This window comes from Meriones unguiculatus, chromosome 9 (genome assembly GCF_030254825.1).
Source record: "Meriones unguiculatus strain TT.TT164.6M chromosome 9, Bangor_MerUng_6.1, whole genome shotgun sequence".
Lineage (NCBI taxonomy): Eukaryota > Metazoa > Chordata > Mammalia > Rodentia > Muridae > Meriones > Meriones unguiculatus.
In genome coordinates, this window is record NC_083357.1 from 64,043,500 (window position 1) to 64,166,515 (window position 123,016).

The following is a 123,016-nucleotide window of genomic DNA, read 5'->3' on the forward strand; positions in this document are numbered from 1 at the left end:
TAATCGGATTGATAGTCCCCCAATCCTATTACAAAAACAACCAAATGATCACATGCTATCATTTCACTCACTACCACCACTTGAAAGCAAAACCCCCAACAGCAAGGCTTAGGAAGCAGCACTTGGCATAGTTCAGTACTCTGGTCCTGGTGAGCTCTCCATGGGAAGGGTTGCATACAAACACAAGAAGGCTTTTCAGGCAACAAGGGTGATGTCAAAATGATATACCAACAAGCAAGTTTTGTGAGAGCTTTAATGGCACAAAATGTTTATAGCTACAAGTTACATGTGTTCTGTAAACTGTAAGGAATGACACAAGTGCTGACGAGATGGATGAAGGATACATATCACTCTGGCTCCATTAATGCCAGGAGTTCCAACAACTGGTTCACGTGAGATTCGTATCATGGGCCGAGTCTCCATTTTACTCTTTACTGCAATCGAGTAACTCAGTTGTGCTGCTCTCTGTGCCGCTTTCCTCTTGACTTACAAACATCTGAGCCAGTTTTCAACCAACTTAAAACGAAGCCTGCTTTTCATCCCAAATTGTAAACAGGAATAAAGCTTTTTAAACAGTATATCAAATTTGAGCTCTTGGTTGGATTCTGCTTTGTGATAGGACAGTCTATTTTCATTCAACAAGAATCTGCATAGGAGCATAAATATCCCGTACATCGGGCTGCAAATCAACACCACACAAGTTCACGGATGGACAGTTGTACTGTTCCGTGTTCCCTGATCTTACTGATATTTCCAAAAGTGGCAAAACTGAATTTAGTTTTAATGTTTAAACAAAATCATAATTATCCCTACAGTTCAATGGCACTGCTGATAAAACTGCTACTGATTTAGAAGGTGGTCTGCCTGCAAGATTGCTTAGAGTAGAGTAACTCTGCTCTGCTAGCACACGATCAGCATTGCAAAGTGTGCCGCAGTTTAGCCTCCGCAGCCTGGCCAATTTGATTCAGGCTTCCCAAAGTAACAACAAAACAATAGGCCATCAGATTTACTTTCCTTCTAAAGAAATCCAAATAAAAACACTTGCAATAAATAGGCGAGAAGGCAAATTAAGTGTCACCAGGTTTAAGAGCCAGAAAAGAAAAGGGCAGAAGATGCCCACAAATCATTTAGACATTAAATGCCAGAAAGAAAATAAGTCACAAAAAATTACTTTGGATATATTATCTTTCTTAAAGATAACAGCTATGTTTTTGAAAAATCACAGAAATGTCTTCCTATCTATTTACTTTCCACTTTCATATAACACACAATCTTATAACTCTTTATGTGAGAGAGAAGTTAGTTTCTGCACACTGGCAAACCCGGTTGCCGTATTTATTCAAGTCAACCTGGTGCACTGTGTAGGTTGCTAGCTTTAAAATTCACAATGGTTCTGTAACTATAGCAAATCTACATCATAAACAGTAATTATTTATATATAAAACAGAATCCTTCAGAGTCGTGCTATGTTCTGAAATCCAACAAAATCTACTTGAGATAATCTGCAATCCTGATGCTAACAATTTGGTCCTAATGCTTCACATTTTAGAAACAGACAAAAGAAAGTCTGCCATTCAAAGAATTTTCTGAAAAAAAAAAAGAAAGAAAAAAAAAAGAATTTTCTGAGTATTACAGAACATCAGGCATTTGACAGAACTGAGAAGACAACTACGTAAAAACATCATAGAGGCCCGGGAGAGCCAAGGGACATCTTGGGAAGACTGAAGCTGAAAACAGGAAGGGACCAAAGAGAATGAATGGCATCTTCCAGAACTTTTCAACTGTTCTCACAACCCAGGTCTGCTTTTCAAAATTACACAAGTGCTTGGGATAACTCTGAAGTTATTCTCCAGAATGTAAAGGCTTCAGAGTGCACTCAAGGCTTCCTAAAACAAGAAGCCTCTATTAACACCATGAATCAGACTCATTTCAAGTCTCTTCTAAGAAAAAAAAAAAAAAACAGAAAGAAAGAAACCAGAAAAACAAGTTAAAGAAAGTCACGAGAAATTCACATGCAGGTAACACAAGACAATACCAAATGCACAAAAATCTCAAAAGCAGTTTCATGTATGTCTAGGCCTGAGGCCTGAGTTCCTTAGAAATAAGATTCTCTATCATAGAAAAGACAGCATTGCAACATACTAATGTTAAAATCTGCCAGTATATCCTATTCTTCTACTCCCTATCTGTCACTCATACAGGCTGCCTCCTACAAATGAAGGCGGTACAGGAGGCTTAGGAAAGAGCGGCTCCAAAGCTGGTTTAAAGTAATTTTTATTGCCCAGGATATTTTTTCCCTTGTGTCTTGACTTTTTTTTTTTTTTGGTTTTGTTTTCTTTTTAATTACTATAAATTCAAGCTTAGGGAAGCTTGTTTTTGTCCTGGAAAACAAAACAAAGACTAAACAAAGCTTTTATAGTACTGTTTGCAAACCTGATCTCACTTAGAAAGAGAGGTCGCTGCATGGCTAGAATACAGCTTCTAGCATGAGTGACGCAGGTGTGACTGTGGTGGTACTAAGAAGAGATGCACTGTTGACAGGATTATAATCTGCTGGTGGCATTGCTGAGAAAAAGCCCTTGCAAATTTCTAAACGACAGTAAACTCTGTTAGGAATCTCTAAAGTATCTTACAGGCCAAAAAAGGGAACAAGGTTAGTAAATGCCTCAACAGAGTTTGAGCAAAATACTGGATTTGAGAGTTACTGGAATTGGGTATGTAAAAATAGGGTTGTAGGTGATCATGCTTACAATAGGTCTCAAATTCAAACTACAATACACCATTTCACAGGCCACGCGAGTTTCCAGGGCTTTTCGTTTCTCTCAGTAGGTGCTGGCAGAGGGTGTGCTCAGTCGTTTTCCAATATAGATGCTGAAAGGAAGCAGAGTGTATCATGTTCCATCTATTTCCACAATTATACCAGCCTGGCCCACAGGGTGATCTACTGACAGCTGGGAAACAGCTCTGAAAGCCTCAGTGCATGTTTTCCAGACTCCCTGAGCCACCGCTCATCTTCCTACTTGTTAGACAAGCATCCTCCAACTGAGCTACAGTCCACCGACTAGCTTAGCCCGAATGGTCTTATGGGATTCTGTTTGCTCTTTAAGTCAGGACTGGAAAGCACAAGGGCAGTGATGTTGAGACCAGATCAAGCTAGGAAAAAGAGCCCCCTTCAAATCCCAAAGCAGCACACCTTCCTCAGCTCCCAACTGTTTCTTTTTAGATAAATGTTCCATTGCTATTTCAGATCTAGAGAGAAGTCACAGAGCCAGTGTTTGTAAGATGACCTAACATAACTTTCCATACCAGGCAAGAACATGACCCTTCAAAAGCAAAAGCAAAGGCGGCCAAGGAAAACGAGCAGCAGAATCTTCAATGTAACAATAGCAGTTTTTAACCCCCCTTTAAAACATTCACCTGTAGCAAGAGTTAAACTTAAGTAAGGCAACAAAAACAGCTTAAGATTCATGAAAGCAAGAAATACTGCAAGACCCCCAAACCAGCTTTTGAAAGTAAATTAACTGAGTAGCTGGCAGGTGTTAAGTAAGAGTCCTCCCAAACTCCACACTGCTCCCACCCTACTTCCTCCACAGGCGCCTCCCACTCTGCTGCGTGTAACTACTGGCCCAGTCTCGCAGGGCAAATCCTCTACCCAGGAGAGACGGTGAGAGATGCACACCGGCCCATGATCTGGAGCAGACGCTTCCCTCTGCTAGGCGGAGCCACTCACAGCAAGACCAAAAAAGGTCCACTTTCCATGCATCAGACACAGAAAATGACCCACTGGGCATGCTCAGAGTACAGCAGGTGGGTCTTGAAAAATTAAGCCAATGCTTACAAACTTAAATCTTTCAGAAATGTGTTTTCTTAAATAATAAAATCAAGAGGGGAAAGATATTAATTGAAAAGACACACTGCAGATTAGTGAATTAAGGTAAATTCAAGGCTGAGTTTTGAATCAATGCCACAAAGTTAAAAGACAAGGACAGTACCCAAAGCAGCCTACCAGTGTGTCCGAGACTCATCCTCCACAGTGGTGTTTTACCATCTGGGGGGAAATCATTTTGCATTTACTCCTACATTTATATTTAATAATTTATAGATCATTCACAATTAGGCAAATTTTAAATGACTCAAAAAAAAAAAAAGAAAAATAATAATGGATGAGTCCAATTGGGAAGTATTATCCAGAGAAGGAGGCAGCACAGCTTTTTTCTTTTGGTTACCTTGGTGCCATTACCATTAAGTCACACAGGCTTCATCAAGGTACTTACCCGAGACCCAAAGCCAACACGTGGGAAAGGAAGAGAGATGGAATGAAGACCTTTAGGAACTCTGCAGAGAAAATGCCCCCTTTCTTCATGGCACCACTCTTCCTCATGCTCAGTGACACAGACCGTTTAGGGTGTCTGAAATGGAACTCTCTGGAGAAGAAGTTCAGAGGCTGGCGTCAGACCATAAGCACTGCAGATACCTGGGCCTGCACACCCCTGCATGCGAGCACACACAGCACACTTTGCCAGGACACATGCAGTAACTTACTTGGGTGGGATGTTTTCAGGTCTACTGGACCAGTCTGATACCCAGTCTGCACTTTTCTTCAAAGCCTCAACTTCTTTCTCTCCTTCTACAACTTCTTCTTCTGACTAAAAAGAATTCAAACAGTGAGAGGAGGAGCAAGAGAAAACAAGAAAAACAGAAAAGAAAGACCAATTCTTTTTACTACTAACTAAACAGTTGTACACTGGTAATTTATTTGTTTGTTTTGTTTTACAAGACAGGATTTCTGTGTGTAGCCTTGGCTGTCCTGGACTCAATTTGTAGACCAGGCTGGCCTCACAGCACTCTGCCTGCCTCTGCGTCCCTGAGTACTAGGATCAAACCACACCCAGGTTGGTAATTTTTATGTAAGAAAACCACCCGTTTTCTGACAGGGCTCAAAGCTGATCTAAGAGCATCTCAGAAGAGGGAGTGAGCTAGACAGAGGCTACACTGCAGGGCAGACTGTAGCCTTGGAAAAGCTCTCTGCAGCGCTGTGGAGCTGGTGCTGCCGAACCTGAGGAGGCACTCAGCTTCGTATTTCCTATACTGTACAGATTTGTAATTGCATTTAAATGTTTCAGAACTAGAAAAAAATAAAGAGAACACAGCAAAAGAAAGGTGGAAATAAAATAAATTGATGGGAAATCTGGCAGAGAAATGTGGTAAGTCATGATGCTGCTGACCACTGAGACAAGAGTCTACTAAAGCCGCTCACACTCAGCCATCTTTACTTGTCAGTTCCAAACACAAACGGCAGCACCCGGTTCTGCAGATGAGGACAGCACTTGCGTGACTTGCTGAGGGCCTTGCAGCGGTAGAGGCCACTGCTCTCTAACCCAGGCAAGTTGCCCCTAAGGGCCTCACTCAGAAGAGTAGGGTTTCTTACTCTCCAAAAGATTATTTTTTTAAAGAGGAATCACTATTTGACCATTTCTCAAGACTCTAAAACTATATTAGTCAAGTTTTGGGGGGAAAAATCTATTTTAAAGTCAGTCAGAAGTTAACATCTATTTTAATAAATAAATGAAAAATATTATTTTTATTGCTAGATAACCTAAGCTTTCAGACCAAAAAAAAAACCTTAACTTCCACAAGCTTTTTCTTGTTTTTGTTTCTTTTAGAAAGTGTTTTATTCTGTAGCCTAGACTGACCTGGAATTCACTTTGACCTCCCAAGTGCTGGGATTACAGACTTAAGATACCATGCCTCACAAACTCTCTTTTAACTCTTTTAACAGAAACCAAGGAGATGATAAATTCTTAAAAATGACACATTAGTTGTATTTACTCAGTTTTAAGGAATGTGAAGCTGTGAACCAGAGTCTCAAAACTACTGAAAACTCTGATTTTGACTGACAGGTCAAAAAAACCATGGATGAAGCCCCTGGGGAAGTATTACCCAGGGAGGAAGGCAGTGCACGTGACACCTCCCCACAGCTCCAGCCCCTGGTGACTCAGCTGTCTAGAAAGGAGCTTGAGCCCGGCTCCACACATAACACCCTTTACTACCAAATCCAGGCCAAAGCTCAGGGACTGTTTGCGTCCCTTTGTCAGCACGGTCCTTATCTAATTGTGCTGTAGTTAGCAAATTCCACTGAATAACACAATGCAGCATTTAGGACAGAGCTTTTCCTAGCAGGCACCGAGCTTACTCAGAATCATGAGCTAGCTCTGTGGAGTAACCCTGAAGTCATCCTCAGGCAGAAGCCAATCAGTAGTCACGCTGCAAGCGCTGAGCAGCATATGTACACCCCACTTCTGAGTCTGCCGCCTATTGTCAGTCATTCCTTTGTTTTTACGTTTCATTTATGTTTATTTGTGGGGGTGGTCCATGTGTCAGAGCACACGTGTAGAAGCCAGAGGCCAACCTGCAGAAGCTGATTTTCTCCTTCCACTATGAGGGTGCTGGGGCTCCAATAGGAGGTGAATTCAGGCGGTTAGGCCATCTCACTGGCCCTCTCCTTCTTTTGGTTTGGTTTCAGCAATGCTGGAGACTTAAGTCCAGAGCTTCCCACATGCTAGGCAAAGGCTTTTACTATACTCAGCCATATAGCAGTGCACTCTGCTCAGGTCCTGGTTTGGCCTCCCAGAATTCCTAACTGCTCACTAGCTTAGTTTGGGTTTGTTTGTTAGTACTATTTTATTTTTTCCAGAGTAAACAGTGACATTTGTATTCTGAGTTTTTTTAAGATGATGAGATTTCCTCCAGGGAAATGAAGCAAAGTTATCTTTGGATTCATATACTTGTTTTTATCTACAGGCATATTTCTAACCCTAAACTTTAATGTTCATGATGTCTCTGCATTTGCTTTATTATCTTAGATTTGCCAATCCGAGAGTTTTGAAGAGGGATGGTGAGACAGCCTTACCAGGCTGGCCTCAAACTCACTTTAGAGTCGAGGCTGCCCTTCAGATCTCATTATTCTCAGCCTCCCAAATCCAGAAACTACAACAGACCTTAACATCACGCTTAGTTCATTTTGAGGTTTTGAATTATCTTCCTGGGATTAAAGAATCTGGCAAAAGGGCACCTCATCTAACTACACAGGATCCATGCTTTGCTCTTCCCTCAACATGTGCTTCCACTCAAAGATCCTGACCACCTCAGACAGTTCTGGGAGGTGGGGGTTGGTCCTTACACCCATTTAATTTTTTATTCTCTGGCCCACCTCCTCTTGTTCTCCTAGGGTCTCTAAAAAGGAATATTAAACTGCATGCCTGTATCCATATACAGATGACACGAGATAAACCATTGCCTCACAAGACAGAAAAAGAGGCTATTTCCAAAGCCCATGCTGGACCCACCCTAAAAAAAAAACAGTGTCTCGTGAGACTGTATGCTTCTTGCTACAAAAGGGAGCCTCCTGAGTGCCATCACCCTATCAGTAAAAAGAACACTCTGCCCTTGGCTGTGCCTACTCAGGAATCCCCACACTGGGGTTCTGCAGACCTGTCAGTTTACTTGCATGTCCAGCTAGCTCTCCTGGGACTTACTCCCTTCAGAGGTTAGTTTCAGTGAAGGGACTGAATCATAGGCTAAGACTTGCTTTCAGTCCTGACTCCAACACTGACTTGCGTTGCCATCTTAGGTGATAACTGTATGAGGACAAAAGTGTCTTTCTCCCCATCTACCCAGTAGAATAACATTATCCTCCCACTGGACTGAGAGCACTGCAGTGCTGAAGTGTGACGTTTGTGGGGTTTTGTTTTGTTTACATAACTTAGCAGCTAGCACATACTGGTAAGCACTGTTGTCTTCCTCACTTCCCTGGACAAAGGTGGAACATGACACCTCACCTACTCCTCATAGGCACATAAAGAAAAGGGACAGCCTTAGTCAACTGCTCTTAACTAACATCAAACTTTCTTATTTGTGAAATAGCATTTTCCTAATCCCCAGTTTAATTTTTCAATTGCTTCTTCAATTTTAAAAAGGGACTATAAAGCATCTACTAATATACTTCCCTTATTTGAAAATTCTTATGTAACAGACCCCAACATTGTCTTTATAGGCTTTATACTACCTTTGCCAAAACCGATGCTGTTCCTGTTGGCCTGTCCATTAGCATGGCTTTTCCCTTGCTAAAGGCTAATCTCACTGACAACCTGTCAGAATCTCACAAATTTGCTCTCTTGAATTTCACAGATTTCTTTTCATTTTTATGATGGCTGCATTCAGCCCTAAAACTGCAATTAAATTCTCAGTGACCACATGTGCCTGGCCACACAGCCATCTTCCCACGAGGTAGGACTGGCTAGGATGTGCCCGTGGAAGGAGAAGGACTGGGATCTAAAGACAAAATACACTGGGGAAGACTTGGCTTGAGCTGGTGTCCTTTCTTTGGGCTCTGCACAACCTGACATGACTCCTCATCAGCCGAGACTGCAGGACTGCTACTGATTTGAATCCAGAATAAGTTTATGGAACTTCCCAACTGAGCAGTACTCTGGAAGGCACTCTTAGGAAAAATGACTGAACAAAAGAGCAAACAGACTGAAGAACACCTACAGCAGAACATCAGCTCTCTCCTCTCTTCTGTCCTGGGGATGCCTTTTGCCATGACCTTCTTGTGCTTTTTCCACACCAGTTACAGCATCCTGCACATGGCCAAACTCACACACACCAGCCAGAGATGTAAACATTTCAGTCAATTAGCACCAAGTTTTTTTTATACAATAACGTACATCACAGAGTAAATCGGTGTTCCAAGTTTCAGCATGTGAGCAGCTGAAGTGAGCTCAAGTAAGCCAGTGTTAAGCGCATGGATTTTTCCAACATCAGAAAATAGCAAAATGTGGAGCAGTGAGGTGTGGAGAAGCTGTGTAGTCTTCTTACAGAAGACTAAAGTGATAGTACCAGTACCAGACACACAGCCCAGCCAAGGGCCCACACAGTGGAAGAACACCACAGGCAAGGTGTCTGCAGGCCTCACTCAGATAGCCACCAGTAACTTTCAAACACCTGTCTTCCATTCCCTGTCCCTATGCTTGCTGGTAACAAAGCAACACAACAAAGGCCAGCCTTCTGCAACTGTGAGCAGGCCCAACTGACAGTGACAGGTCCATGAGCTCACAGAGTTTTCCTCTGTGCTCTGTGCTGTGGATACCAATCTTGCGAGAGAAACACTCCAGTGGAAAACTGCTCACTCCTGAGGCTTCAGAATGCAATCAGGCTTGGGGCCCAGCTCCGTATTTCAGCCAACGAACATGACACACTCTTATGCATTTTCTAAATCAAAGTAAAACACACATGTACCTGAGAGCTGTGGTCCCTGCTGGTATGCATCTCAACATCAAACATGATCTGCCCATCTTCTTGTGGTGAAGGGCTAGGAGAGAGAAAATTCAGTCATTAGTTTTTGTTTGTTTTTTATACTTTTAGTTATTTTTCTGAACATGCATGTCTCTGTGTGAGGCTTCACTTATTTTCTGTTGTACATGTGAAGGTCACAGACAACAGTCACTAGACTTGGCGGCAACTGCCTTTACCAGCTGAGCCATCTAGCTCTAGTCTTACTCAGTAGTTTTAATTCTTGTCACAGCTTAAGACTTTGTTAGAAAACTGAAAACTGGAAGTTACTGATAGATTTGAAACAGGAACAAATCTGAAAGGCTATCTAAAACCAAGTAAGAAAAGTGTACATGAGAGGGCGTAGCGAATGCAATGGAGTAATCTTGCAGAATGCTGACTTTGCAGTAATAATGAATGCCTTCACAGTAACAAAGCCACAGAGAAAAATATGGCCTGATGATGTGGGAGCATCACACTTTCTTCACTGCTGTCCAATGAAGGTGAAGTGATCTTCAAAACCCAAACAGCATGAGTTCTTCTGTAACAAGCCCCCAGACCTTAGCACAACTGATGCCATGCTGGAGGCATTATTCGGACCTCAAAACCTGGCACATAGGCCCCAACTCCTGTCAAAACAGGAACACAAACTTAATCCATCAAAAACCTAATCCATAATTCCAGGATCCAAGAAAAGTCCCTAGATGTACTAACTTTACTTTTTTTGGCTTCCACAGTTTCACTGCTTGCTAACTGAAGTGTAACAACCACGGTGTGGGTTCTGTGCATAAAAGACAAAGACTGGTGATACTTGGGCTGCATGATTGAGACTAGCTTTCTGTGCAGCTGCCGGCCAGCAAGACAAACTTTCCACTTGGCGTTAAGAGTGTCCATGTGTGTTGTCTGATGGAGTTACCTCACAACACTTTCTCTCAACACTGTTGTGCACACAGAACTCCTCAGCATTTGTCAGTTTCTTTATAGGCTTCTGTGAGGCAGCAACTGCTTTCATTGTCCTGTCAGGACTTGTCCTTTTCACCGCCACCCTCTTGTGAGACTATATACTACAGCCTTCAAAGGCTGCACAATTCAGGTGTTGGCCAGTTTTATGTCAATCTGACACAGCTAGAGTTATTTTGGGAGAGGGAAATCTCAATTGAGAAAATGCCCCAAGACTGGCTTGTGGACAAGCCTATGGTGAATTTTCTTGATTGATGATTGACATGGGAGAGCTCACTGTGAGCAACTTCCCTGGGCTGCTGGTCCTGGGTACACCAGAACACCTTGAGTTCCTGCCATCACTTTCCTGGATTGTGAACTATAAGCTGAAAGATGAAACAAACCCTTTCCTCAAGCTGTTCTTAGTCATGGTGCTCACCATACAGTGCAGAAACCTTAAGACAGAGTGATGCCACCACAGACTGAATGCACAAGTAGATGAGAATATGATGTCCCCTATTGAAGAGGTCTGCAAAATTGCAAACAACTGCTATTCATAGTATTTTTGAAAATGAGCTGGGCACGGTGATACAGACCTTTAATCCCAGCACTGGAGAGGCAGAGGCAGGTGGATCTCCGTGGATTTGAGGCCAGCCTGGTATACTTAGAAGTTCCAGGACAGCCAACTGTACATTGAGACACCCCATCTCAAACAAACAAACCCAAATCAAAATTTGGTTAGAGGAAACAACTGGGTTTTTTTGGTTTTTTTGTTTGTTTGTTTGTCTGTTTGTTTTTGAGGGGCGTTAGAGAAATGTTGCTGTTTAATACTAAAGCTTAAGACTCCAGCACCGGACTAGCATGGAGTCAAAGCAGCAGGGACAGCTGGGTGACCCCATGGAGCCTCACATGGTGAAGAGGATAAGGAAGGCAACCATCAAACAGAACCCCACAGCCTCAGGGCAAAGCCCAAAATGGCATAGGAGAAGAACTGCTGCTTGAGAAACGGGTTCCTGGCATAGCCAATAATCAAGCTGCCAGCCCCTGATCCAGCCACATCAACTGTGGCAGCCCCAGCACCAATAAATTTGGCTGCAATGTCAATGTCCCGGGAAATGACACTGCTCTGGAACTCCTGGGGAAGGGTGCTGCCGCAGGAAGGCCGTTTAGATGGGGCCTCTGGTCTACTCAGGAGGGAGGCAGACACAGGTCTGAATAGACCCCTGGTACAGGAGTGGATTGGAACTGGAGAAATGCGCAGTGCCTTGATGTTCTGCATTTTTCAATCTCCCAGCTTTAGGCCTTGGTTTCGAAACAGTTCTCTTTTAATGAGAAGGAATTATATACGGATCAGTGAGATGGCTCAGTGGGTAAAGTTGTTTGTCTGGCAATCTGCGCTTGATTCCTAGAACCTACAGAAAGGCAAAAAGTTGCCTCTAACCTATACACAACACACTGTGATGCGCATGTGCACAAATGTGACACAAACATACAATAAATTAAAACACTTTTTTCAAAAGTATTCTTAAATGGAAACAACAAGGTGAACATCAAACATGCAGCACTTAAACTTATAAAACCTTTTTCTTGAACAATCTTGTCATGCTTCCGAAGTTGTAGCATAGAATACACACAGGACAAGGAATTCCTGTCTTCAGTTTATCATCTTTGTGTTGGTAACACTATGGTATCAAGGGCTAGCCTCATACAGCAATGACCAGATTCAACAATCAAAGTGACAGGTCCCTATAAGCCCAAAGAAGTGCTGTTTTCCCTTTGTACTCTGTACTGTTGACACCAATCTTGCTAAAGAAATACTCCCTTCACACCTGAGGATTCAGAATGCCATCAGGTTTGGAGCCCAGCTCCTCTCAAACCACAGTGATGTGCTTGTCCTGCAGGGACAGCCAAAGGAGGAGCTCTGAGGATGGGTCCACGCTAGGCTTTTAGAAACTGCCTGGGACGGCAAGACAGAAGACAAAGCAAGGCATGCTGGGACATCTTCTAACTACCACTGCAGTGGCTGTCCTAGGACTCAAGAGATCCACCTGCCTCTGTCTCTGGAGTTATGGGATTAAAATGTGCACCACCACACTTGGCATGGAATAACTTTTAAACAAAACATCTGTAAAACTGGGTAGGCCCAATGGTGGAGGCCTAGAATCCCAGCTATTTTCGACTCTAGGGTAGGGAATTTTCAAATTCAATGCCTGCCCAGGCTACAGAGCAAGTTTAAAGCCAGCCTATGCAACTCGGCAGGGGAGCTCCCAAACCAAAGAGTCACAAAAGACCTAGGGATGCAGAGCAGCAGAGCAGCCCATGTCCAGCATGCTAGAGCCACTGGGTTCCGTTCTTAGTACCAAGAAGAGAAAAAAGGGGGGGGGGGGAGGGAAAATGTATGTCAGTTGAGGCTAATGTCCAATAATCCTAAGAACTCTTCCACCTACATTGTAGGTCCTGTAAGAAACACTTCTAATAACTTCAATTACACAAAAGTCAAATGGCACAAATCTTGAAGGCACCTTTTCTGTTACAGTGTGTGCTACATGTGTCAGGCATACATATGTATGTGCAGCTGTGTATAGGTGCATGTATTTGTGGAAGCTGAAAGTGACTCTCACTATTTTCCTCTATTGTTCTCCATCTTATTTTGTAAGGTAGCATCTCTAACTGGACCTGGAACCCACTGTCTTAGCAGGACTACCTGGCCAGGGAGCCTCTTTGCCATTCCCCTTCACACTCAGGAACCTGAACTAAGCTGCCGCTGGGAAGATAATTCACAGTCCATCACACACATCACTGCCATCATACGCTAAACAGGATGCCTAACAGCAAGTGGCTTCTCTGCAGCCTGTGAATAGGTTCACGGACACATGGTATCAATAATCAGACTCATGCATACACATGTACAAAAACCGGCTACAGAGGGCGGGAAGCTCCAGAAACCAAAACAGAAAGCTCTAGAAATCCTTCAGCAAGTCCCTGGATATAAAACTTTATTCTGGCTGGGCGTAACAGCACGTACATTTAATCCCAGTGCTGGGGAGGCAGAGATAGGCAGATCTCTGTGAGTTCAAGGCCAGCCGGGTCTACACAGTGAGTTCTAGGAGAGCCAGGGCTATGTAGAAAACCTGTCTCAAAACAAACAAACAAAACCTCTAAAGAGCAAATCAGTGCTGCAGCTTCCAAAACTGATGGCAACTGCTCAAAATGAAACATGTGCTCACTTCTGCTTGTGACAGGAGATATGGCAACAAAGCAGAGATGACACAGAGGTAGGGTGCTCACTGTGCCAAACAGCCAACCAACCTGTCCTCCAGAACTAGGTCATAAGGCACATAGGGAGGTCAGGTGTGATTTAACTCCTTTTTCTTCTTCTCAAATATTAACCACATACCACAGACGAAATACAAAACTGCTATGATAAATATCCATACCTCCTCCTCCAGACATAACCTACCCTGCTGCTTCCATTTTTAAACATGCTCAGTCTCCTTCCTGCACTTAGTTTGAGTGTGCAGATACATGTGTGGGTGTGCATGTGGGTGTGCTACAGGCCAATTTAAGGAAGTCAGTTCTCTCCCTCCACCATGTGGGATCCAGGATGAAACACAGGTGACCAAGCTTGACAGCAAGTGCCTTTATCAACGTAACCATCTTGCTAGCCTGCTATTCAATTTGAAACTGATAAACATCAAAAATAATTCAATCTGAGAAAATAAATGACAATGGAGGTGGGCAACAGGGAACATTCGGGTAGCTACCCATTAGCTATTCGGTTTTTAATTTAATTTAATTTTCTTGAGACAAGGTCTCACCATACAGCCCTGACTAGCCTGGAACTCAAGATACAGATCAGGCTACCTCTAACTCACAGACTGCCTCTGCCTCACAAGTGTGGAGATTAAAGATGTCACCACCATGCCTGGCCTGGCTGTCCAGTATAAACATGTATGCTACAATAAATCCAGAGGCCTATTCTGTTAATCTTTAAGCAGATGAGCTTTTCCCTCATGAGATTAGTTTCACATCACTCAACTCCTAACTTAACTCACAGGGCCTTCACTTACCTGTCACAGTGAGAACTGCCTCTTGAGCTGCTCTGTCCTGACTCATGCTGTGCATCCAGAAGGATCTTCTCCATGTCTCCATTGTGGATGGAAGATGAGGACGGGACGTGCTCCAAGCCCCCATTCTTGCCATTACCATTATCATTGCCATTGCTGCTGTTCATGGGTAGCTCCACCCAGGAACCTGTTGGACAGGCCAGATAATAGGTCATAACCACAGCAGGGCTGAAATCCCTCCTGCGCACACAGATGTCCATATGCTAAGTTCAGATAAGAATTCTGACTTGCCTCAAACTGAACCCAAAATATTCTGAAGAAATAAACATGGAGAAGGTTAGAATCCATGTTGTTCTAACTCCCAAAGGAAGTCACACAGCATAGCCACTCGGAAGACAGAAATCCGAAACTACAGAAGATGTACTTTCCAGCCACTTTTCTTTCTTGTTAAGGTTTAATTATGTCCAATCAAAGCTTTGGTGAAAATTCAGGCTGTTCTTCAAAGCTTGTACACCTCTTCCTTTAGTAGACAGGTGTTACCCTCAACATTCCAGTTACACTTACATACACACACACACACACACACACACACACACACACACTTGCCGTGTATGCCACCAGATTCCTTGGCTCTTTACTTTGGTGCATGTGCCAACAAACTACTCAGCAACATCATACACTTCATCTTAACAGCCTGACAACCATGTACTACCTAACACAGACTGACAAGCTCCTAGAGTAGAAACCCGAATGTACTCACCAAGCTCTCAGCTGTTCCCAAACCCAGAGCATGCAGTAATGCAGCTGGTCCTTAATAAAGCCACAGGAAATAAAACACTGAGGGGTGGGGGAGCGCTGGCTCCCTTCCATGGATGTTTGCCTCCCTCTGCTGTGTGCCATGCTCTGTCAAGTCTTCTCTCCCACACTGAACTTACCTTGTCAAGTCGTTCCTTCCCTTTTCTCTCCCAGGAGCTCTACTTTCTAGTGCTTTCATTAAGTCCTGAGGGTGTGGAGGAGGGAGAATCCACTATAGATAGGCTTCAAGCAGAAAAGTTTGGGGCAAATAGTTGAAGAGGGTGGGACCACAAGAAAAGGGGATGGGCCTTTTAATCTGCACGGTCTTGAAAATTTTTATTGGTCCAATAAGGTGAATGATTAAGGTTCTTAAAATGTAACAGGAATTGGTGACAGGAGCCAATTAATCAACTTCACACGCAAGACATACCCTATATACAATACTCTGCTTTAGGAAATGTGACCAACAGCCAGGTACAATACTCACACCTGCGCTCAGGAGTCTAAGGAGTAAGTTCAAAGCTAGCCTGGGCTACAGATTAAAGTCCTACCCCAAAGAAAATGGAAAAACAAACAAAATCTCCCCAAACCAAAACCCCACAACCTCCAAAATGTAGCCCAAAATGTCAGCAGGGCTGAATCTCTAAATCCTTAGCAGATCAGTCAGAATCAAAGGCCTCCTCAAACCCTAAAATTCACCCAAAAGAGACAATGACACCAGATCCAGTAGGAGGGTGAGCTCACCTGAGGGACAAACTCATTTGGTGGAAGGGGACTCCAACACTTAACCCCTCCTGTTCCCAGTCTCACAGTTGAACAGAGCTGGTGACACACGGTTCCTACTTTCCAGAGCTGCCAGAACCAACCACAGTGACATAAACTGCCAGCAAACAGCAGATGCTCACTTACACGCTAAGGAGTTTTTATCTGTTGCTAAACAGTTAGGCTGTCCTCTCCATCAAAGGCAGCTCCCCTCTCTAACCCCCGCCAACCGCTGCCAGCAGTCTTGAAATCACCAATTAATTCCAAACAACAGAGACACACAATAGCACATGGCCTCATTCTACACCTACGTGAAGATGGGCATGGATGAGCACATAAAACCAGTATCGATAAGAGAGATCTAGCACAGGAGAGTTTAATTAAATATTCAGAGTGCCCGTGGAGTAGATACAAATGTGCCAGAGCACATCTAAATTTAGAACTCTGTAAAATTTCTAGGAGGGACAGAGAGAATAAACAATCTTTTCCCCTACTCCCACTGCTTTTAGGATTTTTAAATGTCTGTTAAAAACAATGGGATTGGTTCTTGCAGACAGCCCCATGTGCAAAATAAACAAACCCAGCAACGCCCAGGCTGCTCTGGAAGGAGCAGTGAGGTCCCAGGGCCCTAGACAGATCCCCAGACAATCAACACGTGCTTGGAGAACCTGATCAAAGTTGCCCAGAGTGCCTGGGTTTCCACTCCTCACTTGTCTAAAGGACTGCCAAGCCATCATGCAAACTATTTTCTGCATTAAACATATACAGCCACTACCCTAACATTAGGAACTTGAGAAGACAGCTTAAAGGTGAGCCCTGTCTTGGCCAACAGCCTGGAGCACACTGCCCCATTCCCACTATAAGGCAGAAAGTCTTGTTGGCATACAGCAGCACCACAATTAGCAGTGCAAACTGAAGCCACACCCTGTGCTAATGCTGACAGCTTCGACCTGGACAGGTTCCTTAGCCTCTGTGCCTCAGTTTTCTTATCTGTAAATAGGGACAACAGCTATATCCATTTCAGTTACTAGGATGGCATGAATAAAGCACATAGAAAATCAGCGAAGAGAAGTGCCACATACAGGCCAGTCACGATGGTAAGTATTTCTGTATGTCTTCAAAATCACTAGATTACAGAAGTATGCTCCTTGAACTCAGAAATGTCAGTACTTAAAAAAAATCAGGGCTGGAAAGATGGCTCAGCAGTTAACAGCACTGGCTGCTCTTGCGTAAGACCTGGGTTCACTTCCCAGCACCTACAAGGAGGCTCACAGCCATCTGTAACTCTAGTTCCAGAGGATCCCATGTTCCCTTTCTGGACTCCTTGAGTACCAGCACACACACTGTGCACATACATGCAATGCAATCAAGCCACTTACACATAATTTTTTTTTTCAATCTTAAAGACAAAACCCAACCTAGTTAATTCTTCTCTCCTCCTATTTCTAGTGCCTAGTTTTGTTGCTGGTTTTTGTAGTTCTTGGGGGGGGACTGAACAAAGGTACAACCAGCCTATTAAACAAGTGCTCTACCTCTGTCTATAACCCAAGCTTTGATTTTGATTTTCTGGAAATTGTCCCATGTACCCATGCATATCTCAAAGTCCAACATCTTGAGTGCTGGGATTAAAGAAACATACACCACACCTGGCTCCCATTCCTACTTCCAGAGGAAATTACTTAAATGGTTTCACATGGAAATTTCCCCAAGTGTTTTTTTTTCCTTATGAAATGTTTTCTTGGGGCTGGAGAGACAGCTCAACAGTTAAGAGCACTGCTACTCTTCCAAAAGACCTGGGTTCAATTCCCAGCACCCACATGCCAGCTCAGCGCTACTAATTGTAGTTCCAGGAAACCTCACACAGACATACATGCAAACACAACTCCAATGTACATAAAAATTAAAAAGAAAAAAAGTATTTATTTATTTTTGGTTTTTCAAGACGGGGTTTCTCTGTGTACCTCTGGCCATCCTGGAACCCACTTTGTAGATCAGGCTGGCTTCAAACGAAAAAATATTTTTTAAATAAACAAATGGCATTGTACTAGCCTCTAAACCAGTGGTTCTCAACCTGTGGGTCAAGACCCCTTTAGACGCCACACATTAGATGTATAGCAGTAGTAAAATTAGAGTTATGAAGTAGCAACAAAATAATTTTATAGTTGGGGGTCACCAAAATGAGGAACTGCATTAAAGGGTTCAAGTGCTAGGAAGGCGGAGAAGCACCGCACTAAGACTCTGAAAGGCCTTTCGGTGTTTGTATGTGCATTCTTTTCAACACCCTGAATCTCATTTTTAAAAGTTCTTTTCCAAGCTCATGTGCCTGAGTGTCTGGCCTACATGATGTCTGCGCACCACATGCATGCCTGGTGCCTGTGAAGGCCAGAAGAGGGTGTCAGATCCCCTTTAACTGGAGTTAACAGTTACTGCCACTATGTGTGTGCTAGGAATCAAACCTGAGTCCTCTGTAAGAGCAGTCAGTGCTCTTAACCGTTGAGTTCTTTCTCTCCAGCTACCTGAAATCTCACTCTTTACACAGACACACCATACTCTAACCATTACAATGGTAGCAATTACCCAGAAGACTATATTCCCAATATCTTATTACACAGAGGGCTGCAGTGAACACTATGAAAGTCATTTGACAATATGTAACAAAGGCTTTAAAAGGCTAGATTATCTTTAGCTCAGCAACTGTCTTTTGGAGACAGTCTACGAATGCGTTCATGTGCATCCGTGTAACTACATGTGTACATGGAGACCAGAGATCACCCTCAGGGGTTCAAGAGCCATCCTCCTTCTTTTCTGAGACAAGATCTCTCACTGACCTGGAAGTTGATAATTAGGTGAGGGTGGCTGGCCAGGGAGCCCCAGGGATCTATCCATCTGCCTCTCCGATGCCAGGAGGACCATTGTGCCTGGCTTCACGTAGGTTCTAGGGAACTCAAATCCTCATACTTGCAATCACTTCAATGATGGAGCCATCTCCCCGACCCCAGCAATATTCTCTATGGAAGCATTCAGTGCCACAGGGAAACCTATTAGACAGGTATGGTAGCTCACACCTGTAATCTTGGTCCATGGGAGTCTGAGGCAAGAGGGTTACAACAAGCTCAAGGTCATCCTGCGCTGCTCAATGAGATCCTGTCTTGAAACAAAACTAAGTAACCTGGTATTGGTAGCAGAAATAGAAAGTCTAAAACATTAGCTTTATCTTCTGAAAAACAGGTGTGTGGGGTGGAGCTCACTGCTTTTGTCACTGTCTTTCAGCACAAGCCTCACAAGGCTGCACAGGACCTCACTCATTCGGCCTGGGTTACCTTAGACCACCATCTAGCCTCAGCCTCCCCAGTGCTAAGGATTGTGTCTTAAACAGACACATGACGCACGGCTTCTCTCCACACCTAACTCCCTCATTTATCATCTCGGGTTTCCTTAGTGTGCTGCTACCTCTGCCAACCCTCACAAAGTCCCCTCTTACTTGGAAAGGAAACAAGGCAAAAATTTCATGTCATCCAAGAAATACTTGGAGGAAGCCACCTCCCAGTCAGCTCTCTTCCTAACAAGAAAGCTTTAAAGAAAGAGCTGAAACTGTTATTGTTAGAGGGCTGTTTACATGTTGAAGGCTGATCCTTTGTGCTAGTTTGTACAAAGACACGGTGACTTATGTTCTAGTTGATGTCTTCTGGGATGGCTAGGGAAAAGCATAGCAGGTTTTGGCCAGTAACTGATCACCACACTCAATTCTTGCAGTTTGCAGCCCCTAAGCTTCTCACCAACAATTAAATCCTTTTACACATCAAAGGAAACTTTATTTCTCATTTTCCCAACTTTTCGGGGCCTCACACGTCACTGGCACAGTTAGGGGTCCTAAGAGCCTTTCTGTCTGCTTGTTTCAGGTGCTGGATTCTGGGATCCCAGATAATCAATCCTGCCAACAGTCCTGGCACTCTTCTACACAGTGGGCACTACACACTAAAGACTGACAAGGCAGTAGCATCCCCTGTGTCACATGTGCCTGAACCACTTAGCAGTGCAGACCGCAAGAGCACCATCCGTAAAGTTTTCAAAAGAAAAAACTATTAACTGCAGTTACACCAGGGTTATGCTACTACTCTGATCTTCCTTATGCCACTCCTGCATCTTCTAAATCTCACTCATCTCTTCAGGAACTGAACAGTTTCTTAATTTTAAGAATGGTAACCAGAAACATCCTTTTAATGTTGGGAGAAGGCTGGGTATTTGCCCTCCCATCTGTAATGAAACTGAACAGTCCCTCTACAACAGAATTGGAGAAAGGTTTCACTGTTTCAAATACATCCATAATTTGGGTTGGAGAGATGGGTCAGCTGTTAAGAGCACACACTGCCCTTAAAGGAGACCAGAATTCAATTCCCAGCACCCATATCTGCTTGTACTTCAGGTCCCAAGGATCTTTGGGTACCTATATGGGTACCTGCCCTTAAGTGGACATACCCTGACACAGGTACAAATAGATACAGTTAAAAATAATTTCAATAATCTATTATGGGGCTGGAGAAATGGCTCAACAATTAAGATCAGGTCTTCCAGAGGCCCTGGGTTTGATTCCCATTATGTCATAGAGGCTTACAACTATCTGTAACTTTGGTTCCAGGGGATCTGATGCCTTCCTCTTTTGGCCCCATGGGCACCAGGCATGCAAGCATACGAATACACATAAAATGAAAAAGAAATTAAAGTAACAACAACAAAGCCCTCTGCCGTGAGCCTTGAACTAAAGATAAAAATGCCAAACTAGAGATAATCTGAATGTGTTTCAGCTCCTGCTTTCCACAGCTGTGGAACAGCAGAGAGCTTGGACTTATCAGCAATTCAGATAGTATTAGATGCCTGAGTAAGTTGTTTTGTTCATTGGAAAAAAAAAAAAGTCACTTGGAGGAATCAATAAGGCTTGTTTTGTTCAAACCAGGGTTGTGAAATGAGCTCTAAAAAACAAACAAAGTAAGAGACAAGGACAGTAATTAAACCTGGCATCACCTAAGAGCTTTTCAGTAACTTTTAAAAGTGCAGCTTAGCCCAAGCACAATACTTTCTACTAGCAGATTGCCCAAAGTAGTATTTGGTATCACACACGGGCTGAGGGCTCACCGACTTCCCTTAAGGAGCCACCAAAACACGAAGTGAAAGCTGACTGGCCCCCGACAAACACCTGCCAGGATATGTCGGGCTTTGGGATCACCCTCAACCCTGTTCGGTTCTGTGGTTCACGAGACTCCAGGGAAAATGGAAATCCCTTTGTAGTTCACAAACCCACACTGGCCAGATATCTTAGCAGCAGGTAGGCACTGAGCACAGCTAACTTAGCGGGGACCATGCAGAAGACACACACATAAATAAGCATGCCCACGCCAAGAGAAGGCTCCTGAGAGCGTGAGGACTCAAGACAGAACCACGGCTTCCGGGAGTAACACGGAGCAGGCGTCTCTGTAGTCTTCTCATTTCTAAAAATGTATGCTAAAGATGGGTAAAAAAAATTTAAATTCCGTATTATGTGATATGAGCCCATTTTAGGACATCCCGACTAAATCTTTAAAAGCAGGCATATAGAGAAGTTATCAATTATACTGCTTAATAAAATATGGGGCAGGGCGTCTTAAAATACCCGAATTCTTAGTTATTTATTAGCTTTTGTTGTTTTCTGATACAAAGTCTTACTCTCGGGGCCCAGGCTGGCCTTCCCTTTGTCAGTGCTGGAATGACAGGTATGTGCTAAAGTACCCAAATGCTCTTGCCACCCCATAGGTTTGGCAACCGCTCTTCATCAAACTGTTCTGGCCACACTGGAAGGAAGCCGTATTGTGAAAGACACTGTCTGACCTTTAAACATCCAAATGGTTTTTAAAGAACTTCAACTCGCCATATGCTGACTAACCCCACTAAGACACAAACACACACAAAAGTTGGGCAAGAAGGTCGGGCGATCTCACAACAGGCGACACTCTGGGGACAAGATGTCTCCGTGGCTGCAACTCGATGTGGACCATCGACTTTCAACTCCCAACACCTCCTGCCCTGTGTCTGTTCATTGTATTTCCTGATGTCCCCCCCGCAGACTCAGCGAGGGGTGTGACCCGAGGGGAAGCGCCGGGCACTCAATCCACTAAACCTGTGTGAAAACCACCTTTACGGTGGCTGACGCCTGTCATCCCAGAACTTGGGAGGCGTAAGGCAGGAGGGATCAGGTCCTCCTCAGCTGCACAGTGAGTTCGAGGCCAGCCTGGGCTACAGGAGACTGTCTCAAAAAAAAAAAAAAAAAAAAAGGTAAACGTGAGGGGCGGAGCGAGCACCCCTGCACGAAACTCGGCGGAGCCCCGGCCCGGCGTGCGGTAGCAGGCGAGCCAAGCACGCACACCTGCGCGGCCGCACGTCCACGCGCCACGCCCGGCGGGCCGCGTCCATCCCGGGGCGTCCACGCCGCACGTCCCCGGCCCCGCTCCGCCCGCCAGCCCCAAGCTGCGCGCGCCGCCCCTTCTCGGAGGAGCCCGCCGCGACCCTAAAACCTCGGCGCCCCGAGCGCAGGCCGCGAGCCGGGGCCGAGCGCCTGCTCCTGACGGGAGCGCGCCGCCGTCAGTCACGCGCGCATCCTCGGCCCCGGCCAATGGGCTGCCGTCTGCTCCCGCCCCCCGCGCACGGCCGCGGCCGCCGCCGAGCGGCTCCTCCTCCCCCATCCCTCCGCCGAGCCCCGCGGCCCCGCGCTCACTGTTGAGGCCGGCAGGCGGCGGCAGGGTTTGCTCCCCTTCCTCGCAGTTGTTGTTGTTGTTATGCAGGAGCGGCGGCGGCTCGACTAGGTGAGACATGGTCAGGAGACTCGGTGAGCGGCGCGGCCGCAGCTCGACGGTATCCGGCTCTCGGGCAGCAACACAACAAGTCGAGGTCCCCCCCGCCCCCTTTTCTGAGCCTGCGCAGTCCCTCCCAGCGTGACGTCAGGGCCCTCCAGGGCCACGTGATGACAACACAGGCGGCGGTGTGGCGGGGCCTGAGCCGGGCGGGGGCGTGGCCGGACCGGGCGGGGGCGGGGCCTGAGCTGGGAGGGGCGTGGCTGGGGCGGGGCCTTCGCCTGCTAGCACGGACGTGCGGGTGCGGGAGTTGCGCTGACAAGGGCGCCAGAAACGAATTCCTGCGAGTCAGTCACACTAGCCGGAAGGGCTGAGCTAGGGAAGTTGGCATCGGGTCCGGAACAGGGAGGAGAGTGCAGCCCGGAAGCTCGGGGCGTGAACCGAGCCTCTCCCACGCCTGCAGTGTCCACGTAAGGACTCGACCCGTGGCTTTAAAGAAGCAGAAAACCCCAGTTCCTCCCCTCGGTGAAGCATGCATTCGTGCCTCCTACTGGACACAGTGTGAGGTACTTTGGAGCTAATCACCTTGTCGGAATTTCTAAAATTTCAATTGCAAAGGTAGCATGCAGTCCCCGGTGAAAAATCAGTAGTGGCTGGGTGTGGTGCACACCTGTCATCCCAGCCCTCTTGTAGACTGAGGCAGGAGGATCGCGAGTTCCCTACAGCCTAGGCTATAGAGCGAGCCCTTGTCTTCAAAGACAAAATAAAAAGGAAAAAAAAAATATACAGATTTCTCCAAACCCTGGCACCTACCTATCTCTGAAAATGGCCTACCTCCTGTATGCTGCTGACTGTTACTTAATGTTCCTAAATACTCCTACATAGTATCTTTGTCAAGTTTCCTTGACCTGATTTTTGTCTAGGGAGTGTTTTTCTCAATATGATACTTGCCTTTTAACTTGTTTAAATCTGCAGACGTTGAAATTTTTCATGTGATTCTCTCTTTTTTTTATGTGGTCTGAGAATTTTCTCAACACCAAGATATTAAACCCAGTGATATTAACACCAAGATATTAAATTACAGCCAGTGAGAAGGCTCTGCCAGTTAAGAAAGGCGTTTGTGGGCTGGAAAGATGGCTCAGAGAATTAAGAGCACTGGCTGCTCTTTCAAAGGTCCTCAGTCCAATTCCCAGCAACCACATGGTGGCTCACAACCATCCATAATGACATCTCGTGCCTTCTTCTGGCATGCAGCTCTCAGAACACTGTATATATAATAAACAAAAGATAAATCTTTAAAAGAAAAGGGAGAAAAAGGAAGAAAGGCACTTGCTGCGCAAACCTGAGTCGTTCCTCAAAACTCGTGGAAGACGGGAAGCTAACTCCGCAAAGTTGTCTTCTGACCTCCACAAATGCACTTGGCATGCGTCCCCCCTCTATAGATCATACATACCCATGCAATAACTTGAGATTTATTTTTAAGTTTTAGTTACATGTGTGTGTGCTGGATCCAAAGTGCCTTCAGAGGCCAGAGTATCAGATCGCCCTGGCGCTGGACTTTGGTAGTTGTGAGCCATCCGACTTGGGAGCTGAAAATCTAACTCAGGTCCTCTGCAAGAGCAGCACATGCACCTATCTGCTCAGCCACTTCTCCTGCCCCAGAAATAATATTTTTTTAAGATTATGAATTTACTGTAGGGGCTAGAGAAGATGGCTCAGAGGGTAAGAGCACTGGTGGTTCTTCCAGAGGTGCTGAGTTCAGTTCCCAGCAACCACAGGGTGGCTCACAACCATCTCTAATGAGATCTGGTGCCGCCTTCTGGCGTGCAGACAGACATTGTAGTCATAATAAATAAATAAATATTTTTTTAAAATGAGTGTATTGTATAACTAATTCTCTCTTAGAATTAGTTTTACATGTAGATTCTTCCTTAATCCTCCTGGAATAAACTTCATATTGTAAATTCTTTGTCTTTGAGTCTTCCCAACTTTGTAGCCAATTGACCCAATGATAAATACCTACCAACGTTTTTATTTACTGGCCTTTTTTGACACTTTGTAACCCACTCTGGTCTGCAATTCACTATGAAGTTCAGTCTGGTTCCAGCACTTGACAGATCCTCAGCCTCCTGAGCGCCAGAATTACAAGGGTGAGCCACCTTGCTTCGCTGAGATGTAGCCTCTTTTGTTTGTCTGCTTGCTTGCTTATTTAGGGTTTGTTTGTTTGTTTGTTGTGGTTTTTTGTTTGTTTGTTTGGCTTTTTGAAGACAGGGTTTCTCTAGGTAGCCATGGCTTTCTTGGAACTTGCTCTGAAGAACAGGCTTGGCCTCCAATTCAAAGATCTGCCTCGCCTGCTCCTTCCTCCCAAGTTCTGGGATCAAAGCTGTGCACCACCACCACCACCACCACCACCAGCCGGCTGATTGCACACAACTTCCCCCCATATTTCATAGTCTGTGTTGATTTTTTTTTTTTAGTTATATTCCCGGCCCCATTTTTCTTTTAGATGCTTCTTTTTATTTTAATTTTCTTTCTAGCCAGGATGATGTCACATGCCTACAATCCCAGCGGAAACTAGCCTAGTCTGCAGAGCCAGTTCCAAGATAACCAGGGCTATGGAAAAACAGACACATACACACACACACACACACAACCTACTCAAAACAACAACAAAAATACTTATTTTGCTTTTAGTTATGTTTATGTGTGTGGGTATGTTCAGTACTGAAGGTGCTACAGAAGTCAGAGACATCAGATCTCCCTTGAGCTAGTTACAAGTGGCTCGAGGCACACCCCATCTGTGTGCTGGGAACTCAATGCAGGTCCTTCCTCTGCAAGAGAAGTATGCACTCTTAGCCACCTAGCCATCTCGCCAGCTCACTTTTAGATGCTTCTTCAAAAAGCTTTATGTATTTTTAAATGTTTTCTTTGTCACTATCCACTAGGCCATCTCCCCAACCTTGATTTTTAGGTGTAAATAAAAATTAATTATATTTTGATCAGAGGAAATATATACTCTGAATAACTTCGATCACTTCTATGGAAGCATGTTTTATTTCAAGAAGTGTTCTGTATGAGGAGTTGGCCACTTGTAGGAAAAAGTAAGGCTAAGACGGGGAAAAAGAGAGAGCGTTCTCTCTTTGTCGATTTACAAGACTGAATATAACACTCCAGCTGAACCCTAAGTAATCAGTTCTTCGATATTTGAGATAACTGCATTACCTGGTAAACAAGTGTACAACAATTCAGTCTAGAGAAGAAAGCAAAATATCACCAGGTGTGGTGGCACACCGTCAGCCCCAGACCTCAGGAGTCAGAGGCAGGTCAATCTCTGAGTTTGAGGCCATCCTGGTCTACGTAGCTGGTTCAGGACAGCCAGAGCTATTTAGTGAGAGCCTGTCTCAAAAACCAAACCAAACCGAACGAAACCAAATATGTGTGCACGAAGACATGCAACCCTGAGTTTGTTCCTCAGCATTGTGGGGGAAAATTCAAAATAATGCTAATGCACATTTTCAAAAACCATATATAAAGGTACATAAAGATGATTTTCAAAAACCATATATAAAGGTACATAAACACAGTTGGATATATACTTTTCTAAGTGAGTGCCTTTCTCTTTGTTGCTAGTGCCTAAATCTACCGAAAAATCTTTTTAAAAATATGAATATATGTGCATGTCTGAGTACGGGGTTGTGCATGCGAGGGCAGCACCCACGGAGGCTTAGAGGAATCAGATACCCTGGACTGTAATTATAGGCAGCTGCGAACCACTTTGTGGGTGCTGAAGACTGAACTCAGGTCCTCTGGAAGAGCAGCCAATGTGCTTAACCCCCGAACTGTCTCTCTAGTTTCCATGAAAAATCTCTGAACAACCTCCAGTTTTGCAAAGAGAAAAAAAGGGGGATGGGGCTAAAATAGCAAAATAATTTTTTAAAATTATTCAAATATACTACTTTAATTTCAAGATTTATGTACTCCATCAGTCTACTACATCAATCAAGACAATGTATTGAGAAAAGCATAGACCTGTATATTAATGGAGTAGTTCAGACATAGATTCACAAGTATATAGTCAGTTGATTTTCATGAATATTGTTGAGGGCTGGAGAGATGGTGCAGAGGTTAAGAACACTGGCTGTTCTTCAAAGGTTCTGAGTTCAATTCCCAGCAACCACATGGCGGCTCACAACCATCTATAATGAGACCTGGTGCCCACTTCTGTTATGAAGGCAGAATACTGTATAAATAATAAATCTTTTTTTTTTTTAAAGAATATTGAGACCAATGATCCTCGACCACTTTTCTCAAACCTGTATGTTTTATACATCGTAAGTGGGTCATAGACCTAAATGTAAAAGCTGAAAGGCACTAAAAATAAGTCTTTGTCACTTTGAATTCAGCAAAAATTTTAGAAGACACCCAAAAAACATAATCCATAATAGAATAGAAAAAAAAAAAAAAACATGAGAATTAAGAACTGCTTTGAGGGCCTGGAGAAATGGCTCAGAAGTTAAGCACACTATTTGCCCTTACACAAGTCTCAGATTGTGTTCAAAATACCTACGTGATAACTAGTTCACAAGGGGTTCAGCGCTGTCTTCTTGCCTCTGAGAGCATGAGACACACACACACACACACACACACACACGGTGCCTAGAGATACATGCAGGCAAACATTCATATGCATTTAGCAACGAAAACAAACCCTGCTTTTCTGCTGAGATGACTCGGGGGATAACGGTACTTGCAGTCAACACATACATATGCTAAATTTGATCCCTGGGATTCACATAGCAGGAAAGAACCCATTCCCATAGCTTGTCCTTAGACCTCCATCTGTCCACCGTGACACAGAGAGAGGGAAAGGGGGAGAGAGAGAAATAAAATTAATAAAATCACCTTTTAGGTATTTTTAACCTAGATAGATACATCCATCTTTATAAAGGCCTAATGCAAATATAAAAACATTCCTCTGTGGATTTTCTCATTTTATGTCTAAATATTTTTTTACGCACCTGAGACTGACATAGTATATGTTGCAAAGTAGATACCCTCATCCTATTCTGACCTTTCCAGGCATGTCTCCTCTTCTCTCAAATAAAAAATGTAATAAAATTATGAGCATGAAGACACTTTTCAGAAGACCCCATTAGGAATGAAAAGGAACGAGCCTCATATTGAGGTAAGGTACTTTATGAAGCACACCCTGTAAAGGTCTTATATTTAGACTAGGAACTCAGAGCACACAAACATAAACTGGGTGGCATTGTTTTCTGTTTCTCAGGTTTTGTGTAAATGACTGTTCTGCTTGCATGTATGTATGTGTTTGTATGTATGTGCACCATGTGGATGATACACCCTCTAAGGCAAGAAGAGGGCATTGGATTTCTTTGCTATTGGGATCACGGATAGCTATGATCCACCATGTAGGTGCCAGGAGTTGAACCCATGTCCTCTGGAAGAGCAACAAAGACTCTTAATGGCTGAGCCAACACTCTAGTTCCTCCTGTCCCCCCCACCCCCTTTTGATAGTGTCTCCTATAATCCAGGCTGGCCTGGAACCCAATATAGCTGAGATGCCTTTGAACTCCTGATCCTCCTTTCAAGGCTGCTCTTATTACAGGTGTGCCCCACCACACCCCACTTATCTCAAATTGATAAAAATGAAAACCCAGTTTTTGTTCAGCTAATGGATGTAAAAACATGGGTGAAATATTTACGACCCAAGCTCCTGGTATTTTGGAAAGTATTTTTTGCAAATATGTCCCAGATCTTAAATATCCCTATCCTGTAAGGTCTCTAGGACTGTACACTAATAGTTTTTATACTGAGACGGGGAAGCTTATTATCCCAACATTTACTTGCAAAATAAACAAAGAAATCAACAACAGGAACTGGCCAAGGAGCATACACACAAGTGAGGCTATGCAGACAAGAAGCTTCTGTTTGCAGAAAATACTTGCAAGTCAGCCACCAGCATACACCTGTAATCCCAGCACTTGGAAGACAGAGAAGCAAGCAGATCATGAGTTCAAAACTACCCTTTGTCTCAAAGCAAAAAAAAAAATTTCTTGGTTTTGTTTTTCGAGTGAGGGTTTCTCTGTGTAGCCTTGGCTGTCAAAACTACTTTGTAGACCAGACTGGCCTGGAACCCACAGTGATTGCCTGTATCTGCCTCCCAAGTGCTGGGATTAAAGGTGTGCACTGCATGTCTTACTAGCAAAGCAAAATCTCAACATGGGTATCTGCTCAAAATGTCAGGGAGAGAAATAGTAAGGCATTAAGCTCATATTGGATGGCTCCAGTTCTTACAGAAAAGCCAACATAAGAGGGTGAGTGAACGCCCTCTCTGCTTAAGTACCTGTTAACCATCCAAAGAATGGAGTTTACACACATCTGTCATTAACTCAGCGCACATGTGCATAAAGATTCTGGCCTTGTAACAGGGCGCGTAGGATCTGCCTTTGCAAGAGATGAATGGTGAGTTCTTTTCCAGAGGCTGGAGCATTCCAAACACCAGCTGTCTATCTCTGCTCTCCATTCAGTGCAGTGTCGCATCGAATAGGGTATCACCCTGGATGTAAGCACACTTTGGAATTAGCCTTCACTTGACCTGGTATGGGTTTTTATGGGTCTCTCCTAGATCAGAAACCTGGCTCTCCTATTTAGTAACCAAAACATAGAACAGCTGATCAAGATTTAACTACTGCCCCCTAGTGGGAAATTACCCAAATAATCTGTTGCTGATCCTATTTCTTAGTCTTTCTATACCAGTTTAATTAACTTTCTGATTGAAGAATTCTTTGTAGAATTCAAAGTTTTGTGTTGTCCATGTAACAAACAAAGTGTTATGGGGGGGGGGGATTTTTATGTTAACTTTAAATCCATAAAGTCTCTAATTCAAACAGAGACCTACTGGGTCATACAGCCTAATACCATTCAGAAATACTGAAACCCAGCATTTGAGAACACCTCCAGGCTCACTGGCCATCTCACCTAATAGTTCAATGCAATGTTTTTATTCACAGGTACATATAAAATGAAGTAGGGTCAACTGCAAAGACTTAAGAATGTTGTGTAAAAAACTATCACACAGCTTCAATTCTCCATTTGACAGATCGACACCTGAAATGGGTTCTCAAATAGTCAAGAAAATTGGTAAGAGTCATTATTTAGACACACTTAATTTCAGGGTGGGGTAAGGACAGGGACTCCACCAGTAGCTATAGAACCTGCTCTGTGGTCTAGGCTGGTCTTGAACTCAAGAGATTAGCCTGCCTATCTCTCCTGTGGTGGCACTAAAGGTGTGTGCCACCACACCAGACCTTCTTTTTTACATTTAGTGTGTGTGAAAAGAGTGGATATGCAGGTCTGGAGGTCACTTCTCTCACCTAGGTCCCTGGGATTGAACTCAGATCACTAGGTTTGGTTCCAATTGCCTTGATCCACTGAGCCATCTTGCTACTGGCCCAGTGAGCAATCAATTCTTTGATGGGGTCAGGAAGAGACAGTGCCCATTTATTTCTATCTGAAATCATGGGGGGTAGAAAAGAAGATAGATATTCCTAAATAATTAAATGGTCTAAGTTTCACTAGACATGCTTTTGCCAGCGCTGCTTAGCCTCATATAGAATTTCCTAAAAACAATCACACCAACAAAATAAATGTGACTGTGTTTGCCCTTCTCTAGGGCTGATGGGATGGTCAGGGGTGGCAGTACTTGCTGAGCAAGCCCAGTGAACTGCGGCTTGATTGCTAGAGTCCATGGTGGAAGGAGAACCAATTTCTGCAGGCTGTCCTGTACCTCCACACGCATGCACCTAAAAATAAAACACGACAAAGCACCACCATGTGTTAAGATTTAGGGGTTAAAAAAAAACCCTTAATTTTAACAAAAACGTTCATAATTTGTTTTTTTAATTCTGAGGGATAGACAACTTAATGGCAAGGAGTTAGTTGTTATGTAAGTGTATAATAGGTCTATAAATTAGCTATTCTTAACTGCCCAGCCACCAAGTGAAAACTGACTTAACAGGACTAGAGCTCTCCCATACTAGCACTTCAAAAACATGGCAAGAGGCTAAATTATGTGTACTGGTAGCAAGAGATTAGGAAAATACAACCAAGTTGACAAGACTAAGTTTATTCTACAATTTTTATTAATAAAAGGTTGACCATATAAAATGAGTGGCTGGGCTTATAGTTTGCTACACCAATTAAAAAAAAAAAAAAAAAAACACTTAAGATAATATTACAATAGCTTATGATAGCATTCCTGACAGGCATTTTAAGTTTGGCAGTTGTTTCTTTTGACTATATAAAACTAACCCTTAGAGTGATGGATGAGAGTCATAAAAACTACCATTTGATTAAAAACCAAAACAAAAACAAAAAAAAAACCAAACTGCTTGGTGGTTCAAAGCCAAACAAACCATAGGGAAGCCACCATCCCAAAAGATTTTCAAAGATAACCAATCAAAGCTCAGTACCTCTGACCCTTCTGGATGGACAACTCCCACTTGCAAGCCAATGGAATAAATATACGCAGACTAAGAATGCACCCAAAGTTTCCAAATAAATTAGTAAAAGTGCCATTAAGAATCATCAGACATATCATCATCGTTTAAATACAAATTCAAATTTAACTTCAAAAGATACAGTAACTTTATTACATAAAATTTCTTCTGTGTGCTAAAAATGTTAATGTACAAGACATAATATTTGTGTAAGTGTAGAGGGAAGTGTGGTGGAGCTGTTTAATCATTTTTCATTACTTGAGAACAATAGGCAGTGGAAAATATATAAGCACACAGTCCTCTAAATTCAACATTGTTTTATCACTGTTCAACCAAAATATACTACCATTCTCATACAAATGCCTCCTCATTCATCTTTTAAAAATAAAGTCCATTCTCTCTCCATAAAGCTTCCTGCAGGACTGACCAAGGTCCACCCCATGCTAACTGGGGCACTCTCCATCTTTGGCTAGGGCCTCAGCAGTGGGACAATGTGGGGTAACGCACATCTGGTGCTTATGCAGCTGTTGCAGTCCATACAGGCACTGTACCTTTAAAAGCTTGTCCCGAATATACCTTTGGAAAACCAAAACAAAAAGACATATCTATGGCAAAGTACAATTCATTCTGATTCCACAGCAATCAGTACAAAACAGCTCTTTAGTGCAGCATCGGGTTTCATCTACCAAGTTACTTCCAGATGGAATTCCACTCTACTGCGCCTGAACAGCGAGGAGAGTCAACTTGTCTGCTTGGTATTTCCTAAGGCAATGAAATTAAGCACTGGAAGACTTCAGAGTGAAGCTCTACAGCCATGGTTCTCATTTACAGCAGCTTGGTTAACAGATGAGTTTAAGCACAAAAACAGAACTCTCCAGCATGTCTAGACTGAACCCTTAACAATAATATATGTTCAGCACATGGGTGCACAGAACCATGGCCCTCTCTGAGGCTCCATGGAAAAGAACACTTGATAAAAAATAGCTCACAAAAAAACCCAAGACAATAGAAACCCATTTCATTTCATTGCACCCAGGGATGACACAAAATAGTTTTAAAGAGGTAGATGAAAAAAAGAAAACCAGATTCTCCATTCTTTGTCACTTTTATTCAGTAGTAGTTTTTTTTTCCTTATTTTCAGTGCCAGACATGGCAAGGAGTGATTACAGCAAACTGTTATTAAAACATTTGTTCGCAACACATACCCCCGTTACCACTGACCCCAAACTGACTCATTTTGTGTGCTTTCGTTCTTCCTTTTTTTTAATATGCCACCACCAAGACCAGGTGGAAAGGGCAAGGGTAAGAGATGGAGGGGAAGAGTCCAGGAGGCCAGAGAGGAGGAATGCTACAAGCCACAGTAAGAATGAGCTGTATTTAATTTAAAAAAGAGGGGAGGGGTGTACCCCACAAATGATACAGTAATGAGGATACACAAATCCCATAGCATGACTGAAGGCGTTCACTGTGTTTGACGTCATCACAATGGAAGGCATAAAAAGTGGAGTACATCAATGCTGACACAGTCCAGTCCAGTCCACCAGGCAAGATGGTGCAAGAAGTCATTAAATTAAAAGTGCCCTTCCCTTCCCTAAATGGCTAGCAGACATGGAAAACAGCCCGGGATGCTTCCACACAGCTTTCTCCATGTGGCTATCAAATGTGTTGTTGAATGGCACACTGTCAAACACTGGAAAGGGGTGCCACAATGGACCGCTCTCTTATAGGTATGAATGCTAGATTCAACTATCTCACTAAGCAGGAAGTGGCTCCTCTGCAAGGACTGCCAGCCTAATTGACTTTGTCTTGAAATATGTACAGATTGTTTGTAGTCGCTACAGCAATGATGTTCTCCTTGGGGTGCCAGGCTGTATGAAGGATTTTCTTGTTGAAGTCTAGGCTGTCAACACTTATTTCATCTTTCTTTCGTTTGCCGCTTGCACAGACTTTGCGTGGCTTCAAAACTGTGCGAGGCTTATTGTTTTCTCGAGATGCTTCTAGGGTTATATCCCGCTTTGTGTTCCTGTCGAACATTCTGAAGAAATTATTGTAGGATCCAGTCATGACAACACTGTAAAGGTAGAACAAGCAGTCAAACACGTGTGACTTTACTGTAACAAATCAGTAACCATGCTGGCCCAGTACTCTAAAGGAAGCAACTTCTCTATGCTTACTTGAGTTAAAGACAGAGAGGCTACCGAAAACAAACCAAAAGCATTCAAACCCTCCTCCCAAAAACAAATTTAAAAAACTGAACAAAGCTGATAGCATCCAAGTACATTTCTATTTCTCTTCCTGGTAGGAGTTAACTCTATTGAGTTAATTTTAACTGTAGGCCAACAAAACTAGGGAGTGTCCAGAAGCAGCAACCTACAGAACTCATTCTAACTCTACAAATAACAGTCTAACCTCCTCCATTTAAAAAAAGAAGTGTTTCTAAGGAAGCAATGTTTCATGATACAAATTATGACCTGTTTTACTTGCCAGATGATCTTTTGTTTTCTTTTTTTGAGGTGAGCTCGCATTATGCAGCCCAGACTGGCCTCAAAATCATAACCCGCCTGGCTCAACATTCCTACTTAAAGGAATTATATGCATGTATCTGTATGTCAAGTGCAGATAATGTTTCATGAATGGTTATAAAAGACCTGATCAAGAAAATAACATCTTCATTAAGAGAAAATTATCGAAACTGTGATATAAAACAAATTTTTCGTATTTCATGAAACCTACAATGGCTTCACAAGTCACTATGTAGTGGAGGATGGCTTTGGGCTCCTGGCCCACTTGTCCTCCTCCTTCTAAATGCAGTTGTTACGGGTTCTATGCCAACAGACCTATTTTCTGAAAACATCTTAAACACTTGCTCAACTTTCACTAAACCTCTTCAAAAGCAAATCTTGATATCCGAAACCTTTCCTGTTTTACCCACCTTTCTCCGCCAGCCAAATGGTTTCTATAGTGACGGGGTATAAGGCACACTAAGAACTGGTCAGCTAATGTATGTCACAAAGGATTATTCTCTATTCAGAATATCAATCCCTCAAAGAACTGATAATCTCAATTAAATTCAAATTGGTACATGTCCCTGACAAAAATGAAACTTTAAAAATCCTTCTTTAAATATAATCCACATTCCAGGGCTACACAAAGAAACCCTGTCTGGGGGGGGAGGGAAAAAAAAAAAACAAAAAAAAAAAACAAATTAAGCTGGCACCCCCCCCAGCTTAATTGTAAGATTTGTACATAACCTATATTTAATGAGGAAATGCAATGCTCACACTGAGAAATTCTGTAAAATAACTATGCTATTGTATAACACAAAATGCACAGGTTATGAAAGACAAAAGACTGAAGGACTCTTCTAGAATAAAGAGAACAAAATATGAGACATGACACCAACAATAGGTCTTTCTTTGCCACCAAGGGATTGAGACCACCTGGTGGATCACCGACCAAAGCTGGCTCAAGAGGCCATAGCTGTCCTGGATGTGCTTTGTAGACCAGGGAGGCCTCAAACTCACAGAGATCTGCCTGTGTCTGCCTCCCAAGTGCTGGGATTACAGGTGTGTGCCACCATGCCAGGTGATCATAAAGGGTTCTCGGTGTTGAAAATAACTTCCTTCATAATGGAAGGAACTGAGAACTGCCACACAGCTGACAATGGAGAAACTGGCTGGGCAATTTGCCACACTTACACTCCAATATGTTCTCTTCACATCTGTCCTTCCTGGCTTCAAGATTAGCAGTGACATCACAGGTGCTTACCCACAGCAGGCCGGTGAAGAGTATGGCCAGCCTATTTTTGGGCCTCATATAAAACTCAGGTAATTATAACTTGCCAAGTAGATTAAAGGCAAGCATCCCAAGTTCCAGTGCTCTCTGCAACATCTAATGCCAAGGAATCTGAATCTATCAAGCTTTTTAAAACACAACTACTGCCAAATACAGCACCTCTAATTGCTTTAGATACGGACTAAAGTAACTCGAAAATTATGCTGTTTTAACTGAAACACAGTAAGCAGGAAGTGCTTGCAATAACATACAAAGTATTACTTCTGTGAAGTGAACGGAGCACTAACAAGCAGGGAGGCACAACACTGCATCAAGTATCTGCTACTGCCCAAACAGTTCTCCACAGTGGAGTAGCAACCAAACAAAAAATCTATCCTTTTAACTAACGCTGGCATTGCAGAGTTGCTACTTTGTTTTAAATGTTTCTGGAAAGTAGTTAGTGTCACTCAGGCTGGCCTCTGACTTCTAAGCTCAAACAATCCTCTGGTCTCAAGCTGCCCAAGTAGGTGGGAATACAGGCACACACTGCGCCTGACTAGCATAAAGGAGAAGGGGAAACAAGACTTTAAAACAATAATTTAAGACCTATCACTTCTTGCTCTAGATTTCTTTTGCTTTGGATTTACTCTGAAAATCAATGCTTAGTTTTTTCATTATGGCTCTACACATTACTAGATTTATTTCACAAGTACCTGGAAGAAAAACAAATGATTCATAATATCTGTCAAAAAATTAAAGTCATATTTTTACGTACTGTAACAAACAAGAGGGATGAAATAGCTAGTTTCTTTCCTTACCTGTCAGACCCATTCCAACAACATTCAAATTTGTCAAATATGCAGTCGTTTTCATACAGTGAGCAAAGTTTACTTCTGAGGTATTCATGTACCTGTAGAGAAAATACATTATCAGTTTACTTCATTTTCCTCTCAGATTAAAAATTAATATACTTAAAGAATGTGTATATTGAATCATACACAAGTCTAATTGTACTTCTCTTAATCCTTACAAACTCTTACACAGGCATATTTTCCTGTGACACAACTGAGGAAAACTACCTTTCTGCAATGTTCCCTGATAAGTGTAAATAAAACATCTATGATTACTCAAATCAGAAGGCACAGCCCTCCCCATAGGTTCACATATGTGGATGTTTGGTCCAAGGTTGGTGTAGAACGGATATGGTGGTGTGGCCTTTTGGAAGAGGTAATGCCACCGAGGGTGGGCTTTCAGGTTTCAAAAGCCCATGCCAGGACCTGTCTCTCTGTGCCTTTTGCTTGTGAATCATATAAAACTCTTCTTTAGCACCATGCCTGCCTGTCCACCAAGACCAGGCTGGCCTAGAACTCAGATCTGTCTGCCTCTGCCTGAGTGCTGGGATCACAGGCTCCACCCTGCTTAAATGCTTTCCTTTGTAAGCTGCTTTGGTATGTTGTCTCTTCACACCAATAATACAGTAACTGAGAAAACATCTATTTGAAAACGGCAGTTAAGAGACTAACAAAAGAACGTTTTAGCAGAATTTCATTTTCACTTCTCAGCATTCAGTCCACTACTACTGGTAAGAAAGCTGCTTCCTTCCCCTTTAAGTACCAATTTCCTAGCACAAATTTAACTTTGGCCTATTATTTTCGGTTAAATATACAGTAAAGAAAGGCTTTGGCTTAGTGATAAAATGGTTTTTCTCTGCTGCCCATCCCAGTCTCCTCTTTTTCATTTACCCACATTATTCAATAAAAATTGAATAGATGGCTAGTGGGTAATGCTTGGCCATGAAGCCCGATGAACCAAGTTTGATTCCCAAGATAAACATAGTAGAGAGAACAGAATCCCACATGTGTGCTATGCATGTACATGGCGCGCACACACAGATAAATTAACTAAAATATGAGTGTTGCTTTATATTATTCAATATAGAAAGCCAACAAACAGGTCGCTCTTTAGTAAGTAAATATGCTATTTAAAAGGCAGTCAAGAAGCATAGCACACTTCCACGGTGATGGCACTAACTACAAAGACATTCCTCAGTATTTGCGGAGACTGGAGGAAAAAGAAGTGTTAATTATTAGCCATTCCCTTTTTGCTGGAAAGAAGAAATGACACCCACCAGTGAGTACCTTCTGTTTTATTTTATTTATGTTGCCCAGGTCTGCCTCAAACTTAGGGGCTCTAACTAACAACCTGTCTGCTTCATGTTTCAGAGTTCTGGGATTACATGTGTGAATCTGCACACTGAGACCTAAACTCACTGTAAATGTCCACTTCACTTGATATAAATTGATAGAAGTGACTGATTCCAGCCATGTCTATATGACATCAAGTAAAAACTTCTAACACCCAGGAATTTCAACTATCGTAGGGTTGGGACAGAATTGGTGGGAAGAAAAAGAAACATCAAAAATAGCTCCAGTCCACAGAAGCCAGCAAGATAAGCATACAAATGCAACAGCTCTGCCATGATGTGACTCTATTCTCAATTGTTAATCTGATTCTACAGGCAGAAGACCAACCAGACAAGCAGCATTTAAGTCAGGCCCTAACGTTCAGCACTGCACAATGGTGCAGCTTTCCTGGAACAAGAGAAGACCATGAAGCTAGTCTCGCTGCCATGCATGGGGAAGACAATAAATGTAGCTCTAATTATTGTAGACAACAGTTGCTAACACTGTGAAAACAAAGCACTATTTCGCTCTCATTTTGTTTTCCAGTGAGAGACCAAAAGATAAAGTAGCAGCTATTATTAAGACCTAAAGTAGGTACAGTAAAGAAGTCTTGTAATGCCCTGAGGGGAAGAGCCACCTAACTGCATTCTTTCCCCACCCACTAGAGATACAGTTGCTAGGAAACTGGACCATCCTCCTAGGGAGAGATACCTGGTCACTGATGATCTGGGAACCTTCCTATAGCCAATCGATTCAAAATGTAGCATCTTAACCAATAGATGCTTGCCAGACAGGAACTGCCCCTGCCTTGGGCATGCTGGGAGGGACCAGAATCTATAAATGACCCAACTAGCCTGGGGACGGCGCACTCAGCTCCCACCGCTTCGGCGGTGGGTGTTGTGGGCCCAAGCTGCAGTTTGTAATTTAACAATAAAAGACCCTCGTGTGTTTTGCAACGGAGTCAATTCCTGTAGATCTTTTGGGGGCTCGCGAACTGGGTATAACACCAGACAGGGTATCTCTGTGTAGCCCTGGCTATCTATCCTCCAAACTCAGAGATCTGCCGGCCTCTGCCTCCTCAAGTGCTGGGATTAAAGACATTCACTACCGAGCCCAGCTTGATTTGTTTTCAATGCAACATATTAGAGGTTTGGAAAGTCAAGAGTCCTAAGAAGGTTATGTGTGTGTGTGTCTAATTTTTCTGAATGCACAGCAAATTTCCTGAGTCTGCTCCAGAATAATCTGACTGCTTTCTAAACCCTGATCCACAGGCCTGGCTGCCTTGTCCTGTGCTGCACTTTGCCCCTCAGTCTGATCTGCCTCTGATGTCAGTTATGGGTTAAGGATAGAAGCTAGCTGATAGAGAGAATCCTGAACTTACATTCTGTACTGGAGAGGCAACTCCTAAAGCCATCTGCTAAGATTTCAGGCCCTTTTAAACTTGAGACACTCATCAGCAAAAGGGAGTTAAGTCATGACTTGGTAGGTCAAATTTAATTAAGCTCTGCTTCACTATTACTCCACACTGTCTGGTGTCCTCTAAGTGTTCTCCCCAGCTCTGGTCCTGCCCACACTTCTCACTTCCACGTACAAAGTAACACACCATTATTGAACTACATGAATAACAAAATAAAGTTTACAACCCTGAACAGACAATATACACTCTACACAGGCAACAGTAACCCATTCACGGCTGAGAGAACAGCTAATGGTGACCTGTGTGCCACTCCAACAACCCTGTAAGTAGCAGCCGAATATACTTTCCACAGGTACACACTCTTCAAAAGAAACAAACTGCAAATACCTGGTATGTCTCCACGGGCCTGTTTTCCATATTCAAGTCCCAAATTTTGACTGACAAATAGTCTCTAGTCATCATATAGCGACCACTATGGCTGAATTTTACATCAGAAATAGAGGAGATGATTTCAGAAAAAAATGACCTGTTGCTGGGATCTTCAGGTTCTTCAAACACTGAAAACACAGGGAAAAGGTTTCATATGTGGGCTTGGATAAATCATTTTCTAAAATAACCATTCAAGAAAGGTAAAATCACAGGCTAATCTAGAAAAATTAGAAACATTTTGCCAGCTTTGGGGACCTGTTTCCTCACAAAGTCTTGAGAAAACGATTGATGACTACGAAGTGCAGAGCTCTGCTAACAAGGTAGGGGTCTGACTTTTCACAGGACTCTCACGGACTTTTGCTGCAGTATACAACCTACCTCACTGTCTCTAGACTGTCACTCTGGAAGCCACCACTTGCCCACCCATCCACATTTCTAGGATTTTGGTAACTGGCACATACATGAGTTCTGTAATGTAACCAAAGCCAAGAAAATAATTCTTATAACCCACCACCCCTTTTTTTTGTAAATTTATTTACTTTTATCTTATGTGTATGGTTATGTATACATGTGCACGTATGTAAGTACACCATGTGTGAGCAGTGTCTAAGGGTGGCAGAAAAAGGTGTTCGATCCCCTGGAACTGAAGCCACCTACAGCTGTGAGCTGCCATGCTCTTCTTAGCTGCTTAGCCATCTCGCCAGCCTCACCATTTTAAAGCTAGTGTTTTCCCAAAATTTTATAAGGACAAAAATCCTTTCCTGGGGGAGAGGGGGGACCTTCCTGGTAAGTTCAAAAGGTTAAAGAGTGAGGACTAAGAAGGGAAGAAAGGAGGGGAGCTTTGTATCCAATGCTGGAGAGCTCAACTGCACCCTATCCCCAACAGACACCGCCCCCTGTGCTTCCAGTGGAGTACCAGACTCACAGGCTCAAGACGGGACTGAGCAGACCGCCACTGAAAGGGCAGAAACGCACTTACACTTAGAATGCCTGTCACAGAGCGCAGATGCCCTCATGTCACATAACCGAATAGTCCCTTTACTGCTGCTGTACACGAACGTGTTACAGCTGTTGGGATGAAATTCTGCAGCCGTTATCACCTCTGTGAGCTCTTCCATATTGGCAGGCTTGATATCCACAATATCTAGACAGCATTTCATTAAGGAATCTCCACTTGGAAAAGGGCAAATAACTAAGATTAAGTATTTCTTCTCAGTAACCTCACATAATGTGAGCTACCCCAGAAATGTTCAAATGCATTTTGTATCTTTTCTTTTTTAGTAAAACTTCCGACCATATACTCGTCTAGAACTCCTGCTCCTCCAGCGTCAGCTCGCTGAATTATGGGCACTGTGAAACAGCACTGTTACACATGAGCAGTAATAAATCTTTCCATCAGTTTCATGTTCCAACTTCAAAGAGAATATTTTTGTAATTAAAATCTTAAATACTGTACAAATATAGCAAAACACTCAATTTCAATTTTCATAGGCACAAAAGAAATTTTCTAGAACTCCATAAATTCTATTTTACGATTAGCTTATATGATACTTGTTTTCTTATTAAGTTTACTTTTTCCCAGTTTTAATAGATGGAAATACACTATAAAGGACTGTACGTGTTAGAGAGAAGATTAATCTAATGTGGATGAGCATAATATGAACTAAACAAATCAAGTGGATACTAAAACTCCTGTCTGTAATTTCCAGATGCCAGAGATTAATCCGCAAATCATCCGCTGATAAGTAGGTTTCATAATCACTATTGATAGAAATTGAGTTGATGTGATAGGTGTGGGCATTGGCAAATATTCTCCGTGGACTGGCCTCCACCATTAGATCCATGGGCCTGAACACTGGCACCTGTCAACAAAATACAAAAATCCAGAAAGTAAAATCCTTCTAAAAAGTACTCAAGTTTCAGAAGACCATTATTCCACTTCTGAGAAAACAGGACATAGAATATAGTTAAGAATGAGGGTTGTTTTTTTTTGTTGTTGTTTTTAAAGCCACTGATGTTGGATTTTGGCTCTATTTAAGCACTGAACTGGAAAGAAAGAAAGAAAGAAAGAAAAAACAAAAACAAACATCTGAATAGCCTACCTTTTTCTCCAGAAAGAAACAGTACTAGTTTACAGATCATAGCTCTGGTATAAACTAGCAAATATTTATGGTTTTGAATTAACAAGGCTAAAAAGGAAACTAAGTTTCTTATTCTTAGCATCTTCAGCACAAACTGTTACAGTTCTGCTATTTGCACTTTTCTGAACTCCAAAGCTCACTTAGCAACAACTAAGGCTCCAACCCCAAAAGCCAAAACCAGTAAACAGCATAGTGTAAAATACAGTCTATGTGCATCCCAGCTCTGCCTTTGGCAGCAGTGAGACCTCTATGGAGTTGTTTGTTTCAATGGGAGAGATGCAACATCTCATAAAAAACTGGTCACCAGCGGGACTGGGAACAGAGGCCATATGGCATCTGCTTGGGGCCAGGCTGTACAAATATTGACAAAAATCCAATCAGAGGCTTTTTTTTCCTTCTTTGAAATTAGGGTCTCTATACAGCCCTGGATGTCCTGGAAAACACCCTGAAGACCAGGCTGGCCTCAAACTTAGTAACCTTCCTCTACGCCACTGTTCTGGGATTGGGAGTCGTTTTCATTATGTACTTACCCGTAGTGTAGTAACTGTAGTAGGATCTCTATACCTTCCATCTTCCTCTTTCAAGTTATAGCCTTCTGGTCTTTTGTCTCTTTCACTGATTTTCCATAATTTTATTGTTTTATCTGGGGAAAGAAAAAAAAAAGTCTTCAAAATGGCAAGAAAATAATTACGACAGAAAAGCCATTTGAAAAATGCCATTTAATACTTTATTAAAGGAATTTTTAATTTTCCTTTTTTTTTTGAGGCAGGGTTTCTCTCTATGTAACCCTGGCTGTCCTGGAACTACCCACAAAGACCTCGAACCTACAGAGAAACAGGTGCCACTGCCTCCCAAGTGCCGGGATTAAATGTGTAAACCCAGCTTTTTAGACAAGGTCTCTACTACACAGACAAGGCTGTCTTCAAAGTCAAAGAAAGATCTTCCTATTCCTGATGCCCAAGTGCTGGGATTAAAGGCATGGTCCACCGTGATTAGCTGCTGCTTTTTTTTTTTAAGACCAGGTTTTACTGTAAACCAGAACCCCTTCCTAGAACTCTTACATAGCTCAGGTTTTGGAATTAAGAGTCAGCCCTACCTCCAGCACAAGCTACTCTTAACAACAACAAAAGGAATCCACATCCACGTGCCTTTTAATCAAGTCAGACCTCTAACTCTCTCAGAAACCCTGAGAACCGTTTGCTGTGTATAAACACACAGCAACCTGCATAAGCATGCGCATGCACACTTGCCCGACATTCAGTATTAAAGGCTGAAAATATACAACTGATTCAGCACTGCCTATTACTGAGCTGGAGTGGCAAGGCCAGTTCCTGGGATCCTGCCCAGAATATCTTATGGAACACTATCCTCCTTGATGGCATAGCATGAGTCTTTTGAATTGGCCTTTTCTCCTTTTGCATCAGGGATTCCCTAAATACACAGTGGGGGCCTGAAAAACAGTGATTAGAAGCAAATCCTCAACTCCTTCTTAACAAAAATCCACATAATTCAAGGATGTACACAACAGCCTATTTTTAAAAAATATTTTTAAGCTTGGAATTAAGTTTTGACTTATAGAAAGTTTCAAAGATAGGTGTATTCACACTTTACCCAGTCTCTCTAACGTCAACATCTTATGCAACAATGGCACACTTGTCAAACCATGTGCAACACCACCAAAAGGAAAGTGCCCCTGAGATTTGAATGTTTCCCCTAACATCCTTTTTCTGTTCCAGGATCAAAACACCATGGCATTTTCCCATCAAGCTCCCCCAACCAGCACCAAGTATCACTTAGCTGTGTCTTAGTTAGAGGTCAGTAATAACAAAAGAAAAACTTACAGTCTGTTCAATCTGGTGATTCAAATAATCATGGCCCCTAGAGGCTCATACCTTTGAACACTTAAGTCACCAGCGAGTGTCACTACTTGAAAAGACTAAGAGGTGTGGCCTTGTTAGAGAAAGTGTCACTGAGGGTGGGCTTTGAGGTTTCCAAAGCCCATGCCAGATGCTGTCCCTGTCCATCTGCCCCATGGCTCTTCCCCTCCCCAACTTGTGGATCCGGATGTAGCTGCCAACTGCTTCTCCAACACCATACCTACCATGCTCCCTTCCATGATGACAATGAACTAAACCTCTGAAACTGTAAAGTAAACCCCCAATTAAATGCTTTCTTTTTTAAGAGTTGCCTTGGGGGGTGGGGGTGGGGGTTTGCCTTGGTCTCAGTGTCTCTTCACAGCAATACAACAGTGACTAATACAACGGCCTTAAATAATTTAAGGCTGATCAGATTTGGGCATGGTGACTCACAAAACCAAAACCAAATCAAAGAAATGCTTATTTGGTGGCACCTTTGCAACTATGGAAGCTGTACTGAACATACACAAGTGAATGGTAACTACATGTCTGCAAAGAGAGGAAGGGAAATGGGACCTGAGCCCTCACTGGGCCTCACTTAACTACTGTCTGTACTTGAACCCTTGAAAGCCTGTGCTTGAACTTGGCCTTAGAAAAAGTAAAACTATGAAATGAACTGCCATGAAGTAGAGCTTGCAGCCCAAGCTTGCAATCTCAACCTGGGAAAAGCAGGAGCATCCCAAGTTCAAGGCTGACTTGAGTCAGAAACAAGTTCACAACCAATATATGAAACTTATCCAGAATCCATGGAGAGAGAGAGAGAGAGAGGGGTAACTCGGTGTTACGAAGCATGCCTTTAATCCTAATACCCAGGAAACAGAGGAGAGACAGAACTCTACAAGTCCAGGTAAGCCTGGGCTACATGGTGAGACCCTGTCTCAAAAACGGGGGTGTGAGGAGGACCCACCCTTGAATACACAAGTTAGTGGTGGAGTACTTTCCTAGCTTGCAATGTGTAAGGCCCCAGGTTCAATCCTTTGTACTGTAAAACCAAACACTCCAAGACATGTACTGTACAATATATAACACACTTACTAGGGACATTTGCTTCTAAAAGTTTATATATATATATATATAAAATAGTATAACCATGTATTGTTTGATATTTAAAAAAAAAAAGTGTCTGAGTACTACTTGAAGTATCTCAGTTTACCACAAAAATTTAATTGAGAAAAATGGGTCCTGAAGAGTCATGGAATAAAGAGTAGCAATGTTTATGGACTGCATTCCCAGAAATTCAACAGTACAGGATGTATGAGTGGGCTCTAAATATCTTCCACTGTGTTACCCTAAGTAGTCAGGAGCCTACACTCTGTAAATAGAAAGGTGTAAGTGCTAAGGTTTGCTTCTTTTAATAGTTAGGTGAGGAAACGTGAGATTTCTGCTAATGTGTCTGCCTCAAAAAAGTTTTAATCTAAATTTTAGTGGACCATGCCACCCAGAGCTCCAAATACCACCCCCATCTCTTTAATCTCCAGGTCCTAATTATGAGCCAAGTCATATAGGGAAAAAAAAAATCATTCAACTCCTTTTATTTCTTTTTTTAAAATAATTCATGCGCATTGGTGTTGTCTCGTGTGAGCGTATCAGATCCCTTTGGAACTGGAGATACAGACAGTTGTGAGCTGCTTTTTGGGTACTAGAAACTGAACCTGGGTCCTCTGAAATGGTAGTCAGTGTTCTTAACCACTGAGCCATTTCTCCAGCCCCAATCATTCAACTCTTAATTTGTCATACAGGTCTTCAAATTGTGGCTAACATCTTATACACTAACCCTCATTAGTAACTTTCCTTACACAGTACAGTTAATATGGGAAGAATCTTCTTCCAGCTATGTGGCTTATAGGGAAGAAAGTGATAGACTAACAGAAGTCAGGGAATAAGGATTCTCTCCTAGAGATGATCTTGGCACAGAAATCATGCTCTGCAGAGTTGGAAAGGAAAGAAAAGGAGCACCTTCTGAGCACTGCTTCTGCGTGCCGCATTACTAGGTTATTATACATTCACAACAGCACTGTAGGGCAGACAGTGCTGCTCTATGTCTGCTGGTAAGAATATTCAACTCCCTATTCAGGATCAGCCAAAGGAGGCAGGAATAAAAATCGGCCTAAATAAAAATTGGTATCCACAAATCTGAAAGTTGCAAGTAACCAATAAAAGAAACAAAAGTAGTAGACTTTACATTCGTACAGGGAGGGGCTGTATACTCTATAGGCCATGTGCTCATGTGGGCACTTGAAAGCAAAAGATGCACACTTACCGTTGGTAGACAATAAAAACTGGGCAGCGTTTTTCTGGGGTAACCACCTAATTTTGTTGATCTTCTCTTCTATTTCTAAGCTTTTCAAGTAGTCAAATTCTGGCTCATGGCTCTGGAAGGTGCTGTAAACATTGTATTCTCCTCTGCTATGAGACTGGATTTTGTTCTACAACAGAAAAAAAATATTTGGACTATGTTGAGAAATATATCAAACCATAATCAACTCAAAAGACTTTGAAAATTGTGGATAAGCCTACTAGGCAGTTCTATCTTACATACTATTACCCTGCTTACTGTATTTAAAGTTCTTCAAGGAGTAAGAAAGCTTTAGAAAGAGTAAGAAGGAAACATTTCCTAAGTAAGCGTCATTCAATAGGGAAACAGTGGACCAAATACAGACTGATTTGATTAACTTGCATGGTAAGTAGCATGGTCATACGGTTAAAGAAGAAATCTGAACACCACAATCATGGATATCAAAAATATAAAAATCAGGAGACAGTGTTTACAAACAGCTGGCTAGAGAACATTTTGTCAGCTCTGTTATCTAATGTGATGGCTCATCTTTCTTGCCATTCCAGAAGCCTCCCTTCTGTATTTCACTACTGAAAAGCCCTTAAGAAGGGAGCCCTCATAAATCTAAGAACCCCATATGACCCCTAATACCGATATTTTTGCTAGCTATTAAGTATGTATCAGCGGGCTGGAGAGATGGCTCAGAGGTTAAGAGCACTGGCTGTTCTCCCAGAGGTCCTGAATTCCCAGCAACCACATGGTGGCTCACAACCATCAGTAATGACATCTGGTGCCCTCTTCTGGCCTGCAGACGTACATGTAGGCAGAATACTGTATACATAATATATAAATACACAATAAATAAATATATTTTTTAAAAAGTATGTATCAGCACCCTAGCAATGCCCATGATAAACCTCTGCTATACAACTTCCTCTTCTGAGTTCTTATCACAGGGACCTTACACACGGACGCTTGCTTCGTGTACTTAGTGTCAGTCTGCTGATACATACTTTTCAAGTAAAGGGATTAGATATGAACATTACTTGTGAAATACTTCAGTTAACACTGTAGCCTAGCAAAAGTGAGAATTATAATCACACTTGCAATTTCATCTTGTGACCTATCACACCATTAGAAACACTTTCATGGGAATTAAAAATACTGAAAATCTTATTCAAAAAGAACCTTTGGAAAAGTAGTTTAAATAAAAATACAATTTTAAAGCTGGTGGTAATGGTACACGCCTTTAATCCCAGCACTCTGGGAGGCAGAGGCAGGCTGATCTCTGTGAGCTTAGGGCAGCCTGGTCTACAAAGTGAGTCCAGGACAGCCAGGGCTTTGTTCCACAAAGAAACCCTGTCTGCAAAAACAAAACAAAAATAAACAAACAAAACAATTTTATGGATAGACAATCATTTTTAATTAAAACCAAGTTATCAAGTGGAATATTTACAGTTAGCAAAATAGCCTGTTCCTCATCCATATCAGCAGAAAACTGTTAAATTATATTGGAAACACATGCTTTAGTTCGTTTTTTTTTTTTCTAACAGCACAATCAAGACTGTTCAGTCAGTTATTCTTGCACACAAGTATTAGTGAGTGGGTTGGCTGAAACTGTTAAGACTGCAGGGCGTACCAAGAACATACCCATCCTTGGGGGAAGGGATGCTGGTGTCAAAGTCAATCTCAGTATTTGTCCCCATGGCTATGTACGCCAAATTATGTAAGGTATTACTCAAATATCACATGCTGGCAATCTTCCACCTAAATTTGCCCCGCCTCATATGAAATAATAAACAAAACTACAGTGGAGTTATTACTGCAAATACTATTTTACCTTAAAAATTCCCCAAACAAAACCAAGAAGTCTGGAAGCTTCAGCCTATAAGAAACATCTTCTCCCCAAAAGGGAAAATTTTACCAGAGAATATTTTATCTTAAGGATAAAAGGAATCACATGTCACTACGCAAAGAAGAACCTCACTCCCAAGACAAAGCAACAGACAAGATGGCCTAGCACTAACAAAAAGACAGCTCACACTGAAGCGAGCCTGCAGCCAGCCCTGAGATTTTCCTCCACAGGAGAACCTGAGCTTAGAACCTGCACTGTTCTGTAATAATGGACCCAGGACAGTGAACAAGCACAAAGAAATCATTGTCTTCAACATAGACCAAAGTCAGAAGGCAGCTTTTCTGGGTTTTGCTTAAAACAAAACCAACCCCCAGCTTTCCTAAAGCTCGAAGAATTATGATGCATTTTAAAATGCTCTGAGCTTTAGTTTTCTTGCATGGCCTTTTCAAGTCTATTCTTCTTAGTTTGCCACTTTTGATCACTACAAGTATCTATTTTCTTCGCCATATGCTCTTTTGCAGGCAATTTTCCCTAACTAATTTACAGGTAGTTTATTCAACACCTGTTTGTATTAGTATCTGACATATAGCAGGCCTTCAGTCAAGATTCCCACCTGAGCTGTAGCAGCAAGAAGAATGAATAAAAGGTGGCGCTGGGAAACCACACATGGAGCAGAAAAGACTTAGCAATGCTCCTTTGTTCACACATTTCTCAGATTCTAGATTGGGTTTATTGGTTATTTTCATGAACTACAGAACTGAAAAATTCAACCCCATCCATTTTTACATCTTATACACTTTAGCATTTCTAAGATTGTATCCCATTGGTGCAGGAGGGTATGGTGAGGAGAATCTTAGGCGGAGGCCTGGGGAATAGTTAACAGCCTCATTACCACAAGCGTTGACTACCTTATGAATTTTCTTTATTTCACCACTATGACTTTAGTGGGCTTACCTATTCTTTAATAAATAAATTTAACTAGTTAAGAAAGAGACAGGTGACAGTCCAGATACAGGAGGCATTCAGGACACAGACAGACAAGCAGAAAGATACCTCCCTCATCAAAAAAAAAAAAAAAAAAAAAGGAAAATAAACTCAAAGCAACAAGAATGAAATAGCAAATCCCATCAGTAACAAAAGAACAGCAACTGAAAGACAACAAATCTAATCCATACTACTACATACAAAGGACTCTGTAATAACAGAAGGACAAAAATTTTCCATGATTAAATTGGACTAAATAAGCATGGTGGTGGTACACACACACCTTTAACCTCAGCACTCCAGAAGTAGAGGCAGATTGATCAAGGCCAACCTGGTCTACAGAGTGAGTTCCAGGCCAGCCAGGACTACACAGAGAAACCCTGACTCCAAAAAACAAAAACAAAAAAAGACTACAGCAATGTATGACCACAAAGTCAGCTTTACAGAAGATATCTAAGGAAGAGAAAAGCAAATCCATCTACAAGGCCACAGAAAGAATAGACCACAGGCTGGAGAGATGGATCAGAGGTTAGGAGCACTGGCCTCTTTATAGCAATAGAAACTCAAAACACATAACTATAATTTCAGCCACGATGGTGGCACATACCTTTCAGAGATAGCCAGGCTACATAGTGATACCCTTTTTTATTAAGGTGATTAAAAAAAAAAAAAAGAAAAAAAAAAGATTTCCCAACCTAGACCTTCAAAGAACATTGAGTGTTTCTCCAATTATTCCAGTAGTTCATAAAATAGAAAAGGACACATTAGCAAAGTCTTTATTAGTATCACTTTAACACCAAAACCGAAGATGCAACAATATATCCCAGACCAACTACCCTGATGGAAGGGAAAAAAACAAAACAAAATACCAAATACCCCAAACCTAAAAATCTTGCCACCCGAACTCAAGAATACATCAAACAGATCATCAAGTTGATTTCATTCCAGAGATGCAGAAGTGGATGGTTCAACATCTGTAAATCAATAAATGTTATGAAATGGACTGAACGACAGAAATCATATGGCCATCACAGTAGATACAGAAAGGGCTTTTAACAAATTCCAACATTCCTTCATGTTAAAAGTCCTGAGGATAACTGGAATATAAAGACTATATCTCAACATAATAAAGGCCATAAGACAAATCTATAAGCAACATTAAATGAGGAAACCTCAAACCTCAAAGTATTTACAGTAAGACCAGGAATAAAACAAGGATGTTTAGTCTCTTCACTTCTATTCAATACAGTGGTAGAATTCTTAGCAAGGGCAGTAGAACAGGGACTCAGTGGTTAAGAGCTCTGGCTGCGATTCTAAAGGGCCTAGGCCCAATCCCCAGCTCTGTAACTCCAGTTCCAGATCTAATTAATGCCCTCTTCTGGGCTTCACAGGCACCAGGTACACAGACATACATTCAGGCAAACCACCTGAATAAACATGAAATTTAAAAAAGACAAGAAAACCAAATAAAAGGAACACAAACAGGACAAGAAGTCAAAATATCTCTATTTGCAGATGATATGATTCTAAAAGTCCTAAAAGAGTCCTTTGAATGAAGCAGCAGGATACCAAATTAACATACAAAAATCAACAGCCCCTATATATCAATGACAAACACTGGGAGAAAAGACTCAGGAAAACAACCCCACCCAACTGCTTAACACCAAGGAAGAAAAAGACTTCTAGAACCAACTACTTTGTAAAAATATAATTTTTTTGTATAAAATATAAGTTTTGGCATGAAAATATAATTTTAAAGCAATGAGTTTGAATGAAACGTCCCTGCGTGGTTGGACAATGTTGTGCCTAGAAAATATAGGTTATGAAATGAAAATATCAGTCCAAGGACTGGGTTACCTCCCTACAGGTCATTAGTCAGAGGGCCTCCAGAATACCCAAAACAAGACAGGCTATTGTCATTCATTGCTCTTGGCTATCCACCATAGCTAGAAAGATCCTATTGCCAAAACACCACAGACTGACTGCAGGACAAAGAAGTAAATGTGGAACTGATGAAGAAACTTCCAGGCTGACTAGCTTCCATAGAGGAAAGATGCTATAACACAGGCTGCTGGGGAAGAAGAGACATCAGTGTTCTTACCCAACACAGGACCTTGCATGCTACACCACCAACCCTAACAAGCAAAATATGCCCACTTACCACATGCAATGGCTGTTAGAGAGGTAAACAACTACTCTGTAATTGACTTTAAGGTCTGTGCCACAGGAAGTAATTCGTGTCTGGTGCTATAAACTTGGCCAGAGGTCCATGGCTGAAAAGGTCATAGGCTGAAGATGGGAAGGGGTGGCCCTATATGTTTTTTTGCTAAATGTTCACGCTGTCAAACTGCCTTCTAAATGTTTATGTCCATAGATTTGTTCTCTCAACTTCAGCCAGAGAAGCTTCCTTTTGCAGTGGACAGCAGTTAATTACACAGAAACCAGCAACTGATCAAAGCACTAAGAATTAAGTGACTGTGAGTGTTCAGTGTAAATATCGTAACTTCCCACCCCTACCCTCAATAAACACCCCAGGGGAAAAAAAAAAAGGAAAGAATATAAGAGCCAGAGGTTGGGAAAGAATGCTGTGAGATATTTTCTGGACAAGATTAGGTGGTTGCACTAGTCAATTCACAGCAGAAGTGGTTACCTGCACAAGACTTAAACAAGGATCCAGCCAGTCAGCCTTCCAGCATGGATGGGAGAAGGGACTTGTGAGGTTCCAGCCCTAGCTGAAGATCTACTGGCAGTTGATGGAGGCTGGGGAGGAAGGAGTTATTTTCTTTCAGGATGTGACCAATGGTAGGTTGCCCAGAGTTCAGTAGATGGCCCCACCCCACATAGGCCATCATATGGGCCATATAGGGCATCATATGGGTTTATAAAAGGAAGGGAGGGGAGGGGAGAGGAAGAGACAAAAACAAAAAGGGTTAGAGTGCAAGGTAGAAATAAATGTTCAAAGTATGTGTAAGAATGAAAATCTCATGGAATAAACAAAAGACTGGTTAAAAACAAAGAAACCAGCAAGTATAGTGGCATACACCTTCAACCCCATCACTCACGATACAGAGGCAGGAAGATCTCTGAGTTCAAGCCCAGCCTGGTTTATAGCTACATTCAGCTAGTGACAGCAAGACTCTCTCTTTCTCTCAAAAGAAAAGAAGCAAACCAGCAACTCCAACTGTTCATCTCAGCTGAGCATCCACAAAAGAAACAAAAACCCTTTACAAACCAAAAGACAGCCCTGGGACCTTCTAAAACCTGTAGTTGTCACCAAAAAGAACTTGCTGTCAAAAGCTGGTTTAAACTGTAAAGTAAATTAGGAAGATGGCTAATCTAGTTCAGGGTACATGGAGAAGATTCATACACCACACCATAGCTGTGATGGCCACAGGGGAAGAAAAACAAACAACAACTCTATTTCTGTGCCTCAATTTCCCTATTAAAATAAACAATACACTTTTGTTACAGAAGTTTTTGGGACATTTAACCTAAAAATTAGGAAAAGATATTAGTTCCTTTCCTTTTTCCAGCAACACACTTTCACCAATACAGATGTGAATCCCTCAGATCTTGCCCACACACTCATGATCACTGACACAGACCCAAAGTTATCCCCATAAGAGAAAGCTTAAAGTATGTTAATTAATTAGTAGAAACATATCAATTAATACCAACAAGAGAAAGCTTTAGGGGAAAAATCATCATGGTTGCTTAACCTGTATCTTAAAAACACATTTATACTAAGTAAGTCTCAAAATAATGAATATAAACAAATGAAAAGAATCCTTTTTATATCATGGAGACATTACCCAAAAAGTTAGCTATTCTAATTTCTTCCTAGAACAGTATTTATTTAAAATAGCAATTTAGAATATCTGGAGAGAGTTCAGAAATTAAGAAACTGGTTTTTGTTATTATTGTTTTTAAGAACATCATTCATTTTTTTCTACTGGAGGTGTGCCACAATCTCCTAAGAAGCTGGAGGAACCTATGGGTGTCTGTCATCACCTTCCTCTGCATGAGTCCTGAGGATGAAGCCATGAAGTCATCGGCTTGGCTGAAGGACCCACCGAGCAGTCGCACTAGCCTGAACTACTCTCTAGTGGCTGGACTTAGTTTCCGACATTCTTATACAATTAAGAAATTTAAGCAATTTCCTTCAAGTATGTCAGGTTCTGTTTTCAATCACTATTACTAGTCCTTTTAGAAAGCTTCTAGAATACTCTGACAACTACTAAACTCATATAAAAGCAATCATTTGCTCCATTTTGTACTAAATTCCTGCCCTTTTTGCATCTGATTTTACTTTAATAACAAATTAACACCTTAGAAGGTGGAAATTACTTCATTCTTATGCAAAAGAATTCCAAGTTAACTTTTAGCTGACAACTTTCACTTTAAAATAGCAGTGACCTCAGTGAGGAACTGGTCTTCCCAACCCCCAAGAATGGAAAGCCTATATTACTCTTTGCCTTTGAGATTATTAAGCACAGTAATTATTAATTGTTGAAGCTTCTCTCTAAACCAGTTATAGTTTCCAGGACTTGGAAAGCAGAACCAGAAGACCCAGGGTCAAATTTTCTGCCAAATCCATTGCTGGCCTAGGCTATATGATACACTGTCTCCAAATAAATACATATAAGACAAATAGATAAATGGTCTTTCAAGGACAGAGAATGCTTACTCTAAAGTAACATTTACATTTTGAAGGGCTCTAAAACAAAAGGCAGAGGAAGGAAGGAAGGAAGGAAGGAAGGAAGGAAGGCAGTCCAAAAGTTCTGGAGATTGGCTATTCTATTTCAAATTGACACTTTTATTCATAAAGAAAGGAACCAAGTCCCATTTAATGATACACTGTCTCCAAATAAATAAATACATATATAAATACATATAGATAGATATACATACAACGTAACACATACATACATACATACATACATACATACACATACATACATAAACAAATGGTCTTTCAAGGGCAGAGAATGCCTACTCTAAAGTAACATTCACATTTTGAAGTGATCTAACACAAAAGGCAGAAAAAAAAAAACAACAAAAAAGAAAAGAATGAACAAAAGAATGAACATGCCAAAAGTTCTGGAGATTGGCTGTTCTATTTCTAGCTTGACATTTTTATTTGTAAAGGAAGGAAGGAAGTCCCATTTCATCTCGTTTTAAAGATAATTTCATTCAAGTTTCTACCTGTTTGAAGCTAAAACAAATGGTCGGGGATGTGGCTCACTGCTTGCCTAGCATGTACAAAGTCCATACCCAACAAAAATAAAACTTGGTATGGTGGTATAGGCCCATAATGCCAACACTCCAGAAGTGGAAGTAAGGTCATCAGAAGTTCAAAGCCATCCACCCTTGGCTACAAACAAATCCAGAAACAGAAAACTGATTCAGCCTCCCTTCCCACCAGATCACTCTTTGTCAAGCAAAAGCTTGAGTCTTATTTTTCTTCTTTCTTCCAGCCAAACGGTTAAAGTAAAAGGAGACATATTTAGTGCTTGTGCATCTTCTATTCAGACACTATTAATCATTTCTTTTAAAATTAAATTACCTACCTCACTGGGGTGTTGTGAGGATTAATTCATTAGTGTTTCTAAAGCACTTTGAGATCCTCAGGTCAAAGGCGCTATAGAAGTGCAAAGTAGTCGTATTATTACTTGATTCTTTGTTTATTTAAGGAATTTTACAATCCTTTAAAACCTTACCCTGTGTTTTGATTTAGACATTTGTAAAATCCTGCAATTTATCAACATTAAATTCTTTGAGTCTGTTACAAACAGGGACAGATGTTTCAAAGCCAATTGTCTTAAAGATTACACCTTGATGTAAAATGACTGGACTAAGCTTGGAAATATCAAGTATGACAAACTGTCCATTCAAAATTCTTAAGAGAAACCCTGTCAATCTGACTTACAAGTGTGCATAAGTTGTAAAAGGGGGAAAAAAACTGGAATGTACTTAACCATAGATTCTGGATTAAAACTTCATTTAAAAGAGGAAAGGGAACAGCATAAAAATTTAAAAGCTAGTACTGTGTTGATGCATTAATTATATCCATTCAAATACGTGCAAGTGCAATGTAAACATTTAAGATCTAGTAAAAGTTTTTGTGTGTATGAAGTGATCATAAAATAATTTGGTTGATTTTCTTCCAGTCAACCTCACCCTCAATTACAAAGAGCAGCTAAGCCTTCAGAGGAGGTCAACTTACCACTGAGGGTAAAGGCTTCAAAATCCAGTTAAATCTTGGATTAATCAACTACTTCCTACCCTCTTCTCTAACTGAAGGTTTTTACAATTAAAATGGGTTTGCTAATAAAAGCAACAAAGGCATACATACACACACACAAAGCTAAGAGAAGCCACGAGCTATCTGCAGACAGAATAATTACTCAGGTTTTAGAGCTTCAGCTTTAAAACTGGATTTCTCCAGCACAAACTCCAGTCTCAAGATCAAACTGAAAAGGAGACACTGAACTTTCACTACTTACCTCCTGCTCTTGTTGAAAGATGACAACTCTCCCACCTTTATCTCCTGTTGCTAGTAATTCTCCAGAATGATTAAACTCTACTGTAGAAATTATATCTGCTGTATAATTGAAACAAAAACAAAAAGACATCAGTTTTTGTCCTCCAACTCACTTAGGATGTTTCTAACAACATTCTAGATCTATGCATCAACTTGGCATCAGAAACAAAGAGACCTAAAAGTCTCCCCCGCCTTTTAATACCTTAATTTTGGAGAGGAAAATCCCCCAAATAAACCAACACGAAACTATCTTACCAATGAGGAGTATAATAATAAATATCAGAGGTTTGTAAATATTTCACTTTATTTGTGAATGCAGAAGTCAACCACTTATTTGTGAGAATTTTTTTTTTTTTTTTTTTTTTGCTGGTGTTGTTTAGGTACTTTTTTTTTTTTTAAGATTTATTTATTATGTTTACAGTGTTCTGCCTGCATATACACCTGCACCCCAGAAGAGGGCAGGAGATCAGGAGATGTCATTACAAATGGTTGTGAGTCACCATGTGGTGCTGGGAATTGAACTCAAGACCTCTGGAAGAACAGCCTGTGCTCTTATTCTCTAAGCCATCTCTCTAGCCCATTGTTTGGTTTAATTATCACCATGTGTATGTGTGACTTATAGAGGGGTGAATATGCCAAAGTGTGCATGTAAAGGTCAGAGGACAAGTAGGTAGAATGGGTTCTCCCCTTCCATCTTCACAGTTTCCAGGGGCTGAATTAAGGACTCCAGGCTTGTACTACAAACATTTCACCCACTGAACCATCTTGAAGAGCCAGTTGGAGGGACTGGTCTTGAATTCCTGAAAACCTACTTTCTTTCCTGCACTTCCTGAAGTATTCTATGATAACATCATTGAACATGATTTTCTAATTTAAATACTATTTGTTGGTTTGGTTTTCTAAGACAAGGACTAGCTGAGTAGCTCGAGCTGACCTCAAACTTGCCATCTTATCCCCTCAGCCTCTTAATTGCTGGAGTTAGATATATGCCACCACACACCTGGCTTTATTTATGTACTTTCAATGAACATGACATTTTTGGTTTTGTTATGTTGAAGGGTTATTATGAGTCAAACTCTGAAAAAAGACTCAAGTATGTTAAGCAAGTAAGTGTCTCTGCTGCTAGGCTTGTTTATACAAACTCAGAAGCCTTCAAAACTAGGATAGAAAGAAGCCAATGGAGTGGTACATGCCAGTAACTTGGGAGGCAGAGGCAACAAGATCTGGATTTCAAGACCAGCCTTGGCTACACGAGACCCTGCCTCAAAAACAAACAAAAACCAGTAATAAGCATCTAACACAGGTATTAGAGAAGAGGAAGCATTTTTAATGTAAAAATAATTTCAGATAGCATTCTATAGTCATAAATCCAAATCGTACTCTCCTAAGTCATTAATACACTCTTTGATGCAAAAAAATTGCGTTAATTAGAACACACACCATTATGACAAACAGACTGAAAACATAATTGTGTCATGAAAGCTACCAACCTTGGGAACTATTTTTAAGTAATTATTCCATGTTTTATAAAAGTAAAAACACTGACAACCACTGTCAGAATCATTACAATAAATCCAATATATGGCCCACTACAGAGCACTGAGTTATGTTCTCATAAGAAATGGCAAAGACCAAAACACTCTTTTAAAAGAAATCTTTCTAAAAACAAAAATGTTACTTTACAGTCAAGACTCTTACTTAGACAGTCTAATCTTAGAACATTCTAATATGATTAGTGGAAAGAGTGGCCCCCTAACACTCATCAGCTTTACACAGCAAATTTTAGACACACAGATTTATAAATTATGCAACAAAAGGAAGTCTTTAAAAGGCATCATCAGTTTGTACATCAATTCATCTCCATCACCCAGGTTTGCCCTTTGCAGATGAAATAATCACTTCTTTTGGGGGTGGAATGAAGTTGGTGGGACTGACAGCAGCAGCATTAGTGGTCTATTTTTACCTCACCTCTTCTTGTCTACTCTGAAGGGCCTTTATATAGCATAATAAATACATAAGATGATCAGACACCAAAAAATTCCAAATTCTAACACTTGCTTTAAAGCTCAAAGGAAAAAAATATCTACTTGTAGCATGCAGAAACTGTAATAATCAACAAATGCTCTACACTGATGGACCAAATTCTCAGCCTTATCATTTTCTAATTTCAGCTCTGGGCTGAGGCCACACAGTCACTCGCTGGTTTTGTAACTGTATATAAGGATGACTTTCCAAAGAAACAATTTGAAAGAAACCAACCAGTACAGATATAAGATTTCTGAAACAGAAGAAAGCTGAACATGTTTTAAATACCGGGTAAATAAGAGATATGAAAGGTACTTGTAGTCACAGGTTGGACTCTCTTCCTAAGAACATTCCTGGAGCCCAATAGTAAACACTGAAACTAAAGGTATTTACTATCTAGCCATCTTCAGAGAATGCCTAACAACTCTAGTTCTCCTATGTAAAGAATTGGATATTTACATTAATAAACAGCTTTTGTATATACAATTACACCAAACATGTTAATAGACACAGGTATTTGGAAACAATGTGCCATGTAAGCACTTAATAAATTAATTTCCTATTCATAGCACTACTGTATTTTCATTTTCCATGTACAAAAGAACAAAGAAAAGCTCTAGAGATCACGTATGTTAGAGCTAAAGCTACATACAAGTGTCAAGAGTCAAGGCCAGGATTCAAATTTAGCAGCCATATGGTTACAGGAGCAGCACAGGATTCTGTAAATCATGAATGAAGGCAAAGGCATACTGTCTAATGTCATTCATCCAGAGTGGGGGGGGCAAGGGGGGCTAGTGGATTCCGGCTAGGGTCCTGGAACTCAGCTTCAGGACAGAGAACGAGGTTTCTCTGAGGGGCAGCTAGAGCACTTTTGGGTGAGGCCCAAGTGTGTTAAGCCGGGGTGTGTGTGGGTGTTCCAGAGTGTTACAGTTTAGCTCTTTTAGCACAAGATCCTCTGTGACAGTGGAAGAAGCTAGGTGGTATCTGCTACGGCAGATACCAAAGTGTACCAGAGCTCTTATTCAAGCTGCTGTGCTGAGCACAGGTGTGCGGGCTAAGGCGCAGTGGCACAGAGGGCAGGATAAATGACTAATTTCAGATGGTCTTGAAGTGAGAAAATGCAAACCTGTGTACCTTTATCCATGTGAAACCAAGGGCAATATAAGCCCTTAGCAGAGGGAGGGATTCTGAAGTTGAATGTGTTTGATTCACTGGGGCCGGGGAGTCAGGGATATTTAAATGGTCCTATCACAAAAAGGAAAATATAGCACTTAATTATCCTATGGGGGAGGGAGGCAGAATCTCCAAATACAATTGAAGGTCACCACTGGACTAAGATCCTTAGTTGGTGGGGCCTTTCAAAGAACTCCTAGATGCTTGCATGAACAGTTTCCTTATCAGGGGAAGGGTCTGGCGTGTAATCTGCCCTGAGGGCATGTGAGCTCCTTATAAGACCTGGAATTATCCAGATCAGGGGAGTTCAGAACCCCATAAATAAATGGCTACCCAGAAACAATTGACTTCAACCTTATCCAGCAGAGCCCCATAGTCTAAGTACTGTTTGTTACTCCTCCCTACCCCCCACACAAAGTATCTGTACTCAGCAAAGCACCTAGAGCCAAACAGATCAACTTTAAAACTTAGTAATGACTAAGCACTTAATGCACAGCCAGCTACATTAAAGGTACCAACAGTACTGAGTAATTACAGTCTAAATGCCACCTCTAATTTCCACCCGAGAAAGCTGAACACAAATAATGTATTTATAAAGACTTAATAAATGTTTTTAAAAAGAAAACACAAACACACATAAAAACCAAGGACTTAGACAGCTCAGTGGGTCAAGTGGCTGTCTAGGTAAACTCTACGTTCAGCAAGAAATCCCATCATTCGTAGAGTGACAAGACTACCAACATTGACCTCTGGCTAACCCCTGCACCAGCTACATACAAGCACACACCACGTGCATGTGTACACAGACATGAATATACTGTACACACAAATATATCACACACACAAATATGAGAGCTATACAGGGTAGAACAAGTTTATAATCCTAGCCCGCAGAAGGTAAAGGCAGGACTGTTTGAGGTCAGCTTGGTCTACAAAGAGAACTCTAGGCTAGAGAGATATACAATCACCCTGTTAAAAATAATAAATAATGTTGGACAGTAGTGCCACACACCTTTAATCCCAGCACTCAGGACATAGAGGCAAGTGGATCTCTGTGAGTTTGAGGCCAGCCTGGTCTACAGCTTGAGTTCCAAGACATCCAGGGCTACACAGAGACAGAGACACCCACCCTGTCTTGAAAAACATAGTAGCAATAACAACAATAATAATAATGATGCCAAATAAGAGATATAAAAGACAAAAATTAATCCTAGCACATAAACCAAATAAATATGCAGAAATGCCTCCTCATTTTAAACTTAGAAATAAACATAGCTCAGAGGTAGAGCATATTCTTAAGAGCACACAGGAGCCTGTTTTGCCCCAAGAACCGACAGGTAAGTAAATACAAATAAGGGGAAGAAGTCTCAAACTTGGATAAATTGCTGAACTATGTCTAACCACCTGGGTTGTAGGGTCCTGCAAGCTGCACCTCAAAAAACAAGCAAACAAACAAATAAAATAAAGGCCAAACTCATGTTGAGCCATGTTCCCAGCTGCTATGGGTCTATAACTGTACTTTTAACTATCATAAGCTTCAAAGGAAAATAATTTATAATCCTACTTCTGAAAACTGTTATTCTAGTATCTCAGCAAAGGGGATTACATGATTGTACATGCTCTGTGCCAAAAAGGCAAGTCTGTATGAGAAAACTGCCTGTAATACCAGTTTTCTAAAAAGTCACAAAGCAGGTTTGATACTGTCTGGACAAAAATAAAGACAATCAGGAAACTGGAAACAAATTAGAGCTTAGACAGGAAAACAGGTAAGATATGAAAGCTATTACCATATCACTTCCATGGAAACACCAGAATCCTCTATATACTACTCAAATGACTGAGAAAGCAATCAAAAGGCAATAATCTGCTGACAGAGCAACCAGCACGTATGTAACTGCACAGACACGCAAGGTTACACACCCACAGGAGGTACAGTACCTCAGCTCTGTGGTGGTGAATCTTCACTGTCAACCTGACAAATCTGTTAGCACCTAAGAAACATATCCCAGGCATCCTCTAATCGTAGTCTGGTGTTTCATTGACTTGTTACCATGCTTTCTGGATTTAAAGCCTTCAAGGGTACACTAAAGGAAGATAATATTCTTCAAGTACTGCCTGGCATTCAAGCTTTTAAGAAATGGATACAAATGCTCACTATCATCTGCATTCCTGACAGGCTGTAACAGAACTAGCTAGCTGTTCCATCCTCAGGCTGCCAGGCTCTCTCTCACTGTCCTGAAAAGCTTCCTCCTTCCCTTCACCAATCTCAATGATCCCCTGCAAGTCAGTAACTACTCAGTAAGACACGGTCACAGCTCTGCTCTGTCAACAGGCAATGGTTTTAGTGCTCAGGGTTGGATGTCCGCATGTATTCTGACATCAACAGATAATCCAACCATCTAGGAAGAACAAGAGTATAATGGATGAAGAAAAATACTACTGTTTTACTAAGAAACTTCTAATGCAGAAAATTAAAGGCTTGAAAGGACCACACTATCCAGTTTTTCCTAGGACCATCGCTCTCTGCTTGAGAACCTGGAGTCCATCAACTATACTGAGCCAGGGGGTTCTGAGAACACAACCACAATGTTCCATACCCAAGGGCCCACTTCTCACACAGTCACACTTGGGGACCATGTAGCCAGAACCCTTGGGAGACAAACTACATTCAAACTATCATACTTTCCCCCACTTTTCTACAGAATACCCTGCTTAACTGTAAATAGTAATAAACAGACTTCGAAGAGAGGTGATTCACTTTTCAAGCATTTAACAAAAACTGCATAAGGTTGATAGAGAGATCAAGCCTTTTCCAGAAACAGCTTTAGATTTATAGAAGGCTATAACGATGGTGTGGGAGTTCCTGTAGACACCTCATTAGTTTCCACCAGTGTTTATACCTTGCACTACTATGGTATATTTGTCACAGATAAGGGAGCATCCTGGAGTATCTTAAATGAACTTGATAGTGTTGAATTTCTCCCTTGTGCCTTTTCAGTTCCAAGACCTCATCCAGGTTAGCCTACCACAGTCTCCTCAGTGTCCCCTTGAGTTTCTCAAGACTGCCATTGTCTTTAATGAACTCAACAATTCTAGGAATCCTGGGCAGTATTCAGCAGGAAATCCCGAGATCTGAGTCTGTGAAATGCACTGTATTTTTTATGGTGATGCTGCAATTATGGGTTCCTGGCGGGGGGGGGGGGGGGGAGGGCGGGGATCACAAATGTTAGCATGGCATTCATGTCAACAGTATTACTATGGTACATCCTCCTTGTGGTCAGAGTGGAAAATGTCCTAACAAGCTCAAGCAGCACTGTCTGAGAAGGTGGTACTTTGCTGGAGAAAGTATGTCACTGTAGCTAGGATTTCAAAGTTCATAGTCTCACAACATTTCCAGTTCACTCTCTCTTCTTGTGGTTGTGTTTGAAATTGATATGATCTCTCAGCTTCCTGCTCCAGCCATTTGACATCATGCCCCCCACACCATTACAACTCTCCATTTGGAAATGTGAACCAAAATAAACTCTTCCTCCTATACATTGGATTAGGTATGGTGTTTTGTTTCTTTTTCACAACAACAGCATAAAAGTAATTAAATCAATCCTATTAGCATGATTTACTGATGACACAGTCCATACTCTGTTTATCTATGGTTTCTCCCATGGGAAGTTACTCCCTGGACCCCACTGTGCTTAGGAAGTTACTAGGTGCAGCCCAATTTCAAGGGAGGAGGGATTAAAGCTCCACTTCCTTAAAAAGAAGTGGCTACACAGGAAACAATTTTTTTCTCCTCTTGTTCACTTATCAGTGTGACCTCACAGGTACATTAAAATTTTAATATAATTTGGCTACATTCCAATTATTCTACATTTGGCCATTAAGAGACTTCATAGTTGGCTTTTAGATCCCTTTTACATGTTTTCACCATTCCCCTCTCCCCGTACTTTAAAATATGATCCAGGAAGGAAGGAAGGGAGGAAGAAAGGGAGGGAGGGAGGGAGGGAGGGAGTGAGGACAGATGACTAGAACTTTAAAAAATGAAGTGGGGTGTGGTGGCGCCTGTAATCCCAGTACTCTGTGAGGCACAGGCAGGCAGATTGCTGAGTTTGAGGCCATCCTCGTCTACAAAGTGAGTCCAGGACAGCCAAGGCTACAGAGAAAAGTGAGAACTGTAATTTAGTTGGTGGACTGTTTGCCTAGCATGTATGAAGTCCTCCTGGATTTGATATCCAGCACTACATAAAGTGACATGAAGTAGACACCTGACCTCAACCATTGGCTTCCCTAAGTATACAAATGTGCACATATATATACAAACATGTATACACAGCACACACAAACACACACACACAGAAAAACTTTTGTTCAAACCATTAAACAATTAACAATTGTTAACAATTAACAATTCATTTTATAGCTGCATTTTAAAACAACTGAATCCACTCAAGTTTTGCAAAGAGGATTAAATAGACAAAGAATAAAAGGATGAACTACAACAGACCATAAGGCAACGTACCTCTGAACATCTGACCATTGCTAACATTTTTGTCCCAGAACAAACAACTCAGTAGTCAGCCAGACTCTGAAGCTTAGGCAAGTTAATGTCAGCTTGTTCACGTGTTTAATTAGGCATAAGCCTGTATCTTGGCTCATCATTTGGTACTCTTTCAGTACTTGCTCCTTCCAGATGTTGGAGAAGTGGGTTGAGAACAGAGCAGGTAAACAGATGATCTGTTTCTCTGTTCATTTTACAAGATCCTTTCAAAACTCAAAGCTTGCTACATGCTCATAAACCAATTAAAAGGAATGATCCATTTTCACCATTTTTTCACTGGCCCCACAAAGCTGTTTAGATATGACTAACCCAAATTGTTTCAGAAAGACTCATTTCTCCATACTACAAGCAAACACTCATAGTTGAGTGAAACTTTGCATTTGTGAGGAAATAGGTCCTGTGTAATTTGTAACCAGAAGAAGATAATGAATGCATTCATAAAGCAGTAACTTCTTACTAAAAGAGGAGGCTAACTTCCATTCTTTCCCTAAAGAACTTTAGGAGGCTCCTTTTAGACTGCTGTCCTCTAGAGGGAGCTCAAAGTCCTCAATATTTTTCCCAGGGTGAGCCCACTGAACCCACAATTCTGGTTTTGATGGAGCAATGTCTACTGTGCCTTGCAGAGCGGGTTTGACTGAATGGTGTCCTTTGGAAACCTCTTTCCTTCAAAAATAAAAGGACTTGGCCTACTAACAATCCCCTGAGAAACAGGCCACAACTATTTCTTTCTTCTCCCCACATCACAGACTTCCATTGGCATTGACTATTCATTCCTCTTGGACCTGAGAGGCTGAAGGAAGACAGTGGTAGTAATAAGCATCTGGAGGCAAACGCCTCCCCCACTGCTGATTCCCTGTTGCGTTCAGGGGAGCACAAGACAGTATGTTTCCACTGTCTTCATGTCAGGGCATGGGCAGAACGAGATGGTTGGTGTACTTTTTAAAAATAAAGCTATTGCTATGTCTTCTTAGGTCCTATTCAGGAAACCACTCAAAGGCTGAGATGCCTTCATCTATGACTCCTCAGGGCCACATTTGTATAGAACAAGCACAGGAGATGGACAAAAAGTAAAACTGTCTAATTCCTACTTTGTCATCATTATCTCATGACAGAGGAGGCAGCTCAGCCTCTTCCAGGCTCTTTACCCAGCACTCAGGAGACAAAGGCAGGCGGGCAGGAAGGCAGGCAGACCTATGAGTTCAAGGCCAGCTTGCTCTACCTAAACATTTCTAGCCCAGGCAGGGTTATAGAGTGAGACCTTTATAAAACAGCAAAATGAAACAAAATATTAACTGCTCCTAGGATGTTAAGGTCAGTATAGCCATTGCCTTTGCTTTCCAAACAGTCTACTTTAGCACACTGGAGTCTGAGCCTAAAACCCAAGCAAGTAACAGTACCTCAATTGCCTTGCTCTGTTGCCCCTTTGCACACATACAGAAGCTGCTGGGGCTGTATCATCACTAGTCATGGTCAGGATTCCAATTGTCTTTTGGCTAAAATATCACCCCAAGTTTTCTGTGATTTCCAACTAAAATTATGGAGAAATCTGCTATGTCCAGGTCCTTCCTCACCCAACTTAGTAAAAAGGAGTATGGATTTTTTTTAATAAGCTCAACAAAACTATTGGCTGTCCATGCTCACAAAAACCTACACTGTAATGTTCCCATGAGAATTAGGGCCCAGAAAGTATTTTCCAGGGATGTGATCTGGAACCAGGTTTGGATAAACAGAATGCAACTCCATATACCCTCCTGTAACCAGGAGGGATAAACGGTTGCTAATACATGAGCCTCCACATATCATCTTAACAGATAAACCTCAGTGTGAAACTGCTGTGTAAGTTACAAGGAGGGTATAAATTGGCCATTCTAAACCTAAAGTTGGATACATCTTCACTACATGTGCAACATCTTTTAACTAGCTCATAGCTCTACATATCCAATTAATCCAGCTGCCTAATGCAAGCCAGGAGTGATTGCTCATACCTTAAGGGGTGCTGCAAGTTTGCAGCCACCCTGGTCTACATCGCAAATCCCAGCCCAGCAAGGGCTACTGAACGAGACCCAGTCAGAAATCACCAGTAATACGATGGTGGCGCAAAACATTTCTTCTGGTGTCATGCATGTGCGTGCACATACAAATACAACACAAAGAAAAAAACCACACAAACAAAACAAAACAAAAACCTACCGCACAACATATCTATTGCTTTCTTGGCCACCAGCCAAGGATGTTTTACTTTCCCTTTTGAGATAGGGTCTCAGTGTGTAGTCCTGGCTGGCCTGGAATTTACTATGCAAACCAGACTGGCAGCAAACACAAGAAATTAGCCTGCCTCTGCCTCTGCCTTTGCCTTTGCCATGATGAAAGCCATGAACCACCACATATGGCAGTTTTTACATTTTTTAAACGTTTGAAAACTAAAATAATATTTCAGGGCACTAAATCATACAGAAGTATCTATAGAGGTTTTTTATTCTGAAAATTTTTAAAAAGTTCTTTTAAAGCTGAAGAGATGGTTTTAGGGACCCACAACCATGCCTAACTCCAGTTCCAAAGGCTCCAACACTCATTTCTGACTTCCACAAGCACCTAAACACATATGGTGCATAAACACTCAGGCACATATAAAATATTTTTTCCCATCAGGCAGTGGTGCTGCACGCCTTTAATCCCAGCACTTGGGAGGCAAAGGCAGAAGGTTCTCTTGAATCTAAGGCCAGCCTGATCTACAGAGTTAGTTCTAGGACAGCCAGGGCTACACTAAGAAACCCTATCTCCAAAAACAAAACAAGAAAAATTATTTTCAAAATAAGTTTTTTTTAAATCAGAATTGATTTCTACTGATGTCTTTGTAAAAGCTTTACAAACTATGATTGTCATTTTTAATTCAAATTTGATTTTTCATAGGTTACAAATAATACACAAGAAATTTAGATGAAAAGACTACAGAGATTTTTAGATGTTATAGAAAATTTACAGTACTTCCTTATTCTAATGACCACAGACAGTACACTGAGTTTTAACTAATAAAAACCCAGCCGCCTGTGCCCTATCAGCTGCAGCACAGAAGACTGGGAATCAGGAGGAAGGTGAGCACATAGACCAAAGCAAAAGAGCTTCAGAAATCCTAGTAGGCAACCCTGTAGTCAAAGGCAGTGCAATACAGTGCTATTGTAAGCTCATGCCATGTACTAACATTTAATTCTTACCACCAACAGGTAAACCTGTTTATATGAATACACAGGCTTAACAGATGAAAAGCCAAGAGGGCAGATATGAACAAATCTTGACTCAAACATGAACATAAAATAAAGTTAAACATCAAGAAAAATGCCCAAGTCAAGTCAGGTGCAGTGGCACACACCTGTAATCCCAGCACTTGGGGAAGCAGAGGCAAGAGCATGGCTGCAAGTTTGAGGCCAGCCTGGTCTACAAAGCCAGTCCAGGACAGGCAGGGCTAACAGAGAAACCTTCTTTAAAAAGGAAGAAGGAAGGAAGGAAGGAGGGAAGGAGGGAAGGAGGGAGGGAGGGGGGAGGGGAGAGAGGGAGGGAGAGAAGGAAAGAGGAAAGGAAGACATCCAGGTCGTCTTGCAGTCTCAATGAACCTCATTATTAACAGCCAGGTGTGTACCTCACAAGCCCCATTTAACAGCATCTAAAGGGCAGGTAAAACTTTAAAGAAGAAAAAAATCCACTGGATAACCAATTCAAAAGATTACACCACTGATATCCTCAAAAACCCTGAACTAAAAGAAATAGCACACATAAGTTTATAGGAAGAGCAATTTAAGTATGCTGCGTTATCCGAACACTAAAGAGAGGTGGAGGCAGCAGATCAGTAGTTCAATACCATTATCTCCTGTAAAGGGTTCTAAGCTAGCCTAGAACAAACAAACAAAAGGGGAAAAAAAAGCAATTTCACTCAGTGAATTCTTTTCTATTTGTATCTTTTTAAAAATGCCTTTTCCTTTCAATTTTGTAGATGAAACATCAGATAGTCAATTTCAATGACCTAGTCTGCAGTGTATTTAAAAATTCAGTTCCTTGTCTCTATCACATTTCTCAAAGGAAATTATGTTTTCAAGTGATGATAACTATGAATGTATTCTTACTAAGCAAGTGATGAGAAGGGGTCAGAGCTATCTGGCAGCCAGAGATCTGAAGGTAGCACTGCCAGAAACAAGATGGATGGATAGACCAAAGGGCAGTAACAAGGTTGTAAAAACAAACCCAGCAGAAGAAAAGCTGTAGACATTTGCAGATCTTTGACTGGACATTTGCACAGAATGTCAGAGGCAGCTAGATTGTCTTGGCAAGAGTTTACAGAAGTCACTTACAGATACATGACATCTCAAGGTGGCTTCCTTGTGGGGTAGGCAAAGAAAACCAGGGTTGTGGGCTGAGAGAGCCTTAAGGCTCTCCTATCCTTGGCAGCTGAGCAGGAACCACGTAAAAAAGGAGGTAACTGGACTGGGGGCTGCTGGTGAGGTGTGATGTGTTTCCAGAAGCCAGGCAGACAATGTTTTGGAAAGGCAGTAGCGATGGACTGCACTTAAAAGAACTTAGAAAGATATGAGAAAAAAAAAAAAGATATGAGCAAATGTGGGATGTAAATTAACGTTAGGTTTGGTGACATGGAAATTTTCTGTTTAATTCCACTGGATTGGTATCTTCAAAATAAAAGCTGTTGTTTCCTGTGGCTTTATTTTTTGGTTGTCAGGTGAGAGGGTGTTAGAGATAAAACTATATAGGTTTCAGCTACAGACTCACTCCCACGGCTGCTGTCAGCCACAGTTTTCTTGATGCTGGCCTGAAAAACCAGTTTGTCACATAAATTCCAGAAAAGTTCACAATAATGGTAGCTGGCTTCCCTCAAGGAAAACAAAAGGGGGCAGCCCAGGCCTTTTTGGTGGCCTCATCTCTAAGTGTATATCATCACTTTGGCCATGCTTGAGGAGCCAGTTGCTAGGTCTCACATGTTCAAGGGAGGGGCTTATAAGGACCAGAACACCAGAGGACAGTATCCACTGGAGCCATCTTAGAAGCTGCCTACTACATAAAGTTCCTTGGTCAGAAAAGAAAAAACAGTAAGAACTTCATGGCCTGGTGGTAATGCTACATGCCAAAGAAGAAGCCTAGAGCACTTTCCCCTCCCGCCTCAGCAGAGCCCTGGTGTGCACAGGCAGATGTATGCATTGTTGTAGTTTAAGAGGATCTAACACAGGGTCTTGCAGGGCTCACAGGACCCAGGAGAGAGATCCTTCCCAGATCTCCAGCTGTTTGATTTTTAATCTCTGCTTCAAAATAACCTAAGCACCTATGCTATAGACCACGTCATTGTGACTCAGGTCACTCAATACAGGTCCCTTCCCTTACTCTCCAGGGGCTCTCAACCCTGTCAACAAACACTCAAGCAGTCAGCAATGTCATCTCTCCCAGCTACTGGGTAGTACCCGTGAAGCGCTTCTTACAGCTTAGTTAGGGCACTCTTCCAGGGTTTCCACAGGTACTGAACTCTCCCTGTTGTGCTCGCTGGGCATTTCAGAATGTGTTTGTCTGTTTTAATACATGGGTTTAGATCACCATTCACTACCACAAGGCAACATAGCTATTTGCTTAAATAAGGTACTTTGCACATTTCTTTCAAACCTGTTTTGGAAAAAAAAAGTGATAGGAAATGTGTATTGGTTTCTCTACCCAAACAGTCTAATTCTACCCTTGAATGAAACAATGTTATTTTCACCTACATCAATAATTCCTAGGATATCTTCTTCTATGGTAATTTTAGTAACTACTGCTGAATTTAAAAAAACGAAACAAAACAAAACATCAGTGTCACCAAACTAAATTCACAGGCCAGGTGTGATAGTAGTACACATGTACAACCCTAGTACCCAATGGTCTAAGACAGAGTAATACATCACCAGCAGCCTAGGCTACAGAGAAAAACTCTGTTGCAAAAACTCAACAAATCAATTTAAACTTGGTTTATTATTATCATCATCAGTTCTAAGACAGTTCTAGTACGTAGTCCTGGCTAGGACTACCCACAATTTTGCCATATAATTAGCAGTAGCCATGAACTGTGCAGAAAGCCTACTGTCTCTGCCTCTTGAGTGCTAAGTTTTATAGTTTAATTAAAAAAAAAAAGTGAGGCAGAGCTACACAAAGAAACCCTGTCTCTGGGGGGTTGTGTTGCTTGCATATTATTATGCCTGCCTGTATACCACATGCACGCAGTTCTCTTAGAGACCAGAAGAGGGCATCAGATCCCTAAGACTGAAGTTACAGACTGTTGCTCCACACACTGCTGGTACTGGGTGGAGATCCGATGCTGGTCCAGTGCTCTTAACCACTGAGCAATCACTCCAAGCCCCATAAACTGAATTCTAACATTGTGAGAACACCAAAACTCAGTTATCTCTGTCATACTTCAACACTATCTACAGTCATAAAGGGAAGCAAAGATGTGACTGCTCAGCAGCGTGCATAAAGCAGCCAACTGCTGAACAGAGGCCCCTGAAATGATATGGTGGTGTGCAATGTGCAAATATTTAATGAGAAACAAACCTTAAATCACCAAATGCATTCTAGCCCACAAAACAAAATATTTAGTTAGGGTTTAATGACTGAAAAGTTTCCCTACAGTATACAACTCCTCTACCTCAGGCCTCACCACCCTAAAGATAATTTAGATACTCATTCTATCTTCTAAGAATAGAGATTAAGAAGGCAAGGGGGCATGGTAGTGCACGCCTTTAAAGCCAGCACTCTGGGAGGCTGGTGTACAGAGAAAGTCCCAGAATAGCCAGGACTACTACACAGTGAACCCGTCTCAAAAAAACAAAAACAGAGCTCATATGCCTTTTACTATAAGACTGTTGGTTCACATAAGACACCCCAAAGTAAAGGCAGGCTACTTCACAGGCTTCATGTGATCAAAGATCCAGAGTCTATGTTTACATCCTAACAAAAGACGCTACCGGGCTGAACTAGTCAGTTCTAGGAGAGACAGATACAAATACAGCCTAGGGAAGTAAAGGAAGAACCCTGTGGAGCTGGATCTCACTGCAAGTATTAGTATAAACTGTTTTTAAGTTTTGTATTATTAAAAAGCACTTCAAATTACTTGGGAAAGTAGGTAGAAGAGCAGAGAATAACGAATTCCTATGTAGCTGTGCTGCTTGTTGTATTTTGTCAACTTGACACAAACCTAGACTTATCTGGGAAAAAGGAAAGTTAACTGTTGTCATCTACAAAATTCACTCCTGACAACCACACACAACAAAAATCTCAGTTTGCGGCTAATGCGTCCTGAGGCTGCAGACCGGACATGGCTGGCTAGCTTCCAGTTTAGTGTGGTGCACAGCCTAGATCGGGTTGTTAATTTTCCCCTGGCTCTGGAAGACAATGCTTTTGTGTGCTTGCTGCCTGCAACACATTTAAGGAGCTGAGGATCTTGGTGCTATTCTGTTACTGGTTATCTTTCCTTTCTGAGTGGAATGCCCTGGTTATCTTTTGTAATTGAGATGATGGTACAAGCTGGACTTTGTCAACTTGTAAATTTCCTTCTGTTTTCTTCTTTTCTCTCACATTTATTCTTCATGGTGATGCTCAGACATGGGTGTTGGGATTCTATGCTGATCTCATTTCCCCTTCTTTCCCTTTTTTTGTTCTACTTTTTGGGAAAATTCTCACTGCTTTTTCTCAGGACTGTTAATTCCTTTGCTGTTTGCTTCCTGTTTCTCACTGTAGTGTGAATGCTATTAAATCCCAATTTAAGCAAAAATATTTTTATTATGTGAAACACTCAGAATTTGACTTTGACCCTGAATCTGCTGACGTAATGAGTTCTTTAGCAGTGGTCCCTCTGATGTCTGCGTGTGCACGAAATATTATAGCCTGTAAGTGAAAGTTGCTATTGTAGTTAGGGTTTCTACTGCTGCAATAAAGTACCTGATTGATTTGTGAAAAACAGCTGGATAACATATATTTTACAAATATGAAAACAGAAGCAAACACTCTAGAAGTCTGAGAAAGACATTCCAGGTATGAATAGGTCAAAAACCAGAAAATTGTTCATTTCAAACTATGTACAACAAGAAAACCTACGATTTTTTGAAAGAGAAACCCTGGTCAGAGATAGTGACTAACTAACAAAGCAACAGGAAATCACCAAGGTGCAAGTAAAAAGAATAGATAATGTGAGCCAGGAATTATGGTTCACAACTATAATTCCAGGACTTAAGGGGCCGAAGAAGGAAGACTGATAAAAGATCTAGGGATTTTCTGATTTAACTATAATAAACAAACAATGTCTGATCATAAGCACAACTCTATTTAAATTCAGTGAGTCACAAAAACAAAGAAAGAAGGAAACAAAAACACATGGAAGTAAGAAGGTGGACTCCCTTGAAAGAAGAGATGAGAGTGTGATAGGAGAGATGAATGACAAATACTCCATTTAACTACAAGAAATTGTGAAAGGATAATTAAAATCAAACAGATGAAGAGTAGGATTTTGTTTCTTAAGGTCAGTCTCACACTGAGACACAATCTAGCATAAGCAATCTCATCTGAGACAGCAAGAAACAACCTCACCTAAACTTGATATTTTAATCTAGAAATGGCTGTGCACTGTGAAGCTCATTGCTCTTTTAAGGCCAGTACAAAGCTCCTCATCCCAAGTTTGTTTATGTGTTTATTTTGTCCACTGTTTAATATCCAGCAAGAGCTCCCTGGCCATGTTTATTTCTGCAACAATTTTTTGCACAATGGATCCACTAGAAACAAAGTAAAGAACTGTTGTTAATCTTGTACTTGAGCCTTCTCTCTGGGGGGTGGGAAAGACAAAGAACCCCGAGCCTATGCAGTCTCCCTGGCAGCCAGCAGGGCACTGGTTCCCTGCAATGTTTGAACTGCACAATCCTTGACACAGATGAAGAATTACTTAGCTCCCAAATCCACATAAAGACTATAGAATTAAAGGGGGCTCAAAATGCTCACTGGCAATACAATTTGTTTTCTATTCTCAAACATCTGTAGAATTTCCTAAGGACACTGAATATATTCATCACTCTAGACAGGGTTCTAGCAAAGACCTGAGATATGTGTTGTACATATTTCTTTCCTGAGAAAAGAAAAGAATATTTACCATTTACACTATTATTTTGAGTAGCAAGGGAAATTTCAGGCGAGGCCTTTTAAAGCTACAGCAATTAGGCAGGGAGCCTTCTGGTGCTCTTAACTTTCCCACTCCCAGCCTCTGCTATGAGCAATTGACCCTAGCCTAGTCCAAGTGGTGTCCCCTCACCCGATTCCATTACTCCTTTTAAAAGGTATGAAGTACACATTACAGAAAAGAATAAAACTCTGGAGAGGTTGGGGTGGGGGAGGAGGAGACCACACTTGAACTTTTGTTACTAAACATTTAATGTTGAATTACTCAGTCAAAATGCCACTCACTCTGCTGACTAACATCAACTGTAACTAACATCAACCAATATTTTGTCCTGTCTCAAAACTGTTTTAAATTAAAAACTCCTAACCTAAATGTCTAAATTAAATACACCAGCTAGACATACAAATACAGCCACTTATTCAAACAAAGCTGGAAAAAAAAACATAATACAAAGCATACATTTTATGAAATGTATTTTTTCAGCAGAAAGGCCTAGACCTAAATGTTAACAAATATCTCTAAAATAGTGAGAATACATTTCTGGTTATCCTAAGCTATAAAATGAAGGTACTGTGTTATCCTCACTCAGAGGTTGGCTGAGTGGATTACATGAGTTCATAGCTAAAAAGTGCTACCTGAACACATGCTAACATTAGCTGTTTTCCTCAACAATTAACACACATTTTTACACTTATTAAATAATTATTATTTAGTGTGGATATTTAGTGCGCACGTGTGTCACAGACTGAGTGGAAATCAGAAGACAACCTTCAAGAATCTGTCCTCTCCCTCTACCAGGTCCCAGGGATTGAACTTTGAGGTATAAACAAACCGGAGGGCCATGAATTGGAGGCCAACCTGATCTATGTAAGTTTTGTGAAGTGAATCAGTCACAACAGACTAGTCGAAGGCATGCTTTTATGAGAGCTTTTGGGAGGCCAGCTTGGTCTCATAGTGAGTTCCAGGACAGCCAGAGCTACCTAGAATGAAACCCTGTCTAGAACAGTAAAGACTGCCTGATTGCCTTTACCTGAGGATCTAAAGTAAAGTAGTTAAATTAACAGGAACTGAAAGCAGAATGGGGATCCTCCAGAACTGGGGTGTATGTGTGTGTGTGTGGAGGGGTTATTGGGTCACCATCTCCCATTGAGTTTCAATCTTTTGGGATCACAGTTCTGAAGTCAAGCAGTGGTGGCACACACCTTTAATCCCAGTACTTGGGAGGCAGAGGCAGAGACAGGCAGACATCTTTGCATTCAAAACCAGCCCGGTCTACAGAGAAAGTTCTAGGGCAGCAGCCAAAGCCCTGAAAGCTAAACCCTGTCTCAAGACCAAAACAAAAGTTCTGAAGAAGTGTTTTACAACAGTGTGAACAAATACAGCACTGATGAACCAACTACACATTGAAAACTGTCACAGGTCTAGGCTTAACTCAGTACAAATGCCTAACAAGCATTAAGACCCCAGGTTCATTCTCTAGTACAAGAAACAAAGACAGATGAAAGACAAGAGACAAAAGTATTTCACTCAAGGAACTCACTGTGCTGTTGGAAAACGATTTGTCAAGGGAGACAGAATGGGAGCACACAACCGTTCTACTGACTCCAGCAGCAACCATTTTCATGCTGTTATCTCTACTTACTGTCTACAATAGCCTGTTCTTTTCAAACAGAACCTTCTCATCCTATTTGTTAACAGCAAATATTGAAGAATCTTTATGCACCTTTAGAAGTTCATCTAACTATAGCACCTTAGACTCTTAGCTTGTAGTAAACTGGAAACCAAAAAAGAACAAGACCAGACCAAAGCACATCTGTGTGCACCCTTGCAGATGGACAGCAGCTTCTAAGAAGGAACGCTGCTCAAGCTAACATTCCTAGATCTCTACATACATAAATACTTTTCACATATTCTCATTTTTCTGTCTGTCTGTCCTGCAGTGATGGGATAAACCTAGCTAGAACCACACATACCAAGTGTTCTCCCAGGGAGCTATATTGTCAGTAGCTACTTTTCTCACTTAATACAGCACACTGGGGTTTAAGTGCTTTCTGAATAAAATATAAAATGTACAACTAGTTCAAAACTCAATACATTCTTGGAATACTTTTGTTGAGACATGAACAGCAGCTAGCAGAGGAACTCACAGAGATCCACCTACCTCTACCTCTGCCTCCCAGAGTGCTGGGAGTAAAGGCATGGGCCACCACCACCTAGCTTAAATCAATATTCTTACAAAAGAATATTCTCTAACATGGTGGCGCATGATTTTAATCCCAGCACTCGGGAAGCAGAGGCAGGCAGATCTCTGTGAGTTTGAAGATAGCCTGGTCTACAAATCCAGGACAGCCAGAGTTGTTACACAAAGATACCCTATCAAGCGAGAGAAAGAGAGAAATGGAGAGAGAGGAGAAAGAGGGAGGAAGGAAAGAAGGGAGAGAGGAAGGGAGAAAGAGAGAAAGCAAGAAAGAAAGCAAGAAAATAAGCAAGCAAGCAAGCAAGCAAGAAAGAAGAACTTACTAGCCAGTCTAGGGAAACTCATTCGTAATCTTGGTACCGTGGAGTCTGAAGCAGGAGGATTAGCTTAAATTGAGGGCCAGCCTGAGGTACATAGTAAATTCAAGGCCAGTCTTGGCTACAGTGTGAAACTGTCTCAAATGCAGTGAGGTGGTATGAACCCTATCACAACTATTAATAACACCCTTGAAACTTCCAAACTAAAGCAGTATGTATGCAAACACAGTTTAAAGCAGATGTATAGAATCTCACAGCATTCAGAAAGCTGAGGCAGGGGGACTGTGATAAATTCAAGAGCTACCTAAACCAAATATTGAGTTCCAGGCCAGCTCTGGCAACTCAAACGAGACTGGCTCAAAAGTTAAAGAGCCAAACTTGGTGAGCAAACTTTTAAGCCAAATGTCTGAGCTTGAATCCAGCCTGGTCAAACTAGCATATTCAAGGCCAATCAGTGAAACTCTGTTTAAAAATATAAATAATAATTTAAAAAACTTAAAGCAAAGGTTCTTGACCTGACTCCTTTGTCACAAACTGCCAGATCTGGATAGATGAGATCATTCAGACTTCCCTAAGTGTTCTAAATCCCTGAAACATTTTCTAGACCTGGTGAGTCATTACTGATTAAGGGATTCCTTCTTCTGAAGTCAATCAGTAAGCTCCAAATTCAGTGAGAGACCCTGTCTCAAAAAGTAAGATGGCTCTGGGCTTGGTTTGAACACCTTTAAGCCATCTCTTAGGAGGCAGAGAGAGGCAGGCTGATCTCTTGCTTTGGAGGCAACCTGGCCTGCATAAGAGTTCCAGGCCAGCCAGGATTACCCTGTGAGACCTGTTAATCAATCAATCAATAAGGTGGAATGACTGAGGAAAAAGACCTATCATCTACTTCTGGCCTCTATACACACAGGTACCTGCACAGACTCATACCTACCACACACATTCCACCTTAAGACACTAAGCAATGTAAGACAAAGTTTATGGACTGCACAATTTCCTTTAATACCTGAAATAAAGAAACTTTACATTTTAAAGTACTTTTTTCATGAAATAAGCTCTACATAACAAAAATGTTATGGAGAGACTACATAGCTGAAGGTGTAACTCGGCTGGCAGAGTGCCTGCCTAGCAGCATACATAAAGCCCTGGGTTCACTCCCCAGTATGTCATATACAAGGTGCGGTAGCACACACCTGAAACAGCAGTATTTGGGAGTTTGAGGAAAGAGGAACAAGAGCTCAAGAGGGACGGAAGGAAGGGGGAATGAGGAAGGGGGGAGGGAGGGAGAATATTTCAGCAAGTGTTTTACACTGCTGCAAAATCTCTTCAATGCCTACTCTAAGATTCTCCTAACATGACAATCAGCTGCATACATGGGGGAAAGAACCTAGCCTCACTCAGCACGGAGGCTGAGAAGGGAGAATATTTCATAATCCTGAGGTGGGTAGTGACAGCTCTCTGGTACTGCAGTCACACTTGACAGGTGCTGGTTTCTTAAACCTCTGGAACCTGAAAGGAGAGCAGCAGCCCATGCCTTCAATTCCACAGCTCTTGCTTACACTTGCTCCAATGAACAGTTTCTAACAGCTCATGCACTGGTCACTGTTAAAACACTTCACTCAGGTACACAGATTTTCCAAAAGGCTGACACAACTTATACAAATGCAACACTTGTTAGGATACCGATATCACCTGAAACCTCAAACTGTCAAGCCCACAATGGCATACATGCTTTCCAAAATTCCAACTTTTGCCTGAAAACTCAAAAATGTACCATGGTCAACAAATGCTTTTTCTTTCTTTTTATAAGACGATGCATTTATTTATTACTTATACAGTATTCTTCCTGCATGTGTGCCTGCTGGCCAAAAGAGGACCAGATCTCATTATAGATAGTTATGAGCCACCATGTGGTTGCTAAGAATTGAACTCGGGATCTTTGGAAGAACTGCCAGTGCTCTTTAGCCCAACAAATAGTCTTAAGGCAACAGGGAAAACAAATACCAAACACCGATGGTTGATAAGCAACTACTGTCTGTCAGGTCTTTTTTGGTTTTGATTTTGAGATAGGCTGTGCCCACAGCACATGCTGCTGTAAACAATGCAGTCCAAAGTGGCCTCAAACTCCTCCTACCTCCATTTCCCAAGTTCTAGACTGGCCTGCACCATTTGTCAGCTCTTTATTTATTTTCTCACTTTTTGAGACTGGATTTTACCATGTAGACCAGGCAGTCTCAAACTCAGAGACTGCCTGTCTCTAAGATTAAAGACACCACCACATCTGGCGTCATTTGTCTGTTCTTAAAAATAAGACAAAACGAAGAGAGCAGCGAGCTCAGTAAACAGCTTTTACAAAGCTCTTTCTTACACAGTATACACCTTCCCCTGCTGCAAAAATGCTTTCAGTGTATTTTCCATGTTGTAACAGAACTTTTATCCACCAGGTATTCAAGCCAAAAGTAAGAGTTCTTACTAGGCTGCCAGGGATATTCTCAAGTGGAACTGGCCAGTCCTAGCTGAGTGTGGTGCTGCACACCTTACTCCTAGCACTTGGGAGGCAGAGGAAGGTGAATTTCTGTGATCTCAAGTCCAGCCAAGACTACACAGAAACTCTGTCTCAAAAATATAATTATTAATCTATCTGCTGTTGAATATTTCTAAGATTAATAATCTTATTAATAACTGATTCATGAACATTAATGATTTTTATTATTACTATCATTATTGATGTACTCTCAATGGCTAGTGTGTGTTGCTGAGAATTATTGTGACCATTAGTAATGTTGATGTCACTGCATTTATTAATGCCAACCAAGATGCCTGCAGGCTGACCCATGTGGCTTTCTCATAGTGCTATAAATGGCAACAGAGTAAAAGGCAAATTCACTGTAGTATCAATCATTACAAAAATACTTTTAATTCATAAATACTGTCAATGAGTTTAGAGGTTGCCAGGCCATACACTGAGAATAAGTGACAACTATTTTCAGTGGTTATAAAGTCTGATCAGAAAAATGGCCACGTATAAGCACACAGAATAGAAATTGATATAGAACATTAAAAGCTTCATACAGCATTCTAACCTATTTATAGTTCGTATCTATTTGAAAATGCCATTAGCAGAAAATTCAGTAAATCCCCAAACTAAAATAATACCAAAACAAAAATAAGGGCTGGGGGTCAGCAGTAAAATGCCTGCCTAGTACATGCAAGGCCCTCAGTTCTCAGTTCCATTCCTGCTAGCAGCTTCCCCTAAATTAAGCCATACTGTACACACCAAAGGAGAAGACCAGGCATGGTCATGGAGGCCTATAATCCCAGTACTTGGGAGGAGGAGGCTTGAGGGTGGACTTCAAAGTCTACCTCTTCCTTGACTAAACAAATAAAAATAATACCTCTATCTGAATTAAAACAGGATCAACTTGTCTTTTTTTGACAGGGTCTTGCTCTGTATCCCACACTGACCTCAAAAATATGATCCTGTTGCCTCAACTTCCAGACTGCTGTGATTACAGGTAGAGCCACGGAGCTCAGGTTGGAGATCAGCATTTGAAATAAAATTGCATTAGGAAAATGAGGGCAAGATAAGCATCTTAGCAGCCCCACTTACACAAGATTACAGTTAATACATTAACCTTCTCAACAAGGTCTGCTTACTTCACAGGGCTCTTGTGAAGATTAATGAGTGAATACATACAACGCAAAGATGCAGAAGTAGTGGCTCAAGCCAATCCCGGTCACCTGAGCACTCTGGGAGGAACAGGCAGGAGGCAGACTGCTATTGAGTTCTGGGCCAGTCTGGACAAAAGAATGAGACAGCATCTCTAAATATAAAGCAAACCAGTGAGATGGCTCAGTGGTTAAGACTCTTCCCACTGATAAACTGTGGTCAATCCCCAGAGACCCACAAAAGAACACTGACCCCAAGTTGTCCTCTGATCTCCACCATGTGGCCATCACACAATATATACATGAATGTAATTAAAAAAAAAAAAAACTAGATTGTGGTGTCACACGCCTTTAATCCCAGCACTTGAGAGGCAGTGGTAGGCAGATCTCTTGAATTTGAAGCTAGCCTAGTCTATAGAGCAAGTTCCAGGATAGCCTGGGCTATACAGTGAAGCTGTCTTAAAAACAAATGAAAATCTCACACACATTTTACTATAAAATTGTTATCTCACGTAAGGAACTTCAAATTAAATGCAGGCTACTTCACCAATTTCACATCAAAGATCCAGATTCCATGTTTACATTCTAACAAAAGGCAGCACAGGACTGAACTGGGCATTTCTATGAGAAAAAGATAAAATACGGACTAAATTCTGCATTAAAATGCATTGGGTCAGCCTGGTCTACAGTGCAAGTTCCAGGGCAGCCAGAGCTAGCCAGAGAAACCCTGTCTGAAATAAATAAACAACAATGTTTAATTAAAAATAAAATGAAACAAAGTATACCACATGAAAGAATGTGTACTACATAAACATTCAATAATGTTAGCTAGCAGCTGTTTTCCTAACAGCCAGGCCAACTCTCCTCCACAATTGGCACAGACTCCAACCTGTGTCCAGGTTTTTATTTTGTTTCTTCTATTAAAGAAGCAACTTAAGGCTCCTTAAACACTTCACGTAAGGAAAGGGAAATGTTACTGCTGACTACATTAGCCAAATACCTAGCTTCAACATTTCAATAACTTTTCATTAAAGACCTTACTTCCAGTGCAGTTGTAAGTTGTCTTCTTACAACTCATCTTAAGAGGAACCAGACAGGCACACATTTGCAAATATGGGAACCTGTCTACTGACTCAAGCAATCTTGCCTCTCTCAACATTTTAATTACTCTACCATTTTCAAGGGCTTGACTGATTTTAAATTACTGATTATAAAATTTACTAGAGTATTAAGTGATATTTCCAATTTACTTTAAAAACTTGGGACAAATGTCAACTAACTCACTTTTAATAGCCACTACTTCTTATAGATTTTTAATCATTAAATGTATAAAAAAAAACTTACTACCTTAAAATACAATAAAGAAACTATCTGTACTACAGACTGCCACTGAGGTTACTTACCAGGCAAATTTAAAATGAGTGGCAGCACTTCCTGTGAAGGTGACTAGATCAGCCAGTAGCAAACCTAGTACTGAAAGGCATCTCAACTCGAACAACGAAACACTGCAGTGTGGTGGCACACGCCAGAGGCAGACGAATATCAGTGAGTTTGAGGCCAGCCTGGTCTACAATGTGAGTTCCCAAACAGTCAATGCTATTTTTTGGTTTGTTTTGTTTTTTAGGACAGGGTTTCTCTATAATACAGATTGGCTGTCCTTGACTTGCTTTGTAGCCCAGGCTGGCCTCGAACTCAGATATCCGCCTGCCTCTGCCTCCAGAATACTGGGATTAAAGGCCTGAGGGGTGACTCATGACCAGCCAATACTATTACAGAGAAACCTTATCTTGAAGAACCAAAAGGGAAAGAGGGAGGGAGGGTGAGAGGGAGGAACAGAAGGAGGGAGAGAGGGTTTTCCAAGAACCAGTCCACAAGTATAGTCTACTAAAACAGGAAACAAAATTACAACGCATTTTGACTGAGATTTTATAAAATCAAATTTTAAACAAAATTCTATCCTAATTTCCTATGAAACGAAGTTTAAGACTGTCAAATATGTAAATCATAAATATTACATTTAAATGAACAAAGTGAAAAACTGTAATTTAAAAATTATTAAATTAGTAAGGTGTGGTAGTACACTCTTGCAGTCCTATCACTTTTGAAGTAGAAGCCAGATCACAAGTTCCAAGGAAGCCTCAGCAAGTTTGGAAGTCTGAGTTTAGGAGTACTACCTATGGAGTCTGAGGCCAGCCTGGGCTACATGAAATCCTGTTTCAAAGAGCGAATGGAAGAGGTGGGGAATCCCTGGTGTTTCACACTGTTCCATTTTGAGTTCATACTTTAAAAGCAATAGGGAGGAAAAGATGAAGCAGTGGGAGTATAAAGAGATGGGACAGTTGTGGCCTGGCCCTTGTTTATGCGAAGGGCAGCACAAGCTCATCATAGCATATTACACACTTTCTGTAAAGCTCACAGCTCTGTTATCAGATTTTAAGCTGCAAAAAAGATGCAGGCAGATACACACACACGGACAGTTAATAGCTAGGGAAAATGAAGCAAGTGATAGCATGGACCCCCACTCGCTCACCAGTGAACATAAACATGGTGCTAATAACGGAAGCAGATTCCCAGGCAAAACACACATGTGCAGCAGCACCGTGGCAATAAGGGCAAAACACAAGAGATGGGGTTGATGTTCAGTCCTCATCTACTAGAGAGAAAACGGAGTTGAAAGTATGCAAAATTGATATAGATGTATTATTATTTTACTGCTCCAGAGACACAAGTGAGCACAAGGAACATGACAAGAAAAGTAAAGCCATCATTCTAAAGTCATTAGCAGGACACTGGATTCAAAACAAAATAAAACAAAAAAACAAAGCAGCCAATGGCTCACGCCTGTAATCCCAACACTTTCAGAGGCAGAGGCAGGGGGATCATTGTGAGTTCGAGGCCATCCTGGTCTACAAAGCGAGGACAGCCAAGGCTACACAGAGAAACCCTGTCTAAAAACAAATAAACCCACCCCCCCAAAATGTCTAGGTTAATAAAAAATGACAAACATCTATATACCTCCTACTCAGGTCAAGATGTCTGAGGCACCCCAACCTTGTCAGGACCTCCCTCCCACCTGCTTAGAGGGGTTATTCTCATGCTAATTAGTAGCTTCTTTTTGTGATCTTACCAGCTTTGTATTTGTCTATAATCTACAATTCAGTCTTCAATTTGTTTAGACGCTGCTAGTACAATCAAAAGAACATGTATAAGTGAGGGAAGAGAACAAGCGAAGTACAATGCATATATGCATTTATATATATGTGTATATATATTATATGTATATAATATATATATATAATATATATATACACACACACACATATATATATATAAAATGATGTGGTGGCACCGTCCCATAATCCTAACATTTGGGAGGTAAAGGCAAGAGGATCAGAAGATCATCCACAGCTGTTCAGAGTTTGAGGTTCCACACACATACATATACTGTGCCTTCACTTTGGCTAACAAAATTTTAGTAGCTATTTTAAGGACAGTACTCTGTGGGGCTGTAGAGATGGCTCAGGGGATAAGAACACTGGCTAAAAACTCTTCCAAAGAACTCCAGTCCAATTACAAGCACCTACATGGCAGCTCACAACTGTCTACTACCTAACGCCTTTGTCTGACCTCCATGGGCAAAAGGCACATACTCAGTACAAAGATGTATATGCAGGCAAAACACCCACACGTAAAACAAACAGCAAGACAATCCCCGTTTCTTCACTCTAATTATCCCTTACTTGCTCTAAGCACTGAAATAAAAATAAATCTTTTACAAGGCTCTCAGAAGAAAGGCATGCTTATGCCTTTAATACCAGCAATACCAGCAGTGAGACAGGAAGAGCTCGAGTTCCATGCCAGCACAGACTATACCACAGAGGCGTTCTAGTCCACAAAAGACCCGGTCTCAAAAAATCAACAGGCCAGGCCTGGTAGCACTTGAGAGGCAGGTGGGGGTGGATCTCTGTGACTTCAAGGCCAGCAAGCAAGTTCCAAATCAGCCAGAACTACTGAGACCATGTCTCAAAAACAACACAAGTCTGTCTATTCTTATGTGCATCGTAGCATTCTGATTTATAGTCATAACTCAATCAAACATCAAAATAACACTAAGGGTTTACAGCAAACTTTTTATAATGGAGGAAAAACTGGATGAACTTATTTGCCCACCACAAGTAATGACTAAAAAAGAATCACAACTTTAACCCAAGACCTGAGTCTGTGCTCTTACCAACTCATAACAAAAAGTTACAAGTCAAGGAAAATTAAAGACTTAAAATGCAATAGTGACCTCACAGACTATGAGAACTCCATGACATGAGAAAACTAGAATGACAGATTTTAGTACCTCAACTTCCTCTCAAGAGAGAGGCTATTCCAAAGGTCAGACACAGAAGCTGAATGCCTGCAGGCCTGTATAGACAGAACAGTAGTAATTTAACATGGGTTTAAGTGTCCTGCCTTGAAGACCAAATGGGCAAACCCTATTCTGTGCTTAAAAACTCCCAAGGCAAAGAAGTCAGTCCAGTGAAGACATTAATTAAAACCCCTACTGAGTCAGTTTCCTAAACAATTTCTCAGTAGTGATAATATGGGGCTACCTCTTTCTGACATCTTTGGGAACTAACAAGAGCAGAAATCATTTCATCCAGTCTCGTCATTTTTATGTCTTAGTACAGGTACCCAGAAGGGCTCCATCTAGAGCAACAGGCTCTCATTCACATTGGAGCAAGGACTCCCGCCTTTGCTATATTATAAAACAGCAAACTAGTAACAGAAAGGCTGTGCCAGAAGTTCATCTCAACTATACTATAGCTTCCATCTCTCTTCTTCCCCTTTCAAAAACCCAGCAACAGTAACACCGACACTCAAAATACTCAATACCTCCAGTGTGCCAGGTGCGGTTCTAGACAGAGCAGTTTACTTATGACCTTTGCAGAGAAACAAATGGCACTAGGCATACAATCTAACAGTGGAGGCTCAAGGCACAAATTATAGTGTCTATTTAACAAAGTGCTGTAAAATAGATTTTAAAAAGTGATTTCCACAGAGGTAATTAAAGGTTATCAGGTGTGACTGAGGGTGAGTAGGATTCCGATAAGGGGACAATTGTAGGAGGATGTCAGACATATCAGAATGGGATCAGCAGGCCGGGGATGGAGCTGAGTGCTATAGCATTTGCCTTGCATTCAACCCCCAAGAATAGCAAAAACAATCCAAAGTAGAATGCATAATGTTTGCTTATAAAGTATCAGTTCAATGGCCTCATTAGCTTAAGAGGAACATATTGAAGAAATGTCATACTTTGCCAGCTGAAATGTTAAATTTAGTTTCTAATCCAGTGGACTCAATAATCTACTGAGGATTTCCGAGAAAAATGACAAACCATGATTGTGTTTAAAATTAGAAGTAAAAAACAAGAAGAAAGTGGGACTCATTTAAGAAGTTACTGCAGCTGGGTGTGGTAGCCACACCTTTAATCCCAACACTGGGGAGGCAGAAGCAGGCAGATGTGAGTTCAAGGCCAGCCTGGTTCCAGGACAGCTAGGACTACAGAGAAACTGTCTCACAAAACTTAAAAAAAAAAAAGTGTTGCTGCAATCCAGACAGAATGGAGCAAAACTGGACTAAAGTGAATAGGGGTATGTATAAAAGAGGAAAGTGTTAAACAAATAAATCAGCATGTTCTGGCTGCTGGCTGGCTGCAAGCACACAGTCAGACATAAGCCACTGACAGCAAAGACATAAGAATGTATCATAAATAATCTAAAGGTAGAGCTATGGGCCACGTATAATAATCATATTCTACATTAAGAGGGGAAAACTTCCCTTTAATAAACATAATAGACAAAGGTTAGTACAAACCAGTTCCTGAGAATCTACAAAGCGAAGCAGTGCGTGACCTGAAAACAGTGCTGTTTATGTGCTTGTGAAGACATAGTACGAGGACAGGCCCTGTTCTTCCTAAAGCACACCTTCCAAGTGTTGATACTGTTAGGAGCATGCTATACCACATGTATCCTAGAAAGTTACTTAATGAATTGAGAGCCAAGTGAAGCTAGGAAGTACTAACAGACAAGAATCACACATACGCTGTGTCTACGTGTAGTATCAAAAAACCATCACTTGTTCAGTTTAGAAAATCAGTTTCTTCTGATTGAAGTCTTCCGCCCCATGATTAACAAGCAAACTGAGTTTCTTAAGGGTAGACAGCTTATGTTCTAGGCACCATACACCCCAGTTCTTAGCATTCAGGAGACCTTTGATAAGGGAATAAACAGAATGCAACCAAGGAATGTTTTTCAAGTACAGAGCACTTTCATAATGTGGCGAGTATTACGCAACAGCATAGAACTCAAGATCCAATATCTGAGTGCAGACTACTCAACAGGTAATGGAGTTACAAAACAGGAATACAAGACTCCTCCCTTCAACATATGCTTCATTTTTCTAAACTAGTTCAACAGAAAACCAGCACACACCAATTGTGTGACCACCACTGACTCAGTCTCCCAATTCGTTAATTCTTCCAAGTTTCTGCTTTCTCATGTGAAAAAGGGATAAGGGCTCACCAGAAAACAAAGATGGAGAGACTGTAAAATATGACAAGTATGCTAATGGCCTTCTATAGGACTCACCACACTGAGTACACATTGGGACAAATGTCACCACACAAGCATCTCATGAGTCAACAGTCTTTGGCCTACCACCACCTGAAAAGACTGCACAACAGCAGTCCATGGACAGCAGAGGAGGACCACTAGAGAAAGGTTCATCTAGAAAAAGAAGTACACATTTCACCAACAACCTTTTGAAAACCAAAAGTAAAGCCCTAACTTCTCTGACTTCTGTTTTGAAAAATCCCACTAACTTTATTGTGGAAGCAGAGACAGGCGGATCTCCAAATTTAAGGCCAGTCTAGTCTACACAGCAAATTTCAAGGTAGCCTGGGATCCAGGAATACATACACATGCACACACACTCCTCCCTCACCACAACAACAATCACACAAACTTTATTTCTGAGCAAAGAAGCCTTTTTGAGATTATCTGTCTCTAACACAAAAGATCATTTCAAAATGCATGCAAGACCTTGACATTCCAAAACTTCAGATAAGTTCTGAAATAAATTACCAAGTTTCTATCTCAAAAAGTTCCCTACAGTGATTTATCACTATATCTTATCTAGCTTAACCCCACACATGAATCCCTGCAAGACAATAAAGTCAATAATTTGAACCAGCATTTTTTCAGCAACATCAACCAATACAACAATCCCATCTATTTCTTATTATCTAAAGACAACACACACACACACACACACACACACACACACACACTCACACATGAAAGTCCAGTGATTTGCATGTAGAATTTATGTAACAAGGAAACCCTAATCACAGGAATCACGGAGCACTTATCACTCACCATTTACTTCATTAATTCAATTTAAAAATAAGGTAAAGCAAGACATTAAAGGAGATACAAAGACTTTCTCAGAAAGGTACTTTTTTTTTTTTAAACTACTGTCCCACCTCTTGGACAACAAACACAAAACATTGAGTTCCTTCAGTACCCAGGACTTTTAAGTCAATACTCAGTTGTCATTGTTAAACTTTCTTACCTTCTGCTACATCATCATCTACAGCTCCTTTCACCTGAGAAAAACACCACTGAATATCATTCCCTCCTCCAGCTCCTGGAAGAAAACACAGCAATTAAAACCAAGTTCTGTTCTGTTTACCCTCATAAACACAGAGATTACCATCTGAGGCAGCCATGATACTCCCTACATAACCACCACTGAACCCTCAGATTTGGAACCAAATTAGGCTCCAATCGTTGGTAGCGCATTAAAAACAAGACTGTAGGTATGAAATATTCAAAGGCATACAGTCTAACAATAACTATCATCGTACAGATATTCAAAACCTCTTTCTACTTTCCCTTCCCCTTGAAGAGTAAGACCTACCAGAAAAAAAGTAAATACCCACAGTTAGTTTTCGTTTAAATGTAAAAAAAAAAGAAAGAAAAGAAAAGAAAGGCCTATGGAAGTTATAAGGCTAAACTACCATGAAATATAGAACGAAGAGAAAACTTCGGGAACATTACTGCCTGAGAGGAGGAATGATTCATATGACCTAAGCAAACACAACGCCCATTTCTTTGCATTTGTTAGGAGCAAATCACTGGCTGCAGACAGAGGAAAAGGGGCGGAAATGAATGCCTGGGAAGAGATGCTCAAAGGAAGTTACTTCTGCCTCCTTTCTCCCACCCAGAGAATGCAAAGGACCCAGAAAGAGCAACCTGGCTGATCTGTCATCTCCTACAGAACAGTTCCAATTATCATTTCATTGTTCAGCAAGGTCAAAGGGCAGCTTGTTTATATAGCAAACTGTAAACCAGCCCAACATAACTTCTTTAAAGGTCCTATTATCTACATAAATATTGAAAAGACAGGGAAAACTGGTTTATCTCAGACACTCACTGACCAGCACTAAAGAGGAAATGGGGGTTGGGGGGATACCCCTAGCTTTCTGGAAAAGAAACTGAAGATCCATCTAGAATTACTCTACTAGCTGAAGGGCTTCAAGACCAAAATGTACACAAAGATAATCGGCCCTCACCCCAAAGGCCATTAAACCTAGCTTTTTCCTTTACCCATTCCCTGCTAAATAATTCCCAATCGGGCTTTCTCCATGCTTTCCCCCCACCCCACCCCCCCACTGCAAGCTTTTATAAAATCTCTCTCCCTTTGGCTATTTATATCACTGAACTCCACAACTATTTTAACTCCAAGAAACCCTTCCGGGAAAAGGACATCTGCACAAACGCTACCGTACAAAATGCAAAGTTTCAATCACCAGCTTCTCCCACCCAGCCCCCACCCCAATCCCTGCAACTTCTATTAAAGGCCTAGCCTTCGGGAGTGGCAAAAAAATAAAAATAAAAATAAAAGACATGGAAGGGAGCGCAATCGCAACGAAATTCGGGCTCACACCCTCACAACACGACCTGCCCGTGATGTGTGTGTGGTGCTGGGGTGGAGAGGAAGGGTGTACGTATTGCCTCCATTGTATTTGAACTTGCAAAGCGCTGCTCCTTATTACCAGCCCGGAATTATGTTTCCACAGGAAGGCTCGCAGGAGACCGGTCAGAGAGGAATGAGCCTGTGCGGCGGAGCGGCGGGAGCAGGGCGCAGAGGGGACCCATCTGCACGCCGGCACCCGCCCCACCCACGCCGTCTCCCACCCCAACCGCACCCGTGCGGCGTTCGTGGAGTGCCAGGCCCGGCGCAAGCCTCCGGGCCCCCCCGTCCCAGCTCAGTGCCAGGCCCGCCCGGCTGCCCCGCACTCGGCCAGCGCCCCAGGCCGAGGCCCCGCCACCATCGTCGCTAGGGGGTGACGGAGAGCGCGCAGAGGAAGCGGCACCCTGTCAGCCGGCCCAGGGCCGTTTTTCCTTTACCTGCCATGTCGTGCTGCAAATGGTGACCCTGCCGGGCTCGTCGGGGTCTCAGCGACCGGGGCTCAGGCCCCTCACCTGGGGATGGGGGAATCGAGGGCGCGGATGGAGGCGGATGGCACCTGAGGGGGGAGGGGACGGGGACCGGGGCGGAAGGGAAGCGGCCCTGGCGGAGCGGCCGGCAGGATGATGGCTTTCACTCGGGGGCGTCCCGTCCCGTGCTCCTTCTCCCGCAGTCGTGGCGGCGGCAGCGGCGGTGGCGGCGGTGGCGGCGGTGGCGGCGGCGGCGGCTAGGACAGCGACGGCGGCCGCGGCGGCAGGGGAAGGCGACTCCACTTTCAAAATGGCGCCCGCTGGCTGGCCGGTGACGTCACTCGAGGGGGCGGAGAGCCTTTGGGGCGGGCCGCGCAGTGTCGGTCACGCCTCTTTCCTGCCGAGCGCTCGTCCCGCCCCGCCCTCTGCGACCCTCGCGAAGAGCCTTGCCTGGAGCTGGGGCTGTAGTTAGTTGGCTCCGGCTGTGGGCTGTGTGCCAGGTATGCCCGCGGTGCCCAAGTGGGCCGCGGCCTGGCTCGTCTGCACCCCTCACTGTCCCAAGCCCTTGCACTAGGGCCAGGACTCTGGCATGGCCTCATCTGTTAACTTAGGCTCGTCCATAGGGTGAGCTGGCCGTCTCTAGGGAATACCCCTTTTGCTGCTCTAGTGACCCAGTGGGTGAGCCCCCGCTCCAATAGAAAAACCTCAAAGTAAAAGGACAGTGATGCGTACTGGCCGCTGCCTGGCCAAGGTGAAAGTTCACTGAGCCCAGAAGGACACAACTGGGCTGGTTCCATCTGGGTTACCTTCCCATGTATGAGAGAGGCTACTACAAGCGGTTAAGAATGGCTCCCCACAGAGACTTAAATGTAGTGAATGGTACAAAAAATGGCTCAGGTCTATTGAAATAAAAGTGGTAAAATCAATGATTAAAAACCCATATTCTGCTGGCTGTGGTGGCACATGCCTATAGTCTCAGCAGCACTCGTGAGATGAATGTAAGAGACTCCGGAGTTAAAGAACAACTGAATCTGAGGCTATCCTGGGATATCCATAGGAGACCCTGGCTGTCATACACACATTAAAAAAGAAAAAACAATTCAACTAAATCCATTTAAATGTAACTTCTTCCAGTCCTATTTCTCTGACATTTTCTCCCATTTACTATTCACCTTTAACTAGGTTGGCTTAATAGTATCAGGTCCCCCGGGCTGGAGTGATGGCTTAGTAGTTAATAGCACTGGCAGCTCTTTCAGAAGACCCAGGTTCAACTCCAAGCACCCACACAGCAGTTCAAAACTAGCTCTAGCTCTAGTTCCAGGGGATCTGACACCCTCATACAAACATACATGCAAAAACAAAACAAGAAAAAAAAAAAAAAACACCAGTGCACGTAAAAATAAATAAAGCATAAAAAAAAATAGTGTCAGGTCCTTCTGGCAGTGGTGGTGTATGGCTTTAATCGCAGCTCTCAGGAGGCAGAGGCAAGTGCATCTCTGGAAGTTTGATGTCAGCCTGGTCTACAGAGCTAGTTCTAGGACAGCCGAGGCTACAAACACACACACACACACACACACAATTAAAGCCCTATCTGGAAACACCAAAAAAAGAAGAAGAGGAGGAAGAAGAAGAAAAAAAGAGGTGGTGGTTTCAGGTCCAAAGGGAACTCCAATCTCCCAAACTCCAAAGACGGTCCAAATGTCCAAAAATGAGCTCAGCCTGGACTACAGGAGGGTTTCTGGTGGTTAGATAAAAACCAGAATTCCTCCGGCACTGTGAAGCTAGTTCCCCTCTACCAAACAAAAGTAATTTCCTTACCTCTGGCAGAAAGGACATATGGCTACCCGTGGTGCCTGCCAGCATATCAAAGCACATGCTGGTATCACTAGGACCTGTTATACATTTCAAAGTCCATGCTAGCATCTTGCCCCTCCTACCTCTTCCACAGCCCTCCGCTCACTCCAGCTTTCAGGTGGTCCTCACCCCAGCTACTCATTCTCCTTATAACTCTGCTATTCTTGCTGTGTTCTCTACACTCTTACCCCTGCTGTTCTCCGCTTTCTGGCCATAGTCAGTCTACTTCTTTCTCTCTGTGTTCTGGATTCTTCCAGATGCCTCTGGCTGTTCTCTCAATAAAACCCTTCCCGTAACCATACTACGAAGCAGTCATGTTGTCAGTTTATACAAATAGCCTCATAAAGTCTAATGCACTTTTCTGTTTTTTAAACCACATTAAAATGATCTCAGTCTGTGTCTGTTATTAGACAGAATTCTTTGAGGCTAGGAAGCATGTTCTTCATCTCCCTATCACCAGCCACATAATTCATGGGATTAATGGATGAATAAATAAGTCTTTCTGAGCTGGGAAGAAAAAAAAAAAAAACACTTAAACGTTGGCTCCTCAAGGCTTGCTGTATTGTAAATATTTTCACTCACTTTTCTTTTTTTTTAATTTTTTTAAGATTGATTTTATTTTATGTGGGTAAGTATTTTGCCAGCATGAATGTATGTACATGCCTGGTGCCCTCAGAAGTCAGAAGAGAGTGTCAGGCTCCCTGGGACTAGAGTTACAGACATTTGTGAGCTGCCATATGTATGTTGAAATTGAGGCCCAGTCCTCTGGAAGAGCAACAAGTGCTCTTAGCTGCTGAGCCAACTCTCCAGCCCTCGTTCTTCTTAACTCTGAAAAAGAGAGGCATTTTATAAGTCATCTTGGTGATCTCACCTACATTTATTGAACAGCTGTTTGGTAAATAGGTAAGTTGTCTGGGTACACATTTCTTCTAGCTACTTCTCGTTGTATCTTCGAACCTGTTTACATGCTGTTCTGGTCTCCATACATGACCTTGAAATTTTTGTTTGTTTTGGTTTTGTTTGTTTTGTTTTGGGGCAGGGTCTTACTCAGCAGCCCTGACCTAGAGCTATCAGGTCTACCTACAGTAGATCGGGCTGTCGCAGTGATCTGCCTGCCTCTACTTCCCAAATTCTAGGATTACAGGCCAGCCACCACATTTAGCCACAAGCTTTTCATCAGGTGATACTCTAGCCTAAATGTAACTCTTGATCACATGGCCACACATGCTGACAAGGCCTTGCAAGCTTGAGCTCATCTTGGGTTAAGGAAAAAGAAAATTCCTCTTGGTTTTTCTGGTGAAATTCTAGAAGACTTGGTACTTTTCTGCTTCAAGTCTGAGTCAAGAGACACTAAACGAATTATAGAATCATGAGTATATTAGAGCTGAGCAGGTCTCACCCTGAGTTGCTGCTAGGTGGCTTTTAAAAATACATTACATAATGTCTTAGTTAGGGATTCTATTACTAACTAGAATTAACTCACGACCTTCTGGGCACCTCCAAGGGCTTGGGGTCACTTCTCCGGCTCTGCCCTCTGCAGCACGCACAGCTCGTCTTCCGGGCTCCTGCTGGCTCCACTGCACTGCTGCCCCTGTTCTCGGTGGTCATCCTCTGGCAACTCCAACATGCTAGGGTCCTCTACTGCAGCTGGGCTGCACTTTCACCAGTAGCCTCTCCAGAGCTCTCTTTGGGGTCTCCAGCCTGGCCACACAATTCCAAATCTCAGCCGCTTCAAACCCAGTACCACGTAGATGACTCTTCCACCACCAAGTTCAGCTGCCGTCACAAGGCGCTGCCTTGGCCATGTCTGGACACAGCTCCAGTGTGCTGACTCTCAGGAAACACTTTCCATTAACCATACTGTTCTCTTCTTCATTATGGCTAATGTCTCAGCTACGGCTGACAAGCACCATGTATCTCAACAAAGTAAAGGTTTCACTTTAGTGGTTCTGGTATCGAGCTAATCACAGTTGATTCTTCAGCCCTGCCCTACCAGAACCACAGATTCTTCACACAAAAGGCCCAGTAGGGTCTTGACTTCCCTCTGAAACTTCATAAGCCAGGCCTCTGTCACCTGCACTGCTTTCAACATTATTTTCAAGCTCCTACACAACAGCGCACTGAGTTCTCAACATTGACTGACTTTTCTAGCCCAGAGTTCTAAAGTCCTTTCACAATCGTCCCCAAAACATGGTCAAGTCTGTCACAGCAATGCCCCCACTATGCTGGTACCAATTTGTCTTAGTCAGGGTTTCTACTGCTGAGATGAACACCATGACCAACAAGTTGGGGAGGAAAGGGTTTATTCAGCTTACATTTCCACATGCCAGTTCATCACCAAAGGAAGTCAGGACATGAGCTCAAGCAAGGCAGGAACCTGGGGGCAGGAGCTGATGCAGAAGCCATTAAGGAATGCTGCTTACTACTTTGCTTTCTTACAGAACCCAGGAACACCAGCTCAGGGATGCTCTCACCCACAATGGGCTGGACCCTCCTCCACCAATTACTAATTAAGAAAATGTCTTAACAGGCCTCTTACATATTATGGAGGCATTTTCCCAATTGAGGCTTCCTCCTCTCTAATGATTCTAGCTTGTGTCTATCCAGCATACATGACCAGAGGAGAATCACTCAAGACTTAATCCTTTAGCTGACAAACCAGATTTGGAGTTGGGATTAACACAAACCCTTTTTCATTAAAAAAAAAAAAATGGTAAAGGGTGTCCTTTTCCACCCTCTGTCCTCCTGATGGTTACATAAAGAGTGTCCAAGGAAGACCATAAGTGTAAGGATAAGATCAGAAATACCAGACAGCAAACTTGAAGCAGGCATGATGGAAACTGTCATCGAAGCCCCTAGAACAATCTTGAGTTCAAGACCAGCCTAAGCAACATGTGAAGACCTCTATCTCCAATAGAAAACAAAGAATCCTGTCTAATAGAAAAATAAATTTAAAGAGAGGGTGGAGGAGAAAAGGAGATAAAAGAAGGATAGGAAAGAAGAAGAAAGGGATAAAAAGAAAGAAAATGGGAAGGGTGGGAAGGAAAGAAATTAACAGGGCGAGTGAGATGGTTTGGTGGGTAAAGTGTTGGCAGGGTCAGCAGGGAGCCTGAGTCCACATTCCCAGCATCTACCTTGTGAAAGGCAACAGCTTGTAGCACTGTGGGATTAGAAACAAGCTGAAGCTTGCTGGCCAGCTAGTCTAGCTGTGTTAGTGATGCCAGGCTCAGCAAGAGAGCCTCCAAAAACAGAGTAGTGGGTAACTGAGAAAGACACCCAGCTTTGACCCGTGGTCATCGTCTCTCCCTCTCTCCTTCCATCCCTCTCTGCCTCCTTCCCCACTCCTCCCCCCTCCCCCGCCTCTCTTTCTCCCTTCCTCCTCCACAGGCACACAAATTAAGAAAGCTTAGACTGTTAGCCAAACCGAAGCTCTGCTTTCAAGGCCTGTAACAGTTGCGAGGTCTTTACAGAAAACACCATATGCAGTTGTCAACTTTTTACATCTTTGCTACAACCTTGGCCTGGAAGGTGATCTCCCAAAGCTAGGAGTAGTCTGCATTGTAACAATAATTTATACTCAGGTGATCAAAACAGAGAATTCACTTTTTCAAAATCACCAGCATTCTACACAGAAAAGTGTTTAGCAAAAATAACAGTGAATCTACCAGGTGGACTTTGATACAGTCAAATGCCTGTTAAAAACAAAGACCAAAAACAAAACCAAACAAACAGAAGAAGGAAGTTGCTGAGCCTCAGAAACAGGATACATAATTCGTATACAATATGACTCCCCAGTATGTACAACCAACTCAAAATCTGTAGATTCCTTTCAGGAAGGACATTCACCTCGGTATACATAATAGTAATAATGTTTCCAGGCATGGACACGAGGAGTGCTCATTTCCTCCTTAGCTGCGTGGGTTTCTCTAAATAATGTATTTTTAACATATATCAACGAGAAAGAAGGATCTTAATTTTTAAAGTTCACTCTAGGAGGGCAAGATGGCTCTGGTGGTAAAGGTCATTGCCACCGAGGCTGATGATGGGACTTCTATCCCTCAGGCACACAGGGTGGGAAGAAAGTGACTCCTGTGGGTCAACCACTGATATCCATACATGTATCAGACAGACAGACAGACAGACAGACAGACAGACACACACACACACACACACATACACTCACAAAGACTTTAGTAAGCATTTAAATAATAATTTAAATTAAGGAGTTAGGCGTGGTGATTCAGGCCTGCACTGTGGGAGGCAGAGGCAGGTGGCTCAAACTCACAGATATCTGCCTGTCTCTGCCTCCCTGAGTGCAGGGATCACAGGTGTGCACCACCACACCCAACTGAAAACTAAATCTTTAAAAAGGCAGGCTTATCTTTAAAATCTTCCAAAATCCTACTCCTGTGGTTCCAATATTTCTGTTGGCCTTCCAGTTATGAGGTCCACTTTCTACGTAATGAATTCTAATGCCGTATTTTAGAATATTTACTAAAATAGGCCTCTACATTTGTTGTGGTGACAAAATAGTAATGCTAGGATATATATGTAGACAGAGAAGATTTTCTAACGAGCTTGGAAACAAGGCTGTGCTTCCCGACATTAGAATACACTGGAGGCTATGGCTTATTATTTCCATCTAGATGGCTGCCCCATCTTCCCCAGAGGGCAGGCTGCAGTTGGACCCCAGTGCTTTACAATGCATCATAGGATTTACTTAGCTGTTGTTTGTGTGTTTGACCTCTTTTTGGACATTCACTGTAGCAGGCCTATTGTCACTCGTATCTAGCTCGGGGCACTCTGTAGCTTCTATACACACAAACAGCTCTTCCTATGCCTCCTGGCTGGAGAGCCTGTCTTATCCTTCACAGTCCCATTAGGCTGATTGACAAGCAGTGACAAAGCAGTACTTCCTTGAGTCCTGAGATCTTATCTTTTCACATTCACAGCCAGGGGACATTTAGACTGAATCCTGGATCCTTTGATACACTTTTGCCAGACTTTCTTTCCAACTCTTTTACAGTAGCTCTTGGGTCTTACGGACTAAAGAACTTGGGGATGTGGTCCATTGGTAGAGAACTTGTCTAACATGCACAAAGCCTCAGGTTCTAACCCCAGCACCTCATAAAACCATGTGTAAAACAGAGCACAGTTGTGCATGCCTTTAATCCTAGCCCTCAGGACCCAGAGGCAGGCAGTTCTACACAGAGAAAGCATGCCTAGAAAAACAAAAACAATACAATACAAAAATACCAAAAACCCTTGTGTAATGACGCTTACTAGAATCCCAGAGAGGACTTGGGAGGTGGAGACAGGAGAATCAGGAGTTCAAAGTCACCCTTGGTTACCTAGAAAGGCTGAGACCATACTGAGCTACAATGAGACTTTCTCAAAAAAGCAAAACAAAACAAGGCGCTGAAAAACGGGCTCAGTAGTTAAGAGCACTTCCTGATTTTGCAGAGGACCCAAGTTTGTTTCTCAGCACCCATATTAGGCAGCTCACAACCACCTGTAACTACAGTTCTAAGCATCCAAGAACCTCTGGCCTCTGAGGGTATCTGTGTGTGATAGACCTAAACTCATACAGGCACCCATAAATACATGCAAATAAAAAGCAAAGCCTTAAAAATATTTAAAAACAAAAAAGAAAAATTTGGTCATTGATGACTACATCCTGATCTACCATATCCTTGAGACTTCTAATGTTAGTATTTTGGAAGAAAACCTGCTTCCTGGTTACCTAGCAACTTGTGACGTCATCACGTCGCCGGCCAGGTGGCCACACCTGGAAGATGTGGTTACCTTGCCCCTTAAAGGGACAACCCAACCCGACACGTGGTCGCTCTCTAGCTCTTCTCTCTTTCTCTCTCTCTCTCTCTTTCTCTCTCTCTCTCTCTCTCTCTCTCTCTCTCTCTCTCTCTCTCGATGCCTCCTCCCCATTTCTTTCTCTCTCCCCCTCTCTTAATATCCACCTAATAAGCCTCTTGCATAGATCAGTTGACAGCCCCATCTTATATTAATCTAACATCTAGTCCCTTCAGAGTGAAAGACAGTTTGCTTTTCGTCTATCCAAATAGAAAAAGAGCCGCTAATATTGGCTCATACTTTTGTGGATGGCAGGAGGGACACATGGAGACACTTTCTACTCTGTATTACAATTTTACTCCATATCATATGGCAGAATATGCACATGTATGTTAATACTAACTTACCATGTGCGTGTTATTAATGGTTTGTTCGTTCTGAGTTAACCCCTTCCCAGCCCTTCTGGCCCAAGGTATTACGTGTCAAAAGGAAACTCCATCTCCACAAATTCCACATGGCAGAAGGGACAACTGGCTAGCTGTGATGCCTATTAGCATACCAAAGTGGATGCTGGCCTCCAGGGTTCCTCGGTATCACAGGTACCAGCCATACCCTTCTGAGCCTTAGCTCTTCTCACCTCCTTCCCTCCCCTAAACCTTTCTTCAGCTCACTGCCCCCCATTATTTTGGATACCCACTATGACCACGCTATGTTCTGCTCCCACTTCTCTCACGGTCAGGGCCAGTCTTCTGACCATATTCAGTCTACTGCTTTCCCTCTCTTCTCTGGACTCTCCCAGATATCTCTGGCTGTTCTTTCTCTCATACCTACAATAAAAACCTTCCCCTTAACCACAGCACGGAGCGGTCATGCCATTGGTTTATACAGATACCAGCAGAAGCAAATTTGACCCAGCACTTTAAGAAGCACCGGTGCCCAGACAGGCACAGCGTGAGAGCAGGATTTGAGAGGTCAAGGGACGAGAACCAGAGAGACACAGACACCACAGAGCCTCTGAAATATGGCTGACCACCACCTGATCAGAGGGGCAAGACTGAGCCGCAGAATGTTTGACTCTCTTTGTCCCCACCCACCCCCAATCCCTATAAAGCTTGCTGTCTGGAGATGAGATGAAAAGTACTTTTAGGGATTTTGCAGAATACTACTTGGCTGCCTTCTGAGATCACTGGCTCTCTGAGTACCAAACAGCTTTAAAGATTCAGTTCTCCCTCTCTCCTTGGCCTTGTGGTGACAGGTACTTGAACTCCTGGACTCTAGTTCCAACTTCACAAAGCCATGTCTCAACAATAGGACGTCTGAAGGCAAACCCTGGCGCAATACTGAGCCCTGAGCACTGGCTCAGAGTGCAGAAGGGAGCAGGACCAGTCTTTCTGTTTCTGAAGGAGACAAAACCTGCTTACCTCTGTTTTTACCACAATTCGAGGTTCAAGGAGGGCCAAATTATTCCGAATGGCAAAACCAACTAGCGTATTCTGCATTTGGTTAGCTCTTTCCCTTTACGGGTAAAGTTATCTTAAAGATCTTCCTAAAGTCAAGGAGCAAACTAGGGTTTGAAGGGATTGAGGCATTTGTTGCTTAGTGCTTGCTTAGGGATAGATAGCTTGCTGGATGTCAGTCAGCTGGTTAAAGAAAAAGCTGATAGCAAGGGCCGGTTTATGAGTCTCAATCCACTCAGCCAAATGCTCTTTGTTATTCTGCCAAGCTATGTGTTTATATTGTATTCCATTCTGATCCAGAGCACTTACAGGAGATACATGCTCAAACAGATTTTGAAAATAATAATGGGGCCTAGCAAAATGGCTCATCGGGTCAGGGCGTTTACTGCCAAGGCCGGCAACTTGAGTTCTATCCCCGCCCCTTCGCCAGAATCCACGCAGTGAAGAGAAAACCAACACCCTCAAATTGTCCACTGACCCTCATATATGCACATCTGCAGGGGTGTGTGCATATATATAAACATATACAAAGAATTATTTTATTCATTAAAAAAAACTATTGGGCAACTTAGCAGGACCCTGTCTCAGGAAAAATAAATAAATAAATAAGACTAATGATAATAGATGCTTGCCTAGCCCTGGGTTCCATCTCCATTAACTTATCAGCTGCTAGTCCCAGTACTCCAGAGGTAGAGGCAGAGGGTAAGGAGTTCAAGGTCATCCTCAACATTAACTACATAAGGAATTTTAGGTTCACCTGGGTTTCTGGAAGCCCATCTCAAAAACAAACAATAAATGAATACATGAATAAATAAATAAAGAAGCTGTGTAGAGAAGTCCGCGGTTACCGCACTTGCCTAGCAAGACACAAGGCCCTAAATTCAATAGGGTCTAATACTGCCAAGAAAAAAAAACAATCAATCAATAACTGTCAGATTTAAAAAAAAAAAAAAGCCAGTGGTGATGGCGCATGTCTTTAATCTCAGCACTAGGGAGGCAGACAAATGCAGATCTCTGTGAGTTTGAGTCTGTATTGGTATACAGACTGAGTTCTAGGACAGCCAACGCTGCACAGAGAAACTGTCTCAACACCCCCCCCCCATTATTGTGGATAAAACATGTAAAGTCATTCATAGGCCACAAATGTGTCCTGGTATTGCTTTACCTTCCTCCTCATCTTTAGAACAGACTCCGCATCACATAGGGGAAAAGGTGATAAATATATCCACAAATATTCAAAAATGACTTCAGAGAAAATTGAAAATTTAATGAATCAAATCCAGCTTACATTTAAAGGACCAGCAAAAAGTAAAAATCCTCTGCTGTGGTGTCTTGTGTTGGTGGCTTTGCAATTAAAAAAAAAAATGAATTTAACAACTTCTAATTTGGAAAGCAATAAACTGTAACAAAAGTGAAACTTCAAATTACTTCCAGCAAGGGAACAGAGACAAGGCACACCTATAGATGCTATTTGAACACCTCCTCTGCCATGTCAAAGTTCAAAGTCATTACTAAGTAACACAGGACATCTTTGGAAGGTCAGGTGAGGGTGCTATGAAGTTTCACTCACAGTCCCTGGCAGAGCTCTTTCCAAACCTAAGAGTTCCCTCAGGCACAGGCCCCTACCTGCACAGTGCCTCCTTCTTTGTCTCTGCAGGCTCCTTGGCCTCAAGCAAGTTATCCAGGAGACTGTGTTTTGCCCCTGGGAGACTTATAAAAATAAAGACAACATGATTGAGAGAGGTATGTGTCCAAGATCCTGACTCATGTAAGAATAAAAGGAAATAAACAAGAGCCTATAGTAAGAGCCAAACAACTGAGAAGGGCTCTTGGTGGTGAGCCTCTGGGAATGCAGGTAATTGGATTAACCAACTGGCCTCATAGGAAGTCCAAAAACAAGGCAGAAGCAGCTGAGTGGACAGTGGGACACTGATAACTGTCTATCTATCCATCTATCTATCTATCTATCTATCTATCTATCTACCTACCTACCTACCTACCTATCTATTGTTCCTTTTGACATGGGGTCTTTCTATGTATCTTGGCTGTCCTAGAACTGGCCATGTAGACTAGGCTGACCTTGAACTCATAGAGTGCAGGTATTTGCAGAGCTCTTTCTATGTAGCCCTGGCTGTCCAAAACTGGCCATGTAGACTAGGTTGACCTTGAATCCATAGCGTGTATGTTCCTGCAGAGGCCAGAGTTGTCTTAGGGTTTCTATTGATATGATGAAACACCATGATCAAAAACAACATGAGAAGTAAAGTGTGTATTTGGCTTATGCTTCCACATCATCGTCCTTCACAGAAGGAAGTCAGGACAGGAACTCAAACAGGGCAGAAACATGAAGCTAATGCAGAGGCCATGGAGGAGGATTGAGCCCTCTTAACCACTGAGCCGTGCCTCCAGCTCCAGACCCTTCTTTCTCTAAATTGCTTTTGTCAAGTATTTTTGTCCCTGCAGCGAAACAACCAACTAATACAGAACTGACAGGTATAGGGTCATAGAGATAGGGTTAGTAACCCTGCCTGGTTTCTGCCAGGTTTCTCTGGTTTCTGGTCATCCGAGATACGGATAATCTCACCCCACACTCTCACATGAACGTCTGTGAACTTTCCTCACTGACTGTGTCCTTGCAAACCACAAGCCAAAGTAACCCCCTCCTCCATTAAGTTGCTTCTTGTCCAGGTGCTCCGTCTCAGCAACAAGAAAAGAATAAACACAGAGGGGCGCCCTATCATTTGGGGGGCTTGAAATGCTCAGGATGTCCTGGGAGGCCAAGGAGAGCTTCCTCCCACCCTCTAACAATTCTGATTTAATTGATTGGGGTGTGGTTTGAGCTTCAGTAGCTTTTAAAAACCTCCTTGTGATTCTAGTATATGGGCCAAGACAGAGAAATACTGCAAGAGGAGAAGTTAAAAATAATAATGAGAAATAATTGGATCCCGAGGTTCATCAAACGAAGACATGGCCCTGGAACTTGGCATTTGAAACTGTCACCATGGAGACAAGCCTCAAAGAATTTTGGAAAGAAGCTTTGTTCCAGAACTTTCTTTTTCTAATTTTCTCATGTCTACAGAAGGGGAATCTTAAAATGAGGTCAGTAAAATATATTACATACAAAGTGTGTGTGTGTTTGTGTGTGAGAGAGTGAGTGTGTGTGGTGTGCTTGTGTAAATGCCTGTGGTCTGTTCCAAGAAAAATGTAACTGGTATACATCTAAGTTTTGAAGGTGGTCCATATTTATTACTCAAAATTTTGGGAATCACTGACTTATTGATAAGAAAGACAAGATACCTTATTTGACAAAGCAGTACCTTTATAGTACTGACCTTTTAAGTCCCTGGAAACCAGCTCATACAGCTGAATGTAGTCTTGTCATTTGAATCAGAAATGTACCCTGAAGGCTCATGTTTTGAATCTTAGTCTCCAGTTTGTGGTCCTGTTTAGTTTTTGTTATTTGTTTTATTTTGTCTATGCGATAACAAAGAGTGTTTTACCCTGTAGTGAGGGCTGGCTTGGAACTCACAGAGATTCCCCTGCAGGGATTAAAGGCACCTCACCCAACTGTGGTGCTAATTTTGGAGGTTTTGGAAACTTTAGGAACTCTGGCCAGGGCTGGAGGAAGTAGGCCACTTCCTCTAGTTTCTCCTAAACATCTGTCGTGCCCTGAGTGCTTCCCTGTCCATCCCACTGTGATGGACTGAAATCCCTTTGAAACTGTGAGCCAAATTAAGCTTTTCCTGCCATAGATTGTTTCTGTCAGACATTGTGTCACAGAAGCAGAGAAGTGAAACACGAGCGGCATTTGCTATGAGCTGCTGTGGTTTTATGAGGCGTGGGGCCATTCTGTCCATAGATGGGTCACGTCTGTCAGCATCACCAGTTTCTGTTCTGAGGCTAACTGAGTCAGTGTTTTCAGAGGAAGTTATGATGACAGCAGCACTAACTACAGGGAATACCCACCCACCCTGCACTCAGCAAATAGTGCCAGACACTGAGCTGAACCCTAGACAGGCACAACTGAGTGTGGCCTAACAATGGAAACTCTCTGAGGGAGTCAGGTGCTTCTAGGCTCCTATCAATACTATAGAGCGCACTTATGCAAGCCTCGAGGGTATTGATCAACCAACTGACTGGGTGCAATCAGAGATCCAGCCTCCGGGTATGGCAGGGCAGGCCTGTAATCCCAGCCTACTTGGGATGCTGATAAGGAGGATCTTATCGTCAAAGCCTGCCTAGACTATAGAGTAGGTTCAAGGGCGACCTCAGCAACTGGTATAGCTCAGTGGTAGAGAACAGCATGTGTGAAGTCCTAGCTTCCATCCCCAGGATCACACACACACACACATGCATGCATGCACACAAAGTGACGTAGTGAACATGACTGCAGTTAGAACATGTCATATTATTTTACCGTAATTTTAAACAATTCATTTAAAAATTTGTTTTACTTTATGTACATGACTGCCTGCATATGTGTATTTACACCCGTGTGTGTGCCCGTTTGATCCCTGGGACTGGGGTTACAGATGGTTGTTAAAGCCACTGTGTGGGTGCTGGAAATTGAACCCAGCTCCCCTGCAAGAGCGACAAGTGCTTTTAACCTCTGAGTCATCTCTCTCTAGACCCCGTCTTTATTTTTGAAATGAATATGAGTGCACTCTAAAACAAAGATAAAATACAGCAAATGCGTAGTTGCACAGTGCTTTATAAACATTACCAAATATTACATACTGTGCATGACTGTATGTGCTCTGCTTTATAACATTTAATTTTATTTATTAGTACGCTGATGATGTGTGTTTGTGAACGAAGACACATATGTGTCACAACACGTGTGTGGAGGCTCCAGGGATCAAACTCGAGCCATCAGGATTGGACAGCAAGCGTCTTTACCTCATTAGGTGACAGAAACTTATCAGCTGTTAAACCATCCCGTGGCCGACATCTGTCTTAACACATCTGGATCTCTCAGTTACGCAGGGGAGAGGCGCCGTTACTTCTGTGTTTACGAGCAAGCTCTCTCAGCTAATGAGCATTAGAGTCAAGATGCCACCCAAGGCGTTCTGATGCCCAGGGTTTATCCTCACCTAAGCACCCAGAGAAGAGGTAGCAGGCTGGGCAAAGGGTACCGAATGTCTCAGAGACAACAGCACTGAGCACCGTTTTTCATCCTGATAACTAGAATACTAGTTACCAACAGGGATGGAAACTCAAGACAGCAGACACAACGGCATATGTTGGAATGGCAGTCACACACACACACACAAACACACACACACACACACACACTGGAATCAGGCTCTGTGCCACGGGCTTTCATTCACTGCTGCTGAGAACACACACTCTCTCTTAAAGCACCCACAAAAAAATACTTATAAATAACATTTTTTCTTTATCTTGTTAGAATGTCATACATGTATACAATGTATTTTGGTTATACCCACTCCTTCATCCTAACAACAACAACAACAACAACAAAACTCCTGGACCCCCTCACTCTCACATCCCTAGATAGAGTTTTTATTATATTTATTTATTATCTCTATATGTTTACCTAATGTGTGTGGGTGTGGCTGTACACGTGTCACTTCAAGTGTGTGGAGGTCAGGGGACAACGCTTTTTTCTTCTCCCCTCCTGTGTTCTGGGATTGAACTCAGGCAGGTTGGGGGGCTTTGCAGGAAGTGCCTTTACATACTGAACCATCTCTTTGTCCCCTCCCCACTCCCAGACATGATCTTTAAGAAGAGCAGCGCTGAGACAGGAGTTTGCTCCTTGGAGGAAGTCATCAAGTCATCATGGGGTGGATCATGAACTAGTCACACACGCATCGTACAGCACCGCTCCCTTGCTGGGGAGAGCACCGAGGTTGTTGGGCGTGGAGAGCCTTAATACTGGCTTGCGGATTTCTCACCAGCTCTCTCCCACAGTGCTTCAGAAACAACCAGTCTCACCGGGTGACGGTGGAGCACACCTTTAATCCTGGCACTTCGGGAGGTGGAGGCAGGTAGATCTCTGCGCTTGAGAGATCTCTGTTGGTCTACAGAGTGATTTTCAAGCCAGTTAGGGCTACACAGAGAAACCCTGTCCAAAAAAAAAGAAAAAAAAAGAAAAACCACTGGGCAGGGCAATAAATCAACGTCTCCTCTTGTTATTTACTCCTTGTCTCGAATTCCTCTTGATTCTTCGACGTGAGAGCATGTACCCAGAAGCCAATGGCTTTGGTGGCCATTTATCACCCAGCACCCTGGGTTAAGTTCACCAAGAGCAGAGAAGGGCTCCCTTGCGGTCAGATAATCCATACCGATACTAACCCTTCGTACCCTGAAGGTGACAGGCGGGCTTCTCTGGCTTACCTAGATTTGTCCTCACCTTTATGACTGGACTGAGCCTCTCAGTAAAAGCCTGAAAAAGCTGCACACCAGTGACCCCACGCCAAGCATGAGTCTTCCTCCTTTGGTTGGTCTATGTTTCTTGGGTTTTGAAAGAGTGTTGGGACCGTTAGCTTGGGCTACCGAGAGCCTGCCTTGTTGCCAAGCTCCTCCTCCCCCAGGACTTCGGGGCAAATATCTGGCCCTTTCAGAGAAACAGACTGTGACCAAATTCTCAAGAACCTTTCCCGCCATCGTGTTACTCAGAAGGGGTCGGCGATGGCTTCACTTTTCAGCACTTGGTGGTTAAATCCAGAACCTTCTTCAGCTGAAGGGCATTATTTGCTTTCCCAGGACCCTGTTGGAGGAGTGTGGAAAGACACCACCCCTCACAGCCACCCAGCACGACATCCTGGGAGACCTTTCAGCTGCATATTGATTTCCATCTGATTGAACGTGCTGGCACCGGAAGCCACATGGTGACATGAATGAAGCACAGAGGATGGAAAGACAGACATGTGGCACTCCATGGCCTAGACATTTTCTGAAAGTGTCAGACACATGCCAAAGCTGTCAGTTTGTTTAAATCGCTGGGCTGTGAAACGTCACAGCCTTGTTGGTATTCAACAACAATGTCAAAGCTACAAACATTTTCATCAAAAATGGAGGCGGATAAAAGGCAAACAACCGGTATGGAGACACAGCTCAGTTGGTAGAGTGCTTGATTAGCACACATGAGGCCTCGGGTTCAATCCTCAGGAAAGCCTAAACGGTGGTGGTGGGTTATGTCTGTAATCTCCTTATAATGAGGTGGAGGCAGAAGGAACAGAAGTTCAAAGGCATTGTGAGCTTTGCAGCAAGTTCAAGGCTGGCCTCGGCTATATGATAACCTGTCAGAGAGAGAGAAAGAGAGAGAGAGAGAGAGAGAGAGAGAGAGAGAGAGAGAGAGAATACAGGATAGCTGAATACAGTGGTAGAAAATCCCATGGAACAGATCACCAAATCTCCCACTTGGACAGTCTTGGGCTTAGCAATGTGACATCCTTGTGTTTGATGATACGTATGCCCACAGGCTTTTGCACTTGTGTGTTCATTTTTGACTCCTCCTTGGCTCCCTTGCTAAAACCTGCTAGAGCACCTACAAGTTCCTGACTGAGCACTTCCCTATTTTTCGACTTCTTAGCAGAGGCCCTGATTAATGACTGAGTGGTGAGGGGGCCAGGCTGATCCAGGTTGGTATAGAACTGCTTCTCTCCCACGCTCTAGACTTCTGGGTTATGTAACAGATGAAGTTTTTGACCTAGAAGAAATAGAAAAAAAATATTTATGGAGGAGAAGTGACCATTTGTCATCTAATTAGCTTGTTTCAGGATCAAAGAGAACTAATTGGCTGGCACCAGGGCCTAGGGAGACCTCCCTCTAAGAGGTGTGTCTAACCAGGTGTGGGGGCACCAGATATGGGGGCACACACCTGCAATCCCAGCCCTTGGGAGGGGGGAAGCAAGAAGATCATTAGTTAAAGGACAGTCTGGGTGACATAACAAGTTTGAGGCCAGCCTGGGCTACATAAGACCACTCCAATCTCACTGTACTAATGCAGATGGCTCAGGAAGCCAAACGCTTACCTGGCACATGTCGGGACCAGAGTTCAGATCTCCAGAGCCAATGCTGAAGCCAGTGCATGCATGTGAGCATACGTGCATGTGTGTGTGTGTATGTGTGCTTGCCTATCTTCGTGGGTGCTTGCATGTATGCGCACGCGCGTGTGTGTGTGTGTGCGTGTGTGCATGCATGTGTGGGTGCGTGCGTGTGTGTGTGTGTGTGTGTGTGTATGTGTGTGTGTGGTAGGCCTTCTGTAATCCCAGCTCACAGGAGGAAGCCACAGAGAATCCCCAGAGCAAGCTGCCTAGCCAGTCTAGCCAGAACAGTGAGCTATGGTCAGCAGGAGACTGTACCTTAATAATAATTTTTAAAAAAAGGCAGAGAGAGCAACTGAGGAAGATATTCCACACCATCCTAAACCATTCAGACGTGCACCTGCATGAGAGAACGTTAATACAGACACCTGTGCATGCATACATCAATATGCAGAAAATTCAAGTGAAAAATTTGGAGGCTGGAGAGATGACTCTGGGTTTAAGAGTATTTGTTGGTGGTGGTAGTCGGGCCCACCTTTAATCCCAGCACTCTGGAGACAGAGGCAGGCAGATCTCTGAGTTTCAGGCCAGCCTGGTCTACAGAGTGAGTTCAAGGATAGCCCAGGCTCCACAGGGAAACCTGTCTCAACTCCCTTCCTCCCACCCCCCAAAAAAGAGTATTTGTTGTTCTTGCAGAGGACCTGGGTTCAATTTCTAGTACCCCTATCCTATCTCACAAGCATGTGTCACTCCAGTTCCACCAGGCCTGACACAGTCTTCTGGCTGCTGTGATCACAAGGCACGCACAAGCTGCACATACATACACGCAAGCAAAACACTCATACATAAACTAGAAAACAAGTCTTTAGGAAAATCAAAAGTTGGTACCTCAATGAAACAGGTGGCAAAGAGGAAGACTGAAACGCCCAGCCCTGATTCTGACTAAATCTGGCCCCAGACACAGAGGCACTCCAGTGTCTGGAGGAGACCCATGGTTTATTGTGATTCTAAAAGGATCGCCCCTGGGTGGAGATTTAGGATGCCAATGAAGCATTTTATATATATATATATGTATATATTTTTATATACATATATATATATATAAATGTATGTAGAACTAAACATAAGAAAGCATGCTCAGAAAAGCCAGCACTATGCAAATAAGCCAAATGACCCCACTGATGCAGCCCCATCTGTGGACGGCATGACTGTTGGGGCTGTTGAATTTTCTCCCTGCTCTGGCCTCCTCCCTCCTTTCTCATCAGCGTTTCCTTTCTGCCAGATTCTCAAGTCTCTGTTTCTCAGCACGAGAACCTACCCGTATACATTCATGGCTGAAAAAAAAGAAAAAAGCAGTTTTGTCAATAATAATCATGATGTGCTGCTTATTTTAAAATAGGTACGAGACTTGGTCTGTTCTCATCATGAAGAACTAATAAACGTTAGAGTTGGCAGACATGCCCCCTATCCTGATTGGATCGTCATGCAAGGTGTGGATGTTTCAAAAGTGATTGATATGTGTGAGTCAGAAATTAAAGAAGGGGCCAGCGGGATGGTCAGCAGGAAAGAACACCTCCTGGCAAACCTGAAGGTGTGAGTTCGATTCCTGTAATGTACATGATGGAAAGAGACAACTGACTCCTGCAACTTGTCCTCTGGCCTTCCCAGGATGCCATGGCAGTCGCACACCCTTCTTCATATCATTAATAAATAAATAAATAAATACCCACGTAAGCAAAATGTAAAAAGCCATTTAATAACTAATTTTAAAGAATGGGAGGCTGAAAGCAAGGTGTATTGGACACGCCTTTAATCCCAGACACTTGGGATTTCTGAGTTTGAACTCAAATCTCTGAGTCCAGGGCCTAACCTGTTCTACAGAGCGAGTACCAGGGCTGCACAGGGAAACCCTGTCTCTAAAAAAAGAAGGAGCGGGGGTGGGAGGAGGCTGAGGCAGAAAAATTACGGCAAGTTTGGGCAATTTATAGTAAGATTTTTAGATTAAAAAACAAACAACAGATGTCATGGCTCACAACTGTCATCTAGGCACTTGGGAGGTGGGGGCAGGAGGATCAAGAATTCAAGGCTAGTCTTGGTTCTATAACAAATATGAGGCTAGCTTGGGCCACAGGATACACTGTCTCAAACAAAAGAAAGAAGAAAGAAAGAAAGAAAGAAAGAAAGAAAGAAAGGAAGGAAGGAAGGAAGGAAGGAAGGAAGGAAGGAAGGAAGGAAGGAAGGAAGGAAAAGAAAAGAAATTTAAACTATCAGTTTCCCACTAATTCTATTAAGAATACAATTGGATTTGTTGTTCCTTATATTTTAATTTTTTAAACTACATTTTTGCATGTGTGTAATTGTACACACACACACACACACACACACACACGAATACCTGTGCGCGTGTGTGTCACATATGCAGAGGTCAAAGGCCACCTTGAAGGAATTAGTTCTCTCCTTCCACCATGTGGGATCTGGGGATGGAACTCCAGTTGTCAGGCTTGGTGGCATTCGCTTTCCCAAGCTGAGCCATCTCCAGAGCCCTATTGTTTCTTATTTTGTTTTGTTTCTGTTTTAGTTCTTTCAGAGACAGGATATGAAGCTCTGTCTGGAAACTGATACATTCAGTGATCCTCCTGTGTCATTGAACCTGGAGCTCATTGATTGGTTAAACTGGTTGGCCAATGAGCCCTGACATCCTTGTGTCTCAGCTGCCCAGTACTGGCCTGAAACTCATTCAGTTGACCAGGCTGGCCTGGACTCACAGAAACTTGATTACCTCTGTCTCCTGAAGGATTAAAAGAACATGCTATACTTGGATCATACCTAGATTTCACATGGGTGCTGGGCCCAAAATTGGCTGTTCCTGCTTGCACGGTAAGCGCCTTCCTTACCCACTGAGCTGTCTCCCTAGCCGCCGCTATTTTGCCTGTAGGGACTAAGTGCATCATTGGTCAAAAGAGATCAACATTTGCCAGCTCAGTGACTGGTCTGAGTAACTCAATAGACATCACTAAGCTACATTCTGGAGTTAGAAGTCCAAGGGAAGCATGGGCTCTATCTTCAAGAAACTTCTAGTTCTCGGTGTGATGGTACACCACTTTAATCTCAGCACTCAGGAGCCTGAAGCAGGAGGATCTCTGTGAGTTTGAGGCCAGCCTGCTCTCTACATACTGAGTTCCAGGGCAGCCAGAGCTATTAGTGAAACCCTATCTTAAAAGACAAGGACGAGGAAGCAGCAGCAGCAGCAGCAGCAGCAGCAGCAGCAGCAGCAGCAGCATCTTATAATAAAGATATGATGGCTCGTGTCTGTAATCCTAGCACTCTAGAGGCCAAGGCAGAAAGGTTGAGATCAGCCTGGCCTACACAGAGAGTTCCTGGCAAGTCTAAAGGGTGAGACATTGTGTCAAAAATATCAAAATAATCACAACAAACCTAAAATAAAACAGAAAAGGTTTCTATCCGAATGGAAGAGCACATAGAAACCTACAGTTTGGACTTACAGTCCAAACCACACCCTCAGCAGTGAAGATACCCTCCATGACAGGCTAGCTGGAGAGCAGGGCGGAGGCGGACTAGGGGTCTGTTCAGTGCTGAAGTGCTGAACATAGGACTTTGCACCTTATTCTTTATTTTACTAAGTTTCATTATCTTGTTGGTATTGTTTCTAGTGATTCTGGGAGTTACCAATAAAAAGCCAGACTGGAACAATTTCAGCATTTGATGTCATAGAAGGACAAACAACACACAGCATTAAAATTAGATAAGGGGCCTGGGGAGAGGGTAGTTAAGAGCACTGTTCTTGCACAGGACCCACAAGGCAGCCAAAACCACCTGCGACTCCAGTTCCAGGGGATCCAGTGTCCTCTTCTGACCTTTGCAGGTACAGACTTTCTGCAGGTATCAGTACACAAGCATGCATTCAGGCAAAACACCTCTACACATAAAATAAAAACAATAAATCTTAAAAGTAAATAAAATAAAATTAGGCCAGGTATTTGTGTTGTTCTCTAGCTGGCCCTGGCATGTCTCGATTCTTGGCATCTTATTCAAAGAACTGAAGTGGCCAAAGCAGGGCCTCCGTAGTTAAGAATGCATGTTGCAGACGCCTGTGATCCTAGCACTCAGGAAGGCAGAAGCAGGAGGATCTCTGTGAGTTCAAGGCTAGCCTGGTCTACAAAGTGAGTCCAGGACATCCAAGGCTACACAGAGAAACCCTGTCTTGAAAAACAAAACAACAACAACAACAAAGAGTGCATGCTGCTTCCCAGAGTTCAGCTCCCAGAACCCATGTCAGGGTTTTCAGCTGGCAGCTGCCTGGAACTCCAGCTCCAGGGAGTCTGGCACCTTCTTTTGGCCTCTGAGACTCTCCCATCCACAGAAACATTTAAATAAAAAATTAAATAAAATAAAAAAAATTTTTTTAAAGGGAAGAAGTACACACACATAGCAAAGAAGCCAGGCTAACTCAAAAGTGAATTTGGATGACTGAATGGAAGGTGCATGTGAGGGGAATTGGAGCCATGCGACATTCTCTGAGCCTAACATGGAGCTTGCCAAGGCATGCCGGACACCAGAGCTCAGCCAGAAGAGAGTCTTACACAAGGATCCTAATTCCTGCAGCAAGATTGCTGAGGAAGGACAAGTGGCTGCTGCAGAGACGCCTGCTCCATTCAAGCAGGAACACGAGTCACTTCCTCCCTGGCTCCTATATAATTTCTCTGCCGAGGAAGAGGGGGTGGAGGGGATGGGAGCCTCAAAGAATTCAGAATGGGGCTGGGTGGGGGGAGGGGAAGGGCAGGCCAAAGTGAAAAGCCAGTCTGAGTGGAAGAGTAGGATTTACCCAGCTGTGGCTACACCCAGTTTAAAATCCCCAGCATATTTTTATTTCTTGGCTCCTTCTCAGCCTCCCTTTTAACTGCGCCTTCATCCTTTTTTAATTCAGTGCTGAGAGCCTGGCTCCTTCGCTCCCCCCCCCCCCGCCCCCCCTTCTCATCTGAAATCTCAGCCTTCTCTCCTGGGTTGCATGGATTTCTTTTTTTTCTTTCCTCCTTTCTGCAAAGCTGGGAAACATCACCAGCAGCCTGAATGTTTTCCTCTCTCTACCCACCAAAGACAGAGTCCTTGCCTCACCTAATAGCAAGACAAGCTCGTGCATGTGCAGATCACACACAGACACACCACACACACACACACACACACACACACACACACACACAATTACGGGATTCCCATGGTTGGCCATTTTAGAGCACTGATTTATCCATTGGCTTCCTCCCTCGTAGTCTCAGGAAAGCAATAGAAGGAAAGGGGAGAGCAGGGTCTGTGGTTCATCTGCCGGACTTAGAAAGCAAAGAGCTGGTTGTTCTCCATGCTTCCCTTTTGCAGAGGAGCGGACGGGGTCTGCAGAGGTGAGGATTCTGTCACTTAAGAGCTGAGATGACTTCAGCGGGGTCTGCAGAGGTGAGGATTCTGTCACTTAACAGCTGAGATGACTTCAGTGAGCTTGGCCTGGTGGTCAGGGTCCTGCCACAGTTGGCTCCCTGAGCCACCACATACCTCCTGGTACCTCCAGGGCTTCCGTGGCGTTTAGAGGTCTTCCTTGAAAGCCTCTTCAGGGGAGGTCTGTATTCCAGCCTTTCCTGGAGCTGGCGTGTCACACAAGTGCATCTTGAGTGTCTCACTTAGACACTCCTGTGACCTTGTGCGTTTGAAGCAGTCTAGGCATGTGCAGTTTCTTTATTTGCCCCGTCCCTTATCTGGAAGCAGCCGAGCTTTCCCCACAAGTTGGGACAACTCTAATTGGCAAGGTGTGTGTCAACAGCTCTAACCTCACTGGCCAGTCAGCATGCATGGCATTGTTCACCTCTCAGAGTGGTTCCAGAAAAAGGTACCAACTCCCTTCCCATGGCTCACTCGATACTATACACACCCAACCCAGGGGATCAGAAGAGCCTGGGCAAGGACAATTTCCTTTTGTGCTGATTCATCTCCTGCCACGAGATGGGAGGCAAGCTTACATTTTCTTTTCCAGCTTAGGAAGGGAAGTAGGAATCTTTTAAGCACAGAGCTCTCCGAGGTGAGGTCAGGTGTGGGCAGCTGCCTGGCACTTAGTAGGACTATATGAAGAAATATTAAATGCATTTAGGATGGCCCAATGAAACAGCACAGAGTAGCGACACGTGGGTGGAGGTTGAGGGTCTGGCTGGGAGTGGACTAGAGCTGGCCGGAAGGGTGGCCAGCAAGGATGTGCTCTGTGGGCCAGCAGCAAAGAGAAGTGATCAGGCATTGATCTCACATCTGGTCTGGCTGCCCTGAAACCAGGGAAGGATGATTCGGGTCAGGAGAGGAAGAAGACATGAAGACATCAGTCAACAGCCTCTGCATTCAGGAGGCTGTGGAGCCAGACTTGTGCTACGAAGATGGAAATTTAGAAATGTAAAATGATTAAAAAAACAAAAAAAGGTCAGTTGAGATGTAGCTCAGTTATAATGTGCTTTGCTTACCCAGCTTGAATGAGGCCTAGGGTTCAGGTCCGAGTACGGAAAGGAAAAACAACAACAAAACAACAAAAAGAGAGAAAAGGAAAACAAAAATAAAATTTTTGTATTTGAATGTATATCAATTTTACCTTAAACTAGTTAAAATGATACGAGTAGCAGTGGAAAAAGAAAGGCCCATTATAATATTTTGCTAATGCCTGGAATTTTTCATAATATTTAAAAAACTTGACTTTTAGTTGAACGAAAATTCCAAAGCCCTATTGACACATTAGTTACAAAAAGCTCATGATTACTTTGTCATGCTAAAGACTGCTAATACGGGCATAAAATTAGTTTGAAAATCTTCTTAAAGAAGATTTCTGCAAATTTGGTTTAAGGCTTTAGCAGGCTTTTTTTTTTTATGCTAAGGATCGAGCTCAGTTTCTCATATACAATAGGCAAGGGTTTTTTTGTTTGTTTGTTTGTTTGTTTTTCCACTGAGACACATCACTAGCCCTTGTTTTTGTTCCTCTTATTTGACTCTTTTGTCACATTTTATTTAGTTAGTTAACTTTGTGTGTGTGTGCGTGTTTGTGAGAGTGTTGTGGCGATCAGAGGACAACCCGCGATGGTCAATTCTCTCCTTCCACCATGTGGGTCCCGGGCACCAGACTCAGGTTGTCAGGTTTGGCAACAGGTGTCTTGACTCTCTGAGCCATCTCTCTGGACCTCTTATTCTTATTATTTTATTTACCTAGATGTTGGTCTGTAACTCAAGCTGCCTTTGAACTTGCCATCAGTACGTGTCCCTGGCTGGTCTCACACACTGTACCCTTCTGCCTCTCCTCGTAGGTGCTGAGATTGCACGTGTATGTGACCACAGGGTTTTTGCTTTGTTTTATTTTTGTTTCTGTTTTCCTGTCTCACCACTTACTACAAGACCCGAATGGAGGGATATCAAAGGGTAAAGGAACCAGCAGGATTTTATTTACAGAAGAGTGAAAATTTGAACAGGGGAGAAGGTGCTCAGAAACTGTCAGTGGTAGCCATAAGCCAACCCAGGGGCTGGTGAGATGGTAGGTAAAGGTACTTGCTGCCTTGCCTCGTGACTTGAGTTCAATCCCGGGTAACCACAGAGTGGAAGAAAAGAACACAGTTTCTCAGGCTGACCTCTGACCTCCACTTGCAACACTGTGAAGTCCTGTTTTTTCAGCAAGGTACTGTCCTCTGTCATTCTCCTTTGCTGTTCCACTCTGAGGCAAGCTGATCCTAGAAGATCTTTGGAAATTGTCATTTTAGCCTTTGTAGGCAAAGTTTAACAAAGGCTAAATTTGAGGTCCCTTAGTGGGGATCATGGAGGCTCATTTCACACATACACTAACCGAATTTTTGGAAAAATGTTAGCAAAAAACCTTGCATCCTTTAATATTTGTCTTACTTTTCCCTTTTAAGTCGGGGCTTTATGAAGCCCAGGCTTGCCTCAGACTTCTGATTTAGTTGAAGTTGGACTTGAACTTCTAATCCTCCTGCCTCAACATCCCAAAGTGCTGGGATTACAGGCATCCATAGTCGCTCCTAGCTGGCATAGCCACATGTTTTTGAGGTTTTTGTTTCCCCTGTCAATGCTGATATTCTGGGATTTCTCCCTCAGAAAGGCTTTTGTGACTCATGTCATTTAACTTCACACTGTTCCTGTGAAATCATGTAGCTAAAATAAATACAGAAGCCGGGAACAGTGGTGCATGCTGGTAATCGCAGCAGTCAGGAGGTAGAAGCAGGAAAAGCAGGGGTTCAAGGGCATTTTTAGCTACATAGTGAATTTGAGGCCAGCCTGGGCTATGTGAGACCCTATTTGCAAAACCCAAAAATAGAGGCTGGAGGGGTTAGTCTGGAGGTAAAGGCATTTGGCACCATGCCTGACTACCTGAAAGCAATGCTGGTTTGATGGCTTCATTCCTTCAGCTAACTCCTGCAGCCATCCTTGTGTAGGCTGGCCAAGTCTGGCTGTGCTCTCATGCTGTTGTTCTGTGGCCACAGGGTCCAGGCCCCTGGCATCCTCTTGATTCTCAGGTTGGTACACGATCATAGGAGGACTGACTGCATAGTTAAAGATCCACGTCCTACAGGTTTGGGGCAGTGGCATCATCTCTGTGAGTAAGGACACAGTCACGTCGTTCCTTGGCTCTCCACCAAATGTCCTTCTACTCCTTCCAGAAAGAGCCAAGAACAAGTGAGCCTCTTTCCAGAGAATTCTCTCATTTTTCTCAGTCTGAATGTTCATTCTCTGAGGAGACTAGGCCAGAGGTCTTGCAGAGAAAGAGGGGGGAGGTGGGGGGGGACCTTTACAGAGTTGCCTGGAGGGGGAGGGACAGTAGTCCAGAGCTTTAATTCTAGCCTGGCTCACATTCAGGCTGAAACCCATTCTCACGGGACGTGCAGGACACATCGTAGACACTAGCCAGTTGTGAGGAAAGCAACATGTTTTCCCATGTGGCCTTGCACAGCCCAGTTGACCTTGCCAGGCTTCTGTTTCCTCTGCTGCGAAACGAAGACGCAGGCCAGCCTGAGCTCTGTTTTTCCTCTCAGCTTGAGTATTCTTTGGTGGGAGAAGGAACTTTCTAAATTTAACTATTATCACTTCTATGTCAGCATGTTCTGGATAGGGATACATTCCAAGAGAACAGCCTTAAGAACTTATCTTTCCCAGAGAAATGAGACTTTTTGTTTTCTCGGGGTAGCATGCAAGAGCTGAGAGCTGGGGAGGGAAACAACGGAGTCATAGAGATTACTCATCGCCTAGAATTAGTCTACAGTTGACTGCCTGTCACAGCCTCAGGTAACGGTGACATTAGGACTATGTTGGCGAGGAGGACAGAAAAATGCACTGGAAAAAAACCAACCCAAAATAAAATCCGGGGCTGGTAAGGCGGTTCAGCAGATAAAGGCACTTGTTGCCAAGCCTGATGACCAGAGGTCAATTCTGAGGACCTTCATGGAAAAAAGGGGAGAACTTGAGTTCTGCAGGCTGTCTTCTGGCCTCTGCATGCATGCTGTGACATGCATGAGTCCATGCAGAATTTTGATCACTTTGTTCATAAAAGGCAAAACCTGAACCCCAAAGGAAGTCTGTGGTAGGCAGTTTTCCTTCTCTGATAAGTCTCATTGTTCTGTGGAGTGCCGGGGTCCTGGTAACGCCTGGCTTACCGCTGCCTTTCAGAAGAACACTGAGACAGCCTGGTGTGGTTGAGGTTTATGGGAAGACAGTATTCCCAGTAGGAGTGGGGTTGGCAGGAAATTAAAGCATCACAGTGGTACTGCCATTTTCATCCCCAGAAAGGGTATATGCTTCTTACGAACAAGAAGAAAGATTCAAGGAGCCAGGCGTAAGCTTTAGACTCCTGGGAGTCTTGTTTTAAGTAGAGATCCTGTTGATACAGAAGGAAGACAGATTTTAAGATACATAGTACTTACAAATACGCACATACTTCACTGGGGACAAAGACAGGTGATAAAGAGATAATTATATATTATATATTTCTGGATATATATTTTTATCTGTTTTTTTTTGTTTTGTTTGTTTGTTTTAGATAGAGACTCATGCGGTGTTGTGGTGTATGGTTTTAATTCCAGCATTTAGAAGGCAGAAGCAGGCAGACTTCTATGAGCTCGAGGCCAGGTTGGTCAGCATAGAGAATTCTAGGCCAACCAGATTTATGTAGTGAGACTGTATCTCAGAAATAAGTACATACAAATAAATTGAAAATAATAATATTGTGTTCTGCTGGCAAGATGGCTCAGTGGGTAGAGGTGTGTGCTGCTAAGTCTGGCAACCTGAGTTCAGTCTGGGGGACCCACCTGGTGCAAGGGGTGAATGGACTCATACAAGTTGTCCTCTTGCCTCCGTACACGGCCACATTGACACATTTTATGAGTATCTGCGCACACACACACACACACACACACACACACACACACAAAATTAAAAAGTAAATGTGAAAATAAAAGTCACCAAAAATAAAAAAGTATGTTATAGCTTGTACAGCACTGTATCAGTTGGTCTGCTTGTGCATTTGACTTTTGACCTCATTTTAGGATGTCTGAAAATGACTGTTTTGCAAAGCTTATATGCTGGTTTTTAAAGGCTAATTTTTGGCTTCAGTGTTTATATAATAGTAATGTTACCGGTGGAAAAATGACAGCTGAGCATGGTGTGGTGCATCCTATCATTCCCAGTGCTCCAGAGGCAGAGGCAGGGGATTGCCTATGAGTTCAAGGCCAGCCAGGCCTACATAGTTAATCCCAACACTCAGGAAGCAGAGGCAGGTGAATCTTTGTGAGTTTGAGGCCAGCCTTGTTTACACAGTGAGTTTAGGATAGCCAGGGCTATTACACAGAGAAACCCTGTCTCAAAAAACAAACCTCCCCAAATGTACCGAGGCTAGCAGAGTTGGTAAGGGATGGAGACCTTGCTAAGCACATTCAGGCCTCTGGGTTACGTCTCCAGCCCAGAAATTTGGGTTTCCTCATTTATTTTGAGAGATAAGGTCTCCTTATGTACCTCTGGCTGGTTTGGAATTCATTCTGTAGACCAGGCTGCCCTCAGAGAGATCTATCTGCCTCTGCCTCCTGAGATCTGCCTCATAGAGATCTTTCTGCCTCTGCCTCTGCCTCCTGAGTGTTGAGATCAAAGTGCTGTTTTATCTTTTTCTTCTCTTCTCTTTTTCTTTGAGATAGGATCTCATACAGTCCAGGCTGACCTCAAATTCAATACTTGGCTGAGGATGACCTTAAACTCTTTAATTCTTCTCCTTCCACCTTTATAGTGCTGAAATAATAGGCAGGTACCACCTCACCCTGGGGGAGGGAGAGGCAGTTAAGCACTCAGCTGAGCTTTATCCTCACTCTATTTAACTTTTTAGGGATGATCTTGCTTCTTAGCCCAGCCTGGCCTGGAAACCTTGAACCTTGGGTCCTAGGCCTCTGCTTCTTGAGTGTTGGGATTATATATAAACCAGCCAGCCAAGCCAGTAACTCTCCTTTTATTCTGAGGGACCCTTTAATACTTATATTTACTATTCTCAGGCTTGACCTCTCACATAGCCACCATTTATCTTAACTTCTACAGCAGCAGCACAGAAAAGCCTAACAGTTCTAGACAGGTATTTGTAAGTACCCCTGAGTATATCTACTTTAAGGATGAGATTTTATCTGGTTTGCTCATGGTGCAATCAGTCCTTTGTGGATATGGATTCCAGGATGGGGGACTTCCTTTCCCTCCCCGGTTGGCAGCAGGTCCCTGTTCCTCACCCCACGTTCAACTGAACGCACAGGTGAAAATCTTTTTGATCCAAAGTTGAACTTTCACAAGGACCAAGGAACACAATAAGAGCTGAAGGGAAAATCTCAAGATTCAAGAGATAAAAATCAGGGTTGGGCCTGGGCAGAGGCGGCTCATGCCTTTAATCCCAGCCAGCACTTGGGAGGAAGAGGCAGGCTGATCTCTGAGCTCAAGGCCAACCTGGTTTACAGAGTGAGTTTTAGGATAGTCAAGGCTACACAGAGAAACCTTGTCTCAAAAAAAGAAAAGAAAAAAAAACAGGGTCGGGGACATATCCCTGTTGGTGGAATGCTTGCTTAGCATGTGTAAAGCCTGGGGTCCATCCCCTGCACTGCTTAAACTGGGTGTAATGGTACACACATGTAATCCCAGAATTTGGGAGGCAGAGGCAGGAGGACCAAACGCTCAGGATCACCCTTGACTCTGTAGCTATTCTGGGATACTTGAGACCCTGGCTCAAACAAACAAACAAAATGGCTAGTGAGATGCCACAGTGGGTAAGGATTGCTGCCGAGCCTGAAAACCCGAGTTCTGTCCCCAGAATGTGCTTGGTAAGAAGAACAGAATTGACTCCCACAAGTTGTCCTCTAACCTCCACACTTGTGCCATGGAGGCGCACGCGCACGCGCGCGCACACACACAAACACAGGATCCCTAATGTAATTAGTTAATTAAAGCTATGGGTAGTGTGATGGTTTGGATGAGAATGGCCTCCACAGGCTCTTCTGTTTGAATACTTGGTCCCCTGTTGGTGGAACTCTTTTGGAAGAACCAGGCCTTGTTTATAGAGGTGTGTCACTGGGGGGTAGACTTAGAGGTTTCAAAAGCCCATGCCAATTGTAGTTAGCTTTTTTTTTCTTTCTCTCTCTGCCTCGTGGTTGTATTTCAAGGTCTAAGCTCTCAGATTCTGCTTCAGTACCATGCCTGACTTCTGCCATCATCCACAAACACTCCCACCACCACCACCACCACTACCACCACCACGACCACCACCACAGGCAAGGACTCACCCTCTCAAACTGTTAAGCCCTAAATAAACTCTTTCTTCTATGAGATGCCTTGATCAAGGTGTCTTATCACAGCCATTGAAAAGTAGCTAAGATAGGCAGTGACCTATTTCTGTAATATCAACACTTGGGAGACAGAGACATCTTGAAACCAGTGAGTGTGTGTGTGTTAAAAAGGAACCAACAGTAAGAGTAACAAGCCTGAACACTTAGGCTTGTAGGGGAGTGTCAAAGGTCTCACAAGACAGTGAGTCAATCACATCAATTTTATGAACAGTTAATTAATAATTAGGGAGCAAGCTGGGCATGGTGGTGCACACCTTTAAGTGCAGAACTTGGGAGGCAGAAGTAGGTGGATCTCTGAGAGTTTGAGGCCAGCCCGGCTTACAGAGTGAGTTCCAGCACAGCCGGGACTACAAAGAGAAACCTTATCTCAAGAGGGAGAGAGAGAGAGAGAGAGAGAGAGAGAGAGAGAGAGAGAGATCATAAAAGGTGGAGGCAATAAAGAATGTGGGGGTGGGAGGCTCGCTGTAGTTGCTGTCAGAGCTTTAAGAGAGAGTGGAAAGAAAGCTGTGGGTGGAGATATCTGCATAGACTAAAAGGCAGCCAGAACCTGCAAGGGAGCAGAGGAAATTGGCTAACTACAAGAGAAGTTTAGGGTGATTTTTTTTTTCTATAGATTTTGGTTCTCTAAGACCTTGGAGCTGGTTCTGCCTCACGGCACAGTCCAGAAGAAAACAGTACAGTGTTTTCAGGAAGGTCCTCCGGTGCATTTTGGGGCCTCCAGACAGAAAGGATCACTGGGCTTCAAGCGATCATCCATAGAGACTTTATGGCAGGTGCATCCAGGAAATGCAGGAAATGTTGTAGGGGCTAAATGTGAGCTGGCCAATAAAGACATCTACTGGCGAAGAGGTCAGCATCTTCCTGGGTGTGGTAGCACACACTTGTAATCCCAGCACTTGGGAGGTAGAGGCAGGATGAGGGGCATTAAAGACCATCCTTGGGTACCTAGGGAAGTCAAGATCAGCCTGGGGTACATGAGAGACTGTCTTTGAAAAGGAAGAAAAGCAAGTACACTCTTTGAGATGGAATGCCAGGTGTGCCCTCTGACAGGGTTAGAGTGCTGTTAGGGTTAGGGTTAAAGGGCCTTTCTAGACAGACCAGCCCAGGCGAGAGGGACCATGTTATGGTATATTTTGCAGAGAGAGCTTATGAAAACACAGATGCTTGTTTTCTTTTCAGGCAGCGTCTCATCTCATATGCCCATCTTGAGCTCGCTACAAAGTTGGGAATTTCTGACCTTCCTCCCTACATCTCCTAGCTCCCCAGTACTGTGACCACAGGTCCTCTGAGCACTCCATTTGGCTGTTGGTCTTGTGTTGACAGACTGGTTATTGGTGTTTAAATCCTTCTTAAGGTCCTTTTGTATAATAACAACAACAATAAAATAGCTGCCTTTGGCATTTGCAGAGCAGTTTGTAGTTTCTTACAGACTTTCATATCCCTTAACTGTTTGACTCCCCCAGAGAAATCCTGTGCTAAAATTCTGACCACTGTAATCATTCTCAGAGGCAAGCCCGCTATGCTCAAGGCTCTGGTTCCTAAGATATTCTCATGCGAAGGCCAGTACTCTGGGTCTACCCCAGAGCTCTGTACCTCTTTGTTGAATTGGTGAAACATTTGCTTGGCCTGGCTAGGTCCATCAATATGTCTGTGGATATAAGGAGAGAGGAGCCAGCCTGGCTGGGTGGTATTTCTTGTAGCTTCTTTTGTTCATTGTATATTAATCAGTTTGTTCTTTCATTCTCAAAACAGACAAGTGCTGGGGGATAGCTCTGCTTCAGGACTAGGCTCCAGGAATGCACAGGAAGGGTATAAGGCAGCCCTTCAATTAGTCACCAAACTGGAAAAAAATATAAAGACTAAACTTTTTTAAAAAAATTCATTTATTTATTTTCTGTACAAGGGTGGGCTGCCATTGTGTATGTATTCATTATATTCGTGCGTGGTGCTCTTGGAGGTCAGAAGAAGGCATTGGATCTTTTGGAACTAGAGTGACAGATAGTTGTGAGCCACCACGGGGATGCCGGGAATGGAACCTGGTCCCCTACAAGAGCAAGTACTTTTTACTAGTGAGCTGTCTCTCTGGCCCCAAAGACTACAGTTCTCAAATAGTTCCTATAGTTTGGAGGGAGGAATTTGTTGTGGAAGGCAAAGGGGGCTATGACATCTGTCTGGGATGTCAGCTAAATCTTCCTTTTTAAATTACATTTATTATATCATTTATGTGTTTGTGTATGAGTATGTGTATGTCAGAGGACACCTTGAGAAGGAAAACTGTGGATTCTGGGTTGTCAGGCTTGGAAGCCTGACATCTTTACTGCCTAAGCCATCTGGCTGTCCTTACCGGCTAAGTTTTCTGGGCACATACACCTTCTGGGCAGTCTTGAAGGGCAGCTGGAGTTAGCTAAGGATTCTTTGTTTGTTTGTTTTCTGTTTTCTTTTCATTTCTTCCTTATATAGTCTTATGTAGTCCATGCTGGAGAACTTGACAAGTAGCCAAGGATGACCTTGAAGTCCTCTCCTCCTGTGTCCACCTTGAGTGCTGGAATTACAGGTATGGACCACTGCACCTATAATTATGGAGAGCCGGGGATGGAATCTGGGGCTTTGTGCATGCCAGGCGAGCACTTTGTCAACTGAGCTCCAATCCTACATTCTAGTCAGAGTTTCTTGAGGGAGGGCTGGTGATCTAACAAAGCCTTAAAGCTTGTCGGACAGTGAAGTAGACAGTGGGGTGGACAGTGAGGGGTCAGATTTTACACACACACACACACACACACACACACACGTGTTAGAAGAATGGGTGGCAGCGTTCCCTAGTTCAGGACTCCTAAATCTGAATCTGGATTCTGTCCTCAATGGAATGTGTGGCTTTGAACAAGTGACTTAAATTCTTAGACTCTCAGTTTATCTGTCAGATCAAGACTGTCTTCCCTCACAGTGAGTCTTGGAGTTTATCCATCGCTTAGTACATGTAGCATGAAGCGCCACCAGAGCATTCAGTGAACAGAAAAGGCAGTGTTCACACAGATCACTACTGGCAGTGCAGGAGCTATAACTTGGTCGGTAGAATGCTGGGCTAACATACATGAGAGCCTGGGTCCCATCCCCAGCATTGTAGAATCGTGTGTGATGATACATACCTGTAATCCCAGCATTCCAGAGGTGGGGGCAGGAGGACCAGGTCATCCTTGCTGCATGGTGAGTTCGAAGTCTTCCTGAGTTACCTAAGACCCCTGACTCAAAAATTAAGCAGTAAAAAATTAAACCGAGAGTCGGTCTTGTGGCTCTGTTTGGGATTTCAGTTCCTCTGGTGCCTCCACAACCCCCATCCCTACCCCACCCCCACTGCCGCCTGCTGGTGCCTGGTTTTAGTCTCCAAAACCTGGGCTGCATCCTGTCTTCTCCAGACCTTAACCCAGCCTTGGTGTGATGCCACCAGATAAGGAGGCCGCTGTCCGTGTCACAGGGGCAGACAGGAACTCAGCAAAGGAAGCGAAACCCCTAACAGAGCTGTGCTTGGAGGGATCAGCTGGTTGTGATTCAGGAGGCTAAGACAGAGTTGCTGTAAGCAGGCGGTCAGTCTGGCTCTATGTGAGTACCAGACCAACCAGAGTTAACCAAACGATGACCTTGGTAGCCTGCTCCTTCAACCCTAGCACCCGGGAAGCAGAAGCAGATGTGACTCTGTGACTTGAAAGCTAAAGCTGCTCTTCATAGTGAGTTCCAGGTTTGCTAGAGCTACACAGCGAGATCCATCTCCAAAACAAAACAAAACAAAACAAAACAAAAATCCTAGAAACAACAAAGCAGAACGCTCTATAATACATGAACTAGGGAGGTGAAGAGGGGCATTGCCAGCTGTTCAGACTCAAAATTAGGCAGCGCTTCCTGTTCAAACATCCCATCCGAGGTAGGTCCACCAAACAGCAAGCTGGCAGAGCCTATCAAGGAAGGTTCCTCTCACCAGGACCAGGAAACCAAACATGTTCCCCATCTGTCATCGCCGAGTTTATGACTCTCTAAACACGTGTGCTACCAAAGGCTGCACTAGAGTAAACACCAGTGTGGAATTAAAGGGGAGAGCCCCGAGCCAACACTGACCACAAGTATGTGGGCTCAAAAAGCCTGTCCTGCTGGAAAAGGTCCAGGGGGCAACCTCTTCAGCTGGCCCGACGGTACTTTCTCGGCTCTTATAGAACACAGTTAAAAACATTTCCTAAGACTCACCTCTGGGGAGCTTCCTGTGTGTAACCATAGACACAGAGGGGGCAGTCCACACACAGAAACCACCAGGCACTCGTATGGCTGTCCATTTCTGTGGCCCTCATGTATGTTCAGTGCTAGTCACAGTGCCACAGATGTGTGTCTTGTCTGACCCTTATGGCAAAGATGTTCTTCTTTTAAGACAGGCTCTTATTATGTAGCCCTGGCTGGCCTGGAACTCACCGAGATCCCTCTGCATCCTGAGTCCTGGGATTAAAGGTATGTGTCACCATGGCTGGTTTGGGCTTCTTAAAATTATTATTATCTCAATTTAAGATCAGGAAACTAAATCGTGGAGGAAGCGACTTTTTCTTTTCCTTCCTTCTTCCCTCCCTACCTCTCTCCCTCCCACCCTCTTTTCCTCCCTTTCTCTCTCCCTTCTTCCCTGCCTTTTTTTTTTTTTTTTTTTTTTTTTCCTTCTTCTCTGAGACAGGGTTTCTCTGTGTGGCTTTGGTTGTCCTGGGAGCGCTCTGCAAACCAGGCTGGCCTCAAACTAACAGAGATCTGGGGAGTGACTTCTTGAAGGACAGAATGTTAGGAGTTAAAACCAGGTCTGTGCATGGCTCTCTCTACTCTTCATGTTTATTTATGTGGACCAGCCTGGCCTCAAACACACAGAGATCCACCTGTCTGCCTCCTGATTGCTGAGACTAAAGGTGTGTACCGTGCCTCTCAATCAGGAATTTTGTTTTACTCCAGTAAAGGTAGGTTTTTGTTGTTGTTATTGTTTGTTTTTAATTGGGAGTCTCTAAATCCAGGCTGGCTTCCAACTCCCTGTGCAACCAAGGTTGTACCTGAATTTCTAATTCTCCTGACCCAACCTCCAGAGTGCTAAGCTTAAAGATAGTTGTCCCCAAGCCTGATGACCTGATCCCAGGGACCCACCTGGTGGAAGGAGAGAGCTGACCCCTGCAGCTTATCCCCTGGCATTCACATGCTCCTGCACTCTCTCACATATAGTGAAAATATATGTGTTTTTAAATACGTGGTGTCTGTTTCAGCCCCTGGAACTCACCTTCACTGCTAGCCTAAGAGTCATTTGGAACACGACTCGGGTCATTTGCTGTTTTGATGCTTACAGATGGTGACTGTTTGAAAGGAAGCTAGCTGTCTGGGAGACCTCACAGAGAATCTGAGCATATTTTCAGCGTATGTCAGCTGCTGTTGCGCTCAGCGAATGAAATAACATGTTACTGGAGCAGGCGGCAGAGGGCACGGGTGGGAAGGTTCTGTCCCCCTCCTGGGTAACTCACAAGGCCTTTCTTGGAAAGGAGCGAGCACAGTTCTAGCGTTTCTTTCCAGCTGGCTCATCCTGTGACCTTCAGAAAGTTCTCTCTCGGCTCCTCTCCTTTGTTTCACTGTGAGCT

General features: G+C 42.9%; 3 protein-coding genes across 5 annotated transcripts; all 3 read right to left on the reverse strand.

The window, feature by feature from the left end:
* Positions 1-235: 235 nt before the first annotated feature.
* Bnip3l (BCL2 interacting protein 3 like) lies at positions 236-22,839 on the reverse strand. 2 transcript variants are annotated; one of them, XM_021654696.2, is made up of 6 exons: positions 22,636-22,839; positions 14,340-14,523; positions 9,298-9,370; positions 4,543-4,646; positions 4,275-4,424; positions 236-2,871 (listed from the first exon to the last, which is right to left on the reverse strand). In XM_021654696.2, exons 1-6 carry the CDS (start codon positions 22,730-22,732, stop codon positions 2,823-2,825), a joined length of 657 nt encoding a protein of 218 aa, XP_021510371.1. In that variant the 5' UTR covers positions 22,733-22,839; the 3' UTR covers positions 236-2,822. The 2 variants fall into 2 exon arrangements, with proteins under 2 accessions (XP_021510371.1, XP_060247350.1); XM_060391367.1 differs by lacking the exon at positions 22,636-22,839 and adding an exon at positions 15,272-15,392.
* LOC110559331 (ATP synthase F(0) complex subunit C1, mitochondrial-like) lies at positions 10,974-11,923 on the reverse strand. The gene has a single exon (XM_060391368.1). The coding sequence runs from the start codon at positions 11,546-11,548 to the stop codon at positions 11,207-11,209; it is 342 nt and encodes a 113-aa protein (XP_060247351.1). The 5' UTR covers positions 11,549-11,923; the 3' UTR covers positions 10,974-11,206.
* A 9,477-nt stretch (positions 22,840-32,316) lies between the features above and the next one.
* Positions 32,317-87,702, reverse strand: Ppp2r2a (protein phosphatase 2 regulatory subunit Balpha). Of its 2 annotated transcripts, none has more exons than XM_021654725.2 (10): positions 87,330-87,702; positions 85,489-85,563; positions 54,711-54,808; positions 45,351-45,516; positions 41,705-41,817; positions 40,718-40,895; positions 40,013-40,177; positions 38,992-39,161; positions 35,823-35,914; positions 32,317-33,301 (listed from the first exon to the last, which is right to left on the reverse strand). In XM_021654725.2, the coding sequence occupies exons 1-10, from the start codon at positions 87,334-87,336 to the stop codon at positions 33,022-33,024; spliced, it is 1,344 nt and encodes a 447-aa protein (XP_021510400.1). In that variant the 5' UTR covers positions 87,337-87,702; the 3' UTR covers positions 32,317-33,021. The 2 variants fall into 2 exon arrangements, with proteins under 2 accessions (XP_021510400.1, XP_060247352.1); XM_060391369.1 differs by lacking the exon at positions 87,330-87,702 and adding an exon at positions 85,937-85,988.
* Between the last annotated feature and the right edge of the window lie 35,314 nt (positions 87,703-123,016).

Excerpts from the sequence above, each read along its gene's own strand:
- Ppp2r2a (XM_060391369.1), bottom strand. The coding sequence starts at position 85,973 with ATGTTCCCGAAGTTTTCTCTTCGTTCTATATTTCATG. Across the intron at positions 45,517-54,710 it reads TCTTTCAACAAGAGCAGGAG|AACAAAATCCAGTCTCATAG; the intron begins GTAAGTAGTGAA and ends TTTCTGTTGTAG. Across the intron at positions 41,818-45,350 it reads GTTTTTATTGTCTACCAACG|ATAAAACAATAAAATTATGG; the intron begins GTAAGTGTGCAT and ends TTCTTTCCCCAG.
- LOC110559331 (XM_060391368.1), bottom strand. The coding sequence starts at position 11,548 with ATGCAGAACATCAAGGCACTGCGCATTTCTCCAGTTCCAATCCACTCC.
- Bnip3l (XM_021654696.2), bottom strand. The coding sequence starts at position 22,732 with ATGTCTCACCTAGTCGAGCCGCCGCCGCTCCTGCATAACAACAACAAC. Across the intron at positions 4,647-9,297 it reads GCAGGGACCACAGCTCTCAG|TCAGAAGAAGAAGTTGTAGA; the intron begins GTACATGTGTGT and ends AATTCTTTTTAG. Across the intron at positions 4,425-4,542 it reads CCTGAAAACATCCCACCCAA|AGAGTTCCATTTCAGACACC; the intron begins GTAAGTTACTGC and ends CTTCTTCTCCAG.